The following is a 121,896-nucleotide window of genomic DNA, read 5'->3' as shown; positions in this document are numbered from 1 at the left end:
AAGGATATACTGAAAAAAATTTCTTCTTCTTCTTTGTCTTTGCCTTTTCCCACGTTATATGGGGTCAGCATTCAATGTTCCCAATTCACACTTTACATCTTCTTCTTCTCCTCTAGTTGGATTAACTTCTTAACTGGAACACATCTATTGGTTTTGGCATAGTTTTTACGACTGGATGCCCTTCCTGATGTCAACCCTCATCATTTATCCGGGATTGGGATTTCAGCTGCTGATCTACTAAACCTGCTGCAGCCATATAAATGGAGTAGCTCTTATTCAGTGATGAAGCTTCCTTGTGATGTCACAATTTAATAATTTTAGGCAATTTATGTCAAATTTCTGGTCACCACTGAACAAGCAGGTGGCACTGCTGTAGTTCTTTTATCTCCTGGAAACATCCAAATGGCTGACTCGGTAGAATTACTGTGACCTTGAAAATACCAATAATGTTGGTATTTTCAATAATGTTGGTTGAAAATTGAAAAAAAATTTAACAATCATTAAATATTCAGCCAGTTGTAGTAAATTCAATATTTTGAAGTGAATAAATAATCAGACATTTCGGAAGTGTGTGAGCATTGGGATGTTGGATCTATACATATATATCCTCATTGATTTGTGTTGCTGACTTTTGGTATGTCTGGGGGAAGCTCAGTTGAAGGCTGGTAGCTGGATGAACACTATTGAACTGAAGTGGATAATAAGTAGTGAAATTCATGGGTTGTGAATATGAATATGAAGGTTGTACAACAGATCGGGTGTTTCTTATGTTGTGCAATACATTCATAACCCCTATTTGAAACTGTAGCATCTCGTCTACGTTTAACTGATATAGCAATGGAAGAATGCCTTTAAAAATGAAATGTGGCAGTTTTCTGAAGTCCCCAAATTCTTTATTATAATTCTTTCAATGTCATCTAGCTTCTGTTTCTTGTTACCTTTCACAGCTTATTGTTGTTTGTTTGTTTGTTATTTGGTTTTTAGGAGCATTAGCAACTAAGGCCATATTTCTCCGGGATATGCGGTGGTCATTCCCTGAATGACCTTTCCGCATCCTCCGTATTTGGTGGTGACGGGCTCGAACCCCGATCTAATCAAGAAGCGTGTGCTACGCACTGCTGCTCCTTCCCACCTGGCTACAGAGGCGCCTTCACAGCTTATGAAGTGCCGTGTTGTTCATTTGAATGTGAAGTACTTGCCAGTGTACCATCAATTTCTTTGATGCTATCTGGATTCACCAATGTAAAGCTGGACTCTGTTTCTCTTGGTACGACATTCTTTAAAAAGCCAAGCTGATCGTGATAAATATGTCTTCACAGCTTTTTTCCTAGCACCAGATGTTTTTTATTCCATGACTTATTTTTGTGATTTTATCCAGTTCTTTCACATTTGTCCACATCTTTATTACAAGTTTTCCTGAAATAGAAGAACGAATTATGATTTAGTTTAATGATGAGTTGAAAGAAGATAATTTTTATATTATATTTGAACTAAACGTACAACATCTATAAACTTAATAAACTTGTAATAATTTTTCTGCTGCAGATATTTAGCAAATGGAAATACCTTTGCAGATTTGCATTATTTCTACAGGATAGGAATATCTTCACTATCTGAAATCATGAAATCAGTGTACATATGGACAGTTTTTCAACAGGAAAGTATACTCGAACCTTCTTTAGAAGGATTGGAGCCAACTGCAGCAGGATTTGAGAAAAGAGCCAATTTCCCATATTGCATCAAAGCCATTGAGGGAAAACATATAAGGATCATAAAGCCCCAACATAGCGGTACGTTACATTTCAACCAGAGACTATTTTTACATTGTTTTTCTGGCAATAGCAGATTCCGAACACCGATTCACTCTTGTGGATATTGGGCATACAGAAAAGATTTCAATGCACTGTTTTCAAAAAAACCTCATTTTGGAAATGTCTTGACAAAAATTTATTATCTTTGCCACAGTCATTATCTTGTTGCAAAAATCCAAGTGTTCCTTATGTCTTTTTGCGAGACAAAGCATTTGGTCTAAATAAAAATTTAATGTGATTTGGTGGAAAACAACTAAGCATAAAAAAGAGTCTTCAATTACCATTTAAGCAGAGGAAGAAGGTATGTAGAATGTGCCTTTGGCATCTTGAGTAATAAATGGAGAATATTGTAAAGGCATGTTGTGTTCTACATAATTTTGCAAGAGAGAGGGATGGCTATAATTTTGAACACACAGACAATAATTGGGCTAGAAGACATGCTGTGTGAGCTGTTATCATAGCCAATGATATAAAAAATACATTTGCTGATTATTTTCCAACTGAAAACAGGTCTCTACCTTGGCAAATGTCTAGAATTTGACACTGCTGACTTTGAGGTCAATATGAAATATAATATTTTATAAATGAACACACTGTGTAAAAGCAATACAACATATATAGTAACTGCTGTTTGTAATGACATAAATATGTAATCTTGAAAAAACAAATTGTTCACTTACCAAACTTTTTTATTCTTTATCAATTATGAGCCTATCATGCAGTCCGCAGCACACTTCCCTCCAGGCAGCCACAGTTAAATTACAACTTTTGTAGTCTACGAGGCTTTTGTCCCGGAACACGGGCCTCTCTTCTATAAGGCATATCCGTTTTTCTATATCTATTTCAATATTTTCCGTTTCAAACAGTATAAAAAAAGATACAACATGTCCCTACTCGGAGTCAAGACAAACTAATTAGAAATATGCCTAGGCACAATGAGTTGTAATGATGGTGAAAATGTGTATAGATGTGAATCATCCACTGCTACCGTATACAGTCATGTCATTGGATGAACACAGCGAGGTGCCATGATGGCAGTTTCACTGTGACCGTGCTGTGTGAAAGGCTACATAAGAACTGCAGTGTGTAAAAGAGGCCTTAGAGCATTTTACATGGTGGTGGGCAACACAATATGAAGAAACAGGCTGTGCATGTTCCATGGGTAGCATGCCTGATATACATGCAGATTTTATTTACAAATCAACAATCAGCAAAATTTCTGACAAGTTCTGTGTCATACTACCTTGTAAAACCAATAGCAAAACATGAAATATTAGGCAGAAATGAAATATTCAGCACTGGCACCATCTAGGAATTCCAAAGTCTGTTTAGGTTCTGTTTATTCTCTTTAATTTTCCAGTACAGGTTGAACATCCCTAATTTGATCTGAAAAGCTCCAAAACCTGAGAGCACCGACATGACGCCACAAGTGAAATTTTCCACACCTGACCTCATGTAATGGGTTGCAGTTGAAACGCAGGCACACAACAGACAGTTTATTCGTGTCCCCAAGGGGAAAAATCCCCTCATATCTTTTCACACATGCCCAGATTCCCACACGCAAGCATGCCCACAAAGGATAATAAAAATTGCATGTGTGCATTCTGGAAGAGGCAACGGCAGGTTCCCCACGATGTCTCACATGGGGCCAAGACCTACATGCATTACTGGAGCACTGTGTTTTTTGCTTATTCTCTGCTCTGTGGTGTAAAGATACATATTGTTGAAAATGTCAAAAAGGACTGCAGATACCCCCTATGGGTAACAGTGATAAAAAGAGGAAGCATTTAGGTTTATCTATAGCACAGAAAATCAAGCTGTTGGAGAAACTGGACAGCGGCGCAAATGTGAAATTTCTTACAGAAGAGTATGGTATTGGAATGACAACCATATATGACCTGAAGAAACAGAAGGATAAACTGTTGAAGTTCTATGCTGAAAGTGATGAACAGGAGTTAATGAAAAATAAAAAAACACTGCATACAGCTAAAAATGAAGACCTCAATCGTGTATTGAAAGAGTAGATCTGTCAGCATTGCAGTGAACACATGCCACTTAATGGTATACTGATCATGAAACAAACAAAGATCTATCACAATGAACTGAAAATTGAAGGGAACTGTGAATATTCACAGGCTGGTTGCAGAAATTTAAGAAAAGACACAGCATTAAATTTTTAAATATTTGTGGTGATCTGCTGATCACAAAAGCAGGGGAGAAATTCACTGAAGAGTTTTCCAAGGTCATTGCTGATGAAAATCTGACCCAGAACAAGTCAATAATGCTGATGAAACATCACTGTTTTGGCATTATTGCCCCAGAAAGACACTGACTACAGCTGATGAGACAGCCCCTACTCATCAAGGATGAGTAGGGGCTTAAGGATGCCAAGGACAGAATAACTGTGCTGGGATGTGCTAATGCAGCAGGCATGCATAAGTGTAAACTTGCTGTGATAGGCAAAAGCTTGCATCCTCGCTGTTTTAAAGGAGTGAATTTCTTACCAGTGCATTATTATGCTAACAAAAAGGCATGGATCACCAGGGACATCTTTTCTGATTGGTTTCACAAACATTTTGTACCAGTGGCTCATGCTCACTGCAGGGAAGCTGGACTGGATGATGACTGCAAGATTTTGTTATTCCTTGACAACTGTTCTGCTCATCTTCCAGTTGAAATTCTCATCAAAAATAATGTTTATGCCATGTACTTTCCCCCAAATGTGACTTCATTAATTCAGCCATGTGACCAGGGTATCCTTTTATCAATGAAGAGTAAATATAAAACACTTTTTTGAACAGCATGCTAGCAGCAGTGAACAGAGGTGTGGGTGTGGGAGGTTTTCAAAAGGAGTTTAGCATGAAGGATGCTGTATATGCTTTTGCCAACGCTTGGAACACAGTGACTAAAGACACAGTAGTGCATGCCTGGCACAACCTCTGCCCTGCGACTATGTTCAGTGATGATGAAGAACAAGGTGGTGATGTTGAAGGATTCCATATGTCAAGTGAGAAAAAAGTGATGTCCGACCTTACATAGGCAAAAGTTGTGCTTGAAGTGGTGGAACCCATGTTTAGTCTCTAGCGCTAAGTTCCGGTCAACTCTTCCCTATCTCTTCCATCATGCAGTATGACTGATGACTTTTGAGGTTATGATGAACGTCGTGGCGAGATCCAATATTCCTTACATTTCGAGGGTACAGCTCTAAAACGGTGTTCACAGGCCGGCCACTAGTTAGTACACCGGACAGAACCTATTGGTAACTCTCTAGGAGGCTTCCGGATCAGCTAGTGTATAATCTTGCTACCTCTATTCTGCCAGATAGTGACTGGAGGGAGTCCGAGTAGTGTGTATGCAGGGAGCATTGTCGAGGCCACGTTATGTCAAGGATCTGGGTATATTCTTACCACATGTACGCCATATCCAAAAATTTCATTACTTCATACAGCATGTCCCACTTCTTTTTCTTACTATTGAATACACCATGAATTGTCAAACTAATAGAGCAAGCTTAGCTGCAAAAAGATCTAAACCTCCCAAGCACTTCCTAATTCATTTCACAAATATACGTGGTCTCAATTCTAATCTCAACGATGTCCATTTCCACGTGCAGTATGCCAAACCCCATATACTTTTTCTAACAGAATCTCAGTAATCAGTTGATTCAACTACTGCTCATCTCAGATGCCCAAATTATTCGCTGTATGATTCCTTTCGCCTCAAAGGTGGTACTTGTGCATATGTCTGTTCTGATATTCCCTGTTAGAGACTTGGCAATTTGGAATCTCCTCTCTTTGATCTTCTCTGGCTTAAAATCTGTCTACCTCATTGTGTCAAATTCATCTGTTGTCTCTACCGTTCTCCCAACTCCACTAATCACTTGGAGCTCTTTGACTTCCTCTCTTTGCAACTTGACTTTCTCCAGTCCAACTTTCCTAACAGTGAAGTAATTTTCCTTGGTGATTTTAATGTTCACAACTCCAGCTGGCTTCCGTTTTCTAGTCACACCAACACAGCAGGTCGAGATGCTGAGGCTTTTGCAATTACTAATGACCTAGCACAGATTGTTCATTTACCTACAAGAATACCGGACAATCCTAATCATACAGCCAATACGCTTGATCTTTTTCTCGCAAACAACCCTTCTAAGTACACGGTCGAAGTGAGAGGTCCTTTAGGCACTTCAGATCACAACTTGGTGACTGTCTCTTCTCCAATGGAACCTTTATCTCATGGCTATTCCCAACCACGTGTTGTTTGGCATTACAAGAATGCAAAATGGGATGACCTGCAAGACTTCTTTTCTTCTTTTCCTTGGTCGGATTACTGTTTCAAAACTTCTGATGTCAATGTTTGCTCAGATTGTGTCAGTGAAATTATTCTTGCAGGAATGGAATCCCTTATCCCACACTCCACTTTAAAATCTCGTCCTTTATCTAAACCTTGGTTTTCCAATAAATGTGCTAAGGCTGTCCAAGAGAAGAATGTTGCATATCGTAATTGGCTTGTTTCTAATTCTTCAGTTTCATTTTCTGCCTACACCAAAGCTCGCAACAATTGTAAAGCAGTTATTAATCAGTCCAAACTAGAGTTTGAACAGGCTAAAATTAGAAAACTTGCTTCTTGCCCTAATGGTAGCCGAGCATTCTGGTCTCTTGCCAAAGCTATTGGCCGCAACTTTTGCCCATCTTTGCTCCCACCTCTGTCCAAACCAGATGGTTCTGTTGCCACTTCAGCCAAGGATAAAGCTGACCTGCTAGCATCCCATTTTTCTTCCAGCTCATGTATTAATGATCTTGGTAAAACACCTCCCACCATTCCCAACAGGCTCCATTCAATGCCTCCTGTGGTCTTCCGTCAGAAGGATATTAGAAGGATTTTGATGAATCTTGATGCTAAGAAAGCTCCAGGTCCTGATGGTATTTCTCCACTTGTTCTCAAAACCTGTGCTCCTGAACTTACTCCTATTCTTTGCCGCCTTTTTTCACTTTCTTATTCCAAAGGTGTTTTTCCTTCTGCTTGGAAATTTGCTCATATCCAGCCAGTTCCTAAAAAGGGTGACAAATCCCTCCCATCCAATTATCGTCCCATTGCATTACTTCTACTCTTTCTAAAGTAATGGAGAAGTCAATTAACCGCCAACTCTTAAACTACCTAGAAACCTTCCTTCTGATCAACAATCGCCAGTATGGATTCCGTCAGTGTCGATCCACTGGTGATATTCTGGCTTATGTTACCCATTTATGGACTAATTCAATGGAAAGGTTCGGTGAAACACAAGTAGTTGCTCTTGATATTTCAAAGGCTTTTGTTCGTGTTTGGCATAAAGGTCGTCTAAACAAGCTTCCATCTTATGATTTCCCAACTGTTTTTAGTAATTGGTTATCTAATTTTCTCTCTGATCGCTCACTGAGGGTGATGGTAGATGGCTCTCTGTCTTCTAACTTCTCCACTAATGCCGGTGTCCCCCAAGGTTCAGTTCTTTTCCCAACTCTTTTCCTCTTGTATATCAATGACCTTCTTCCATTGACTGGAAATCCTATCCATAGTTTTGCTGATGATAAAGGTATTTGATAGCACATTGCATTCAACTTTCCATTTTGAGAAACCTTGTCCTGCTCAATCAGCTTCAACTTCTCGAAAATTTGCTACCAATTCCTTAAATGCCGATCTTCAGGTAATTCTCCAGTGGGGCAAAGACAACTTAGTTGATTTCAACCCTTCTAAAACTCAGTCTTGTCTTATATCTCGCAAAAAGGATTCTTCTGCTCCTATGCTTATCTTCAGTGACACTCCGATTTCTAGGCAAAATGATATGTCTCTTTTGGGGATTACCCTGACTTCTAATCTCTCTTGCACAAGCACATTACAAACATTGCTTCCTCTGCATCTAAAAAACTTGGTTTTCTCTTTCGCTCTCGGTGTTACTTTTCTTCCAAACAGCTGCTCACTGTATAAATCGCAAATCTGCCCTGCCATGGAATATTGTTCCCACATCTGGGGTGGTGCCCCCAAAACCTCTCTCAGGCTTCTTGATTCCATTCAGAAGAGGGCAGTTAGGTTAATTAATGATTCATCTCTAACAGAGTCTCTCCACTCGCTTTCTCATAGATGCACTGTTTCTGCTGCATGCCTCTTCTACAGATACTTCCACGGGCACTGTTCTTCTGAATTGGCTTCTATAATTCCTACTCTCTCTTTCAAAACAGTCCGAACACGTGCCGCCACTAGCCAACATCCATTTACTGTCCAACTTCAAACCCACAGAACCAACTTTTCATCTTCCTCATTTATTCATTCAACTGCCGTTTTCTGGAACAACCTTCCTTCATACGTGTTTCCTGAAAATTACAATCTACAGAAGTTCAAGTCCAATGTCAACAAATATCTTCTTTCGTGTTCTTAACCTCAAACCCAAGCACGGTACCAGGTACTATAGGTTCTGGTACCTCTCATGTTTGGGGTTCACATAAAAAAAAAAAAAAAAAAAATACACCTTCAGAGTCTGTCAGTAAGCTGGAACAAGTGGATATTGAAGAAGTTTTTAACACTGATAATGAGGCTCCAGTTGTTCATTCATTGACTGATGGTGAAATAGCTGAAATGGTTCTGAATCAAGGTGACCGTGATAATAGTGATGACGTTAACACTGCAGAAAAAGTGCCTACAGATGTCATGGTGAAAATGTGTGATGAGCTTATTGAAGGACTAGAGCAGCGTACATTCATAACAGAACAAGAAATCATGTCATTTTATAAAATCAAAAGTTGTAACAATGGTTTTGTCGTAGAAGAGACTTCTATGACAAAAACCATTGTTAATGAGGCAGATGACTCTGGAGGAAACATTTAAAAAAGCCATCCAGCAGAATGCCTCCTCATCCCTAGAGGACCCACTTCCTGGTCCCTCAACTGCTTCTGATGTTTCTTCTCACCTGAAAAAATAAAACACAGTGTACAGTAACCTTTTAATCAAAACACAGCATTGCAGGTGGAGACTGAAAGCCTGCCGTTGTTTGTTGTTGCTGTTGTTTAACAGCTGATACGGGTATTCTGGTGATGCTACTGTGCTGCTTGGTTACCCTGAACACATTATTTTTTCACTGTATTAATGGAATGTCATATTTTTTACTGTTAAGTATTTATGTGTAAATAAGTTTAAGAAAATGACTGCTTATCGGTAGCATATAAATTCAGAGTCAGGAATGATGGTGATGCCAAAAATCCACAGATTGTCCACATGGGTAGCTGAGACAGTGACACCTTTGCTTTCTGATGGTTCAAGGTACATAAACTTTGTTTCATGCACAAAATTATTAAAAATATTGTATAAAATTACCTTCAAGCTATGTGTATAAGGTGTATATGAAACAAATGAATTTCGTGTTTAGACTTGGTCCATCCCCAAGATATCTCATTATGTATAGGTAGTTCCGGACTTAATGAGTTCACTCGTTCCTATCGCGTGCTCGTAAAGCAGGAATTTAATTCCCATATACAATATTAAAAATAGGGGTTACGTTCTTAACAATGAAATTAGTTAGCTAATTAGTTTGTTTAAACAATGATTGATTTATCCAAAGAAATGAAAATGTAGCCTGTAAAATCAAGCAATTATAATAATAAAGAAATTATTCATGACTTATAAATGTTAAAGAATGCTTATTCTTCATCGTCATCGACTAAATTCACACTCGTTGATCACTCATTATTGGCTCGACACGCAGTTTGTTGCCCAAGGAGTTGTCTTCTTCAGAAATGCTTCAAGAAGCATTTGTTTCCAAGATAATCTCTTTTCTTTATAATCTCTTTTCTTTATAATTTCAATAGATGCATAATCATTTTTTAACGGAATGCACAAATTGCAACTAACATGATTTGCACGGAGTAGCAAGTTTATGAAGCTTTAAAAAAAAGGAATGAAGAGAAGATTCTGAAAATTTATTTATGTTTTTCATACAATTGAAGATTTCAGTAAAGGGAAAACACATTTCTCCATAATAACATAAAAAGCCACACAATTTAAGCTATCGGTATTTTTGCAAATGCAATAACATGGAGTTTACTACCCGTTTATAATTGCTTGCACTAACAGAAAAGCCCAATAAACAAGAAAGTGCAAATTGTTTTTATTTTTTTATGACCTCCAGAAATGTGCTTTAGAAAAATGTCATAAAGCCATTCAAATTGATTCTTATAACGGAACATATGATAACAATGAAAGTGTAGTGCATTTTAATGTTTTGAATTGGCAACTAATACAATTTACACTATAAAAACAACTTTTCAGAGAGTTATATAGCGAAAATTTCAACTTCTGAGATCATGGAACGAATTGCCAAAAAACAATGTGTTATTGGGTTCACATTACGATATTTTCACGATACGATGGTGTCTCTGGAATGGATTAATATCGTAAAGTGGGGGTACACTGTATCGTATAGCTAATAGCGTGGTTTTAAATGCGGTATGTTTGAATGTTTTTAACATTCATTTATTGCAATAAACGTTCATATTTTCGATTTTGTTGATACTTGAAAATAAAAAACACTCGTAAACCCGGGAATTCGTAAAGCGAAAATCGCCTGTATATGCAAATATTCCAAAATCCGAAACACTTCTGGTCGGAAGCATTTTGGATAAGGGATACTCAACCTGTACTATTTATTTACATACTAGTTATTATTTGAACTAAACTGCAGGCAGGTGAAACCTTGTGTGTGTGTGTGTGTGTGTGTTTTTAATGACTGGCATCACTTTGATTGTTATAAATAAGAATTCTGCATAATACCTCAATCCGTAAATTACTGACCCTCTCACTGAATAAACAGTTTCAAAGACATTTTAAATTATTTGATTTCAATACTGTTGACACTTGCTGAAAGTATCTGAAACAACAGAATAAAGCATAGACTATTTGATAAATAGAAATTTCATGAGATCCTGATATATTGGTTGAAGCCATGTGAATGATCCTTGCTAAACCCTAAATAAAAGGCAGCCACACTGATAAACTTAACTCTTTAGTGTATATGTACTGGGTGTTTGCAAAATATCTTAATACTTGAAGACTGTAGGACAGTGAATGTGTATTTCTTATCGAAAATTATATTTTTGGTTAAAGCATGGACTATTTGATAAATATAAGTACACTGTGTTCAAAGCATGTTATCATTAAATGCATATAGGTAAACTGAACGAATCTCTCTCTCTCACTCAAAGTTTCTTGGCCAAAAAAATAAAAAAATACATGTTTCTATAAAAATATATGTTTATTCAACAAGGAAAAATTTGAAACAAACATCTTTAAAATAAGTATCTTATCACAGTAGAAATAATGAAACAATTAGAAACATTACTAAATTCTGGAAACTCACCTACAGCAATTTCTGAGGAAAATCAATAAACAGGCTCAAATTTCTAAATACATTTGGAACTAATTACTGAAATTGATTCGAACAAGTTAGCATCATGTTAGTTCATAGTAAATCACTGAAGTAGGTGAAATGGCATCATTTCTGTTATCTCATACTGTGAATGCGAATGCTTTCACAAGTTGCTCTGATACTGCACTACCTCGAATAAGTAACGCTTCAACAGTGGACAAAACTAATGTTACTTATTCTTGGTGGATACCACCACCCAGACAGCACCATTTCAAGCCTTTTTTGGCTTGAAACGGTGGGTAGGTCACAAGTGTTACAATAAGTGACACCCTAGTGTGAAGTATAACTCACAGTATAGACTAAAAGATTTTTAGGGGTAAAATCCTCAAATTACAGCAAATTCAATAATTGAACAAGTTAGTGCACAGCATCATGTTAGTTATAGTAACTCACCGAAGTAGATGAAATGGGTACCTACCCACCAATGAGAGGCCAAAAAGCCTTGAAATGGTGCCATCTGGGTGGTGGTATCTGCCGAGAATAAGTAACATTAGTCATTTTCACTGGTGAAGTGTTGCTTATTTGAGGTGGTGCAATATCAGGGCAACTCGTTATGAAGGCACTCACAATATGAGATATAACAAAAATGTCATTTCACATACTTCGGTGGTTTACTATGAACTAACATGATGCTATGCATTAACTTATTCGATTAGTTAATTTTCTGTAGTTTGAGGCTTTTAGCCCTAAAAACCTTTTAGTGAAACTGATTCTTACTCAGAAAAATAATAAATAAATACAGTTGAGCTTGGTTATGATGAGCACAGAAATAACGAGATCACGGCTATAATGAGCAAAAAGCCATAATGATTTTAATTTACGAGTATTCTCATACAATCGCTCACTGTTATAACAAGCGTACTACACGGATATACCGAACAAATTTTGGTAACTATGCAAACGTACTTAATTTCTCGGGCAGTCAAAAAAACCCAATTCTTGGAATAGACGAAAATGAAAGGGTGACTTAGCTTTATGACCACCTGCACTTGCAGCCGGTTTATGACCTTGTCCTTCCAGGGATGGGGCTATACAATAGTGCATTGGCGTTCCACTTGTTGCTTACCCTATTTACAGATTGTCTTGTATTCACTGAACCATAAATTTATTTGGGGACTTCTGAGAATATTGTATGCAGATAACTTTATCATTTTAAAGTAAAATCAGTTAGAAATGAACACTTCCTTCGGAAACATATCTACTAACAAAAGAAAGTGTCTCTTGATTTGCGAAAAAGTCAAAATTATTCGTGAGTTAAAATGTGGTGCAAAAAATGTTGAAGTGTGTAAAAAGTTTTCTTTGTCCTCTTCAAATGTATCAACATTGTGAAAGAATAAAGATGTTTACCATATTGGCACTGGAAAAGAACAACCTAAAAAAAAAAATTTAGAAAGTACAAGGTAACAAATGTTGATGAAGCATTGCTTCAATGGTTCACCACACAAAGAAGCTGCATTTTCAATAGACAGTCCGATCTTGAAGGCTCAAGCAAAAAAATTTGCTAAACAATTTGGATGTGATGATTTTGTGTGTAACAACAATTGGCTGGATCGATTTAAAAATGGACATAACATCGTTTATGCAAAAATTAATGGAGAACCTTGATCTGCAGATCCAATAATGGCAAATGAATGGATTGACCATGTTTGGGCAGAAATCAGGAAAGATTTCAATGATGAAGACAATGCCAATGAAACAGAACTTTTTTTATAATTTAATACTTGACAATATATTTAAATTCAAAGGGGAAAGATGCGTTGGTGGAAAAAAATCAAAGGCTCACTTGACGGTGCTCGTATGCGCAAATATGAAAGGAACTGATAAAAAAAAAAAAAAAACTGTTTGTTATTGGAAAATTGTTACAACCTTGGTGTTTCAAACACGTAAAGAAACTTCCTGTGGATTACGCTGCAAACAAGAAAGCTTGGATGACTTTGGATATTTTTCAGCAATACGTGAATGATTGGAATAAGGAGCTATTCAAAAAAGAAGAAAAATATTTTATTGTTAGTTGATAACTGTCCTGCACATCCCCAGATTCAAAATTTGTCCAACATTAAGCTAGTGTTTCTGCTTCCAAATGTGACGTCAATTTTACAAACAATGGACATAGGCGTAATCAAGAGTTTGAAAGGATTTTATAAAAGATTTCTAGTTCTACATCTGATCAGTCAAAGAGAACAGAAACTTACTGAGTGTATATCGATATTGGACGCTATAAATTTACTGAATAATGTGTGAACAACGTTACTTCAACAACCATATCAAATCGCTTCAAGAAATCAAAATTAAATTCAAATGAAATTTCAATTGTAGATGAAGTTGGAAAGGAAGAAAACAACTTACCATTATCCAAATAGTTGCTACGTAACAACATTGTAGGTTTTAATTAGATAATACTGATGAATTTATACGAGTCAATGACAACTGATTAACTACTAGTCTTCCTACAGAGAGTGGACATTGTAGATGCTGTGCTCAACAAAGACGACGATTGTGATGATGACATGATGACAATTGAAATTGAATCAAAATCAGTGCCGACAATCTCACAAGCTCAAGATGCAATAGACACATTAGGCAATTTTTTTTTGAAGGAAATGAGGCAAGTAATGAGACTTTTTAACATGCTGAGTGTTTTAAGGGGAATCTTAAGAAATATCAAAGTGAAATCTTTAAAACAAACATCAATTTTAAGATTCATAAATAGAGACCAATTGAAATCATGTTTATTATTAAGTGTATGGTTTTAAAATTACAGACAAATAAATTGTGTTTAATATTAAGTGTATTGTAGTTCATAGAAGCATATTAATACAAATAATATTTGGTATATATTTATATTATTTTATTTTTCACTAATATTTCTTTTGTTTTTTGAATCTACCTTTTCCCCATCTCTGTTATCACTGATATAGCGAGTAATGGTTATAACAAGGAAATTTTGTTGGTCCATTGATGCAAGTTAAAACCAAGTTTGACTGTATATGGTGATATAAATTTGGCAATCTTTCTGGTTTAATTTTATAACTCCAAAAACTAAAACATCAGTTAATACACACATGGACAAAAACTCCTAAGCTCTATCAGTTTTTATTTTATAATTTACATAAAAATAATCAAACAGCAAGCCTGACATAATTTTAAACATATTTTAATTAGAAAATTACATTATTGGCCAAGGAAAATATAACCATATCCAAGTACTTTTAACTATACTTTAATCAGAAAATTACATTACTGGCTGGGTGGGAATATAACCCCATTCCTTTAATTCATTGTGTTTTCTGTTAACAAAAACAGTACCTGAAAGGTTACAGAAAAGTTGCTAATTTAATTTGAGCATAGTAAATGCTTTAATAGTTACAGGGATGTTATCACACCTTTACAAGTTAAGAATATAAAGTGGTTTTATTTCTGAAGGGAACGTGATTTTACTCAACGTTAAAAAAGGGAGTTATTATTTGCAATATTGTATATCATTGTAAATTATACTTAATATAAAAAATATTTTCTTATTATATTTTTCACACATGCTGAGGAATTTTAAATTATGGCAGATTTTTAAATCAAGGCTTCTTGAAGTGATCAAACGCGATGTGCATATTATTCAAATATTTCATTACATTAAACTGCATGTTACAAAGGGTACTAGGAAAGTTTTGCAATACGGCTTTGTTTATTTAATTTTTTCAAAGTAATTTCCTCTACATTCAATACACCTCTCCATCCTCCGAAACCAATCTTTAAACCAGTTCTGCCAAGTTTCACTAGGGAGTAAAGCACACTCGTTGTCCCAAGCCCGTAGCAGGTCCTCATCACTGGAAAACCGCCTCCCTTTTAGCTTCATTTTCACATGCGGGAACAGTGCAAAGTCGCAGGGAGCAAGGTCTGGGCTGTAGGGAGGGTGCTCGAGAAGTTTCAGTCCTGTCGTGGTCAAATATTCGGTGCAGGATTTGGCGCGGTGAGCTGGAGCATTTTCGTGATGGAGGTACCAGGTGTCCATTCTTGACTTTGGCCGCAGGTTCTTCATAGATCCAATGACTTTAGGCAGGCATTGTTCAGTATACCACTTAGCTGTGACTGTCTTCTGCGTGTCCAAAACGACACGTTCCACAATTCCACTCGATTTGAAAAATACAGCTATCATTTTCTTCTTTACAGATCGAGATTTTCTGACAATTACGGGTGTGTCGTCATCATCAAAGACCCAAACTTTGTTTTGAGCCTTGGTCGGCAGATCGTAATAGTACAGCCAAGTCTCGTTACCTGTCACGATGTTGTTCACATACCGAGATTGTCCCTTATCAAACTTTTTTAACATCTCCCAGCACCAAGTCACACGTCGTGTCATCTGCTTTTTAGTCAGTTGATGCGGCACCCAGAGAGAACAAAGTTTCTTCACGTGCAAATGATCTTGCAGAATCGAACGAATTGCTGGTGCATTTAGGCCCAAAGTATCCTCTATCTGTTGGTAGGTCACTCGCCTGTTTTCGTCAAGCATTTTCCTCACAGCAGTAACGTTTTCCTCCATAACTGACGTTCGTGGCCTTCCCGGCCTCTCAGAATCCTCCAGAGTGAAATTTCCCCTTTAGAATTCTCTATACCACCTGAATATCGTTGTACGATGTGGACAATCATCATCTAGTGCAAGAGCCATTTCTTCTAAGCACTTGTCTATGGTTAAACCACGCACGAAATTATACCGCAAAACTGTCCTTATCTCATTTCGTGACCACGATGCCATCGCAAGCACTTTACACTCTCACTACTAATGAATAACTGAGCCCATCGACTTGGCGCGGCGGCTACTATGCACGTATGAACATGTCTCAACATGCAGCAACAAGCAGCTTCCTGTGTTTCATTGTTGCGTCATATTGCAAAACTTTCCTAGTACCCTTTGTATATAAATACAACTGTATTTAATCAATACGAACTTCCATGCATGAATGCAGGGTTAGTCTGCTAATTTGAAGTAATTTGTTATAAATGTTGCAATAAATTTATGTGGTTATGAAAACATTGAGACAGATTTTTCCAGTAAGTAGATATGATCATTGATAATATAGATAAATATGTATAAATTTTGAAACCTTGCATCTGTCAGATTACTTCTCTGCCTGCCAGGAGACAAAAACTGCAGGCTAGTATAAAACAGCAATAAAGTGTTAAATTGAACAAATAAAATAGCAGCTTCCTTGGCAAATTTCAGGAAAGCTTTTGATACTGTTGAACATGGAAGACTACTGTACAAATTGGAGTGGTATGGCATTAAGGGCAAGTTGCCACAACGGATAAAAGGTTGGTTGAGTGGGAGAAGACAGAGAGTGGTAATCAGTGGACACCACTGCTCTTCATGGACTGTTATTAGTGGAGACCCCCCAGGATTCAGTTGTTTTGTAAATGCCATTGTTGTTTTGTAAATTTATCAATGACACTGAGGAAGGTATATCAGGCTAAATTAGCATTAGCATTAGTAGAGGCATACGATGCAAGAAAGCAAGCTTATGCTGCATCAGCCAAAAAAAAAAAAAAAAACATCCATTCATTCCAAATGCCTGTCCAGTTCAGCCTTAAAAATTTTATTTAGGATAATCACTTCCACAACAAAACATGGAAACCTGTTCCACACACTGACCTTAGCCAGTGGGTGGAACAGACTTCTATGTTTTGTTAACTACCCACTGGCTAAGGGCAAATATCCGCACATCTATTCTACACCTATCTTTCCTCAATTTGAAACTGTGCCCCCTCAGGTTCTTAGTCTGAGCAAGAGGAAGAATCCTATCAGCATTCAGCTTGCTCAACCCATTCAAGGCCTTATACACCTCAATCAGATCATCTCGCAGGTGCCTACTCTCCAGGCACTGCAATTTGCAGAACTTAAGTCTTTCTTGGAAAGAGCACCCCTTTGTTCCCCTCACTAATCTTGTTGCCCTTCTTTGTACTCATTCTAGCAACTCTACATCCTTCCTAAAATGTGGCCTCCAGAACTGTACGTAGTACTCTAGGTGTGGCCTGATCATTGCCTTGTATAACAGGATAATCACCTCCCAGTCCCTGCTAGCAAAATTCCTATATATCATTGTCAAGACTCCATGACTTGGCAGCAAGTCTGCACTACTCAGCGAACTTCATATTTGACGGCACAATTACCCCCAGGACTTTTTCACTTTCCACTTCCCTGATTGTAGCACCACAGAGTTGGTACAATTCTCTTCAGTTATCGCTAACCACATGCAGTTTTTTTTTAGGAGCATTAGCAACTAAGGCCATATTACTCCGGGATATGCAGTCGTCATTTCCTGACCTTTCCGCATCCTCCGTATTTGGTGGTGACGGGCTCGAACACCGGTCTAATCAAGAAGCGTGTGCTACGCACTGCCGCTGCTCTTTCCCACCTGGCTACGGAGGCGCCTCCATATGCAGTACTTTGCATTTGTCAATGTTAAACTTCAGTTGCCACTTCTCAGTCCATTTTCCCAACTTATCTAGATCCAGTTGGAGTAGCATACTGTCTTTACTGTCGTTAACAATCCTGCCAATCTTTGTATCATCTGCAAACTTGGACATTAAACCTAATATACCTTCATCAATATCACTGATAAATATACAAAACAACAATGGGCCCAACACCGAACCCTGGGGAACTCCACTAATAACATTTGTCCACGAAGAGCAATGTCCATTGATTACCACTCTCTGTCGTCTCCCACTCAACCATCCCTTTATCCATTGTAGCAACTAACCCTTAATGCCATACCTCTCCAATTTGTACAGCAGTCTTCCATGTGCAACAGTATCAAAAGCCTTCCCGAAATTGAAGTGCCTGATATCAAAATTATTTTTGAGCATTCAGCTCCTTTGTGACCACACCACAGTATCCAATCAAATTGATCAGACAAGACCTCCCTTTAACAAACCCATGTTGTGTCTTAACTATTACTGCAGTCTTGTCTAGTCCTGCAATGCTTCTTTAACCAGCGATTCCATTATTTTCCCCAGAACACAAGTTAAACTAACAGATCTGTAGCTACTTCTGTCACCTTTTGAACCCCCCCCTTTTGTGAATTGGTGATACATTTGCACACCTCCAGTCCACGGGGACCTCCCCCGAGTCCAAGGAGGCTCATATAATTATGGCTACGGGTTTGCTTACTTCCTTTGCTGTCTCTTATTAAAAAGAACAGTATTTAATATAACTGGATAAATCCCGTCCAACCCACGTGCCTGCCTTCCTTATGTTTAGTTCAATAATTTTTCCTCCACTTTGCTCAGTTATTACAAAATCACTTAGCTCCCTGTTAGCTGACAAACTTTTGGCACTCCGCTTATTGAATGACTCCTCATGTGTGAATGTAGATGCAAAATACTCATTCAGTTTATCAGCAACCTGAGCATGATCATCAATAGTTAACCAATCTATGTTAAGTGGTCCAATCTGATTCATCCCTTTCCTTCTAGAGTTTACATAAGTAAAGAACTCTGCTGTTTTTTTTTTTTTTTGCATCCTTTGCCAAAGATTTCTGATAATGTGCTTTTGCCTGCCTAACCTCCTTTGTGACTTGATTACAGACTAGTTTATACCTGCCATAGGCTTCTGTGTCACCTGATACTTTATATGCATCCTATACATTCTTCTTCTATGCCACAAGCCTCATTAATTCATCTGACATCCATTTAGGCCTAAATCTTGAACAGTATTTCTTAGCTGGAATGAAAAGTCTAGTAGCCTCCAAAATTAAGTCCCTGAAGGCTTCCCATTTTGAATTCAACGTTGGTAACATCATCGGTTGATCCCAATGTACAGAATTTAAAAACTGTCTGAGATCTCTGTAGTCACCTTTACGAAAGCAAAAGCTCTTCCCTTTAGCCTTGATCGTAGTTACATCTTTAAGTAATTCCGACATCAGTAAATTGTGATGTGTTTCTTTATAGGCAAATTCTTATTGCATGAATAATCACTGCTGATAATCATATCAAGAGTATTACTCCCTCTGGTTGCCTCTCGAACATGTTGCTGTAGAAAACAGTCAACCAATAAATCCACAAAAGTTTTGCTAGTGTGCTAGTGACCAACCCACAAGTCCCAGTAAATATCTTTAAAGTTAAAATCCCCGATTGTAAGACATTCTGATTTACTGGCCCACTCTATTTCTCTGCACAATTGCATCTTATACTCATCAGATTCATTAGGCCTATAAAACACCTACCGGCATTTTTCCTTTCCCAGCTTATTTCACACCAAATAGATGCATCACTGCATTGTCCGCCAACAATTCTGCCCAGACACGATAGGAGGGATTATATGTTGAGAGCCTTGTGGATTAACTCAAGACTTGAAGGAATCTGCAAGGCTTTGGGGGGGGGGGAATTTCTATCAGCATGGCCAACACTTGTAGGTAGAAGGAATTTGTTTTTTAGAGACGGGATACGTTTAAACAAATGTGGTGCAAAAGTTTTTGCCAGTATCATTAAGGATACCTTAAAGATTCAGGGAAACTGCTAGCTAGGGGGGGAAACTGCTAGCTAGTCAGTATTACCCACCAATATGTGGGTAATACTGACACGTGTTTATCTGATAATATTTGTTAAAGTAACTCTTGCACACACCTTAAGAGTTCTTATCTACTACCCCAACTGGACGTATTATCTAGATGTTCTGGGGGCAGAAACGTTTCACGTAAGTGGGTAGCTAATATCAGGGAAGAGAGCCAAAAAAACTTTAAGGGTTGTGTTAGGGTTGTTAAATATACAAGAACTCTAAACCTTAATTGTTTATACAGTAACGTTAGAAGTGTCGTCAATAAAATGAGCGATTTTGAACTGCTAGTTGTTGTTGTTTTTTGGTGCAAGGGCTACTTAGGCCATATTGCACCTATCACCGTTATAAATGTTACATATGCATGGTGATTGTGATGGCATTACTCAAAAACGATCATATAATTCGATCTTTTTTGTGAAGTGAAAGAACTCCAGTAGATTAGCGTCGTTACCTATGATGTGGCAGAGTGTCAAAGGTTCTTTAAGGTTTGGCAGAAAGCTAAAAGAGACTTGGCAGGCAGTGGTGTATAAAGTACACTCAATAAGAATATGCTTTATTGTGAGTGGACAGTTGCACTGTGTGCATTGTGGAGGATCATTACCTGTGAGGAGATAAAGGTGGGTAAGATGACTATGGCCAATTCGCGCTCTAGTTAGAATTACTTCCTCCCTCCTGTTTATACGGAAACTGGAGGTCCACGGTTGCGGTTCAGGTTTTATTTGGTGGAGTTTATTGTGCGTTTGGGCTTGCCATTGAATTCTCCATTGTTCTTTACACATTCTTCGAATGTTACTTTTGTAGTCAAGATATGGAACGTAATGCTGTGATAATTCTCTGTCGGATGGATGTTTAGCGGCATAGTCTGCACGTTCGTTTCCTTGTATCCCAGCATGGCCTGGGATCCAACCGAAAATGGCCACTCGTTGGAGTTCTTGAAGATGCATCAGTTTGGATTTTATGAGCTTTATTAAAGGATGTGTTTTAGAAGAGTTGTTCTGTAAAGCTATAATCGCACTCTGGGAGTCCGTATATATCATGCTTTTATGGATGGTCAGATGGAGGTTATTTTCCACTGCAATTTTGATGGCGTATAATTCAGCTGTATAGCTGCTGCATTCATTGGGAAGTGATACAGAGAAGGTTTTATGAGGGAAAACGGCTGATGCACTCACTCCACTCTCAGATTTTGATCCGTCAGTATATATTTTTGAAAAATGCAGATAATTTTGTGTATGGGCTATATGGAGTTGTTGTATATTAACATTTGCAAGAGAGTGTTTTCCCCAGTTTAGAAAATAATTGTCACAGAGTGGCTTAATACACCTCCATGGGGGATCTGTACTGCTTAAATCTTGAAGAACTTTATCGGGATCTATATTCCAATTTTCTGATAGTGCTTGAGCTCTGAGAGCAAAAGGCTGAATTGCTCTAGGTTTATTTCTATAGAATGTTGTGAACTGTGGGTCGTTAAGTATCGGCCTATTGGGATGGGTAGGAAGATTTTGGATTTTAGTTGTATAGTTAAGAATTAACATCTTTCTCCTGAGGGTTAGAGGAAGTTCATGAGCATCAATATAAAGACTTTGAACTGGTGAAGTTCTATAAGCACCTATAGAAATCCTCAGGGCAGAGTGTTGAATTTGTGCAAGTTGCGCTAGCACGCTTTCCCTAGCAGAATCGTACACCGGGGCACCGTAATCAAGACGAGATCTGATTAGGGCTCTATACAAATGAAGTAACGTGTACCAATCTGCATCCCATGATGTAGAAGAAATGACTCTGAGTATGTTCATTTTTTTCAGGCAAGACGTCTTTAGATGTTTAATGTGCTCTATGAAGTTCAACTTACTATCAAAAGTCAGACCAAGCAGACGAATGCTGCTCACAACTGAGATAGGCTGATTTGTTAAGTGTACTTCTGGATCTGGATGCATCTTCCTTTTGTTACAAAAGTGAACTACTTTAGATTTTGAACAAGAGAGTCGATACCCATTCTACGCCATCCATAACTGAATATTATTAATTGAAATTTGGAGCTGCCGCTCAATGAAAGTCATGTTTTGAGAACTGCAAGAAAAAGTGAGATCATCGGCATAGAGGTATGAATTCACAGTGTTGGGCATATATTTAGTCATATGGTTTATTCTTATTGCGAATAAGGTGGCACTGAGCACAGAGCCTTGTGGGACCCCTTCTTCTTGTATATATGTTTGAGAGAGAACTTGTCGGTATCGGACTTGAAAAGATCTGTGCTGAAGGAAATTCAATATGAAGTACGGTAAGTGGCCTCTCAGGTCAAGGGAATGCAGATCTCTTAGGATACCAAAACGCCATGTGGTGTCGAAGGCTTTTCTACATCAAGGCATACCATGACGAGATGCTCATTTCGAATGAATGCATTCCTGATGTTTGTTTCCGCTTTGACCATGAGATCCAGGGCTGATCGATTTTTCCTGAATCCAAATTGATTGTCAGAAATTATATTTTTAAAGTCGAGAAACCAAGTAAGTCGACGGTGAATTATTTTTTCCAGGGTTTTGCTTAAGCAGCTGGTGAGAGAAATAGGTCTATAGTTTTCAGGAATGGAATGTTCTTTTCCTGGTTTCGGAATTGCTATTATATAGGAGTGGTGCCAGGAACTGGGGAAACAATGTTCAAGAAAGATGCGATTGAAAAAAGTGAGCAGTGAACAGACCGATTCTTTATTTAAGTGTTGGAGCATTATGTAGTATATTCCGTCGGGGCCTGCAGCACTGTGTTTTGAGCTAGATATGGCTTCTTGAAGTTCAAGCATTGTAAGGGGCTGATTATAAGGTAAAGTACATTTACTCGTAGGTCTGAAGTTCAGTTTGGACTTTTCAGTTAATACTTTGATCTTCTGGAATGACAGATCATATGCTGTTGAGGCAGATAACTGTGAAAAAACAGTCCCTAGGGCATTCGCTAAATCTGTAGGAGAAGAAAGATCCTGTCCATTCCAGTTGAGAATTGGGGAGGATAATCGGGGAACTTTGCCACTTAGTTGTTTTATTTTCCGCCATATTATTCTTGAATCAGTATTTTTATTAATCAAGCTCGCAAATCGAATCCAAGATTCTCTTTTAGCTTTCTTCCTACTGTGACGGGCCTTGGCTCTGAGTCTCTTGTAGTTTATAAGATTGGCGGTGGTGGGATATTTTTGAAACAGATTCCATGCTCGGTTTTTTTCTTTTTTTGCACCTTTCCACTCTTCGTTCCACCAATAGTTTATGGTTCTATGGATTGTTGACTGTGATTGTGGAATCACAGTGCATGCAGCAGCCAGTATTTGTCTCGTGATGTGGTCAGTAGCTCTGTCAATAGGACAGGTTTCGATTATCTGTTCATCAAAGGACACTCGGGAAGTGAATTTTGCCCAATCTTCTCTGTGAAATTTCCATTTTATGTAGTTTTGGGAAATTATGGAATGTCTTGTTTGAATCTTACATATTAGCGGAAAGTGATCACTATTTAGCGGGTTGTCGAGGGCCGTCCACTCAATACTAGGGAAGAGGATCGGAGAGCATATCGAAAGGTCTATTGCAGAAGTTCTACCCGTAGAGAGATGGATGTAAGTTGGCAAGCCAGTATTTAGTATAATCAGATTTTGTCTGTCAGCAAGCTGTTCGATAAGTTGTCCTCGTCCATCTGCATTGGGAGAACCCCACAATGGATGGTGTCCATTGAAATCACCCAATAAACAGATAGGGGTTGGCAACTGCTGAATAAGATCTTCCAGTTCATGGATGGTATAGGAGTGATTGGGCGAAAGGTAGATAGAAACAATTGTCAAAGTAATACCAATCACAATACATGTTGCAACAGCTTCGATGGAGGTTTGTAAAGGAATTAATCTGCAAGGTACTCGTGAGTCTATGAGTATGGCTACCCCTCCGTGAGAATTATTTGTAGCAGTTCTGTCTTTTCTAAAGAGTGAATAATTCTTAACTGAGAGTGATACATGACGTGTTAAATTTGTCTCTTGTAGGCAGATGCCTATGGGATGGTAACGATCAATTAACTCGTGGATATCATCAATGTTACTGCGAATTCCTCTACAGTTCCACTGTATGATTTGGTGCATTATTTGGTTTTGTTACTTGAGGAAGATTCTGAGTCTTTTTTATTCCCAGGCTGTTTGTGGCGATCGAGTTTCATTTTCTCTTTTCTTGGAAAGGTTGGGCGTCCGGTATCCAAGACATCTTCTGCATGAAGATCTAGGATAGGTTCATTTGGGTCAGTATTGTTATCAGTGTCCATATTTTCTGAAGTGATATTGTTTGTCTTCCTATTTGTAACTGAGTCGGTTTTTGACTTTGAAATATCTGATGGTCTATGTGGGGTTGCTGGTGGGACTGTGACAGGGGTGTTGTTGGCTCTATCTACTACCTTTTGCTCTTTTGGAGTCTGTTTCATTGATGGTGACAGTATAGATCGGGCCCAATCTGCAATCGACATGGTTGGGGGAACTGATACTTCAGTTTGTGTTGCTGTTGTTTGGTATTTTTGCATTGCTGCTGCATATGTGTTCTTAGGTGCGTTAAGCATAATTTACTTTCTTGCCTCTTGGTATGTGACTTTTCGTTCTACCCTGTACTTTTGGATTTTTTTTTCAGTTTTCCATAGATCGCATGACTTGGAGTAGGCTGGATGCACGCCTTTGCAATTCAGACAGTGCGGTGTTTTGGTGTCACAGTCTGTGTGCGAATGTTCTTTCGACCCACAGTTTGGGCAGACTGGATCTCCTCGACAAGCCATTTGTGCGTGACCAAATTTTTGGCACTTGTAGCATCTTATAGGATTCGGGATAAATAGTCGTACTCGGCAGTTGAGATAGCCGGCTTTGACACTGGATGGCATGATAGGTGTTCCGAATGTCAGGATGATGTTGCGGGTGGGAACAAGTTCTCCATCTTTCCTGATCATGATGCGTTTGGTTTGTATCACTTTCTGATGTTTGAGTTCTTGGGCCAGTTCATCTTCTGTTACATTTATCAGATCCCACTCTGCAATTACTCCCTTGGAAGTATTTAGTGTTGCATGAGGGGTAACTTGAATGGGTAGTCCGCCAAATATTGTTAGTTTCAACAGTCTCTCAGAATGTGCACGACTCTGTTTCTACCAAGAGGTCTCCAGATCTTAGTCTTCTCACCATTTTGGGAGAGCCCGCCACATTTTCAAACATTTTTGTATAAGAAATGGTGAGAGAGTGCTCATAGATTTGTCCGACAGACTATGTAAGATAAGGAATGATGGGCATTCCTGTTGGTCTGTGTCTGTACGCAGTCGTTTAGACTTTGTTACATCGTGAGAAATTTCATGATCAGCATTGTTGATGGTACTGGATGAGCGCCTAGGCTGCTCAAGCTCTGGGTAATTGTCGTAGTCCATGTTAGGCTCCTTTTTGCCCTGGGAGGTTGACTTTCCCTCCCAAGTTTCCGGCCCCGCCACGGGGAGGCAGAAGCAGTGCCACAAGGAGGACAAGCGGTTAGATAAGTTAGTTGGTTAGTAAAATAGAATAAATATATGTAATGAAAAAGAAAGGTGAGTTTCCTTCCTTGTTCTTACTTGTGATTTTTCAAGTATAGAACTGAGTTATAAATGAACTTCCAGTAAAAAACGATATAACTTAAAATGAACTTTTATCACTGGGAAAGATCGATATATATTCACACTTTGAACGCTTGACCTCGAATTCGCTTGGCACCCGGGGCCAACTGCTAGTTAAAACAAGTAATGCGGACATAATAGGGCTTACAGAGACGTGGTGCCACCCGGAAATTGGGGATGATGAGTTTAAGTATGGCTTGTATAATGTATTTAGGAAGGATAGGGTAGATAGAAGGAGTGGTGGGGTAATGCTTCTTATCAGAAGAGCCTGAGTGTGAGGATAGCTTCCCGGATTCAGACATTTCACATGCTAGTATAGAGTCTGTATGGTGTGAGATAGTTGGAAACAAAGGTATAATGCGAGTAGGAGTAATCTACAGACCAGGTGATTGTGAAGATTATGACAAAAGCCTCTACATGCAAATGGAATGGGCAAGTAAGCGTCAATGTCTTATTATGGGTGGTTTCAATTTGCCTCTAATTGATTGGAGTAAATGGGAAGGAAACTCGACATGGGGAACAAAATTTTTAAATCAACTAGATGACTGTTATTTGTATCAACATGTCAGGGAAAGTACTAGAGAAAAGAATATCCTAGACCTCATCATCACCCATTAATCAGATGACATAACAGGGCTGACAGTAGAGGAACCAGTAGCAGGAAGTGATCACGGAGTTCTACGGTGGATGATGACGAGAGAGGTAGCAGAAGTAAAAGGCAAAGGAATGGGTTTTAATTTCAGAAAAGGAAATTACGATGCCTTAAGGTACTACATGATCTCTATTAATTGGGTAGATATCGTGCAGAAAATGAATACATTTGAACTGTTCTACGCTTTTAAAACATTAATCACAGATGCCTTGAATGCATATATACCATTAAAAAAATACTCCACGAGGAGGGTTCCAAGTTGGATGAATAGTGAAGTTGCCACATTACTTGAGCAGAAAAAGGTGGAATGGAAAAGTTACAGAGCAATAAAAAGTACTGAAGCCTATAAGCTACAAGGTGATGTGTAATAGAGCCACAGAAAAGGTCCGACAGGCAAAGGCAGTTTATGAGAAATCACTAGCAAACAGAGCAAAGAGGGGGGGGGATAAAGAATTCTTCACATATATAAATGCCAAGAAGAGCAGGACAAACCAGATCGGACCTTTACAAAAGGGAAAGGGGATAGTATTAAATACACCAGCTGCCGTTGCAGATGAACTGAACAGTTATTTTGCATCGATATTTACAAATGAAAAACCTTTTGTGGCAATGGGAAATTGTGGGAGCGAAGTTAAAAAATATGTAATTAATGATATTGAAATTTCGCAAGATTATTTAATGAAAAAACTTTCGAGCCTACAGACCAGTAAGGCTCCTGGAGTTGATGGAATATACCCTATAATCTTAAGGGAGGCGGCAAGCGAGTGCATTGAACCATTGAGGCTAATTATGCGAGCATCACTAGACTCTGGGGAGATTCCCTTGGATTGGAAAGTGCAAATGTATCTTCCATACATAAGGGTGGCTCTAAAAGTGAAGTTGGAAATTATCGACCTATCAGTCTGACTTCAGTAGTAGGGAAAATCATGGAGGCAATGATCAAAGGTGGAATTCAGGATCATTTGGATCGAACTGGAATTCTCAAGGATACTCATCATGGTTTTGTAAAGGGAAAATCATGTTTAACAAATATGGTTCACTATTTCGAAAAGGTCACTCACGAGCTGGATTTAGGGAATAATTTCGACATTGTTTATTTAGATTTCAGCAAAGCTTTTGACTCAGTCCCACATGAGCGGTTGCTTTATAAGTTGGAACAGGGGTTGGAATCACTGGGAAAATCCTTAGATGGATAGAAGGATGGCTTCAGGGCAGGAGGCAGAGGGTTGTGATAAATGGCTATTCCTCAGATTGGGTTGACGTAAGAAGTGGGGTTCCCCAAGGATCAGTATTAGGACCACTGTTGTTTTTAATTTTCATAAACAACATCGATGAAGGGATAGAGGGCGTGATGTCTAAATTTGCAGATGATGTTAAAATTGGTAGAGTAGTTAATGATCACTGTCAAGCTGAGCTTTTTCAGAGAGACCTAGATAGACGTCAGGAATGGTCAGAAAAATGGCAGCTATGCTTTAATCCAACAAAGTGTAATGTATTACACCTGGGAAACAGTAATCCCAAAATAACTTATTCACTTGGTGGAGTTTGACTAAACCCAGTACTGGAGGAAAGGGACTTGGGTGTTACGATACGGTCAGACATGAAATTCTCTGAGCATAGGCCCATGGTGTCCTATCGATGAGCTATCGAACTTTTGCAAGTAGAGATAGGGACGTGATAATCCCATTATATAAGGCTTATGTTAGACCACACTTGGAATACTGTGTTCAAGTATGGAGACCACACCTAAAGAAAGACATCGAGCTTCTTGAAAGGGTGCAAAGACGGGTAACTCGCCTGGTGAGATCGGCAAAAGGGGTCCTTATGAAGAAAGACTTCGAATATGTGGGTTGCAGAGTCTGGAAATTAGACACCTTAGAGGAGATTTGATTGAGGTGTTTAAGGCCCTGAGAGGCATCAGTAAAATGAATGAGGATGAAATTTTCAAGATTATAAATGATGCTAGAACTAGGGGACATAAATTCAAGTTACGGGGAGAAATGTTTAGGGTGGACTGCAGGAAGTTTTATTTTAGCCAGCGAGTTATAAATTACTGGAATAAGTTGCCTTCATGGGTGGTAGAGGCCGACAGTTTGGGGAAATTCAAAGGTCATCTGGATAGTACCTTTGGGTAAGGGAAGCGCATAGGATGATATCGAACTTTTGCAAGTAGAGATAGGGACGTGATAATCCCATTATATAAGGCTTATGTTAGACCACACTTGGAATACTGTGTTCAAGTATGGAGACCACACCTAAAGAAAGACATCGAGCTTCTTGAAAGGGTGCAAAGACGGGTAACTCGCCTGGTGAGATCGGCAAAAGGGGTCCTTATGAAGAAAGACTTCGAATATGTGGGTTGCAGAGTCTGGAAATTAGACACCTTAGAGGAGATTTGATTGAGGTGTTTAAGGCCCTGAGAGGCATCAGTAAAATGAATGAGGATGAAATTTTCAAGATTATAAATGATGCTAGAACTAGGGGACATAAATTCAAGTTACGGGGAGAAATGTTTAGGGTGGACTGCAGGAAGTTTTATTTTAGCCAGCGAGTTATAAATTACTGGAATAAGTTGCCTTCATGGGTGGTAGAGGCCGACAGTTTGGGGAAATTCAAAGGTCATCTGGATAGTACCTTTGGGTAAGGGAAGCGCATAGGATGATAGGTTTAATTTCCTTTTTTTTTTTATTAATTATTATTATTATTATTTTTATTTTATTTTTTTTTTTATCATTGTTTTGTTCGGATTTTTTTTTTTTTTTTTTTTTTGGCTGGTGCAGCATAAGCCATAGGCTTTCTTGCACCATGCGACCATTACTAATATCAAATGGATTCACTTTCTTAGATTTTGTGTGTTTCTTAACAAAACTCATCATAACTCAAAGGGAGGATGAGCATAACTCATCCTCTCTTCCTGTCCTATCTATCCTTGTTGTACACATTGTACTCCCCAAATTACAATTCTGCGTCGTTTATATCTGTGTGACACCACATCTCTCATCAACCGATGAAATACCACCACTTTGCTTATTGGAGGCTTGAAGTGGCGAAACCCATGTTTAGTCTCTAGAGCAAAGTTTCTGGCATCCTCCCCCCCCCATACTTCTCCTTCAACCCATGCACGGTACTAAGTACTATAGGTTTTGATACCTTTCGTGTTTGGGGTTTTCATAAAAAAAACACCACGTCTCTGATATCCCAACAATATCTGCCTTTGATGTCTTGACTAGCACTTCAAGCTCATCAAATTTATTAACTATACTCCTAGCATTGGTGTATATGCAAGTATACATGCACCTGTTCCTACTTTTAGTTACCCTAACACAGCCCATGTATTTACTTGTTCCACTATAACTCCCAGCAGTCCTGGAAATCTCCATTATCTTGCTTTCCAGGCTGCTGCTCATTCTAATAGAAGCAGTGCAAGAATTACTTTTGGCTCTGCGCGGCCACTGTTAACCTTTTAGTCTGTGTATCTCCCCAAGCTAGCAGTTTTCCGCCCCACCTAACACTGCCTTGATAGCATCAGCAAACATTCTTGCACCCTTTCTATTTAAGTGTACCCCATCCAAGTTTGCAGATGATACAAAGGTTAGGCAGATGGGCTCAGAAGTGGCAGTTGAAGTTTAACATTGACAAATGCAAAGTACTGCATATTGGTAGCAGTAACCCCAGAGAAACATACCAACTGTGTGGTGAGGGGAACAAAGTGGCAATCTTACCAAGAAAGGTTTAAGTTCTGAAAATTGTAGCATCTGGAAACTAGGCACCTGCAAGGTCATCTGAGGTGTATACGGCCTTGAATAGTTTGAGCAGGCTCAAACTATTCAAATTGAGGAAAGACAGTTGTAGTATAGATGTGTGGAAATTTGTCTTTTGCCAGCTGGAAGTTTATTGCTGGAAGAAACTTCCATCTGTCATTGTGGAAGTTGATAGATTAAATAAATTCAAGGAAGAAGTAAACAAACTTTTGGAGTGAATGGATAGATGAAATGGGAAGTGTTTTCCCTCTCTCCCCCAGTTGATGGTATAATAACTTGCTTTCTTGCATCATATGCCTCTACTAATGCTTATGCTAAAATCAATACTTCTTGCAATAAATTTTGAAGAAACAGGAAAGTGGCTCTATAAAATTTGTCCAATAAGGGGGTTCCTCCTGACATGCTCATGGCTGTTATAAGAGCATTCCGATATAACTGTAAACCTTAATCCACACAATTTGCAAGAACATTTTTTGTTACACTACCTTGGTTCACTGAACAGACGAATTTTTGTGGTTAAGTAAAGGATAATTCCAAATAATGCAATATAAAACTTATCACTGAACAAATAACGGTCCAACTCTTTAATGTTTGTTTCAGTTAGTTTTTAGTAGAACGAATGCCATGTTTTATGTGAAAGATATTATTTTATATCCACTTTTACAACATGAAACTGCTTGTATTGCCAATTACACTTAAGAACAAAGATCAGGAAATACTCACTAGGGATACTAGCACCTCACACTCAAAGTGAAAAGATATTTAAAACCTAGCTGCAGCACTTTTTAATGCATTCTTTTATCTCTTCCATTCCCCAACATAACTTTTCTATTTAAAATAACTTCGGCAGATAATTTTGAAGTAATGATAATGTTGTGCATTTAAAAAAAAAAAAAAAAAAAATTTAATGCTGTAAGAGAAACTTCTGATAAATAATCACAAAAAAAAACACACACACACACACACAACCCACCAATTTACTAAGAAAACATATTTTTGAGTTACTACAAAATTAAGTTTATCAAGTTCTAAATATTTTAAAATCAAAACACTTATATAAAACAATTTTAAGAAGCCTGATTTTTTTTGCAACATGTCCTTAAGGAGTAACACTTTTTACTTTCACATTTTCAGAGGTATAGAGTTACAGTTTTCTATAAAACAGAAAACCAAGCTAATAACTATACATCTTTAATGTACCTAATATATACTCACTGCAAATTTTAATGTAGATGCTGGCAGGCACATACAAAGTGAAGCATTAGGCTGTGAGTATAAACATCTTTATCACAAAGTGAATATCACTTCTGGAGTTCAGTCATCCTCCATAAATAAGTCAACCTTTGCTGCTACTTTTTTACAGCCAGATGTTGAAAATAACTGAAAATCTGGAGGAAAATACAAGAGCTGATTTGCTATTTCTTTCACAACTTTATCATTCTCCAAATGATTTTTGGCTTTTAATTGATCTCTTACACACATTTCAACATGAGTTTTTTCCAAGGGTAAGAATGGTACATAAACATCAATTAAATTCTTTTGGATTATATCACTCTTCTGAAGACCACCTAGAAAAAATGACCATATTAAAAATATTCAAGATAAAATTCAATGAAAAAATTTTAACTTTATATTTCTAATTTGTTGATTGAAAAGAAATGACAGACAATTTTAAATGCATTTCACAACATAAAAAACTAAAACAAGGTTTTATTTTATAAGTAATTAGAGAATTGTGCAGTCTTTCAAATGGAAAACCCTTTCTTCTTCAGGAAGACAACTACCGCAGTGCTGGGCATATTATCAGAATTCTTGTTCTGTATTGTATTACTGAAGCAGTGCATCATTCTCTAATCAGCTATACCAAATAAACCTTTGTTTTATTTTCTAACCTTCTCATGTTGTCTGAAAGAGATGCTGGGTTTCTTTTGGTTTTTTTTTAAATTTCGAAGTGGGATCAGATGCACCAAAATGGGCATCCTGAGGTCATCAATTTTCTCTAAATAATGATTTGGCATTTTTTTGCTGCATCATCATTTAGAGAAAAATTGATGAGAACAGAAAATCAGAGAAATTTTTATTTCTATTTATTACAGATTATGGGAACTTAACCATTTCATTGGCATCTAACAGATGTTGCACAAATGCTCATCTTTTTATATGTAATTAGTTGAAGTATTCAGCTGTCTACCCTCTATCCAAACCCACCCAACTTATATTTTGTTGCATTTCTCTGAAATTGAATTTCAGTATTGCAGGATAAAAAAAAAAACAAATAACTGATAAAGTGTGGTGTAACACACACACACACACACACACACACACACACACACACACACACACACACACACACACACACACACACACACACACACACACACACACACAAGTATGTACGTACGTTGTAGTAGAGTTTCAGGAGCATCAGTACCTAAGGTCATATTGCTCCATGTATATTGTTTGTAAAAATTGCTTGTTCTGAGGTTGATTTTCTGTTTGTTGGACAACAACCCGAGTTTCCAGGAGAAAAATATGCTACTCTCACCTCAGACAGACTAACTCAGCCATAAAACTTCTTCCCATTGTACCAACAATACATGAGGGCCTTATTTTAATAGTGGTACAGCTCTATTATCCTTCATTTTGAGATATAAAGCCTGGAAAAATCAGGAGTTCGAATTATTGAAAAATAATCATTCTTGCTTAGTTGTCACAGTTGTACTTTTCTTTGTATGTTTTGTGTTCCAAGAAAACTGAATGTGAGGGGCAGGTAAAGGGGACAAAGGAGATGTACCACTATCAAAATAAAGTATTTCAATACAGGATTAATAAAACCATGGTAATGCTAGAGGTATACCAAAATAATAGCAAAGAAAAAATACAATGGATTTAAGTAAGAAAATACCACGTTTATTTAAAAAAATAGAAAACATCAAGGGTAAACTGTGTGTATTACTTTTTTACATATTAGTTTCACAAGTATTCATATTTTAAGGTAACTGAATCACCTCCATTGGGTTTCTTCTTCTTGTCCTTCATCTCTAGTCTGTAATGCATTGAAATAACTGTGTTGAATACCTGGAATGTATGGAAATAAGTCAAGCATATCTTTCTTCTTATTTGCATTAACCACTTGTGGCCGGGGGTATAAAAGTGAGATTGGAAGTGTTCCAAATTGTTTTGGCCTTCTGCATCCCCGAGTGGGATGCGGTTTGAGATTTAGGGTGTAGAATGCAATATCTTCATTCAATGGTTCTTTGTACATCATCATGTAGGACTTTTGCTTTTCAAACCTTATCCATTTGATTTTGAGCCAGTTACAGTCACCATTTTCTTTATTTTTTTTCCTTTGTGTGACAGCATTTTGTAAATCTTTGATAGCTAAAAAGTCACTACGTTTCATTTCAGTGCACATGAATTTGTTTTTTTTTTACCAGTGCCTTCAATTACTGCATAAATGTCTTGTGGTTAATAAAGAAACTTTTTTCTTAAAATTCTTTTCAATGAGACCAAAATCTGTCGTTAGGTAAATATGAATGGCCAGACAGTAGAAACTTTAAATCAAAAGCATCCGCGCTAATGCCAGGATCTTGTGTAACTTTCATCATTATTAGCGGAATGTTAAGATTTCGATTTTGTCCTCCATATGTATTGCTGTAGGCAATTAAATGTGTCTCATCAGAAACGAAGTTGGAAATATGTTTCAATAAGTAGGTACCAATGTCCTGTGAACCCCAAGATCCTGAAACTTCAACCCAGAAATACATATAAATTTTGACATTTGTTGAATTGTGACAACTAAAATTGTATACATGCGTATTTCTTTTATAGCAACACACTGACATTGTTAACTTAGGGAATGACAATGCTTTCTGCAGGTCAAATGTGAATACTAATTTTTTGGAGCCTTTGTTTTTGCTTGAAGCTGCATCAGATGCCATTGCTGACCTAGCAGCCTCAGCTTTCCTCAAATGCAAATATTTTTCAGTTTTCAACAATGCTTTCTCTTCATCCTTATTACAAGCTTGAATTTGCAATTTTAACCGATCGCAAGTGTCTTTTCGTGGTTGCCGCAATGAACGATTAAAGTTGTCATGGAACACTTTTCAATATATGTGCTCCCCCGCAAATGATTTGTTTTCAGATTTGCATTTATCCACATACAAACTATACATTTTAGCCAGAGTGAGAATGGGATTTAAATATTGCTTATTTGGATTATCTTCCCTTGCGTAACGACTTTCTGAAGTGGGAAAGCTTCTGGTGTGCTCCTTAACATCATAAATAAGTGGTTCTGGTACACATTTCCTATTTTCAGATTTACCCCTTACATCAATGTGAGGTGTGCCTTCCTCTTTACTCTTTGTCAACAGTCTAGCAAGCCAGCCATTGGAAACACAAAATGTATTAAAAAAAAAAAAAAAATAGTTTGCAAACAATTAAACTCATGCTATCTATCTCCATTCTATATTCATACATACAGCTTTTCTTTGTTCCAGAACTGTCTTTAGGGCGTTGACGTTGAACTGGATGATATCTGCATAACCCATTCAGGTAACTGTTTTGAATATTCAAATCACCCATGGTCCAAAATTTTTCAAATAATTGTTTTCTCAGATTTTCTGGAACCTTTCCAAAACATTTATGTGGGCATTGGCAGTCCACATTTCTGAAGATTTTATATGGAACAATTTTACCACTTTTTGTAGTGTAGGATTTGCCACTGTTCCTTTTTCTTTTCCTAACATTTCCTTTGTACATTTCTTCTTTTCTTTTGCCACTTTTGCTACGATTATGCTTTCTTGTATCATTGTTTACCTCCATATTAGATGTGCTAGGACCAGTCTCTGCAAGTAGAATTTCATTTGCAGAAGTTGCTTCACCTGAACTGGTTTCTAAACAAAAAAAAAAAAAAAAAAAAAAAAAAATATATATATATATATATATATATATATACATACATAGTGGATTCCGGTTATCTGGGCCACCGGTTAATCGGGACAGCTGTTTATTTGGGGCCAAATCTGAAAAAACAGAACCCAATCGAGAAAATAGCCAGGGTTTACTTCACTTAATTGGGACAACATGCCGTTTAATCAGGGCAGACGATAGCACTGCAGATTACCCTACGATTGTCTCCAACCATACCACGTGGTTTCGTCGGATTTCTGGAGGTCACAAACATAAAAAAAAAAAAAAAAAACAATTAGCAGGCATGTTTATTGGGCTTTTCTATTAGTGCAATCTATCATAAACGGATAGTAAACTCGATTTTATTGAATTTGCAATAATACCGACAGCTGGAATTCTGTGGGTTATTATGGTGAAATGTGTGTACACTTCCATGGAATCTTCAATCATATAAAAAAATTAATTTTCAGAATCTTCTCTTCATTCCTATTTTTAAAGCTTCGTAACTTGTTACTCCATTCTCACTTGCACATATCGTGTTACTTGCAATTTGTGTGTGCCATGTTCTTTGTTATTGATTGCTTATTTTTTTACTGTTTTAAATTTTAATCCACACCCACAAATGTCAGTGAACAGAAATGTCAACTAGTTAGTATGTGCATATTACAGTACGTATTAATTCTTCCAATTCTCATTTATCATTTTTTTTTTAATTGGTAAGGTAATAAAGGACAAATTTGTGCTTAATATATCTTTACTTTTATAGCCTGTGGATAATATTCCTCCTATTTTCGCTAATTAGAATCGCTGTTTAATAGAATTAAAATTCAATTCAGAAACTTATTCACAATGACCGGCACTTACTACACATCGTATAGTGAACGGTACTTTACTGTGGTTGTTGTTGTTGTTGTAGTTCGGTTTAACGACACAAGGGCTACTACGGCCAAATTGTGTCTCCTAATCGTTAATTTACAAAATATGTATTGCTAGAGAGATTAAATTATATACTTCGGTACAAACCAATATGTTTTAGATATAATAAAAGTTCTTCAATATTTGCTTCATTTCCTAAGATGCGAGATAAATCAGGTGATATATTCAATGTAGAGAGTGATTGAAAAGTGTTTGACCGGATGGTTGAATGCAAGGGACAATCAACCAGGAAATGACGGACTGTAAGTTGCGTCTGACAGGATGAGCACTGTGGTGGGCTTTCTCCCAATAATAGGAAGAGATGAGTATGGTGAGTGTGTCCAATTCTCAGTCTTGCCAGTACTACTTCCTCTCTTCTGTTTCTTCGGAAGCCAGACAGCCACAGCTTTGGGTCTTCTTTTATTTGGTACAGTTTATTGTTAGTGTCACTTTTCCAGGTCTGTGACCATTTATTGTAGCAGGCTTTGCGTATGACAGACTTAAAATCAGAGAAAGGAACCTGAGGATGTTGTGAGAGAGTGGTTTCCGGATGTTTAGCGGCAAAGTCAGCACTTTCATTTCCCGGAATGCCTGAGTGGCCAGGGATCCAGCAAAATCTGATTGACTGATTGGACACACTGCAAACGAATAGCTGGGAATGAATCTGTTTCACTGTAGGGTGAGAAATGGAGGAATTCTTCCTTATGGCAGAGACAGCACTAAGAGAATCTGTGTAAATTATGGCAGATGAGATGGAAAGCTCAATTATCTTACTAAGCGCTAACTTAATGGCACATAATTCGGCTGTGAAGACGCTGCAGGCAAGCGGTAGAGTGGCTGAAATTGTACATAAAGGGAAAACCGCCGCAGCACCTACCGTACTCTCAGTTTTTGAACCATCCGTATAAATTTTACAGGCATGGTTGTTCATAGCATGAGCTGAATGTAACTGTTTGATATGGCAGGAAGGTATATTTTTCCCCCACTGGAGGAAGTATGTATCTTGAGAGACAGACACATATGTCCACGGAGCAACGGGTGTAGTTGTGTCTTGGAAAATTTCATTTAAATTGATATTCCAAGTCTGAACAAGCTCTTTTATCCTGATAGAGGCGGGTCTATTTTCATTTGGTTTGCTCTCGTAGAAGGCGTCCCAACGGGTATTATAGACATACTCCCAACTTGGGTGCGATGGTAGACTCTGGATCTTAGCAGCGTAGCGAAGCAATAGTGTTTTTCTACGCAGATGTAATGGGGGATCATGCGCTTCAATATATAGACTTTGGATAGGAGAAGTCCTGAAAGCTCCTAGCGCAGTCCTCAGAGCACTGTGGTGGATCATATTTAGCCGTTTTAAAGTAGTGCTCCTGGCAGAGTCATACACTGGACAACCATAATCTAGTCGTGAACGGATTAAACTTCTATAAAGATGCAACAAAGTATACCGATCAGCTCCCCATGACATAGATGAGACCGAACGAAGTATATTTAAATGTTTTAAACAAGAAGTTCTCAAATGAGTGATGTGAGCTTGGAAATTTAGTTTGCGGTCTAGTAATAGTCCAAGAAATTTAACGGTATTAACAAGCGGGATTGGAGTATTGTTTATTTGTAGTTCAGGTTCCGGATGGAGAGCTCGCTTCTTGCAAAAGTGAGTGACAGTGCATTTCTTTTCTGACAATCTGTAACCGTTCCGTGAAGTCCAGGCCTCTATTTTGGTTATGGCTAGTTGTAGCTGCCGTTCAATGGTATTCATACTTTGAGATTGACAGGAAATGGTAAGATCATCTGCATACATATAAGTTTGAACAGTTTTTGGGATATCCCGTGTCATTGTGCTAACTCGGATTGAAAACAGTGTTGGACTGAGTATTGATCCCTGCGGAACTCCCTCTTCCTGTATGTGAGATGTAGAGAGGACGTTTTTGTATCGGACTTGAAAAGAGCGCAATTGCAGGAAATTTTGAATTGTTTCCGGCAAATGGCCCCGAAGCCCCAGATGGTAAAGGTCCCTAATAATACCATGCCGCCATGTTGTATCAAATGCCTTTTCAAGATCTAAATTGACCATGACTAGATGTTGTTTCATGACAAAGGCATTGCGGATATGAGATTCGGCTTTGATAAGCACATCCAGCGTTGATCTATTTTTCCGAAAGCCATATTGTTGTTCTGGAAGGAGATTCTCTGACTCCAGGATGTAGGTGAGCCTAGTATGAACCATCCTTTCGAAAATTTTTCCCATGCAGCTCGTAAGAGATATTGGCCTGTAATTTTCAACACAGGAAGGATCTTTTCCTGGTTTTGGTAAGGCGATAACGAACGAATGGCGCCATGAAGAAGGATAGGCATTTTCGGTGAAGATCCTATTATAAAAAATTAATAGAGTTCTCAAGTCTTCATCACGTAAATGCTTTAGCATAATGTAATGAACTCCATCTGGACCTGCAGCGCTATTGGAAGATCTGTTTAATGATTCTTGAAGTTCTATTAATGTAAACGGTTGGTTGTACGGCAGTGAGCGGCGCGTGAAGAAGTTGATTTTATGCCGTTCCGCACCTGCTTTGATGTTCTGGAAGGTGGACGCATAGGTGGCAGAAGCTGATATTTTTGCAAATGATTCTGCTAATGCATTTGCAACTTCTTCAGGAGTAGAAATGTCTTTCCCTCTCCAATGAAGTATCGGAGAGGGCAGCCGAGTAAATTTGCCATTTAATGCCTGTATTCTTTTCCAGATGACTCGTGTATCCGTGTCTTTGGTAATGGTTGAGGCAAAAGCAATCCAAGAATCCCGTTTCGCTTTCCGCCTAACTTGTCTAGCTTTCGCTTTGAGTTTTTTATAAGCAATTAGGTTACTAGTGGTGGGATACTTACGGAAATTATTCCAAGCACGGTTTTTTTCCTGTTTGGCAATTAAACAATCTGTATTCCACCAGTTATTTCTGTGTTTGTGATAAGGCGTGGATTTTGGAATGGAACCATTAGCTGCAGCGAGAATCTGATTGATTATATAAGTATTTACTTCATCAATATGTTGTCTTTGAACATAGCATCTGTCTAAGAGTATTTGGGCAGAATAGCCTCCCCAGTTTGCCTTTTTAAACTGCCAGTTGGATCGTTGAACAGGATTCGGAGTTACTCTTGTTTGTAGTGAGCAAATAATTGGAAAATGATCACTGTTAAAGGGATTGGTTAAAACTGACCATGTCATGATTGGAAAGATAGATGGTGAACAAATTGACAAGTCTATTGCAGAAACAGAACCTGTTGCTAGGTGTATGTAAGTAGGAGATCCAGAATTTAATAAATTAAGATCATTATTGTTCATGAATTCCTCCATCAATTTGCCTCTTCTATCCATTGTAGTAGACCCCCACAATGGATGATGTCCATTAAAGTCACCAAAGAGACAAATTGGAGTTGGGAGTTGTGAAATCAGGCTGTCAAGTTCTGAGTGCGGAAGTGGTAGAGATGGTGAAATATAGATGGAAACAAGGGTAACTGAAATACCAACTGCAATACGAGCTGCGACAACTTCTAGAGTGGTTCTCAATTGGATCGGCCTGGATGGAATGTCAGAGTTAACAAGAATAGCTACTCCGCCCCGAGCAGGAGAGTTTGAACTCCTATCTCATCTGTATATCACATAATTTGAAAATTTGGGTGAAATTTGGGGTGACAAGAAAGTTTCTTGTAGGCATACACCTATGGGATTGAATTGAGCTAGTAAATCCCTTAAGTCATCAGAATGACTACTTAGTCCTCTGCAGTTCCATTGTAGGATGTTATACATTATTTAGATTTAGCTGAGGATGATTCGTCTGACTGTTTTTTGTTCGTGGGACATTTCTTCCGGTCTTTTTTTGGGAATGTGGGGCGTCCAATATCCATGGTGTCATCTGCATGGAGTTCTAGAATGGGCTCCTCGTTACTTAGCAGCTCATCTACATCCATATTATTGGTAGGCGATTCCATTTTTTTTGAGACTGAGTGAGATTTTAATTGTTCTTTTTCAACTGAGACTAATGGGGTATGAGTAGGAATACTGATTGGAGTATTTGTGGCTTCGCTAGTTTTTTTCGGAGGATTATCTTTTTTAGAGGTTGAAAGTGTAAATTTAAGCCAATTCGCTAGAGAGGTGTTAGGCGGAACTGATACATCCGTTTGAGCTGCAGTAGAAACAAAGTTTCTAGTTCGAGCTGCATAAGAACGACCACTAGGCATGGTCGACATAACTTGTCTACGTGCCTCAGGAAACGTGACTTTATTTTCAATTTTATATTTTTGTATTTTCTTTCCTGTTATCCATAGCTCACAAGTTTTGGAAAAGGCTGGATGGCTTCCTTTGCAGTTTGGACAAACAGGAGTTTTGACTGAACAATCTGCTTGGGTGTGATCTTTAGAGCCACAGATGGGACATGTGGCTTCCCCGCGACAAGCCTGCTGGGAATGGCCGTATTTCTGACATTTAAAGCAACGAACAGGATTCGGGATGTATGGTCGAATCCGGCAGTTTAAATAACCAGCTTTAATACAGGATGGTAAGTCTGGAGTGCTAAATGTCAGAATGATGGATCTTGTTGGAGTAAGATTTCCATCTTTTTTCGTCATGATCCGTTTTACATTTACAACTTTCTGACTGCTGAGTTCTTGGAGTAGTTCTTCTTCGGAGACTGTAATTAGATCCCACTCGCTGATGACACCTTTTGATGAATTTAGTGTTTTGTGGGGAGTAATTTCTACTGTCAACCCACCAAATGTTGTTGTTTTTAACAGCCGCTCAGAATGTTTTGAGGTGGCTGTTTCTATCAGAAGGTCTCCGGATTGCAGTCTTTTAACCATTTTTGGTGATCCAGCAATTGACTCCAAGATTTTCTGAATTAAGAATGGTGACAACTTACCCACAGGTTGGGCAGATAGGGAATGAATCACCAGGAAGTTTGGGCAATCGTCATGACATTCTGCTTCTCTTCGCAGTCTTTTAGGTTGACTTGAGTCATGGTCATGTTTAGAATCTTCCGCTCTTGAGCTCAAAGGCTCTAAGTTTGGATAATGATTTTTATCCATGATCGCTCCTTTTTGCCCTGGGGGTTTGCCTTTACCACCCAGGTTACCGGCCCCGCCACGGGGAGGCAGGAGCAGTGCCGCTTGGTGGCCAAGCGTAGAGTTAGTAAGTTAGTACAGCTAGCTAAATTAAAGAAAAAGGTACTTGCCTTCTTCTGGGCTCTCTTCTTAGTGTTTTTAAGTAAGTAGAGCTACTTAACAGAAAATATTAATTCTAAGAGAAAAACAAGGAAAACTCTGTCACTTGGAGGAAAAACGCTTTATAAACTCGCAAGAATCGCTTGGCCACGGAAACGCTTGGCACCCGGGGCCACTTTACTGTGGTGACTCCATCATAACATGATTTGATTGTACAGTGAACCAATTGTAAAGTGGGGGGTGGGGGTCCATTGTATTTTTAACTATTTATATGAAACTTCGGATAATTGGGACAGCCGCTTAATTGGGCCGAAATGCATTAGTCCCGATGTGTCCCAAATAACCGGAATTGACTGTATATATATAAATACTATGCTCATTATTTTAATAATGGTACATAATATGTAGCATTTTAGAATCCTTTACCTTCCCCATCCTCACATTCAATTTAAATATTAAATATTAATGATATCCAAAACATAACATAGTTTACACAGTCAACATAACCTCAAAATTTGAGCTTCATTTCTTACCAGAAAGTTTTAATATACTATTTAAAAAATAATCAGAGATTTATAATTACCTGATGGCAATTCAAAATCTGGATCCACATCTTCATCATCAACCTTATCTGAGTCACTTAAATTGTCACTAATCGCAATTAAATTACTCATTCTTTTTTAAGCAGCACTCACAACAGGAGTTGTACCACTATTAACATAACTCACATTGAAGTTTCACTAACTAGCTTACATTGTGCTGCACTCTACTGGTGAAAAAATTATACTGGAGCTTTATATCCCTTACAAAATAAATAGAATGGTCATCAGTGATTCTGAAACTGTGATTAACTCCAATTTTATAAAAAGTGGAGTTATACCACTATTAAAATAAGGCATTCACACGTTCCTCCAACGTGTATTGTTGGTATTCAGCATGGGTTGAGTGCTAGACAGAACCATAGTGGGTTCAGGGCATTACCCTGGAAGATTCCTCTTCTGATGGGTATCAGTCAGTCGCGATCTTCTTGACCTTGATGCTGGTCCTTCACTACACTATGGTTGCTTCAAGGAAGTGTCAGCGTCAGGCTGACTTTATAGATCTTCAGTGTCTCTATCAGCCAGCTATGGGGTACAGAGTCAAAGGCCTTGCAGTAATCAATGTAGACTGTGTACAGGTTGCGGTGATTCTTGTAGGTTTGTTCAACTGCAGCATTAATGGTCAAATGCTCCTTGCATCCTTTTCTCATCTGCTTACACAGAGTGGACAGACACCATGGGATACCTACCTATTAACGGGTAAGCCCCCATCTTTTCTCCGGATAAGGGTAGTCACATGGAGAGGCATTGAGTCCACTAGTTCATGAAAGCGTTCCACTAGTATTTCCATCCATGCTTGCTGCACCACTGTCCATAATTCCGTCGCATTCCTGGGTGGAGTATCCAAAGCTCAAACGGACTTTTCCACAGCATCACAAAGATGATAAAGAGGGTTCATGTCTGGTGAACAGGGAGGCCATTCAATGGTCTGTGGAATGCTCTTCAAACCATGTTCTAGTCAAAATGGCTCTGAGGGGAGGCGCATTGTTCTGCTGGAAGAGTCCTGTGGGTGCATGATGACCATGAAGGGATGCAGATAGTCTGCAAGGATGGACACAACCAGTACCATTCAGAGATGCATCTAAACATACCAGAGGTCCCAACATGTGCCAATTGAACACACCCCAGACCATTACCGACCATCCACCTGCCTGAACAGGTGGATGGTCGATAATGTTGTTGAGATGACAGGTGCACAGCTTCATGTGGTTTCCACCAGATACATACCCTCCTGTCTGCTCGAAATAACTCATCAGACCAGGAGACCCATCTCCAATCATCCAAGGTCCAGTGCCGATGTTTTGCCCAGTTGAGGCATAGAGTCCTGTATCATGGGGATAGAATAGGACTCTGGTGGGTCGGCGGCTCCCATAACCTATTGCAGCTAATGATCGGCTGATGGTCTTGGTGGCGACATTTCTGGCACCTCCCTGATTGAAGCTGGTGGTGATTTGTGCCACTGTCACTTTCCGGTTGGCTGAAACAAGACATACGCCAAAAGCCAAGTTCATCCACCACCTTTCTCCGCCCACAGCACTGTCCATGATGAGATGTTATTCCAGAGCGTATTCCCGATACACTCTTGATACTGTTGAACGGGGATAGTGCAATTTCTGTACCGCCTCCGCGATAGAGTGACCATGCGTCAGGTACCTACTATCATCCCTCTTTCAAAGTCGGTTAACTCACAACATTTATCCATACTGACATCAAATTATTGTCTATGTGGATACAGTGTGCCTATATACTTGCCAAGCGCTGGGTTTGTCCACTAGCAAGAGGGGTGTCAGTGTCACATTACCCAGGAACCCCACGAATTCTGTCCTCGAAGTCTGTTATCATGGGCAAGCACATGATGTTCTGGCTCTCCAAGTGGTCTGATATCTTCTTAGCTGTGCAAATGGTTGGTATCTTGTACATTGTTGGGAGACAGGTTATTGGTCTGTACTTTGCCTGGTTTGTGGTGTCTTTATCCTTAGCCTTCAGATAGGTGATTCCTTGAGTCAGTGACTCTGGGATGGCCGACCGGGCTTGCCAGGTGGGTAAAGTGCCTGCCTGGCAACTCGAAGGTCGCAGGTTCAAATCCCGCCTTGGGCTTGGATCACAGTAAAATGCAAAAACTTTGGGAGGTGCATTATTATATTATATGGCCATAGAAGCTGATGCACCAACAACTAACAAAAAAAAAAAAAAAAGACTCTGGGATTGTGTCAGGATGCTTACCATCTGGGCAAAGTGCTCCACTATATGCCTGTATTTGCAGCTGAATTTCTTGTACCAATAGATGTGGATGTTATCTATCCCTATAGTTCACCAGATGTGGTACTTACTGATTGTTGCTTGGCACCTCCTTCCTTATGAATTGAGAATGGGGAAACTCTGGAGCCTGCAACAATAATACAAGACAGCTGAATCTGTTCCGTGCTGAGGTAGAATCAGGATATGGTGACAGCAGCATGAAATAAGCGGGTCTGTCATTCCAGGTATCCACAATGCAGGATGATGGATCCACCAGGAATAGATTAAAAGTCATGACCTATTCGTGGTGGTGGAAGTTCAATTGTGTGGGGGAGTGTTCGTGTGGCACACTTTTATCTTCTGATACTAATGGATCAACTCCTGGATGGCACAACCTCTTTAAACATTTTTGTCAACCAGGTTTATCTACAGAAACATACTGCCCATGCAGTCACCAGATCTTAACTCTTTAGGCATCTGTGAGATGAGCTGAAATAAGCTGTTTGTGGCAGATATCAGCATTTCACAGAGTATGGCAATTCTGAGGATTTGAGGCGGTTCTGTGGGTTAAAGGTGTTAATTCTATTAGCCTAGTTACCTAATATGCTTGCAACTTAACATATATGTTATTATTCTGTCCATTTTAATCGTCACACTCATTGTTTGAATCATTTTGGACATTGCTCGGTTGTTTGAGATCGTTCCTCGTGCTTGTTCCACATCATGATGCCATACTAGTTATGAATGCATTTAGTACTTTCAGTATGGATTTCTGTATCTAGCACACCAATTTTTAGAAGTTTTCTAGTGCTGCTGATTGGAATTGAACATTTTTCAGTAATAATTTTTGTTGAGGCTACTGATAGTGGTCTTCCACATGATCTGTCACAGGGATGTATGATAACTTGTACATTGAGCTAAAAAAGAAAGTAATCCTTGTTGTGTGTTGATTTCTAAAAAAATAATAAAAAGTGATTTATATTTGTTGTGCCCTCTGAATCTCCCATAAAAACAGAATCTCCCAGAAAATTTTAACTGGAAGGGAATATGGGGGTGATAATAGGTGAAAGCAAAGATGTTGGATGATAGGAAAAGCTTCCACCAGAAGTTAGAAGCTAAGGAGAGAGAGGGACACTCCTGTGGGGAGGCAACCCACCCTCCTCGGGGGGGGGTGTCTCTTAAGAGCAGCATAAAGTTTTTAGGGTGATAGCGCCCACTAGGAGAAAGTTTGGGGGGGGTGAGATGTGGTAATAAAGTCACAAGATCAGAGTGCCCTACACAGGGGACGGGGGGGGGGGGTGCAATCAGGCTATTGGTACCTAATCACACATCAGTCAAACCAGTTGAAACTAGTGTCAGCATCTCATGCCAAGCCCTCGAGAGGATTCACCATAATAGGAGAAGGGGGGGTACAGTGCAAGTTGCCCCACTGCAGTCAAATACGGAGGGGGGAACTGTCCATATACAAAGACACAAAACATTTATATCAGCCTGTCATTCACCTTTTGCCTACATGCAGACAATACACACTTTTTTTACAGATATAGTTGAACTTGGTTATAACGAGCATGGAAATAATGAGATCACGGCTGTAATGAGCAAAAAAGCCAATGATTTTAATTTATGCATATTCCCATACAATCGCTCACTGTTATAACAAGTGTATTACATGGATATACCATACAAATTTTGGTAGCTATGTAAACATTCTTAACTGCTCAGGATTTCTTGGAACAGACAAAAGTGAAAGGGGCTACTTAGCTTTTATGACCACCCACATCAAATTAGCGGCCGGTTTATGACCTTGCCCTTCTGGGCCCATACAACAGTGCATTGGCATTCCGCTTGTCACATTACCCTATTTACAGATTGTTCTGTATTCACTGAACCAAAAATTTATCTCGGGACTTCTAAGAACTTTGTATGCAGATCACTTTACTGTTATTTTAAAGTAAAATCAGTTAGAAATGAACCCTTCCTTTGGAAACATGTCTACTAACAAAAGAAAGTGTCGCTTGATTTGCGAAAAAGTCGAAATTATTCGTGAGTTAGAACATGGTGCAAACAATGTTGAAGTGTGTAAAAAATTTTCTTTGTCTCCTTCAACAGTATCAGCATTATGGAAGAATAAACGTTTACATATCGGCACCGGAAAAGAACATAACCGAAAAAAAAAAAAAAAAAAAAATTGAACATCACACTGTCCACTCATGTCAACTGGATGCACTTCCTTAGATTTTATGCATTTCTTAACTAACAGCATAACCCCCTCCTCCCTTGCTATCCTGTCTATGCTTTCTGTACACATTGTACTCCCCAAATTCCAATTCTACACTGTTTATATCTGTGGGACACCATGTCTCTGATATCCCAACAATATCTTCCGCCTTTGATGTCTTGACCGGCAATTCAAATTCATCAAATTTATTTACTAAACTCCTAGCATTAGTGTACACGCAAGTATACATGCATGATAGAGACAAACTTTATAACTACTTATAACATGACAGCTTTTCCTCTCAACGTTTTCTTCAGTGTTGTTGTTGGCTCTATGACATGTGAATGTTCAGAGCAGACGTGCATTTGTGCTCTATTATTTATGTTAAAATATTTTAATTTAATTATGGATCTTAAACAGTCAAAAAAGTGGTGTAAACAGAAAAAATGTTACTTTAACTGTAACTAAAAAATTGAAAGTGATTGTACAACTTGGAAAAAAAAAGGTGTTTTTGGAAGAAAAAAGTTGAAGAATTAAACTTGAAGACAGCATCAGACATTAAAAAATGAAAAGTAGCAATAAAGGAACTTAGTTTAAAATTTGATGTGGTATTTGATAAAACCAGTATATTAGTGGTATTTGCAGCAATGACCCAATGGTGTTGGCATGCATGGCATTAAGCTACAAGCAGCAGCAGAAAAGTATGCAAAACATTTTGAATTGCACATCAGGTGGCTCTGGCAGTTTAAACAAAGGCACAATATCATTAACAGAAAAATTTGTGGTTATGCCCTAAGGAGAGTTGAAAGTGTTGGGCCAAATAGGAAAAAAACTTAATGAAATAACAACACAATCAGGTCTGTGTCATTCTAAAATATATAATGCTGTGAAACAGCGGTTTTGGCATGCTCTGCTAGAAATACAAGCTGCTCACAGGACAGTCAACACCAGGCAGAAAAAGAGCAAAGAGAAATTGTCTGCACTTCTCTGTCCAATGCAGGAGGGATCCATCAACTTAAGTCTGTTGTGGTGGCTAAGAAATAAAGGGTAGTAGAAAATTTCATGCACACATTACCTGTTGCCTACTAGAGCTTGCAGAATGATTGGTTCACCCACAAGATTACTGGGTTCACAAGCACTTTGTTCCCAAAGTCAGAGGGTATTAGGAAGAAGCCTTACAATTGTTGGCTGACCAGATTATGGCACTTCTGATTCTTGACAATGCCTCTGCTCATGCAGACACTGCAATCTATTCTTATCTGCCCAACAAGGATGGCAAAATAAAGTGCTTAGCTTTGCCACTCAACACAGCTTCCTTATTACAGCCACTGGATTTTGGACCGCAAGAGGCTCTACAAGTGCTAATTTCTTGATGAGGTGATGGTAATGCTGGATGAAGAAGAGGACACAAGAGAAAGAAGAATACTGAAAAATATTAGGTCGTACAATATTAAGTCTGTTATTTTAAACTGTACCAATGCACAGAGGAACATTAAAAAGGAAACTTTTGTATGGCAGAGATGGCAACATTGATTTGAAGGATTTGAGCTAGACAACTTTTAGACTGCTCAGGACAGCTAGAAAGACCAAGAACATAAAAGAAAATGTACAAGGCTGGATGAATGAGACTGATTTAGGCAGTTAATAGAGAAAGAAATTGCTGTAGATGTCATTAAGGCTTCTGCTAAGGAAGAAGGATCAGATAATGAAGGACTAGATGAACTTCTGATTAAGAAGAAGAAGAAACTACTTAGCAATGCAAGAGATGGTAATGATTACGTGGGCTCTTCATCAAATCAAGAGTTGCAGGCCTATTACAGGTACTAAAGATCTATAACAGAAATCATAATTAAAGAACAATTTCTACTTCTGGTTCAAGCTTTGAGTCCTGATGATGAATAAATGTGTCATGCTTTTATTATTTTTTTTCAAATAAAGACAGCACTGCATTCAAAATAGCATCACCTGTGGAGAAATAATTTTGTGCTGTGTTATCATGAAACAAAATCAAGTGTTTCAGTGCAGTGATTATTCAAAACAAAATTTCACAGAAATCCACCAACTTGAGACTCCATCATTAAGTGGTATGGACAGTTCGCGGAGTGTGGATACATCTGCAAGGGCAGAAGCACAGGTCATCCAAGCGTGGAAGACGTGAATGTAGAACGTGTGCAGGAGGCATATCACAGGAGTCCTCGAAAATTGACTAACAAGGCCAGTAGAGAGCTTGGGTTCCACAGTGTTTGGTGTATTGTCAGAAGGCAAATCTCCAGCTTACTTACAAAATTTGTTTGTTACAAGCCCTAAAACTACGCGACAAAGTTTCTAGGTACGAATTTTGTTGTGACATCCAAGAACTGTAAGAGTGAAAGAGCAAGAGCAGGAGTTTCTATTGCTGTTAAAAAGAAATTGAGACACAACATCAAAAACTGGCAATTTATTAATGAAAGAATGATCTCATTGTAACTGAAAATGTACGGGAGAGAAATATGTATTTTGGGAATATATGCCCTGACTAATGACACCGCCGATACCTTGAAGGATGAATTTTGGGAGGATCTGAGAGAACTAATAGAAAAAATTCCTAAGAACAAAGAGATATTTCTAATGGGAGATTTCAATGCAAGAGTAGGAACTGAACAAAATAGCAAAGTTTTTGGAAGATTTGGAGAGAAAGAGAGGAATGACAACGGAGATAGACTATGCAATCTTTGTGAACAGTTTGACTTGAGAATAAACAACACATTTTTCCAACACAAGGATATCCATAAATATACTTGGTCACAGGAGACAAGACAAATTAGATCAGTTATAGATTACATTATTTCAAAACATTCAGGGACATATGTATTGAAAGATGTCAGAGTTTATACAGGAGCTGAATGTGGATCTGACCATTTTCTTGTTAAAACAACACTGAGGTGGAACTGGATTAAGAAAATATGTGTGGATAACCAACAATGCAGGGAAGAAGAAATGCTACAAGCGGATCAATTTAACATTGACCTACTCCAGGACAACAGCATTAGAAACAACTTCACCCAGAGACTGGATGCTGCAATTAACATAGAGATAAAAGGTAATACTGAACAAATCTACGAATATTTAAAAAATACTGTTAAAAAAAAATAGCTCATGAAATCCTAGGCAAAAAGAAGAGCCAAGGACCAAAAAAGATCTGGATTACAGAGAAAGTAAGAGCTGCTGTAGAGGAAAAGAAACTTGCATATCAGAAATGGCTGGGTGATAGGAATGATGCATATATGAACATTTATGTTGAAAAAAAGAAAATAGCCAATCGGTTGGTAGTAGAAGCGAAAAATGGAGAATGGGAAAGGAAATGCGCAACTATTAATAGCAAATTGGGCTTCAAGCAATCAGCAGAATAGTGGAAGGTCCTTAAAGACTGGAGAAAATAGAATAAACACAATGCTGGTTTCCAATTAATACCTTTGAAAGACTGGACGGAGTACTATGAAGGACTTTTAAAAGAAGACCGGGAGGAGTTCAAGATGATGGAGGATTTTGGTGTAGAAGACTTGGGCTTAAAAGTTTCTATTAGGGAAGTGGAACTCCTGCTAAAGGAAGGAAGGAATGGCAAATCACCTGGACCTGGAGGAGTTTACATGGAACTTCTGAAATATGGAGGAAGAGGAGTGGCTGTTCTGATATAAAAACTGTTAAATAGTATACTGAGAGGAGAAGAAATACCGAAAGAAATGATAACAGGATATATTACATCAATTTATAAGGGCGATTGGAAAAGCTGTTCAAATTACAAAGGAATATGCGTCCTGAACCCGCTGTTAAAGATTCTTGGAAAATGGATCAGGAACCATTTAGAAGTCCGAATCGAGGTATCAGAAGAACAAAGTGGTTTTTCAGCTGGGAGGTCATGTATAGATCATATCTCACCAATACGACAGATCCTTGAAAAATGCCAATCAAAAGGGAAAAAAACTTTATGATTTTCATTGACCTTGAAAAGGCATAAGACAGTGTTCCAAGAAAACTCTTATGGGAAGCACTGAAAGAGGTAAATATTGATGGACAACTGATTAACATTATTAAGGCAATTTACAGGAATAATAGATGCAGAATTAAAGTGGGATCAGCTTTTTCACCTGAATTCCACACTTCAAAAGGCTTATTAGAAGGGTTGTTGCATGTCACCAACACTTTTCAAAATTTATATCGACATTTGCCTAAGATCCTGGTCAAAAAAATGTAATAAAATGGGATTGCCGATTAATAAGAACACCTATATTCACAATTTACTTTTTGCAGATGATCAGGCGGTGATAGCACAAGACTTAGAAGATGCAAAGTACGCATGTCGTCAATTGTTTGAGGAATATAAACAATAGGGTCTAAAAATCAATTTTAGACTGAAATGTTGTCTTCAGGGCCAGGACACGTTCTAAATATTGCAGGTTTTAAAATCAAACAAGTCGATAAATTCAAATATTTGGGATCAATCTTACAAAGTGATGGATCATCTCAAGCAGAGATCAATAAGAGAATTACAGACGGCAGAAAGGCTATCAGCATGTTAAACTCTGTTCTGTGGAGCAAAAATATCCTAAATAAAACAAAGAAACTTATATTTCAAACGATTGTACAAAGTCTTCTATTGTACGGAGCAGAAACCTGGACACTGAATAGGCGAGCGGAAAACAAATTGCTCTCCACAGAAATGGATTTTTGGAGACGCTCAGCAGGAACTTATAGAAGAGACAGAAAATGGAATGAAGACATAAGGGAAAAAAATGGAAGTGAAAAAGACTATTATTGACACCATCAAAGAAAAGAGTCTAACATGGTATGGACATGTAAAACGGATGCAAGAAAACAGATATCCAAAGGCTATCCTAGAATGGATACCTCCTGGAAGAAGGAGAAGAGGAAGACCTAGGAGGACATGGATGGATGGAGTACAGGAGTGCATGACAGCCCGAGGCTTAACTGACCAAGACACCTTGAACCGCACTTTATGGCGGGAAAAAATTCCTAACAAGAAATAACTTGTAGGCTGAGGAAACCCATTGTAAATGGAAACACTCATCTTGAAGAAGAATCCAAGAACTGTGAGATGCTGTTGAAAATTTCATGAACAGATTAGTGTTTACTGATGAAGCCCTATTCCATCTCAAAGGTAAAATGAATCAACACAGCGGAGCAATATGGTCTTAGTTGCTAATGCTCCTAAAAAAAAAAACCAAATAACAAATAAATAAATAAATAAATAATCAACACAACATTCATATCTGGGAAAGTGAGAATCCACATTTCTGTGCAACGAAAGTGATTCTTGCACTGATTCTATTGGAATGAGCCTGGGAAGCAAGTAGAACTGATGGTAGTCATCATGGAACAAGTATATACATGGGCTGTGTTTGGGTAAGATTAAGAACAGGTGCATATATACTTGCAAGTACACCAATGCTAGGAGTACAGTAAATAAATTTGATGAATCTGAAGTGCTGGTCAAGGCATCAAAGGCAGATATTGTTGGAATGTATGATAACTGGCACCACACAGATATAAGGAATGCAGAATTTGAATTTGGGGAGTACAATGTATACAAAAAAGACAGACAGGATAGGAGGGGGGATTATGCTGTTAGTTAGGAAACAAGTGCATCCAGTTGACATGGGTGGTCAATGCAGCGTTGAGTCTATTTGGTGTGAAATAAGCACTGGGAAAGCAAAAATGAGAGTAGGAGTGTTATAGGCCTAATGACTCTGATGAGTACAACAAACAATTGTACAGAGAAATAGAGTGGGCCAGTAAGTCAGAATGTCTTATAATGGGGATTTTAACTTTCCAGATATTGACTGGAACTTGTGCATTGGTCACTCACACACTAGCAAGACTTTTGTGGATTTATTGGATGATTGTTTTCTATAGCAGCATGTTCGACAGGCAACCAGAGGGAGTAATACTCTTGATCTGATTATCAGCAGTGATTATTCATGCATTAAGAATCTGCAGATAAAGGAACCAATAGGTGGCAGTGATTAGAATACTGATGTGAAATTTACTTAAGGATGTAACCACCATCAGGGGTAAAAGGAAGGGTTTTTTGCTTTTGTAAAGGTGACTATGGTGGTCTCAGACAGTTTTTAAATTCTATACAGTGGGACCAACTGATGATGTTACCAACATCAAATTCTAAATGGGAAGCATTCAAGGAAGTAATCTCAGAAGCTACTAGGCTTTTCATACCAACTAAGAAATATTATTCAAGATTTAAGTGATGTAAGATGAACTAATGAGACTAGTGGTAGAGAATAAAAATGCTTGGGATGCATATAAATTATCAGGCAACACAGAAGACTATGGTGGATATAAACTAGTCTGTAATCAAGTCACAAAGGAGGTTAGGCTGACAAAGGCAGATTACAAGAAATCTTTGGGAAAGGATGCAAAGAAAAACAGAAAAGTTTACATAAGTAAACTTCTTTACTTATGTAAACTCTAGAAGGAAGGGGATGAATCATTTGGTCCATTTGTTATTGATGGTTTGACTGTTAATGATCCTGCTCAGGTAGCTAACAAAATGAGTTTTCTGCATCTACATTCACAATGAGGAATTCTTGAGAGCAGTGAAGGCCAGAAGTTTTTCTAACTCTAATAGGGAGCTAAATGGCATTGTAATAACTGAGAGGAAAGTGGAGGAGAAATTGTTGAAGTTATACATAAGAAAGGCAACTGGAGTGAATGGGATCTATCCAGTTATATTAAGGGAGGCAGCAAAGGAAGTAAGCAAACCCTTAGCCATAATTATGAGAGCATCCTTGGACTTAGGGGATGCCCCCATGGACTGGAGAAGTGCAAATGTATCCCCAATTCACAAAGGGTGATCACAGAGTGGCACAAGTAATGACAGACCTGTTAGTTTAATTGATGTTCCTATATCATCTTCATCTTGAAGAAGGTAAACTCCAGAAACCCTACACACTTCCATCCTATCACTTGCATCAGTGCTGTTACGCACCTACCACAAGATCCTTGTTAAGAGGATGAAGACTATTATCAAGTTAGATCTGCAGCAACAGGCTTTCCTTCCAGCAGACAGAGTTGTGGAGAATGTCTTCCTACTGCTTGGAATACTGCAATAGTTAATGCATTGAAGAGAAAACTTCCAAAGTCCTTCATAAAGTACATTATGTTGTTTCAATGATTCTGCTCTAAAAGTATGATGTTTTGTAGTCAGTGTGGCCTTACACCACACTAATGGGGTTAGACTGGGTGATCCTTTGTCACCTTTGCTTTTTACCTTGGTGTTAGACACTTTATTTTCAGATTTGCAAGGACATATTGGGTTTGATGCTGGATTCTCCAGGATCAATTCAATCACATTCACTGATGACCTCATCCTGCCTGCATCAACGTCTGAAGGACTGTAATGCCTTTTGGAGTGGACTTCTGCTTTCTGTAACAAGAGAGGTTTAAGGATTATGGAAAAGTTGTGGACCCTGTCGTTGGTTAGTTCAGGGTGTGAAAAGATGGTGAAGGTAGAGTCTTGCAACTTCTTAATTGGAGAATCCAGACTTACCTCTGGAACTATAATGAGTACCTGGAAGTATCTTTCGATGGCTTTCACTCCAATGGGTAAGGTGTCAGTCAGTGCTTCCCTGGGTGACCTGCTGATGAGGATAAAAACTGCCCACTCAATCCCCAGCAAAGGCTGTTTATCCTCTGAACCTATTCGATACCAAGGTTTTACCATCAGTTGGTACTTGGGAGGATAACAGCTACTAGACTAAATTGTCTAGATACCCAGATGAGATTAGCTGTAAAGCTTTAGCTGTGCCTCCCTAAAGATAGAGTGACTCCACACTTCTATGCTGATATTTTGGAGGAGGGGTTGGGAACACCATCATTTTGATGGACTATCCCCCCCCTAAAGAAGTTTCAGATTGAGCGGCTCCAATACTCTCCTTCAAGTTTAATAAGGGAAATAGCTTCCTTACCAACTATTACAAGGGAGCTGAATAATACAGATAAGCTTTTGCAAGATGGAAGAATAAGGTTTGATTCAAAGGAGTCCATTAAGTAAGGGTTGATCTTACAAAGAAAGGCTTAAGTTTTGCAGATTACAGTGTCTGGAGACTAGGCACTTGTGTGGTGATCTGATTGAGGTGTATAAAGCCTTGAATGGTTTGAGCATGCTCAATGCTGATGGGATTCTTCCTCTTGCTCAGAATAATCACCCGAGAGGACATAAATTCAAATTGAGGAAAGACGGTTGTAGGATAGATGTGCGGAAGATTTCCTTCAGCCAGCGGTTAGTTAATTGGTGGAAGACTTCCATCTTTTGTTGTGGAAGTTGATAGCCTAAATAAATTTAAATCTGACCTGGACAGGTATTTGGAATGAACAGAGGGGTGAAATGGAAGGGTTTTTGTTTTTTGGCTAATGCTGCATAAGCTTGCTTTCTTGCATTGTATGCATGTATGTGTTTTTTCAAGGTTCCTTAAAGTGCATTTTAAATAAGGTGTTTATTTATGTACAAATTATCTTTAAATCCTCCAGCAATTTTATAGGTGGTAGATGACTTTCATCAACCAGTGAAATACCACCACTTTGCTTATTGGAGGCTTAAAGTGGTGAAACCCATGTTTAGTCTCTAGAGCAAAGTTTACGGCATCCCCCTCCCCCCATACTTCTCCTTCAACCCATGCATGGTACTAAGTACTATAGGTTTTGATACCTTTCGTGTTTGGGGGTTTCATGAAAAAAAAAAAAAAAAAAAAATTGCTGCCATCTGTTATCTGTGTTTCTAAGTAATTGGAGGCAGTTTATAATAGATGGTTGCAAAAAACTGATCGTAAAATTAGAGGAGGAGGAGGATGATCACACCTATTGGCCATTATTGTCTGATTCTGGCTTCAAAATCTAAAATTCTTTGGAATTCAGATCCAGAAGTTGATGAAATTGAATCCAATGATATATAAATATATGCAGAAGATACATGTTTATATATACAGGTCGGCCCTGATTTACAAAGTATTTAAATGAGATATGGTTCAATTTTCATAGTGAAGGAACCTAAGAGTTAATATAAGTGTTTTTATATTAAATATTTGTGGTTATTTTATAATTATGAGATAAATAATATTTATAGATAAAATAAAAATTTAACTTAGTACTTTGTCCCATACAGCCCTCTTTGGTGTCCCATACAGCCCTCTTTGGAGTATGTAGTAATGCCACTGTCAGCCTCTCTTATTGATTTTCTTTGACAGTTGCGTAACGGGGCGGCATTAATGAGATAGGCCCGATGGAGGGTCGACCAGTTCTGCAGATTCTTTGGCCTTAAAGAAGAACTGAAGCAATGACATCTATTGTGTCTTTCTCTCTCTTCTAACATATTGTAGTAGGACTTCAATATGTTAGTAACAGCTCTTTGGATGGAAGAGCTGTGTTCACAGTCTGGGCATTGTCACAGAGTTTCACAGCCAGTTTGTATTTGTGGCAAAGCTGATTGAAGTGTTTTTGTGGTGAAGGTCCTAAATTAGCACAATCTCCTGCTCTTCCTCCTCAGAATCCTGTTTAGCCAGCTCCTCTAAGTCCTCCTTTGAAAGAGGCTCACCATGGCTTTGCAGCAACTAACTGATATCATCAATGTCAACCTTGTCAAGGCCAATATTCTCAGCCATCCAAGTGACATAGCTTTCAGCCACTTATGAAACTGGCTCACACTCAAAAAAGTAAGACACTGCATCAGGCCAAAATTTCTTCCAAATGCCATTCATGCATGATTGCAACACTTCTTTCCAGGCTGCAGCAATGTTACTTATTGCCTTAAGGATGCTATAGGACCTCCAGCAGTCCCACACAGTCACTGAATTAGATGCCTGCACTGCCTAGACAATCCCTTTGAAGGTCGCATGCAAATAGTACACCTTGAAGGTCGCAATAATGCCCTGATACACTGACTTCAAAAGTGAGGTGGTGTTGGGTGGCAAATAAATGACCTTCACATTCAGAACATTGTTAGGAATATCTTCAAGGTTGGCTGAATGTCCTTGGAGCATTGTCAAGGACTAAAACAACATTTTTGGGCAAGTTGTTTGCTGCAAAATTGGACAACCTCTGGAAAAAATTATGAAGTGTACCATTCACTAAAAAGGGTCTGGGTCACCCATGCCTTTTTATTACAGCACCAGAAAAGAGGAAGGCGAGTCTTCACAATGCCCCTCATAACACATGGATTCTCTGAATGGTACACCAACATCGGCTTTAACTTACCACCCAGAAATAATGAAAGCTGATATTTTCCAGCCTTATAACCAAGGACAGACCTTTCTTCACAAACTATGTACATTCTACCAGGCATCTTCTTCCAGTACAACCCCATTTTATCAATATTAAAGACCATGTCTGTGGCATAGCAGCCTTTATCCATTAACTTTTGGAATATGGGAGAATATTCTTCAGCACTTGCAGTGTCGGCACTAGTCACCTCACCAGTAATTTTTACGTTGCAAATTCTGGTCTTGTTTTTGAACTGGGAAAACCAGACCCTGCTAACCGAAAATGATTTAGCCCCTCCAAATTCTTCATTAATTTCATTGAACAAGCTCCTAGCCTTTACCATAACCACTGCCTGTGTTACAGGAATGTTATTTTGGTTCATATCATCTATCCACAGCACTAATAACTTCTCCATTTTCTCACTCGTTGAATAAGTTGTTCTAGAATTGCTTAGATTAACAATTCCTGTATGTGACTGCTTGATCTTCTCAGCATTATTCATAACGGTTGTAACATTAAAAGGTACTACATTTAAGGTCTTGCACACCTCTGAAAGCCATTCACCAGATTCCTTACAATGAATAATGTCCATTTTCACTTCAATCGTTAGAGATTTGCAGCTTTTTTTAACATGTGCAGGCACAGATTCACCACTATGCTTAGAAGACATGGCTGCACAATTTATTTAAAATAATAAGGCACTAATGAAACAGGAAATTATTAAAATTTCAGGCACAGTTCACAACAAGTGCACACTGGCAGACGACGAGAAAGCAACTTGTTATTTGTTATTTGGTTTTTTTTTTTAGGAGCATTAGCAACTAAGGCCATATTGCTCCGGGAATATGCGGCGGTCATTCCTTGACCTTTCCGCACCCTCCGTATTTGGTAGCGATGGGCTCGAACCCCGGTCTAATCAAGAAGCGTGTGCTACACACTGCTGCTCCTTCCCACCTGGCTACGGAGGCGCGAGAAAGCAACTGACACAGACACTAGCACTGTCTAGTACCCACTTTCTGTGCTGCGTTTAAGCTTGCACTTTCAAATTTTCTTTTTATATTTGTTTTTTTACATTTTTTTCCCATTATTATTTTGAAAGGACGTTAATGTGAAACAGCGTAAACTGAAGCATCTTAAAGTGGGGCCTATCTGTATTCTTTTTCAAGAACCTTTCTGCAATATTTTAAAAAATTCTGATTTGATTTTTAACAATTTCACTCTAATGTTGGGCAATCGCAAAATTATACATTAATATTCAAAGGCATTTATGTACAAAGTTTCATTTTTATGAATTTTCAAAATTGCATAAAGCACCTCACTCCACACAGTGGAAAACACATTACTCCAGGCAAACACCTGTTCAGAGAACTCACTCCTAAAGCTGTTAATAATGCTATTATAATTTAATATGTATTAGTTTAAATTGCTCATACAAAATAGAAATATAAACTAATAACACTGATTACTATATGACAAACGTTTTTGGAAAATATATATATGATCATTCAAATCTCAAAATCAAATGAATGTTTTCAAAAAGCACACCATTTCCTGTCATTCTGTTTCTCCTAATTCAATTTGACTCACTGTTTGACAGCAGTATAAGAAGAGTTTTACAAAAATTCTGCTTGCATATTTCTTTCTATAATTAACACACAGCAACAAAATTGTTTTGAATGTTTTGCAAAGAGGTGTGTATACATACCTTTTTCATTAAATGCTCCCTGGTTAATTAGAGGTTCCATATCTTTCAGAGTAATTTCTGTTCTGTCTTTACCCTCTAGCCAGAACTGAAATGTCAACCTGCTAATATCATGACCACCAGTATTACTGCAATAAAACTATGAATTAAAGAAAAGCAATAAAAACACTTGAAACTTGAATGAATCTCTAAATTTTCATACATAAATGAATAATGTATCTATAATAATGTAACAAATAATGTATGAATTATTCAATTTACATATTGAAATCTCCCCATTACATGCTGCCATCTCTTATCTGTGTTTCCAACTAATAATATACACAGTTTTAATAGATGGCAGTAAAAATTAATTTGAAAATCAGAGGAAGGCATTTTGCTACATACATAATTGCAAACTTTGTGTTTTTTGCTATTCAAAACTGTTAGAGATGAATTTGAATAACTGCTAGAGACGAATTTGAATGGCTGAAGAATGTATACATATTTATGGGTAATCAATTCGATATATTATTAGAGGTATTTGTCTCTATATGCTTTCAAAACATGCTAGTTTTCTTCAATCATGAATTTAAAGGAGTCATTTTCTTTGGGGGATGATTTGATCTGGATGCAGTGTGTAATTTACAACACATTTACTCTGCAAGTAATATTAAAAGAAGTGATATATATATATATATATGTCTCTAGAATATATATAGCTTTGAATTTATCCACTGATTTTGCCATGCTATTATCATCAGGATTTTTGAACCAACAACCTTTCTAGTATACTGAAATTGCTTTGAAAGCTTGTTTACATGTAACATATATTAGGCAGATTTATATATTTTTCTTCCTTGTTCATCCGTTTCTCTTTGTTCATGATAAGGGATGATCAGCCTTTTTCTAGTTTCACGTTCTTCTGCAGTAGTGAAAATATTCTTGTCTATGCTTATGTGGTCATCTAGAGCTGCCAGAAATTCAATAGAACCTTGGATTTCAGTCCAAGTGAATGCAGAATCACTTCCCAAGCATTTAAAATTCTCATAATCCATTTACAAATTTCAGAAGCTTTTATATCCCTCATTTTCTTATCTGATAACACACAAGTTTCTTTTGATATGTAAAAACTTACGTGTCATTTTAAACTGTGAATTATGCCGAGTAGCTTAAATGTTTGCTGGTATAAATAAAATTTCTGTGTTTCAGACCAACATGTTTCAGTACGCTATGCAAATATGTGCTGATAAACTATCCATCAGAAGTGGTATGTATGGGTGACAACCTAAGAAATGCTTGTAACAGTGTTATTAAAAAGTCCATCAGAAGTAACTACTATTAACTTCAGGAGTAAACATTGACTTCAGTTTAATATGAATAGTACTTTTTTTTTATATCTAGGCATGGCACTTAAGCTAAGTTTAATTAGCCTGCCTGCCTGCCTGCCTTTGGCAGGCAAGCCTATATATCCTGACTAAGCTGAATGTCTGATGCACTTTGAGAACTACATGGATTTGAGAGAAAACTTGCTCACCATTTGCAACAAACTTTACTTAACAATGTTGTTTCCTGATAAAGTAAACATCATTTTAACAACTATCTTAGAAAACTCTTTAAACAAAGAAATATTTAATTAATAGTGCAAGCCGACAGATTTGCCTTTTAGGGACATTTAGAAGAGGGTAAATAGTCATGTTCCACATTAAGTTGAAATTTCTGATGTTTTTGGAAATTTAAGTTGATGTTTCCACTTAAATTTTATTCTCCTTTTTGTTTTTTTGAAGGTGCATTTGAAGTTCTGTGTCAAAGAGTTAGGAACAATATACGTTACGTTTGGACTCTTTGGACTTGGTGGCATTCTTCTATAGGCCTTTTCAAATGCCTATCCATCGAATGGATAGGCATTTGAAACCTATCAAATGCCTGTCCATCGGAGTGTTGTCTGTGATAGCTTACAGTACTGCAGTTTTATTAATTTGTAATCATTTTAATATATTATTAGAGGTATTTCTCTATATATGTACCAAGTTTTCAGAATTACTTATTTTTTTAATCATAAATTTTAATTAGTCATTTCTTTGTGGGATAAATTCATCTGTATGCACTGAGCAATTTAAAATACATTACAATACACACAATGTAATAGACAAGTTTTATTAAAAGAAGTGGTGGGTATTAGGAAATTTCAAAACTGAAATTTCATGGAAATTATAGATGGATTTCTGTTGCTTAAGCCCATCACTGCTTCCACTCATTTGGAGAAGTCTAGATTCAATTTTTTATTTTAATTTTATTGTACATTACAGGTCAAACGCCAATTACAATGTACTGAAAAAATATAACAATAAAAGATAAAAACAAAAAATAGATAAGAACAATCATTTTTACTTTAAAACCTGTTAAAACAGTCTGCTAAAACTGTCAATAAAACATAAATGCTAAAACTCTAACATTAAATAAATATGAAATAAATACTGAATAATGTAAAAGCTAAAGCACTATGTAAAGACAATAATATAAAATATAAATGATTCACTAATTAAAATTCTGAAAGAACATTTACAAAATTTGAATACATTTTAAAGTTGCTTAAAACACAAAGCTATAAAAATAAAAATAATGAAGTTATAATACACTATATTTACAAAGCTATAATGAAGTCAGTGCTGTTCCTTGTATTCTCTCTATCTTTTGAACTCCTCTGACTATGTTGTCATCCCAGAGTATAAACAGAAGCCTAAGAATTAATGTATGGCTGTATGAAAAATAATGAATGTCAATAAAAGGATCTAAATTTAAAATATTTATTATACGTAAAAGACAATCGATTGGATTGAGTCTACCATAATCTGTGCGATTTTTTAGTAAAAAAAAATTTTTTTATGTTAAGTAAATCTGTATAGAGTGTGAAAATTAATATAAATTAACAGGTCACGGGAGCCAACTTTGTTGTGTAAAATATTACGAATGAATCGAAAACTTGAAACAACATGCACTTTGGCCAAAGGCTTCAAATTGTATCTTTCTAAGTATGCATCATACAGATATTTAAAATATCTACTTTTACTGCATAATCTACATATTTATTTTATAGCATCATGCTGCATGTGCTGCAAAGCAACAACCAGAGGGCTAAAGATAGAAGACCAAAGACAGGAGGCAAATTCTAAAATGGGAAGAACTAAGGAGATGTAAAATATTCTATACTGCGATGATGAATAAGAGATATATCAAATAGCATTTTAACAAACCTTGGCTTGATTACCAGGAGCAATAGCAATTTTAATGTAAAGTGAAAAGCTGCAGCTAGAGTTAAAAGTCACTCTGAGATCTTTATAAGCTGATACACTCTTGTCAACTTGCATCTATTAAAAAAACATTCGTATTTCATGTAAAATGTATGAGGATCAACGTACGTCACAACAAAACATTTTGCTATATTTATATTAAAGTTATCAGTGCAAGCACAAGAATAAGAGCTGTTTAATATTGTTTGTAATTTTCAAGGACCTTTTATACCTGTTTAATTTATGACATAGGACAGATCATTGACATAAACTAAGATCAATGATGGGCTAATCAAAGATCCTCGATGTGCACCAACTTGTACATAAAAGGAAAGGACAAGACACCATTAATTATTATTTGATATTTACAATCAGTTATATAACTATGAAATCACTGTAACAGTGGATCTTGAAAGCCATGATTGAAATTTTTTAATAAGTAGAGAGTGAAAAATGGAATAAAAAGCACAAGAAAGATTTGTATATATCAAGCCTATGGAATGTCCGAGATCCATAGTTCTGGTGACATGCTGCCAAAATGTTAATAAATTTGATAGCACTGATATCTATATTTTGTGTTGATGAACTCAGATGCAATTATTTATAAAACCTGTGATCTCTGATTGCGTCGAACAGTTTTGCTAAAGAGTTCATTAGGTTACAGGATGATAATTCTGAATCAAATCATGTGGTCCTTTTTTTGTTTATTGAAATTATATAACAAATTTTGAAAGCAGCAAGATAAGTCAGTGCTCAATGATAAGTTACACAAATATAAAATGTAAGGAGTTAGCTACCATCAGGTCCCATTGAGTGTTTCTTTTTTATATGATGAATTGCCTTGTAAAGATCAACTTCATTAATAGTAAATAGGGAAATGTTTCAGAACACATAAAACAACTGGTCGTAATTTTGAGGATTATAATCGTTCTCAAGAGAAATACAATATTTTTGAAAGTGTTACTATAACGATAGCACCTGATATTGTCTTATTGGACACTGTGATAAAATTTATTTTGGAGACATGAGTTGAATGCTTAGAGTTAAAAAGGCCTTAAGTCATTGCATTGGGATAATGAAGATTTGAATGAATCAGTATACTTCCCATACAGAGAAGATTTTTGCAGTCAGAGCAAAACACGTTTAAATTCTTCATAGTCCTGGGAGTTTCTTGCAAGCATAGATATTTTGCTGCCCTTTGTCAATAGCATAAGTCATAAGTTTCAATGAGGCTTAACAAAAAGTTTAATGAGAAGTTTTAACAAAAAAAGAATCGATTGCTGTGTTTACATGAATAGAAGGATCCATCTCAATTAGGAAAGAATCAGCAACCACAGGAATTAGTTGATCCCAAGAGGTCTTTCTAAAGTTGTCAGTACTCAGAATTAAAAAAAGGAGAGGTAGAATGTAAGATAGTTATAATAATGGCATTATGATCAGAGGGGATGATATTTGGTATAACAGTAAGAACTATCATTTTGTTTTAAACACAAGTTCCAAGAAATTTTTTCCATAAGTAGGACAGGTACATTATTGTGAAAGATTAAATTTTGCCATTGTATTAAATAGACTTTTTGTAATCAGGTCTTGTGATCCAGAGGTAAATGAGATCGAGGAGGATTAAAATCTCCCAGGGTGATTACATGATTTGATGGGGAAACTCTATCCCATTGCACAGTGACAGAGCACTTCAATACTTCTACTGTCTTGTCAATGACTGGAGGAATGTATAGAGCTCTCTTCAGGCTGTAGGCTGTAGTTAGCTGATCTCAGACAGAAGAAATAGGGTTTTTCCTCGTAAGTTATTTCAGGTCTTTCACAAAATGCAAATTTGGCAACAGACACACCTGTATATAGACAAACAGATATGAGCGACACATTCATCTTTTAAAGCAAGTGTTTCAGCACGTAAAACAGAGGTGGGCAACCTTGTATAAATGGCGGGTCAAATAAAATGTCTGCGAGGTACATGTGGGCCAAATTTTTTTTAGCTTTCCACAATTTTTAGGATTATTAAAAATGGTGTACAGGCAGTTCTCGCTTTACGAGTTCCCGGGTTTATTAGTTTTTTTTTCCAAAGTGTCAATATCAACAGAATCGAAAATATGAACATTAATTGCAAAAAATGAATGTTAAACGTTCATAAATACCGCATTTCAAACCACGCGCGTAGCTATACAATACGGTGTACCCAGCTCTATGATATTAATCTGTTCCAGAGACACCATCGCATCGTGAAAATATTGTAATGTGAACCCAACAACACATTGTTTTTTGGTAATTCGTTCCATGACCTCGAAAGTTGAAATTTTTGCTATCTAAAAGGTCGTTTTCAAGTGCAAAATGTATTAGTTACTAATTCAAATTACTAAAATGCACTACACTTTCATCGTTATCATATGTTCTGTTATAAGAATCAATTTTGAAAGCCTTTGTGACATTTTTCTAAAGCACATTTCTGGAGGTAACGACCATAAAACAATAAAAACAATTTGCACTTTTCGGTTTACTGGGCTTTTCTGTTACTGCAAGCAATTATAAATGGGTAGTAAACTCGATTTTATTGCATTATTATGGTGAAATGTGTTTCCCCTTTACTGAAATCTTCAATTGTATAAAAATCAAATAAATTTTCAGAATCTTCTCTTCATTCCTTTTTTTTTTTAAAGCTTCATAAACTTGTTACTCCGTGCAAATCGTGTTAGTTGCAATTTGTGCATTCCGTTAAAAAATGCTTATGCATCTATTGAAATTTATAAAGAAAAGAGATTATCCTGGAAACAAACACCCCTTGAAGCATTTCTGAAGAAGACGACTCCTTGTGCAACAAACCAACGAGTGCCGAGCCAATAATAATCAGTGATCAACGAGTGTGCATTTAGTTGACGACGAAGAATAAACATTCTTTAACATTTGTAAGTCATGAATAATTTCTTTATTATTATAATTTGCTTGATTTTACAGGCTATGTTTTAATTTCTTTGGATAAATCAATCATTGTTTAAACATAAACTAATTAGCTAAATAATTTCATTGTTGAGAAAGTAACCCCTATTTTTAACATTATGTCTATGGGATTTAATTCCCGCTTTACGAGTGCACACTAGGAACGAATTAACTTGTAAAGTTGAGAACTACCTGTATAATGAAAAAATTGTCACAAACAGTTTTATGTTATTTACTGTAATATTTATACATACACATACATATAATTAATTTTATTAATATGAAAAAATAAAATTAATAAAATTAATTGTATTGATATACAAATTTAAGATAAAATTACAAAAATACAATTATATTAACAAAATACAAATACAATTATATTAACAAAATACAAATACAATTCCAGTATCAAAAATTTCAATATTTTATTTTTATAATATTTAATGACAGATTTGATACTGTTTATTTTTATCAGTGAATCAATATATGGATTGATATTTGTCATAGCAAAGCACAAAGTATTTTCTAAATTCCATTAATTCAAAAAAATAAATAAATAAAAATAAAATAAAAAAATATATATAAATATAATAAATGGTGGGCCGTTTATTATACATATTTTTTAAAACGTTCATGGGCCGGAGGTTGCCCACCCCTGATGTAAAACATTGCAAAATAAGCAAATTTCATCTGTGCCGAAATTATCCTTTATCATACATTTTTCAAGAATTGGCTTCACACTTTCTCTCCAATTTTCTGCAGCCACCATTGTTATTGTTATTTTGGTTTTTAGGAGCATTAGCAACTAAGGCCATATTGCTCCGGGAATATGCGGTGGTCATTCCCTGACCTTTCTGCATCCTCCGTATTTGGTGGTGACGGGCTCGAACCCTGGTCTAATCAAGAAGCGTGTGCTATACACTGCTGCTCCTTCCCACCTCGCTAGGCGCCTTGCAGCCACCTTGGAGGCGATATGGTGGCTGCATACCAACCTCCTCCATTGCAGCCACCTTCGGAGGCACCTTGCAGCCACCATATCAACTGATGAGGCTTCACTGCTATATGGTGACATGATCCTATCTTTATTGAAAATGTAGAAGCCACCATTAGAATAATGGAATCCAACATATAGTTTCAAAGCAATTTGGTCAGTTTTTTTTTTTTTTTTTCACGAGCTCAAAAGTGGAATATCATTTGCTCTTTGGCAAAACTAGTTTAAAGATATACAGAAAATATTCAGTATTGTAGATAAAGTAAGTAAAGGGATGTTATATTCCTTTGCAATTTCTATTTTGCTTCCTTCCATCCTATCAGCCTCTTGTATAATTTCAGTTTAATTTCCAGGCTTAAATCCATCAGTTTACATTTTGTTGCCATAACCTACTAGATGAGATTTAATATAAACAAACTTTAAACTAATTTAAAGACATAAGTTCCTAAAATTATTAGCTCAGATAAAAATGGCACAAAAAATAGATTATACTGTAGCAAAAGTCTCTTTCAGCTGGCTTAACAATTGCAACTGACCTTTTCCCGTGGAGAGCGAGGGAGTGTATGTAAACAACTTAGAAAAACTGTTTTTATTCTTTTGTTAATTTAACATCTCATCTTTCAAAATGATTTTTTTCAGAGTGCACTTAAGTTGTAATTACCATGAACTGTTTTTTTTTAACACAAAAGAAAATTCTAACAAATCAGTGCCATTCTTCAGGAAGTTGGGAACTGGATGGCCAGAGGCAATAATAGGGGCAATAATCAGACAACTGTGCCAAGGTTTGTATTAAACGTACAAAATAACAATATTTATTTCTCATGGGGTGAAAACGAACTTTGTAATATACATCAACCAAATTTTGTAATAAATGAATATATTTACATAGAAAAGCCTATCCTTTTGTAGGGAAATTGCATGTGCTTCATATAAATGAGTTTGCATTAACGAGATTTTACTGTATATACCTATATTTTCAACAATTACTGTAATCTTAAAGAACTTTCTCTCACCCCAACCTCCTTCACACTAACAAGACAATTTACTGTGAACATATAACCATCCAAGCCTTCATTTTTCTGACAATATCTAAAGTCACAGCCATCTGGACAGGTAATTAACAAACCAGTTGAATGGACTAGCCTAAAATGGGATCAAATATAATCTATGAATAAATGACAACATGTGGAGTAAAAATATTAAGGTAAAACAAAGAATTTAGTGAACTTCAGCAATGACTATGGAGTACAATCTTGGCATCCAATAAAAGTAGCTCAAAAGGGGGAAAAATTATCTCCGTGTGTATTCACTTGACCTGAGCGGGACCACTTTTTAAAACAAGCCTGTTACTTTATGTTGAAGTGCATGAAAGTGAAATGAATATCTACAAAATGTTTATTTTTTTAATCATATATAAATGAGTTGGACCAAGCTTAAATGTAGTTAAGCTGGCATATGAAACAGCCTCCATCGAAGTGGATAGTACAGATGCAGTGGTGCAATTCTATCAAACTGACAATCTATCGATAATGCATGCAGAATGCTAGGGATGGAAATAAGGTGTCACTGACAACACATCTGTAGGAGTGGCGTTTGACAATATTCTGCATTCCCCTTCCCCCTAATGCCAGTAGCATACCAAACAAGAAATGAATGTGAAAAGAATGTCACTGCAAGGAATGATACATATGACAATGAGAATTTTTTTCTTCAAAGCATAATTTTTCTGATGAATATCAGATGTAGTTGTCAGGCTAAATTTAATAACATGCAGAAACTCATAATTTCATAATTTTTTTTTAACAAAAAACCCGAACACAAGAGGCATTAGAACCAATAGTATTTAGTACAATGCAAGGGTTGAAGGTTGAGAAGATGAAAGAAGATACTTGTTGACATTAGACTCGAACTTCTGTAGACTATAATTTTCAGGAAATATGTAAGAAGGAAAGATGTTCCAGAAAACAAAAGCTGAATGAATAAATGAGGAAGAAGAAAAGGTGGTTCTGTGAGTTTGCAGTTGGACAGGATGTTGACTGGTTGTGAGATGTGTTCAGACCGCTTTGGAAGAGAATGCAGGAATTATAGAAGCCAATTTAGAAAAACAGTGCCCATGGAAGTACCTATAGAAAATGCATGCAGCAGAAACAGAACATCAATGAGACAGAAAGATGAGTCAATAATTAACCTAACTGACCTCTTTTGAATGGAATCTAGAAGCCTGAGTGAGGTTTTGGGGGCACCACCCCCAGATGTCGGAACAATATTCCACGGTACAGTGGATTTGTGATTTGTACAGAGTAAACAGCTGTTTGGAAGAAAAGTAATGCCAAAGCAAACGAGAAAATCTAGTTTTTTAGATGCAAAGGAAGCAATATTTGTGATGTGCTTATGCCAAAAGAGATTAGAAGTCAGGGTAATCCCCAATAGAGATACGTGACCTTGCCAGGAAATCAGAATGTAATAGAAGAAAAGCATAGGAGTAGAAGAATAGAAGGCAGATATGAAGTTTTCTGAGCAATGCAGATGGTCTGCAAGAGTAGCTCATGGTGTCTTGGCAATGATATACAGGAATTTTTCTAGCAGGGATAAGGATATAATTATCTCCTTATATAAGGCAATGAGTACTGTATACAGGTCTGGAGGCCTAATTTTAAGAAGGATGTAGAGCTGTCGGAACGAGTACAGAGAAGGGCAACAAGATTAGTGAATGAAACAAAGGGTTGCTCTTATGAAGAAAGGCTCAAGTTTTGGAGATTACAATGTTTGGAGACTAGGCACCTGTGAGGTGATCTGACTGAGGTGTATAAAGCCTTGAATAGTTGAGCATACTCAATGCTGATGGGATTCTTCCTCTTGCTCAGAATAACCACCTGAGAGGGCATAAATTCAAATTGAGGAAAGACGGTTGTAGGATAGATGTGCGGACGTTTGCCTTTAGCCAGTGGGTAGTTGATTGGTGGAAGACTTCCATCTTTTGTTGTGGAAGTTAATAGCCTAAATAAATTTAAGGCTGAGTTGGACAGGTATTTGGAACGAATGGAGGGGTAAAATCAAAACTTTTTTTTTGGCTGATGCTGCATAAGCTTGCTTTCTTGCATCGTATGCCTCTATTAATGCTAATGCTAAAATAATCCTTTTTGCGAGATATAACATGGAACTGAGTTTTAGAAGGATTGAAACCAACTAAGTTATCTTTGCCCCACTGGAGCAAAGATAACCTGGATATCAGCATTTAAGGAATTGGTATATTCGAGAAGTTGAAGGTGTTTGTGCAGGGCAAGGTTTCTCAAACTGGAAGGTCGAATGTAATGTGCTATCATCAGCAAAACTATGGCTAAGATTTCCAGTCAATGGATGAAGGTTATTAATATACAAGAGGAAAAGGTGGGAGAAAGAACTGAACTTTGGGGAACACCAGCATTAGTGGAGAAGTTAATAGACAGAGAGTCAACCACCATCACCCGAAGTAAGTGGTCAGCAAAAAAACTGGATACCCGATTACAAAAATCAGTTGGAAAACCATAAGATCGAAGGTTATTTAGACGACCTTAATGCCAAACATGATCAGAAGCATTTGAAATGTCAAGAGCAACTGCTTTAGTTTCACCAAACTCCATTAATTTGTCCGTAGATGGGTAACATAAGCCTGAATATCCCCAGTAGATCGACACTGACAGAATCCATACTGGCAATTGTTGATCAGATTGAAGGTTTCTAGGTAGTTTAAGAGTTGGAAGTTAATTGATTTCTCCATTACTTTGTAAAGAGTAGAATTAAGTGCAATGGAACGATAATTGTAAGGGAGGGATTTGTCACCCTTTTATTAAATCGCTCGATATGTGAAAATTTCCAAGCAGAAGGGAAAACACCTATGGAATAAGAAAGTGAAAAAAGTCAACACAGAACAGAAGTAATTTCAGGAGCACAGGTTTTGGAAACAAGTGGAAAAATACTAACATGACACCTGGAGCTTTCTTAGCATCAAGGTTGTTCAAAATTCTTCTGGCAACCTTTTGACGGAAGAACACGGGAGGTATCGAATGGTAGGAGGTGGTTTACCAAGGTCATCAATACATGAGTTGTAAGAAAAGTAGGATGCTAGCAGGTCAGCTTTATCTTTGGCTGAAGTGGCAATAGAACCATCTAGTTTTGGCAGAGGGAGGTGAGAAAAGAGATAGGCAAAAGTTGTGGATAACAGCTTTGGCATGAGACCAGAATGCAAGTTTTATATTTAGCTTTTCAAAATCTATTTTGGACTGATTAATAAATGCTTTACAATTGTTGCAAGCTTTGGTGTGGGTTGAAAATGAACCTGGAGATTTGGATACAAGCCGATTATGATATGCAACATTCTTACCTTGAACAGCCTTAGCACATTTATTGAAAAACCAAGGTTTAGATAAAGGACAAGATTTTAAGGTGGAGTGAGCAATAAAGGAATTCATCCCTATAAGATTAATTTAGCCAACAAAATCTGAGCAAAAATCGACATCAGACATTTTGAAACAGTAATCCGACCAAGGAAAAGAAATCAAGCAGATCATCCCATTTTACATTCTTGTAATGACAGACAACATGAGATTGAAAATGGCCATGAGAGAAAGGCTCCATTGGAGAAGAGATCATCACTAAGTTGTTATTTTTTTGTTATTTTTATTTTTTTTTTTATTATTTTTTTTTAGGAGCATTAGAAACTAAGGCCATATTGCTCCGGGAATATGCGGTGGTCATTCCCTGACCTTTCCGCATCCTCCGTATTTGGTGGTCATGGGCTCGAACCCCGGTCTAATCAAGAAGCGTGTGCTATGCACTTCTGCTCCTGCCCACCTGGCTACGGAGGTACCAATCACCAAGTTGTGATCTGAGGTGGTGCCTAGAGGACCACCTCAGATCCAATTAGATCAGAAGACCACTTCAGATGTACTTAGAAGGGTCGTTTGTTTGGTTTGGTTTTTTTTTTTTTTTTTTTTTTGGTGGTAGTTGGCGCATCGGCTTCTGTGGCCATAGTGCACCTCCCAAGGTTTTTGCAGTACTTTGATCCAAGCCTGAGGCGGGATTCGAACCCACGACCTTTGGGTTGCCAGGCAGGCACTTTACCCACCTGGCTAGCCCGGTCAGCTGTTTGTTTGTGAGAAAAAGATCAAGTGTGTTGGCTGTGTGATTAGGATTGTCTGGATTTCTGGTAGGTGAACGAAAAGTCTGTGTGAGGGCATTAGTAATTGCAAAAGCCTCGGCACCTTGATCAGCTGGGTCTGTGTGACTATAAAACGGAAGCCCACTAGAGTCGTAAACATTAAAATTACCAAGGAAAATTAGCTCACTGTTAGGGACTGGAGAAAGTCAAGTTTCAAAGAGAGAAAGTAAGAGTTCCAAAGTGATTAGTGGAATTGGGAGAATGACAGAGGCAACAGATAAACATGACAGAATGTGGTAGAGTGATTTAAAGTGAGGAATATCAAAAAATGGAGATTACAAATTACCATGTCCGACAAGTAATATCAAAATGGACACATGCACATGTACCACCTTTGAAGCGAAAGGAATCATACAAAAAATAATTAGTACAACTAAGATGAGCAGGGGTTGAATCAACCGATAATTGGGATTGTCAGAAAAAGTACAGGGGGTTTGGCAGACTGCAACTGGAAATGGATGAGAAGCATTCTTGATGAGAATCAACCAAAAGAGCAAGCTGGCTTTAGGACAGGATTCTCAACTATGGATCGCCTTCACATAATATCGCGCGCCTCTGTAGCCAGGTGGGAAGGAGCAGCAGTGCGTAGCACACACTTCTTGATGTAGACTGGGGTTCGAGCCCGTCACCACCAAATACGGAGGATGCGGAAAGGTCGAATGACCACCGCATATCCTGGAACAATGTGGCCTTAGTTGCTAATGCTCCTAAAAACCAAATAACTAACTAACTAACATAATATCGCAACTAATGGAGGAAGTATGTGAATATAAAACACCATTATGCCTGGCATTTGACTCCATACTGCATAAGGCAATGTTTCAGGCACTGGAAAGACAAGGCATAGATACACCATACATTATGATTTTGAAGAAAATATATGAGAAAGCTACCTCGTTTATCAGACTAGACAAAGACAGTAGCAAATTTAAAATTGAGAAAGGTATTCAACAAGGAGACCCGATATCTCCAAAGTTGTTTTATGCTGCCCTTGAGGAAGCTTACAGAAGATTAGACTGGTCGCAGAAAGGAGTCAATGTGAATGGAGAGTACCTAAACCATTTATGATTTGCAGATGACATTGTGATCATAAGCCACAATCCAAAAGAATTAGAAAAATCTTAATCAGTTATGCAGAGTAGTAAGGATTTCAGACTAAAGATGAATATGGCTAAAACAAAAGTAATGATAAACAAGTATGCCACAGAAAGGGACATAATCATTGAAGGAGCAGTAATTGAAAAGATAGATTCATATATTTATCTGGGACAAGTCATTAGCTGTAATAACGATAAATAGCTGGAAGTCAAGAGAAGAATAAATTTTGGATGGATAGCATTCAGGAAATATAGTCACATACTAAGGAGCAATACCTAATTTGTCTGAAATGTAAAATAACGAACCAATGTATTGACAATGTAACGAAACCACCATGACTTATGGAAGTGAAACTTGGGCACTCACCAAAAGAATGGAAAGAATTATATTAGGAATCAGACTATTGGATAAGAAGAGAAACACGGGGATTAGGCAGCAAACACAACTAAAGGACATTCTTATCAAAACTAAAGAACTGAAATGGACTTTGGCAGGACACAGCTCAAAGACATGATGACAGATGGACCAAGAAAATAACAGAATGGTACCTAAGAGGAGCTAAAAGAAAACCTGGAAGTCAACAACGGAGATGGAGAGATGAAATTCACAAGTTTGTGGGTAGTAAATGGATGGTTATTGCACAAAACAGAAGAAACTAGAAAGTTGCTGGAGAGGCCTTTATCCTGCAGTGGATTGATGATGATCATGAAGTGGAAATGGACATCACTGAGATTAGAACCGAGATCACGTATATTTGTGAAATGAATGAGGAAGTTTTTGGAAGGTTTAGATCTTTTTGCAGATAAGTTTGTTCTATTAGTTTGACAATTCGTGGTGTATTCAGACGTAAGAAAACATCGCGAGGGCATGCTCTGGGAAGTAATGAAATTTTTGGATATGGAGTACACAGGGCAAGAATATAACCAGCTCCTTGACGTAGCATGGCCTCAACAATGATTCCCCCCCCCCCCGCATACACACTACTCGGGCTCCCTCCAGTCATTATCTGGCAGAGTAGAGACAGCGAGATTATACACTAGCAGAGTCGGAAGCCTTCTAGACAGTTACCAATAGGTTTGGTTTGGTAGATTATCCAGGGGCTGGCCTGCGAACACTGTTTTAGAGCTGTTCCCTCGAAATGTAAGGAAGATTGGATCTCGCCATGATGTCCATCATAACCTAAAAAGGCATGATGGAAGAGATGGGGGTTTAATTACAGAAAGACACACTTAAACTGCATTTAAAATTGAGTTTTTTAATAATTAAAATGGAAAGTAATCCTACTTTCAGTATAATTAAATATCAAAATTTGTACTTCTTCCCTGTGAAGTAATTGTGTGATCATTTTTAATTTGCATTTAAGATATCATTTTAAAAAATATTCACTTTGACTACTTCAAATCTTTAAGGAATTTTATTTTTATTTAACTATATAGGAAATCTTAACTGAAAAGCCAAAACACACACATTAGCACATAATTCAAAGAACACTTGCTTTTGAAATAACTATGTATATCAAAAATAAACTGTACTGTACATATTAAAACAAATTACTTTATAATATTATTTTTAAAAATGGGCCTAAACCTTTATAAGGCTAGTCAAGTCAATAAAAGGTCAGTGAATAAACAGAAACTCCAAACTTGATGTTGTAGAGCGGATATCATCTTTTAAGGGCACAAAAGGTGATATAGTTGTACACGTTGGCACTAATAATATTAAGGGTAGGAAACCGGCGGAATTACTTAACAAGTATAGTTCACTGTTGAAAAAAAGCCATGAATTAGGGTTAAATTTGAAAGTGTCTGCAATTCTGCCCAGACACGATAGGAGGGAGTATAGGATGAGAGCCATGTCGATCAATTCGGCCCTGGAATGGATTGTGCAAGGCCCAAGGGGTAGAATTTTTTTCAGCCTGGTCTGTACTTGTTAACAGGAGAGACTGCTTCTACAGGGATGGGATACACTTAAATAGAAAGGGTGCAAGAATGTTTGCTGATGCTATCAAGGCAGTGTTAGGTGGGTCGGAAAACTGCTAGATTGGGAGGATACAAGGACTAATAGATTAACAGTAGCCACTGGCAGAGGCGAAAGTGATTCTTGCACTGCTTCTATTGGAATGAGCCGGAGCCTGGAAAATAAGATGCAGGATATTTCAGACTGCTGGGAATCATTGGGGTACAAATAAACACATAGGTTGTGTTAGGGTAGCTAAGAAAAAGAACAGGAGCATGTATACTTACGTGTACACCAATGCTAGGAGTTTAGTAAATAAATTTGATGAATTTGAGGTATTGCTCAAAACATCAAAGGCAGATATTGTGGGGATTTCAGAGACATAGTGTCACACAGATATAAGGAATGCAGAACTGGAATTTGGGGAGTACAATGTCTACAGAAAGGATAGACAGGGTAGGAAGGGAGGAGGGGTTATGCTATTAGTTAAGAAATACATAAAATCCAAGGAAGTAAAGCCAGTCAACATTGCTGGACAGTGCAGTGTCGAGTCAGTTTGGTGTGACATAAGCATTCGGAGATCAAAATTGAGAGTAGGAGTGTGCTATAGGCCTAATGACTCTGATGAGTATAATAAGAAACTGTACGGGGAAATAGAGTGGGCCAGTAAATCAGAGAGTCTTATAATGAGGGATTTTAATTTCCCAGATATTGACTGGAATTTGGGGGCTGGTCACTCACACACTAGCAAGGCTTTTGTGGATTTATTGGATGATTGTTTTCTACATCAGCATGTTCGGGAGGCAATTAGAGGTAGTAATACTCTGGATTTGATTATCAATAGTGATTCTTCATGCATTAAGAATCTGCAGGTAAATGAACCACTAGGTGGCAGTTATCACAGTGTGCTGAAGTGGGATTTACTCAAAGAGGTAACTACCATTAGGGGTAAAGGGAAGGGTTATTGCTTTCGTAAAGGCGACTACGATGGACTGAGACAGTATTTAAATTCTATACAGTGGGACCAACTGATGATGTTACCAACAGCAAATTCAAAATGGGAAGCATTCAAAGAACTTATCTTGGAAGCTACTAGGCTTTACATACCAACTAAGAAATATTGTTCAAGGTTTAGGCCTAAGTGGATGTCAGATGAACTAATGAGACATATGGCAGAGAAGAAAAATGCATGGGATACATACAAATTGGATACAACAAATGGGATACTGTTGCACATGGAAGACTGCTACACAAATTGGAGCAGTGTGGCATTGGAGGCAAATAGCTGCTATGGATAAAGGTGTGGTTGAGGGGGAGAAGACAGAGAGTGCTAACTAATGGACACTGCTCATCGTGGACTAATGTTATTAGTGGAGTCCCTCAGGGTTCAGTATTGGGTCCATTATTGTTTTCTGTATTTATAAATGATATTGATGATGGCATATCAAGCTTAATGTCCAAGTTTGTAGACAATATGAAGGTTGGCAGGGTTGTCAAGGACACTACTGACACTATGCTACTGCAACAGGATCTGGAAAGGTTGAGCAGATGGGCTCTGAGAGGTGGCAAATGAAGTTTAACATTGACAAATGTAAAGTACTACATATGGGAAACAGCAACCCCAGAGCAACGTGTCAACTCTGTGGTACTACATAGACAGTGGTAGAGAATGAAAGGGACCTGGAGGTGGTTGTGCAGGCAGATATGAAGTTTTCTGAGTAGTGCAGACGGGCTGCAAGAGTAGTTCATCGTGTGTTGTCGATGATATATAGGAATTTTTCTAGCAGGGATAAGGAGGTGATTATTCCCTTGTATAAGGCAATGGTCAGACCACACCTAGAGTACTGTATACAGGTCTGGAGGCCTCATTTCAAGAAGGATGTAGAGATGCTGGAACGAGTACAGAGAAGGGCAACAAGATTAGTGAATGGAACAAAGGGGTGCTCTTACGAAGAAAGGCTTTGGAGACTAGGCACCGGCGAGGTGATCTGATAGAGGTGTATAAAGCCTTGAATGGTTTGAGCATGCTCAATGCTGATGGGATTCTTCCTCTAGCCCAGAAAAATCACCTGAGAGGGCATAAATTCAAATTGAGAAAAGACAGATGTAGGATAGACGTGAGGAAATTTGCCTTTAGTCAGCGGGTGGTGGAATAGACCAGTTGGTGGAATAGACTTCCATCCGTTGTCGTGGAAGTTGATAGCCTTAATAAGTTTAAGGCTCAGCTGGATAGGTATTTCGAACAAACAGAAGGGTGAAGTGGAAGTGGTTATTTTTTATTTATTTATTTATTTTATTTTATTTTTTTTTTTTGGCTGATGCTGCATAAGCTTGCTTTCTTGCATCAAATGGCTCTACTAATGCTAATGCTAACTAACTTTTTTGCAATTAAGATACTAAACTATTACCCAGGATCATAAATAAATACAAATTTTCGAGGAAGGTTGTCGAAATTTATGGTAAAAGGGCAAATTTCTACTTTTTCTTAAACATTATTTATTCACACCTAAAATATTAATAAAATGATTACTGCCAATGTAATAACAAAATCTTAATTATTAAAAAAAACAAAACATTGGCATAATAAGTATACAAGTGTATGCAGGTTACAGAACAGCAATCATTAGGTACAAAAATACAAAAAATATATTTTTCAAAACAGTTACAAGGAGCTATTCTTTTGATCATTAAATTTCTTTAAAAAACTATCCATATTGATTATTGTTGTTTACAGCTCTAAAAAAAAAGCTGGTGCAAAACTGACTAAACAAATAAAAAAGATGGAAGAGAATTAAACTTACCATTTATTGGTGATACGTTGACAGTTGTGGATTATTTATTCCACTTAAAACTAAGAACATGGATTCGCACATCGCAGTACCGCTGCCAAGTGTTCTTGAGCATTCCAGTAAGTTATACTGTAAAGGCCCAGAGAAAAGGCCAGAAATGTTTATAATCACAATTAAGAACACTACTGTTCGATTAATTGGGTGACTAGCTAATCTAGGACAGGATTCTAAAAAATTTAAAGAATGCTAGTTACTAAAAACTGCAAAATGTAGAAAAATACAGATCAAAAGTAAATACCGAGAGTTGACCTCAGGTCAGACGAGACGACCTGCTGAATTTAAGCATATAAATGAAAGAAAGCCAAAGATGTGTCTTTCTTGGATGCACCCATCTTTGCAAATGAGATAATACAGGAGCCTCTTTCTGCATAAATATATTTTTTTGCCACTGGGTTTAGGGGAGGCACTCATTTTTCTAGAGATAGCTCAGCCTCCCCCAGCTGTCTCCCTAATTATGGCCCTGATATTATTATAACTGTTCAAAAATGATCCTAAAACACCTTATAATTATATTTAATATTTTAATTTAAAATAAGTGATGCAGTTATTATTGTTTATGATTCTCTGATTAAGTTGGTCAATTTGTTCGTTACTTGGTCTTTGTAATTTCTCAAGAAACCACAGTTGACTTGTTCAATGTACTTATTGATAAAATGTGTTGTATCAATAAGAACATTCGAATTTTGCTTCCATTGTGCTGTATTGATAATTTTCAAATCATGCTGCCATTGTTGTGGTATGTTATTGATATAGGAGATAATTGGAGATTTTTCTACATAGTCTGGTAGCAGTGTAATCAGTATCAGAAGAAGACTATAAACTATAAATTTATAGCAATACGAATGCATTTTAATTACACATCTTTATCACATAGTACATAATGTAATCTAATAAAAGAGCATACTTTGTACTGCCGTTAAATAAGCAGGATTAGTGTAGAATTATTCTTTTCGATCTCCTAGTTCAGGGTATTATTTTTGAATTAAACTAGACCTTGCTTCAGACTAGAACAGCAAAGCAAAGGGCTCAAAGTAGAGGGAATGCTTAGAACTCCTGAAGGAAGTTCTCCTCTAACCCAAAGTTCTCCCCAGTTCTCTGAAAATTAGAATTATGTCATGTGTATTATTTGTGCTCTTCTTGCGAAGCTACCTCTAGCAGGACATGATACGGCCAGGGGATGCCTTGAGTGTATTTGCATCAAAGAGCATGAGGCTATTAAGCACAAACTTGGCATTCCCAATGTGATTACACATGAGGGCTTGAAAATCAGGGTGATGCCCTTGAATGGTTAAAAGAGAGGAATCCATCAAGCACTCAGCCACCTAGCACAGCTCAAAGTTTGACCCTAGTTTCTAGGCATCAGATAACACAAAGAACCAAAGATCCCACAGGAAGTAGCTATAGTTTTATAGTAGCTACTTGACTGTCAAGGAAACAGGAAATATACTACACAAACAGGGCAGGTTGGAATAGGACCAGGATATCTTTGTCAGGGGCTAAAGTAGTCAATGTTGTAGAGCGACTATTATCTTTTAAGAGCACCAAAGGTGATACTCTTGTATATGTTGGTAATTGTGATACTAAATGTAAGAGATCTAAGGATTTAATTAACAAGTACAGAGCAATGTTAAGAAAAAGTTGCAGGTTAGGATTGAATTTGAAAGTGTCTGCAATCCTGCCTAGACACAATAGGGGGAAAGTATGGAGCCTTTGTCAATCAATTCGGTCTTGGAGACTGCGCAAGACTCATGAGGTAGAAATTTTTGGTGCCTGTTAATAGGAGAGACTGTATTTACAGGGATAGGATACACTTAAACAAAAGAGGTACAGGAATATTTGCTAATGCTATTGAGGCAATGTTAGGTAGGTTGGAAAACTGCTAGCTTGGGGGGGGGGGATACACAGAATAATGGATTAACAACAGCCGCAGGCAGAGATGAAAGTGATTCCTGTTCTGTTTCTATTGGAACAAGCAATTAAAAGGACTGTGTTAGGGTTTACTAAGAATAAAAACAGCTGCAGGCAAACTTGTGGGCACACCAATGCTAGGAGCATTGGTGTACCTACAAGTCTGCCAATCAATTCGATGAATTTGAAGTGATAATCAAATCATCAAATGTAGAAATTTTGGGGATATCAGAGACATGGTGTCACTCAGATGTAAGGGATTCAGAATGTGAATATGGGGACCACAATGTGTATAGAAAGAACAGACAGGACAGAAGGGGAAGTCACTCCCTTAGATAAAGAGCAGTGTATCCAGTGGACATGGGTGGTCAGTGCAATGTTGAGTCAGTTTAGTGTGGTATAAGCACTGGGAAATCAAAAACAAAAGTAGGAGTATGTTATAGGACTAATGACTGTGATGATTATAATGAACTGAACCGACATATAGAGTGGGCCAGTAAATCAGAATGTCTCACAATGGGGTACTAACTTTCCAGAGTTAGTACCCCATTGTGGGTTGGTCACTCACAGTAGAAAGGTTGGTCACTCACAGTAGAAAGACTTTTGTGGTTTATTGGATGATTGATTCCTACACCACTATGTTAGAGAGACAAGAGAAAGCAGTACTCTTGATCTGATTGTCACTGCTGATAATCAGATCAAGAGTACTGATTATCAGCAGTAACCCTTTTTGCCTTAAGAATCCATTATTCTGCAGATAAGAGAGGCAGTAATAACAATGTATTGACGTGGGATTTATTTAAAGATGTAACTACTGTCAAAGACAAGGGAAAGGGGCTTTTGCTTTCATAAAGGTGACTATAGTAGTCTCAGAAAGTTTTAAATTCTATGCACTGGGACCAACTAAAAAAATTTACCAACAGTAAATTCAAAATTGAAATATTCAGGGACATTATCATAGAAGTTACTAAGACTCGTGATACATGATCATGCCCAGCTGACTTGTGCTATTGTAACCATCAATATATACTGAAGTACACCATTCACAGACTAGCTGATGAAGAGACACTTTGCTTTGAAAGCTACTATGTATTTTAACGCTTTTATTATATATATATATTTTTTAACGCTTTTATATTATTTTATTTCTGTTTTATCTTATGTATATATCACTTTTATTTTAATAAATTTATTTTAACCAGTTCGTTAGTTGTCGCAAGAAACTTTGATGATATAATGAAAGATGATATAATGAAAGATGATATAATTCTAATTATCACAGAAGTCACTAAGCTTTTTAGCATTAGCATTAGTAGAGGCATTTGATGCAAGAAAGCAAGCTTATGCAGCATCAGCCAAAAAAAAAAAAAAAAAAACCCCATTTCCACTTCACCCCTCTGTTCGTTCAAAATACCTGTCCAGCTGAGCCTTAAACTTATTTAGGCTATCAACCTCCACCACAAGGGATGGAAGTCTGTTCCACCAACCAACCACCCGCTGGCTAAAGGCAAATTTCCGCACGTCTATCCTACATCTGTCTTTCCTCAATTTGAATTTATGCCCTCTCAGGTGATTTTTCTGGGCTAGAGGAAGAATCCCATCAGCATTGAGCATGCTTAAACCATTCAAGGCTTTATACACCTCTATCAGATCACCTCGCTGGTGCCTAGTCTCCAGACACTGTAATTTGCAAAACTTAAGCCTTTCTTCGTAAGAGCACCCCTTTGTTCCATTCACTAATCTTGTTGCCCTTCTCTGTACTCGTTCCAGCAGCTCTACATCCTTCTTGAAATGAGGTCTCCAGACCTGTATACAGTACTCTAGGTGTGGCCTGACCATCGCCTTATACAATGGAATAATCACCTCCTTATCCCTGCTGGAAAAATTCCTGTATATCATTGACAATACTCCATGAGCTATTCCTGCAGTCCGTCTGCACTGCTCAGAGAACTTCATATCTGCCTGCACAACCACCCCCAAGTCCCTTTCATTCTCTACCACTGTCAGTGTAGTACCACAGAGTTGATACGTTGCTCTGGGGTTGCTGTTTCCCATGTGTAGTACTTTACATTTGTCAATGTTAAACTTCATTTGCCACCTCTCAGCCCATCTGCTCAACCTTCCCAGATCCTGCTGCAGCAGCATAGTGTCAGTAGTGTCCTTGACAACCCTGCCAACCTTTGTATCGTCTGCAAACTTGGACATTAAGCCCGATATACCATCATCAATATCATTTATAAATACAGAAAACAATAATGGACCCAACACTGAGCCCTGAGGGACTCCACTAATAACATCAGTCCACGATGAGCAGTGTCCATTGATTACCACTCTCTGTCTTCTTCCCCTCAACCACCCCTTTATCCATAGCAGCAATTTGCCTCCAATGTCACACTGCTCCAATTTGTGTAGCAGTCTTCCATGTGCAACAGTATCAAAAGCCTTTCTAAGATCCAAGTATATAATATCAAAGTTATTCCCTGCATCCAGTTCTTTTGTGACTGCATCATAGTATCCAATCAAGTTGGTCAGGCAAGACTTCCCCTTAACAAAACCATGCTGTGTCTGAGCTATAACTGAAGTCTTGTCTAAATGATCCTGCAGTGCTTCTTTAACCAGTGCCTCCATTAATTTTCCTGGAACAGAAGTTAAGCTCACAGGTCTATAATTACTTGTGTCAGCCTTTGATCCTCCTTTGTGAATTGGGGTCACATTTGCACATTTCCAGTCTATGGGTACCTCCCCTGAGTCCAAGGAAGCTCTCATAATTATGGCTAAGGGTTTGCTTACTTCCTTTGCTGCCTCCTTTAATATAACTGGATAGATCCCATCCACCCCGTGTGCCTTTCTTGTGTTTATCTTCAACAGTTTCTCCTCCACTTTACTCCCAGTTATTTCAAGATTCTGTAGATTCTGTAGCTTACTGCTAGAGTTGCGTACACCTCTGGAATTCCCCTCACTGAATAACTCCTCATGTGTGAATGTCGATGCAAAATATTCATTTAGTTTGTTAGCTACCTGAACAGGATCATCAACAATTGACCCATCAATATCAAGTGGACCAATCTGATTCATCCCCTTCCTTCTAGAGTTTACATAAGTAAAGAACTCTTTGCTGTTTTTCTTTGCATCCCTTGCCAAGGATTTCTCGTAATCTGCCTTCGCCTGCCTAACCTCCTTTGTAACTTGGTTGCATATCAACTTGTATCTATCATAGGCTTCTGTGTCATGTGTTAATTTGTATGTATCCCATGCATTTTTCTTCTCTGCCATATGCCTCATTAGTTCATCTGACATCCATTTTGGCCTAAACCTTGAACAATATTTCTTAGTTGGTATGTAAAGCCCAGTAGCTTCCAAGATAAGTTCTTTGAATGCTTCCCATTTTGAATTTGCTGTTGGTAACATCATCAGTTGGTCCCACTGTATAGAATTTAAATACTGTCTCAGTCCATCGTAGTCGCCTTTACGGAAGCAATAACCCTTCCCTTTACCCCTAATAGTAGTTACCTCTTTGAGTAAATCCCACTTCAGCACACTGTGATCACTGCCACCTAGTGGTTCATTTATCTGCAGATTCTTAATGCATGAAGAATCACTGCTGATAATCAAATCAAGAGTATTACTCCCTCTAGTTGCCTCCCGAACATGCTGATGTAGAAAACAATCATCCAATAAATCCACAAAAGTCCTGCTAGTGTGTGAGTAACCAGCCCCCAAATTCCAGTCAATATCTGGGAAATTAAAATCTCCCATTATAAGACACTCTGATTTACTGGCCCACTCTATTTCCCTGTACAGTTCCTTATTATACTCATCAGAATCATTAGGCCTATAGCACACTCCTACTCTCAATTTTGATCTCCCAATGTTTATGTCACACCAAACTGACTCCACACTGCACTGTCCAGCGATGTCGACTGGCTTCACTTCCTTGGTTTTTATGTGTTTCTTAACTAATAACATAACCCCTCCTCCCTTCCTATCCTGTCTATCCTTTCTGTAGACGTTGTACTCCCCAAATTGCAGTTCTGCATCCCTTATATCTGTGTGACACCACGTCTCTGATATCCCAACAATATCTGCCTTCGATGTTTTGAGCAATACCTCAAATTCATCAAATTTATTTACTAAACTCCTAGCACTGGTGTACACGCAAGTATACCTGCACCTGTTTCTATTCTTAGCTACCCTAACACAACCCATGTGTTTACTTGTACCGCAATGGCTCCCAGCAGTCTCTGAAATACCATGCATCTTGATTTTCAGGCTTCTGCTCATTCTAATAGAAGTAGTGCAAGAATCTCTTTCACCTCTGCCAGTGGCTACTGTCAATCTATTGGTCTTTGTCTCCCCCCCCCCCAAGCTAGCAGTTTTCCGACCCACCTAACACTGCCTCGATAGCATCAGCAAATATTCTTGCACCCTTTCTATTTAAGTGTATCCCATCCCTGTAGAAGCAATCTCTCCTGTTAACAAGTACAGTCCAAGCTGAAAAAAATTCTACCCCTTGAGCCTTGCACAATCTTTCCAGGGCCGAATTGATTGACAAGGCTCTCATCATATACTCCCTCCTATCGTGTCTGGGCAGAATTGCAGACACTTTCAAATTCAACCCTAATTCTCGGCTTTTGTTCAACAGTGACCTGTACTTGTTAAGTAATTCTGCCGGTCTCCTACTCTTAATATTATTAGTGCCAACGTGTACAACTATATCACCTTTTGTGCCCTTAAAAGATGATATTCGCTCTACAACGTCATCAACCTGTGCCCCTGGCAGACATACCCTGGTCCTGTTCCACCTATCTTTTTTACAAAGCATGTTCCCCGTTTCCCTGACAATAGAGTCACCAACAACAACTAGTTCCTTCGGGACCAGCGCATTCTGCCTTGGGGGTTGTTTCTGTGTCACGCGATGCCTAAGTGCAAACTCTGGCGTTGATGTGGGCAGCTGAGAGCTTGATGGGCCCCTCAATTTAGTTTCTTCGAGGACATCCACCCTGTCCTTCAAGCTCTCATATAGGCCCACAAGAACGCCGAGTTGTTGCCTGATATCGATACACTCCTTGCATCGCGCACACACAAAGACATCCCCCTTGGCAGTATCATGTCCCGTACCCGATTGCTCTGCAAACATCAAGCAAACAGTGCATTTTATAAGGCTGTGAGTCAGAGGACAACTGCCCCCCTCAGTTCTGCTCTGAGCCACAGCACTTCCATTAGCTTGAGCCTTTATATCAAGAGATACAGTTTAAGGCACAGACCTAAATGGATGTCAGATGAACTCATGAGACTTTGTGGCAAAGAAGAAAAACATATGGGATGCATGTAAATTATCAGGTGATACAGATGCTTGTAATAAATATAAACTAGTCTGCAATCAAGTCACAAAGGAAGATAGGAAAGCTAGGTAGATTATGAGAAGTCCCTGGCAAGAAAAGCAGCAAATGATTCATTAACTGTGTAAACAGTAGAAGGAAGTGGTTGAATCACATTGGTCCACTAGATATGAATGGATTAACTGTTGACAATCCTGCTCAGGTTGCTGATAAGCTGAGTGGGTATTTTGCATTTACATTTAGACATTAGGAATTTTTTAGGAATGGGATGAGTCAAATTCTGGTGAGGAGATGAATGATTTTGTGAAAAATGAGATGAAAGTGAAAGAGAAATTGTCAAAGCTTAAACATAAAGAAAGCAATTGGGGTGGATGGGCCTGATCCAGTTATATTGAAGGAGAGAGCAGAAGAGGTAAGCAAACTTTCAGCCTTGATTATGAGAGCATCCTGGATTCAGGAGGAGGTCCCCATGAATTGAAAATGTGCAAATGTATCCCCAATTCAAAAAGAGAGATTAAAGGGAGACGTGAGTAATTAGACCTGTTAGCATGGCTTCTGTTCCAGAAAAATAACAGAATCACTGGTTAAAGGACCGTCTAAACAGGAATGCAGTTGTATTGCAGTCACAGCATAGATCTGTTAAGAAGTGATCTTGTGTGACCAATCTGATTTGATGCTGTAACAAAGGAACTGTATACAAAAAATAATTTTGACATGATGTATTTAGATTTCAGAAAAGGTCTTGATAGTGACCACTGTACATAAAAGACGGCTATACAAATTGGAGCATTGTGGCATTAAGGGAAAGTTGCTGCTATGGATAAAGGGGTTATTCAGTGGTTATTAATGGGTGCTGCTCTTCTTAGACTAATGTTACTAGCAGTCCTGCAGGGTTCAGTGATGGGCCCATCAGAGTTAATGTCTATGTTTGCATGTGATACTAATTTTTCAGGGTAGATAATCACAGTAATCAGGATATGCTACTACAACTAGATCTAGACAAATTAGGCAGATAGGCTGAGGTGTCAATTGAAGTTTAACATTGAAAAAGCAAGGTACTTCATATGGGGTACAATAATTCCAGATTAACGTACCAGCTGTGTATGGTACCAAACTCTGAGCAGTGGAGAATGAAAAAATTTGGGGATAATTGTGCAGTCAGATATGAAGTTCTCTCAGTAGTGCAGACAAGTTGCCTGGACAGCTCATGGGATTTTGTCAATAATATATAGGAATTTTGCCAGAAGGCATAAGGAGTTGATTTTCTCTTTGTATAAGGTGATGATTATGCCACCTTGAATACTGCATACAGGTCTAGAAGCCTCACTTTAGAAAGAACATGGATCTTTTGGAATGAGTGCAAAGAGCAACTAGAATTGGGGGAACAAAAAGGTACTCTTATCAGGAATGGCTTCAGTTTTGCAAATTGCAGTGTCTGGATCCTAGGCACCTGCAAATAGATCTGATTTAGGCATTTAAAGCCTTGAATGGATTGAACTGCTGATGGAATCCTCTCTCTCACTGAGCTATGCACAGGAGGGGGCATAAATTGTGGAAAGATGGTTGCAGTTCGGCTGCATATTAATTGCTTCAGCCAGAGGGTGGTTGATTGTTGGAACATGCTGCCATCTAGTGTTGTGGACTTGGGTAATTTGAATAAATTCAAAGAAGAACTAGATTGACTGTTAGAGGGGATAGACAGGTGAAATGGAAATGTTGGCTTGTTTTTATTGGCTGATGCTGCATAAGCTTGCTTTCTTGCATCATTTTCCACTACTACTAACAATAATAGTAAGTTAAATAATGATTCAGTAAAGACAAAACTAAAAAAAAACTATAACTAAATAAAAATTACCTCAAAAAGATAAAGATAGATCTCCTGAAATCCACTCCATCAACATGATCATGATAATCAATAAAAGGCTTCAGGGCATCAATCAAACCAGTTGGTATCATATCCATTTCATCAAATATGAATAGTGACCGACCACACTCTTTAACCAAATGAGTTATTTCTCTTTGAAGGTTAAACTAATTGGAATTAAGTAAATAAAATTGTATAACTCTTTTTTATACTGTACATAGTCATGCAGTAAATAAATTATATGTAATAAATGTTTAAATTATACAGTTGAATATAATGAATTGATGAAAATTTTGTAATATCCATAACAAAATGCAAATAAAAAAAAAAAAGTACATATCAACTAAATACAAAGGGTACTAGGAAAGTTTTGCAATACAGCTTTGTTTATTTAATTTTTTCAAAGTAATTTCCTCTACATTCAATACACCTCTCCATCCTCCGAAACCAATCTTTAAACCAGTTCTGCCAAGTTTCACTAGGGAGTAAAGCACACTCGTTGTCCCAAGCCCGTAGAAGGTCCTCATCACTGGAAAACCGCCTCCCTTTTAGGTTCGTTTTCACATGCGGGAACAGTGCAAAGTTGCAGGGAGCAAGGTCTGGGCTGTAGGGAGGGTGCTCGAGAAGTTTCAGTCCTGTCGTGGTCAAATATTCTGTGCAGGCTTTGGCGCGGTGAGCTGGAGCATTTTCGTGATGGAGGTACCAGGTGTCCATTCTTGACTTTGGCCGCAGGTTCTTCATAGATCCAATGACTTTAGGCAGGCATTGTTCAGTATACCACTTAGCTGTGACTGTCTTCTGTGTGTCCAAAACGACATGTTCCACAATTCCACTCGATTTGAAAAATACAGCTATCATTTTCTTCTTTACAGATCGGGATTTTCTGACAATTACGGGTGTGTCGTCATCATCAAAGACCCAAACTTTGTTTTGAGCCTTGGTCGGCAGATCGTAATAGTACAGCTAAGTCTCGTCACCTGTCACGATGTTGTTCACATACCGAGATTGTCCCTTATCAAACTTTTTTAACATCTCCTGGCACCAAGTCACACGTCGTGTCGTCTGCTCTTCAGTCAGTTGATGCGGCACCCAGAGAGAACAAAGTTTCTTCACGTGCAAATGATCTTGCAGAATCGAACGAATTGCTGGTGCATTTAGGCCCAAAGTATCCTCTATCTGTTGGTAGGTCACTCGCCTGTTTTCGTCAAGCATTTTCCTCACAGCAGTAACGTTTTCCTCCATAACTGACGTTCGTGGCCTTCCCGGCCTCTCCGAATCCTCCAGAGTGAAATTTCCCCTTTGGAATTCTCTATACCACCTGAATATCGTTGTACGATGTGGACAATCATCATCTAGTGCAAGAGTCATTTCTTCTAAGCACTGGTCTATGGTTAAACCACGCACGAAATTATACCGCAAAACTGTCCTAATCTCATTTCGTGACCACGATGCCATCGCAAGCACTTTACACTCTCACTACTAATGAATAACTGAGCCCATCGACTTGGCGCGGCGGCTACTATGCACGTATGAACATGTCTCAACATGCAGCAACAAGCAGCTTCCTGTGATTCATTGTTGCGTCATATTGCAAAACTTTCCTAGTACCCTTTGTATAACTGACATGTTGAGACTAACCTATTTTTTAAATAGGTATTCATCCAATCAAGTTTTCAAGAAAATCCATTTTATCTGGTACACCATACTTGGCATACATTCTCCACATCAAAAAATGTTTAACTATACCTAAACAAGAGACAGCTTCTGCAGCCAAGCTTGCAGACTGTGGAATATCTATTTCATGCTAGAACTTCAACAGAAATTTGGACATCTGATACTTACTAACAAGCAGTTGTCTGCAATGTGGATATATCATTCAATATCAATGAGCTTTGTATGAGTCTTCAGCTGTGAGCCCTTTGCCCATATTTATTGTTATCCATTTTTGGTAACAGCATTTAAAAATTGCAATTATGGCTTGGTCAGGTGACCAAATCACATTATTTATCACAACAAAATTCTATTAGTAATTTAAATTGTATATATTGTATCATCCATGCCTGTTTGTTATTGTGATGTGTAATGCAAAGTCCAGTCATAACTATTCCCTTAAGAAAACGAGGCTTTGCAAGTTTGCCTATGATGAGTGTTGCTGCTGTACATACTAATGAAGAAAAAAAAAAAGAATAAAGATGTGCTTGCTTTACCATTCACAGCTATCACCTTGAAAACATGTCCTTGGAAGATACATCTAATGTTGTTGTTGTTTTGGTTTTTAGGAGCATTAGCAACTAAGGCCATATTGCTCCAGGATATGCGGTGGTCATTCCCTGACCTTTCCGCATCATCCGTATTTAGTGGTGATGGGCTCGAACCCCGGTCTAATCAAGAAGCGTGTGCTACACACTTCTGCTCCTTCCCACCTGGCTACGGAGGCGATACATCTAATAAACTGTTTTGTTTTGTCAGCATTATAAATGTCTGATAGAGGATGACTACTTATGATGCGATCCCAATTTGACATTAGCAACAGGTGCAATGGTTCCACTTGATTCACCTGTCATAACTTTACTTTGTACATTGTTTCAATCTTTAAATTCCCATAACTAGCCTGTTCCTGAGTTCAACGTTTTCATGTTCTAAGGGTTACCCGAGATTCCAAGCTTCTGCTTATAAAACTAGTCCAGATAGACTATGACCTCTGGCTGCAAAGAACCAATGCAAAACAGCTTTTCCAACATAAGTATGTAAAGCAGAGCAATCTTTTTCTTTGCATCATCTTTAGATTTATCTAGATTTTGGAAAATACTATATTCTTTTGTGATAACAGATTTTTTTTTTTTTTTTCTGGCCCCTCTATCACATTTTGTGATTATATTTGCAATTTTTTTTTGCCAAAATAAAAACTTTTTTGAGGCATGTTTAAAACATTTGTGAGAAGTCCACTGTGCAAAAGATTACCAAAAATTACTATTTTCATAATCTTCAGAGGAATGCAGATCTTGTTTACATTATCCAACAAACTAGCCCGTGACTACTGAATACGGTGCTGTTTCTTGTATTCAATCTATCATGCGAACTCCTCTGACCGTTTGGTCGTACGGAGTATAAACAGAAAATTTATTTATTTATTAAATATGACAAATAAAACAATGTTTACAGAAAAGATCAACATGAGAGAAGAGGAGGGGCTATGGTTTCAACTGATATGCATAAATAGATTGGGCTAGCAATTGGGTTTATTACTGGAACTTGTGGGATGGTCACTCACCGAATAACCAAGTTTTTCTTTATTTGTTAGACAATGCTTTCTACATCAGGATGTTAGGGATGCCACAAAGAAAAAAAATATTTTCAACCTGGTTATCATTAAGAATCCATCAGATATTAAGAATATTCAGATAAACGAGCCATTTGGCAAGTAGTGGTTATAGCGTACCATAAAATGTAAATGAAACAAACACCAGAGTAACAAATGATTCCACATAACAATTACTTTCCACATCTGCCAATTTATTATGTATTTTTATGTAAAAAACAATTTTAAAGAATTTCATTGTAATGAAAATATCAGTTTAGCACAAGAAAAATCTATCCTACTGTGAAAAAATATAACCAATTTAATGAAATTTGCAAAAAGTAAATCTTTAAACAATATGACACACTTTTTGTTCTTCAGCATCTGGAAATGCTACAATGATTTATTAATTGGGCAGTTAACTGCCTGTTCAAATTGACTAGCTATTGATTTGTCAGCCTTCCTAAAGTCTTACTTGAGTGAATTTTAAGTGGCAGGGATTGTTTATGCAAAGCTACATATTTCATAAAATATATTAATGGATGGGGCACCAGCATTACTGAATTTGTTTGCAGCTTTGTGTGAAAAAGCATGGTTGTTTACTTGGCATCTTTGGTATCACTATTGGATGCACATTATGGTTTTATAATTTTGAAAATGGAAGAGACTGCGGCTTCATTATCATGATGTTTTTATTTTCTCTAGAAGTTTTAAAAGCTTTAAAAACTGTTTTAAAAGTTTTGTTGAAAATAACGGGCCCAAAAAACAATTTTTAAATTTTCCATTGAAGATTAAAAAACTGGGTAACTTTCATTCAGTATAATTATTATGTAATATGCAATATAGTTAGGGAAGGACACTACGTGGTTGTTTTCCATTATGGTTATTATTTAATTAAAACCACTCTTATACCACGTGAAAATTAATAATATAGTTTATTTAATTAAATAAAGAACCCCACATCCAGGTTAAAAACTTGGCACCAACAGTGTGGTGTGATGACAGGTATCGGTGAGATCCTGAACCAGCCTACACACCAACCCAGATATCAAGAGTATAGGAGCAAAGGTCACCACAGGCTTCTAAGAACCCCAGATCCAGAATAAAAAACTTGGCACTATCCTATTGGCTAATGGAATTAATCCCTCTCCTACAAATTAACTGCTGATCTGGTTTCTGGGAGCATTAGCAAGAGGAGTCTGTCAGCAAGTAAGAATTTAATCTCTTTGTAATTATCTCAGATTTCCTGTTTTCTATTGTAACGGCAATTCCAAACTTAAAATTTAATACTTTAGAACCATAATTTGTAATATTGTAAATTGGTAATTGTAATAGTAATATTGTAAATTGTAATAGTAATAATTGTAAATTGGCAATTGTAATTGTATTCTTGGTATTGCAATATTCTAAAATAATCAATTTGTAACTCTTTCTATTTTTTCTGTTCCCCCGATGGTTTGGTCTGATGATGGGTATTGGTAAGATACCCGAAACGTTGTTTTAATTAAATAATAACCTTGTGTAATATGCAATTATCATTCTAACATTTTTTATTACTTTTTGGCGTAAAGAAAGTTTATTATAATGAATATATTTTGATCACACTGAATGAATACATTATAATGACATTTCACTATATTGTATAATCTACACCAGGGTTCATCAATAAGTGGACCACGAAAAAAAAAATTTTTTTCGGGCCGCAAGGTAAAAGACCCTAAATCATTAATTTAAATATACAGTTGGCCCTCTGTTTAATGAACTTCTTTATAGCGAATTTTTCTATTATTTCTTAATTGCTGTCAGTTGTACAATCATTTTGTAAGAAACTCAACATATTTTCCTCTGATTTAAATGATGAGGCGTTGACTTTCTGTGTATGAAAGAAGCATTGACAGAAGAACTTAAAATACAATTAGATAAAAGTGAATACAATAATTTCCTAGAAAAATTAAAACATGAATTCAATGAAAGGTTTGAAGATTTTTAAAAAATTGAAAAATTAACACAACTCATGTCCATTTTCACTTGAACCAAATGGGGAATGGACTAATGAGGTAGCAAAATGGTTTAAAAGTAATAAAGCTGAACTACAATTAGAAATGACTGATTTTCAATGAGATTTTGCTTTGAAAGAATAAAAACAAATGAATTGAGTGATTTCTAACAGTTTTGGGGAAAATATGTGCAATGTGAAAAGTATCCTGAAATAAGGAAACTGTGTACTCAATTATGTATGATGTTCAGATCAACATATATATGTAAATCAATGTTTTCAAAAATGAAGCATGTTAAGAACAAGGTTTTTTCCAGATTTTACAAAAATTGTTTAAGAAAAAAAAAAAAAAAAATTTATTTTTCTCATTAATATGTATATGTACATAAATTTTAACATTGTGTCTATAGTAATTATATAAATAAATACAAATATCACCTAATATTTATTAGATGATTTATTAATTTTATTTTAATTTCAAGGCAGACCATGATAAGAAATATTTTTTTCTAATGCGGACTGTGACAGGACATTGTTTTCTAATACAGATCGCGATAGGGCATTTTTTTCTAATACGGACCGTGATAGGACATTTTTTTCTGATAAGGACTGTGATGAAAACTAATTGGCAACCCCTGATCTATACTCTTTATGGAAAGGGGAACAGTTTTTGTTTCCTTTGGGGGGACGATTACAATGGCTTTAACGGGAACACTTAGAATGGCCTTAATGGGAACACTTAGAATGGTAAATATTTAAGAAAGTTATCCTAGAAACTACTAAAAATTTTTTATACCAACAAAGGTATAAAAAGGTATAAATTAACATGAATGACAGAAGAACCAATAATCTTAGAAGCTAAGAAAAAATATGTGGAATGATTATACACTATGTAACAAAAAAAAACTGTAAAACAATATAAAAACTATATATTATACACTATGTTACAAAAAAAATGTTTATACTTATATTTAACTACTTCTTATATATATGCAATTTGTATACTAAATTCAATAGTGTCATTGATCTTTCACTAGTGTCAATATTTTGGTAGCAACTGAAAGTCTTATGTGTTTGCAACATTCATATGTAATACAAATTAGCAAAAACACAGAGCTGCAAGGCTCAATAACTTCTACATTCTTACAATATATTTAAAAGACTAAGAGATTACCTCAATCTTTTGCATAGAATGCTTTCAGTCAATGCTCTCCAAATGTAACAAAAAAAAAATGTAAATAAAATAATGAAAATTCCATCAATGTGTATCGTCCTTATCTAATTTCGGATTTCTTGTCTTTTTTATGCATGCGTCAATACAAATAATCTCTCCATTTAAGAGCCTAACACACACACACACACACACACACACACACACACACACACACACACACACACACACACACACACACACACACACACACACACACACACACACACACACACACACCACGATATTTCCATCCTGTGAACACGGTGATCAATCGAAAAGCGTTGTCTGCTTAAGGAAGGGAAAAGCTGTAAATTTCATTTTAATTTGTGTGTTCATCCAAATTTTTAATTGTGATTTTAATTATTTAATCTCGTAAGCAGTTTTCCGAATTTAATTATTTATTATGTCTTCTCACACATGGTCTTGCTGAGTTGGCTTGATGGGTTTCGGGGTCGGATGAGGGCTATTCGACATTCATATCTCTACGAGCGAAAGAATTCATTATATTATTTTATTAGCATTAGCATTAGCAGAGGCATTTGATGCAAGAAAGCAAGCTTATGCAGCATCAGCCAAAAAAAAAAAAAAAAAAAACCACTTCCACTTCACCCCTCTGTTCGTTCAAAATACCTGTCCAGCTGAGCCTTAAACTTATTTAGGCTATCAACCTCCACCACAAGGGATGGAAGTCTGTTCCACCAACCAACCACCCGCTGGCTAAAGGCAAATTTCCGCACGTCTATCCTACATCTGTCTTTCCTCAATTTGAATTTATGCCCTCTCAGATGATTTTTCTGAGCTAGAGGAAGAATCTCATCAGCATTGAGCATGCTTAAACCATTCAAGGCTTTATACACCTCTATCAGATCACCTCGCTGGTGCCTAGTCTCCAGACACTGTAATTTGCAAAACTTAAGCCTTTCTTCGTAAGAGCACCCCTTTGTTCCATTCACTAATCTTGTTGCCCTTCTCTGTACTCGTTCCAGCAGCTCTACATCCTTCTTGAAATGAGGCCTCCAGACCTGTATACAGTACTCTAGGTGTGGCCTGACCATCGCCTTATACAATGGAATAATCACCTCCTTATCCCTGCTGGAAAAATTCCTGTATATCATTGACAATACTCCATGAGCTACTCTTGCAGCCCGTCTGCACTGTCAGAGAACTTCATATCTGCCTGCACAACCACCCCCAAGTCCCTTTCATTTTCTACCACTGTCAGTGTTGTACCACAGAGTTGATACGTTGCTCTGGGGTTGCTGTTTCCCATGTGTAGTACTTTACATTTGTCAATGTTAAACTTCATTTGCCACCTCTCAGCCCATCTGCTCAACCTTTCCAGATCCTGTTGCAGCAGCATAGTGTCAGTAGTGTCCTTGACAACCCTGCCAACCTTTGTATCGTCTGCAAACTTGGACATTAAGCCCGATATACCATCATCAATATCATTTATAAATACAGAAAACAATAATGGACCCAACACTGAGCCCTGAGGGACTCCACTAATAACATCAGTCCACGATGAGCAGTGTCCATTGATTACCACTCTCTGTCTTCTCCCCCTCAACCAACCCTTTATCCATAGCAGCAATTTGCCTCCAATGTCACAATGCTCCAATTTGTGTAGCAGTCTTCCATGTGCAACAGTATCAAAAGCCTTTCTAAGATCCAAGTATATAATATCAAAGTTATTCCCTGCATCCAGTTCTTTTGTGACTGCATCATAGTATCCAATCAAGTTGGTCAGGCAAGACTTCCCCTTAACAAAACCATGCTGTGTCCGAGCTATAACTGAAGTCTTATCTAAATGATCCTGCAGTGCTTCTTTAACCAGTGCCTCCATTAATTTTCCTGGAACAGAAGTTAAGCTCACAGGTCTATAATTACTTGTGTCAGCCTTTGATCCTCCTTTGTGAATTGGGGTCACATTTGCACATTTCCAGTCTATGGGTACCTCCCCTGAGTCCAAGGAAGCTCTCATAATTATGGCTAAGGGTTTGCTTACTTCCTTTGCTGCCTCCTTTAATATAACTGGATAGATCCCATCCACCCCGGGTGCCTTTCTTGTGTTTATCTTCAACAGTTTCTCCTCCACTTTACTCCCAGTTATTTCAAGATTCTGTAGCTTACTGCTAGAGTTGAATACACCTCTGGCATTCCCCTCGCTGAATAACTCCTCATGTGTGAATGTCGATGCAAAATATTCATTTAGTTTGTTAGCTACCTGAGCAGGATCATCAACACTTGACCCATCAATATCAAGTGTACCAATCTGATTCATCCCCTTCCTTCTAGAGTTTACATAAGTAAAGAACTCTTTGCTGTTTTTCTTTGCATCCCTTGCCAAGGATTTCTCGTAATCTGCCTTTGCCTGCCTAACCTCCTTTGTAACTTGGTTGCATATCAACTTGTATCTATCATAGGCTTCTGTGTCATGTGTTAATTTGTAAGTATCCCATGCATTTTTCCTCTGCCATATGCCTCATTACTTCATCTGACATCCATTTTGGCCTAAACCTTGAACAATATTTCTTAGTTGGTATGTAAAGCCTAGTAGCTTCCAAGATAAGTTCTTTGAATGCTTCCCATTTTGAATTTGCTGTTGGTAACATCATCAGTTGGTCCCACTGTATAGAATTTAAATACTGTCTCAGTCCATCGTAGTCACCTTTACGGAAGCAATAACCCTTCCCTTTACCCCTAATGGTAGTTACCTCTTTGAGTAAATCCCACTTCAGCACACTGTGATCACTGCCACCTAGTGGTTCATTTATCTGCAGATTCTTAATGCATGAAGAATCACTGCTGAAAATCAAATCAAGAGTATTACTCCCTCTAGTTGCCTCCCGAACATGCTGATGTAGAAAACAATCATCCAATAAATCCACAAAAGCCCTGCTAGTGTGTGAGTAACCAGCCCCCAAAATCCAGTCAATATCTGGGAAATTAAAATCTCCCATTATAAGACACTCTGATTTACTGGCCCACTATTTCCCTGTACAGTTCCTTATTATACTCAGCAGAGTCATTAGGCCTATAGCACACTCCTACTCTCAATTTTGATCTCCCAATGTTTATGTCACACCAAACTGACTCCACACTGCACTGTCCAGCGATGTCAACTGGCTTCACTTCCTTGGTTTTTATGTGATTCTTAACTAATAGCATAACACCTCCCCCCTTCCTATCCTGTCTATCCTTTCTGTAGACGTTGTACTCCCCAAATTGCAGTTCCGCATCCCTTATATCTGTGTGACACCACGTCTCTGATATCCCAACAATATCTGCCTTCGATGTTTTGAGCAATACCTCAAATTCATCAAATTTATTTACTAAACTCCTAGCATTGGTGTACACGCAAGTATACCTGCACCTGTTTCTATTCTTAGCTACCCTAACACAACCCATGTGTTTACTTGTACCGCAATGGCTCCCAGCAGTCTCTGAAATACCATGCATCTTGTTTTTCAGGCTTCTGCTCATTCTAATAGAAGCAGTGCAAGAATCTCTTTCACCTCTGCCAGTGGCTACTGTCAATCTATTGGTCTTTGTCTCCCCCCCCAAGCTAGCAGTTTTCCGACCCACCTAACACTGCCTCGATAGCATCAGCAAATATTCTTGCACCCTTTCTATTTAAGTGTATCCCATCCCTGTAGAAGCAATCTCTCCTGTTAACAAGTACAGTCCAGGCTGAAAAAAATTCTACCCCTTGAGCCTTGCACAATCTTTCCAGGGCCGAATTGATCGACAAGGCTCTCATCATATACTCACTCCTATCGTGTCTGGGCAGAATTGCAGACACTTTCAAATTCAACCCTAATTCTCGGCTTTTGTTCAACAGTGACCTGTACTTGTTAAGTAATTCCGCCGGTCTCCTACTCTTAATATTATTAGTGCCAACGTGTACAACTATATCACCTTTTGTGCCCTTAAAAGATGATATTCGCTCTACAACGTCATCAACCTGTGCCCCTGGCAGACATACCCTGGTCCTGTTCCACCTATCTTTTTTACAAAGCATGTTCCCCGTTTCCCTGACAATAGAGTCACCAACAACAACTAGTTCCTTCGGGACCAGCGCATTCTGCCTTGGGGGTTGTCTCTGTGTCACGCGATGCCCAAGTGCAAGCTCTGGCGTTGATGTGGGCAGCTGAGAGCTTGATGGGCCCCTCAATTTAGTTTCTTCGAGGGCATCCACCCTGTAGTTCAAGCTCTCATATAGGCCCACAAGAACGCCGAGTTGTTGCCTGATATCGATACACTCCTTGCATCGCGCACACACAAAGACATCCCCCTTGGCAGTATCATGTCCCGTACCCGATTGCTCTGCAAACATCAAGCAAACAGTGCATTTTATAAGGCTGTGAGTCAGAGGACAACTGCCCCCCTCAGTTCTGCTCTGAGCCACAGCACTTCCATTAGCTTGAGCCTTTTGCTTTGCTGCTCTGGTCTGAGTCATGATTCTATTAATTTATTAATTAATTATGTTATGTTATTAATTATATTACGTTTGTAATCTAAGTCGTTATATGTATTTATTTAAACCTACAATTTAACTGCTAACGAAGTTCAACTAACGCTATCTAGTACGGTATATAACCTACGGTATCACAATGGCGGGAAAGTTACTAACGGTAGCGGTAAGGGTTTCCACGAACACGTGGAAACCCTTACCGATACTTTTACAAGGCCAAGTAAAGAATAAATACACCAAATTAATCAAAAAATCACAAAATAATATTATACTACTAAATTTAAATCAAAAGTTTTAGAAAAACAATAATTTCAAATCAATAAATAAGAAAAATCCACTTAGCGGCTTGGAACACGACCGTCACTAGTAGCCTCGTCAGCAGATATTATATTTTATTTATTTTTTTATTTTATTTTATTCGTTACATTTGGAGAGCATTGACTGGAAGCATTCTACGCAAAGGATTCAGATAATCTCTTACTCTTTTAAAGTAATACAAATTATGTAATACACAAACAAAGTATTTTGTAATACACAAACAAAGTATTTTGTAATACACAAATTACATTATATAATACACAAAGTGCTTTATGCATTACATAAGCACTGGGAAAACAAAACTGAGAGTGGGAGTGTGTTCTGGGCCTAATGGCTGTGAAGAGTATACCAAACAGCTATACAAATAAATAAAGTGGGCCAGCAAATCAAAATGTCTTATAATGGGAGATTTTTACTTTCCAGATTTTGAGTGAAATCTGTGGGTTAATCTATCACACTATCAAGACTTCTGTGGATTTATTGAATGACTGTTTTCTACAGCAGCATGTTAGAGGTAACAAGAGGAAGCAATACTCTTGATCTGGTTAACGGCAGTGATTCTTCATGCATTAAGAATGTAGTAGTAGAGGTATGTGATGCAAGAAAGCAAGCTTATGTAGCATCAGCCAAAAAAAACCCATTTTTGCATCCATTCCCTCTAAAAGTTTGCCCAGTTCCTCTTTGAATTTATTTAAGCTATCACCTTCCACAACGATAGATGGATGTTTATTCCAGCAATCAACCTTGCTGGCTAAAGGCAAATTTCTGCACATCTATCTACAACTGCCTTTCCTCAAATTGAATTAATGTCCCCTCAGTTCATAATCTGAGCAAAAGGAATAATCCCATCAGAATTGAGTCTGATCAATCCATTCATCAAGGCCTTATACACCTCAATCAGATCACCTCTCCAGATGCTGCAATTTGCAAAACTTAAGCCTTTCTTGGTAACAGCAATCCTTCGTTCCCCTCACCAATCTTGTTGCCCTTCTCTTTACTCACTCAAGCAGCTCTACATCCTTCCTAAAATGAGGCCTCCAGACCTGTAAGCAGTACTCAAAGCATGGCCTGACTATTGCCTTATACAAAGGGATAATCACCTCCTTTCTTACCCTATTTGCAAAACTCCTATATATTGCTGACAATACCCCATGACCTGCTCTGGCAGCCTGTCTGCACTTTCCCTGCACTGCAATGTGCAGGTAAAAGACCCACTGGGTGGCAGCGATCACAATGTTCTAATGTAGAACTTAATTAAAGATATAACTACTGTCAAGGTAAATGGAAAAGCTTTTGCAAGAGTGACTATAGTGGTCTCAGACAGTTTTTAAATTCTATATAGTGGGACCAACAGATGATGTTACCAACAGCAAATTCTAAAAATAGAAAGCTCTAGGCTTTTCATACTAACAAAGAAATACTGTTCAAGGCTTAAACTTAAATCGATGTCTCTGTTATATATAAATTATATGTAATCAAGTCACAAAGGCCATTAGACAAGCTATGGCAGATTCTGAGATGTTTCTGGCAAAGAATGCAAAGAAAAGCAGCAAAGATTTCTATGCTCATATTAACAGTAGAATGAACAGGTTGAATCACTTTTTGCGATTTTATGGCAAGGGATTAACTGTTAATGACCCTGCTCAGGTTGCTGACAAATTGAAAATGTATTTTGCATCAACATTTGCACATTTGGAATTCTTTAGAGGAGGGGATTCTAAAAGTTTATCAAACTCTAATGGGGAGCTAAATGACTTTGTGATAACTGAAAGGAAAGTGGAAGAGACATTGTTGAAGCTGAACATAAAAAAGGTGCCTGGAGTGGATGGAATTTATCCGATTATATTAAAGGAGGCAGCAAGAAAGTACGCAAACCCTTAGCCATAATTAGGAGAGCATCCTTGGATGCTCTCCTAATTATGCATATCTCGCATATCTAATCCGAGATATAATCGCATATCTCGGACTGGAGATATGCGATTGTACGCCCAATTTGTAAAGGGATATTTCAAAAGGTGACATGAGTAATTGCAGACGTGTTAGCTTAACGACTGTTCCAGAGAAAATAATGGAGAAACTGGTTCAAGAAGTAATACAGGACCTTCTGGACATATACTGGAATTATACTGAAGTTAAAGCATGATGAGGATTTTTTAAGGGACAGCCTTGTCTAACCAATCTGATAGGTTACTATGATGCAGTGATCAAGGAACTGGATGCAAAAAATAATTCTGATATCATATACTTGGAATTCAGGAAGGTTTTCGATACTGTTCACATAAAAGATTGCTGTACAAACTGGAAGTGCCACATTAAGGGCAAGTTACTGCTATGGATAAGGGGATGGTTAAGTGGAAGAAGATAGAGAGTGGTTATTAGCATTAGTAGTGGCATATGATGCAAGGAAACTAGTTCATACAGCACCCCCCCCCAAAAATTCCCATTTCATCTATCTGTACTCTTCAACAGTTTGCATGGTTCTTTCTTGAATTTATTTAAGCAATCAACTTTCACAATAGCATATGGAAGTGTGTTCCAGCAACCAACCACTCACTAGCTAAAGGCAAACTTCCATGCATCTATTCTCTAACTGTCCTTCCTCAACTTGAATTTGTGCCCCCTCATATGCATAATCTGAGCAAGAATACCACCAGCATTAAGCTTGCTCAAACCATTCAAAGCCTTAAACACCATAACTACCTTGCAGGTGCCTGGTCTCCAAACAATTGGTAAGAGCACCTTTTTGTTCCCCTCACCAATCTCGTTTCCCCCTTTCTGTACTCATTCCAGCAGTTCTACATCTTTCCTAAAATGAGGCCTCTTGACCTTTATGCAGTACTCAATATGTGGATTGACCATTGCCAAATACAATGATATAATCACCTCTTTATTCCTGCTAGCAAAATTGCCATATATCATTGGCAAGATCCCATGACCTGCTCTGGCAGCCTGTCTGCTCTGCTCAGAAAACTTCATATCTGACATATCTGATTGCACAATTACCCACACTTCTTTTTCATTCTCCACTACCCTGTGTGTAATACCATTGGTATGTTTCTCAGAGGTTAATACTATCCATATGCAATACTTTGCATTTGTCAATTTTAAACTTCAGTTGCCACCTCTCAGCCCATCTGCCCAACTTTTCTAGATCCTGTTGCAGTAGCATACTCTCATTACTGTCTTTAACCACCCTGCCAAACTTGGGCATTAAGCCTGATATGCCTTCATTAGATATGTCAATGATAAACAACAATGGGGCCCAACCGAAGCCTGGGAGACTACACTAATAACATTAATCCACAAAGAACCTGAGTAGTCATGATTCTAGTACTACAAAGGATAAAATTGCAGTTTACTTCTAGTCTGTATTTATTTATAGAAATCTCCCACATGATCTAATTGATAAATGGTTTTCAAATGATACATTTTAGAAAGATTCACTATTACTTTTGGATAATAAACACAAAAACATGGAAAATGATATTTGTTTGCAATAAGGAGTTAGCACATTGTGATACTCAAATTGTGCGTGCTTTCATAAATTTGGAAAAGGGAAGTAAATAACAGTGTAAAGTAGAAAATGTGAGAAAAAATTCATCCTTATATTTTATGCCTAAATTTTTTTTTAATTTTCAGCAGAATTAATATTTTTTTAAAAACAAGTGAAGAAAAAGCATTTTTTAAATATTTTACTTTTTATTAAAAACTAAAAAATTACATACAATAACCACTGCAATCAATTAACAAAATATTAAATATTAGTAGAATCCAAAGAACTCAAAAACCTGTTCCAGAAATTAAAAAGAAAGTTGGAAGTCATGTGCTATCAGCATTGTTATAATTGCAGAGTTCATAAAAAAAATAAAAGTATTTATTGTTTTGTACTGTAACATCAATTCAAACAAATGATTTACTTAAATCTTTTCATCAATAACACTAAGATCGGTTTTTTTTTTTTTTTTTTTTCAATACCATTTTTTCTTGGATGACTTAAGGAGGTAAAATGTAAATAACTACAGTACATGTATAAGTCTCATAAACTGATTGGAATAATGAAATCACAATGGCAAATGTTTTACATGGCAAGCACCACCAAGGATTAAGTACTGTAATTAATTTTAATTTCGCATTTTTTTAAGTCCCCCTAATTTTACATCAAAAAACTGATTTTACATTATACTGAATGCTTTAGGGTTTTATGGCGCATTAGCATCTAAGGCTATAATGCGCTATACTGAATGCATCTATCTTTGAGTTCTGTAATCATAAATAAATTTTCTGGAATGAAAATTAGTTATCACAATATTTACTTGATGTTTTATTAATTTTATGCTAAAAAAAAATCCAGACTGCACTGAGTTACATTTTTGATAGTATGAACCACAAATAAAACTACCAAAATTGGTGACTCCTGCTACCTGTTCTGGGGTTTTACTTTCTAGTTATCCACATGTTGGATAACAAAGCTTTTCCTGTATCTATATGAATAAACATCGGTGTTTTCCCCAGAACCTATCAAATGGGCACACTGCCCAGTAAATTTAACTGACCGCCCAGCTAAAATTATATAGCATATAATGTTCAATTATACAATTAATTTTTGCTCTGGATCGCTTAAGTCACATTTATAAATAACAGAAAATTTTATAATATTGCAAAGTATTACACTTCCCCACCAGGCTACTTCATTATGCCACACAGCTGGCAAAATTTTCTGGGGAGAACACTGAACATCTTAAAAAGTATGTGTTTGTTTATTTTTTACCATTGAAAACTTCACAGCCATTCAGAATTGAAAACAAGTCTACTTGAAAATTTTTTTATTGTTTTCAGGTCCTGAATAAGTCCTGAACATACAGCCCACATGTTACAAAATTCTCTGTGAGTATTTTTTTAAAACTCAGAACTATACGAAATTTTTAGAAATCTTCAAGTACCGTGTTAGTAGACTAGAAAAGAATAGCGAAAGCTTAAAAAACGGTACTCACCTTGAAATTAATCTGCGATGGTTTACTTAGGTAGCGTGGTTAATGTTTACGTTGAATTGTTAAATTGAAAAATTAAAAGGGAGGGAAGTAAGTAAAGGTTGACTGAGTTAAATGGGCCCAAGGAAACAGAAGTGTACACATCCAATCCTTGGTTGTCATCGAAATAAAAAAAGAAGAAGAATAATTAAAAACTATGTAAGTGAATCCGGTGAAGCCAATAGTCTTTACGAGGACTTTCGTTAGTTAAAGAACGTCTTCAGTTGGCAGTGTGTGGGGAGAGAACGCGTATGGTATTTTAAGAATAAAAAATTATACTCTCGTGATGCCTTTTTTGACATGTGGGAACTTTAATCTCGAGAGGTTCCAAATTGGGGAAAGATTGAAGGGGAGTTTAGAATTCAGAATTTGGAGGTTAGAGTGGTGCTTGTACCATTCAATAACTAGAGCTTCATATTGAAGTATTCTGTAGCTGGATTCTTAAAGTTCCCACATGTCAAAAAAGGCATCACGAGAGTATAATTTTTTATTCTTAAAATACCATACGCGTTCTCTCCCCACACACTGCCAACTGAAGACGTTCTTTAACTAACGAAAGTCCTCGTAAAGACTATTGGCTTCACCGGATTCACTTACATAGTTTTTAATTATTCTTCTTCTTTTTTTATTTCGATGACAACCAAGGATTGGATGTGTACACTTCTGTTTCCTTGGGCTCATTTAACTCGGTCAACCTTTACTTACTTCCCTCCCTTTTATTTTTCAATTTAACAATTCAACGTAAACATTAACCACGCTACCTAAGTAAACCATCGCAGATTAATTTCAAGGTGAGTACCGTTTTTTAAGCTTTCGCAACTCAGAACTATATAAAAATTAAGCATACAAGACACTTTCTGGAACTAAAACTTGAATTACTGTACACAAATGTACAAGTGGGGGAAGAAATGAACAAAAGATTAAAACATAAAAGAAGCAAAAATAATTTTGAACTTTAATTTTAAACTATTCACTCAGGTATGTTTTTACCTTATATTCATCTACTTTTGTTGAGTGTGGAAAGTCATTTGCTGCCATGAAGAGACGAACATACTTGCTGTTCATGCCATTCTTAAATATGTGGTTTGCTATTATTTTGGTTACATAATTTTTTCCACTACCTGTCCATCCATGAAATGACATAACAAGTGCTTTTTGAGGATTTCTGTTTCTCAGATGACTTTGTAACACTCGAAGAACGATTTGAGAGACTAAAGGCTGTCCATAAAGTTGAAATTTTAAGCTATTGCTAAGACCTGGGAGATAAAGAAAAAGCAGAAAAATGTACAGATCAATATTATAATTTTAAAAAAAAAACATTTATTTATTGCAAAATGCTGGACACATCTTAATTTTTTTAAAGAGAAAATATATACATACATAAAAGATTTCTTGAAATAACTGATAACAGTGACAACTTTAATTTTTGTCTATTATTTCATAATGAAGCTGTAAGCATCTCTACCCCTACAGCAAAGTGCACAAAAATGAAACATTACTTTAGGTTCAGTGTCGAATGGAATTCTGGGTAAGTGAAGTTTCACTTTCTGCAGCATGTAAGCCAATTTTTACCTTTAACAATTAATTGGTGTCCAGTTTCTAGAATGTCTCTCTCTCTTTTAGTAATTTTGAGACCTAATGACGAAGGTTCAGTGGAACTCCAAAATGTAGCCAATCTGTATTAAGTTTAGAGTGAAGTGGCAATATTTAAATAAATAAATTGTACAAAATTTTCATGCAGTATAACAATGTCTTCGTTTAAATTTCCTACTAACTAAAATTATCTTAAAGCACAAAATGTGATGCTGATAATTGCTTTCAAAAGTTTGTTGTCTGTGTGGAATACTCCTCACCATATTACAAAGTGCAACCAATAACAGAAGGAAATATAGAAATAATTCAGTAAAGAACTTATTAACTGTATACAGAATTTAAGACTAATGTTTGTTCCTAACTATAGGTAACCACTTGAGTCATTTCTCAAAATTTTCCAGGCTCTGTTTGCATTTCTTGATTGCAGATTTCTCATGTCTAACAATAAACTGTAATCAATGGCTCGAGGCATACCCTGATTACAGGAAAAAAGTTAATGCCTCATGTGTAATATCCGGTTAGGTAACCAGATACTACACATGAGGCTTTAACTTTTAACCAGATACTACACAATTCCCTAAAAAATATCATTAATAATCACTCACAGACCCATGCATTCTCTTCCCCCCCACCTATCTTTACGTGGGGACCTATAATAATAGCTAAATTAGAATAAATAGCTATTTATATATAGTTAAATAATAATAGCTAAATAGCTAAATCACATATCTGCTTATAAATTGTGCTATTAAAAATAAGTAGTTTTTTAAATTTTATTTTTAATAAAATCTGATAAGCTCTCTGATAAGTGCATACACTGTTAATCTGGTTGTGGATCAATGTTAATCTGGTTGTGGTAATGTGAATGAGCTATTTTCCATTGTAAAATTAAGCTTGGTAACTGAGTTTGACAGGAATCTACCATTCTGGATTTGCTGCTGCATAGTGTTAAACTGAGGTTATTTAACTACTGTATGCTATAAACCCTTATATGCAGGTCAGTTTAATAATTATACTACTTGTCATACACAAGCACATAAAAACCCATAAGCAAGTATATAATTGCCCCTAAGCAAGTATATAATTGCATACCTTCAATCCCTTTCACTCTAATGACCCTTTACAGGGGATTGATGAGCAAATGAGGTAACCCCCCCCCCCCAGGTGTTTCCATCTGCATTTGTCGACCTAAGAATTCGTTCAAATACTAGCCAAATATCAGCATGACATTTTGTCTTTACAGCGGGGAATAATACCTATTAAGGTTATTATTATATTATAATTTATAGTTGTGCAGAAAACAAGGGGAAACTACTGCACTATGCTTCCCAAGAATAATCACCATGGCTAGTACTGGATTGGCAGATCAGCTGCCAATTTCATCTCGCCCAAGACAGAGAGAAGTACAGCGTGGTGATCGCGAATCTCCAATAGGAGACGGCATCAAAAAGAAGTTGGTATGCTGCCTGGTTCAGGATCTAACCAATACCTATCATCAGACCATGCTACTGCTGCTGCCAAATTTTTATCTGGGGTTCTTGTGTAGTATGCATAGAGGCCAAATGTTTCCATTTCTTTATACTTTTCTAGATAAGTCTAAATCAACTTAAATCGCATGTTTCGATTAATTCAACAGAAAGCATTGCAACTCAGGACAATGTTTCAACCAAGAAAATTCCAAGTTGATTATGAAAGTGCTGTGATCAAATCCATAGAAGAAACATTTTATGATGCTGATATTAACTTTGATAGTTGTGTGCACAACACGACTAGATGTAGTTTAACTCGTAATCAGTAATGATTGACTTAATATTTTGGGATGCATTTTTCGAAGTTGAACGCAATGTTTTGAATTTAACCCGATTTGCGTCCTATTTGGTCCAGTTTAAAAAATGAAACTTATCAATCCGGATGTATCCCCAGGGGCTCACATCTGGTATGGGCTTGACACACCCAGGATCCTGAGCTGGATATCATCATTCTTCTCTTTCTTGGTGATTCCCTTCTACTTTTGACACACACACACACTCTCTCTCTCTCACTCAGGGTAATTCAGGATTTTTTTTTTTTTTTTTCGATTGTGCAGTATAAGCCTCCGGCTGCCTGCCATGTAGCTAATAATAATAAAAATAGTACCAACACGTGGTCAAAAAGCAACATACACATGGTTAAACAACAACGCTGTCGACTTACAGTAGACTGTATGAAAAATATTTTATTTTATTACAGAAGCAAACTATCTTACCCGAAGCATTTAATGAAATCCAACTCTCATTGCAGCACTCATACATCAAACATTTACCATAATGCCAGCCGGCATAGAGAGCGGTACCCCCAACCGCTACTAGTGCCGTTAGTGGATCCAATCCGTGAGAAGGAACCAAAACAGTGATTAATGTAAGGAAACAGAACTGACAAAATAGCTTAATCTTCATTTAATATGGTGTGGCTTGGCACCATAACAATAAAGACTGAGAGAAAAAAACAGAAGTGGGCATCACAGAAAAGTAACTACTTTGTGGTGGGCAAAATCCCTTAAGTTCGTTTATCTTGTTGCACAACGAAACACAAACTTAAAGTACACCGCAAACTCATCTAAACCCATTCTCAGCGGTTTCCCAACTTTACATAGTGGCGCCCCCTCAGCTCAGGTGAGATTTCTTCACCCACATCACCTTAACTTTGTGATGGTGCCGCAATAAGCTGGGACAGCCCGTCCATGAGCGTATAACGTGCCATCGCATATGAACAAAATATTTTAAAAAAAACAGAAAGGAAGTTGAAATTAAAATGAAAAAAAAAAAAAAAAACATGAAAGAAATACAATAAAATAAAGAGGTTACTTCAATTCCCGTATGCGAATAGAGGGAAAACGAATTATAAGTTACTCTATTTTTATAAGCATTTATTAATACAAAATATTTTATTTAATGCAAATATAAATAAATTTTGCAAAATTCTTTTTTAATTTCTGATGTGGATCAAGATTGACCTGCTCTACAATTCTGATAAGCCATTAACATTAGTATTGGCATATGTTCAGAGGCAGACTGGGTCAAAAGTTCTTACCGGGGAAAGCTTGTAGTGGCCTCACTAGTGTTTACAGGCAAAATCACACGGGCCTCCATCGGACTCAGGTCCACCGGGTTTTCCCCGGTAAGTCTAATGGCTAGTCTAGCCCTGTATATGATGTAAGAAAGCAAGCTTATACAGCTTCTGTTTGGTGTCACATAAGCACTGTGAAAGGAAAAATGAGAGTGTGTGTGATGAATCTGATGAGTATAATGAGCAATTGTGCAGAGAAATAGACTGGGCGAGTAATTCAGAGTGTTATAAGACACTTTATTGTTATAATGGGGTATTTTAATTTCCCGGATATTGACTGGAATTCGTGGGGTGGTCACTCACACACTAGCAAGGCTTATGTGGATTTATTGGATGATTGTTTTCTACATCAGCATGTTCGGGAGGCAACTAGAGGGAGTAATACTCTTGATTTGATTATCTGTAGTAATTCTTCATGCATTAAGAATCTGCAGAAAAAAGAACCACTAGGTGACAGTGATCACAGTATGCTGACGTGGGATTTACTCAAAGAGGTAACTACCATCGTGGGTAAAGGGCAGGTTTTTTGCTTTCGTAAAGGTAACTACGGTGGTCTGAGAAAGTATTTAAATTCTATACGGTGGAACCAACTGATAATGTTACCAACAACAAATTCAAAATGGGAAGTATTCAAAGAAATAATATTGGAAGCTACTAGGTTTTTCATACCAAGAAATATTGTTCAAGATTTAGGCCTAAATGGAAGTCAGATGAACTAAAGAGACATGTCACAGAGAAGAAAAATGCATGGGATACATATAAATTAACAGATGACACAGAAGCCGATGATAGATATAAGCTGGTCTGTAACCAAGTCACAAAGGAGGTTAGGCAGGCAAAGTCAGATTACGAGAAATTTTGGCAGAGGATACAAAGAAAAACAGCAAAGAGTTCTTTACTTATTTAAACTCTAGAACGAAGGAGATGACTCAGATTGGTCCAGTTGATATCAATGGTTCAACTGCTGATGATCCTGCTCAGGTAGCTAACACACTAAATGAATATTTTGCATCTACCGTCACACATGAGGAGTTATTCAGGGAGAGGAATGCCAGAGGTGTATTAAACTCTGGTAGTAAGCTAGATAATCTTGTAATAACTGAGAGTAAAGTGGAGGAGAAATTGTTGCAGATAAATATAAGAAAGGCACCTGCGGTGGATGGAATGTATTCAGTTATATTAAAGGAGGCAGCAAAGGAAGTTAAGCAAACCTTAGCCATGATTATGACAGCTTCCTTGGACTGTCATAAGGGAGACATGGGTAATTACAGACCTGTTAGTTTAACTTCTGTTCCAGGGAAATTAATGGAGGCACTGGATAAAGAAGCATTGAAGTATCATCTAGACAAGACTTCAGTTATGGCTCGGACACAGCATGCGTTTGTTAAGGGGAATTCTTGTCTGATTAATTTGATTCGATGCTATGATGTAATCACAAAGGAACTGGATGCAAAGAATAATTTTGATACCATATATTTGGATCTTAGAAAGGCTTTTGATACTGTTGCACATGGAAGACTGCTGCACAAATTGGAGCAGTGGAGGCAAATTGCTGCTATGGATAAAGGGATGGTTGGGTGGGGGGGAAGACAGAGTAGTAATCAATGGACGCTGCTCTTCATGGACCAATGTTATTAGTGGGGTCCCCTAGGATTCAGTGTTGGCTCCATTGTTCTTTTTTGTATTCATTAATGATATCGATGATGGTATATCAGGCTTAATGTCCAAGTTTGCAGACGATACGAAGGTCGGCAGGGTTGTTAATGAGACTAATGACAGTACGCTGCTGCGAACAGAATTTAGAAAAGTTAAATAGATGGGCTGAGAGGTGGCAACTGAAGTTTAACATTGACAAATGTAAAGTACTGCATAACCCCGGGGGCTCACATCTGGTGAGTATGGGCTTGGCAAACCCAGGGTCCTGAGCTGGATATCATCATTCTTCTCTTTCTTGGTGATGCCTTTCTACTTCTCTCTCTCTCTCTCACACACAGGGGGTAACTCGGGAATTTTTTTTTTTTGGCTGGTGCAGCATAAGCCTCAGGCTTCCTTGTACCATATGGCTAATAATAATAATAATAATAATAATAATAATAATAATATGGGAAGCAGTAACCCCAAAGTAACGTATCAACTGTGTGGTACTACACTGACAGAGGTAGAGAGCGAAAAGGATCTGGGGTAATTGTGCAGGCAGATATCCAGTGGCTCTTCTATAGACATCACTCCGTTGTCTGCGCGCATAACACAGTGGTATCGTCACCGTCCTTCCCACACCGGGTGGAAAAGGGCCGGGATGGAATCCCATCGATGCCACGAGGAACTTTAGTGGGTTTTTTCACTGTGACTGAGTTAGTCGGTCTCAGGCGTGGACAGCAAGGTACCCCCCCTCCAGAAACTGGGTTTTTTTCGTCCAGAAAACAGGCAAATCGACCAGACAACACACGCAATTTACAGATAAAATAAATATATGGGTAGACGTAATAATTTACAGGGGACCCTAATATCATAATTTGGTTTGGTTTGGTTTGGTTTGGTTTGGTCCAGCAATGTCGTTAGATATAATTCAAAAATTCATAGACAAGAATTTCATGCCGTATTCCATTGAAAGTGCAAAATTATTGGAAGAGCCACTGGATCGTATACCTATAATTCTCGCTGGTGATTTCAATCTAGAATTAAATTTTGAGGCTGGAAAGAAATTTTGTAAATTTATGAAAGAAGTCTTCAGTTCAGATATTAAGTCAAATACCTTAGTAAATACTACGTGTAAGGGAATGACAATCGATGGAGTATTCACTCGGGAATTAAAATCATTTGAGTGTCAAAATTTTATATCTTATTTCAGTTACCATAGACCAATAATTTTAGTGTTATTACAATATATTTTATACGAATTATTTATTTGTACACTTGTAGAATGAAAAATTCCATTTATTGTATTTCATTGTACCTAAATTATTTTTTCAATAAAAAATAATGCAGCAATACTTTTTTTATTTATTTTACTGTACCAGTTTCATAATGAGTTCCTGTAGTAAAGACGTTTTTAACGGCTGCCGCTGTGACATTATCAGTGACACTATCAGAGTCTCAGAGTATCAGTCTCAGAGTAGAGCGGCAGCAACTCATTATGTACCTGGTACATAATTTATATTTTATTTTTTTGGCTGATGCTGTATAAGCTTGCTTTCTTGCATCATATGCCTCAACTAATGCTAATACTTATGTTTAAATTTGCGGATGATGTAAAGATTAGTGGAGTAGTTAATGATCAGGGGCTCGCATCTGGTGAATATGGGCTTAGCACACCCAGTGTCCTGAGCTGGATATCATCATTCTTCTCTCTCTCTCTCTCTCTCTCTCTCTCTCTCTCTCTCTCTCTCTCTCTCTCTCTCTCTCTCTCTCTCTCTCTCTCTCGGGGTAGTTCAGACATTTTTTTTTTTTACTGTTGCAACATAAGCCTCAGGCTTCCTTGCACCATATGGCTAATAATAATAATAATAGTAATCACCGCCAAGCAGAGCTTCAGAATGATCTAGATTGACTTCAGGTATGGTCGGAAAAGTGGCAGCTATGTTTTAATCCAGCAAAGTGTAAGATACACCTGGGGAACAGTAACCTCAAAATAACTTATACACTTGATGGAGTTGAACTAAATTCAGTAGAAGAAGAAGAAGAAAGTGACGTAAGAGTTACGATACGGTCAGACGTGAAGTTCGTAGAGTATTGTAGACATGAAGTTCGCAGAGTATTGTAGACATGTTGAAAGTAAGGCTCATGGTGTCTTATCGATGATTTATCGAACATTTTGTAGTAGAGATAAGGACGTCATAATCCCATTATATAAGGCTATTGTTAGACCACACTTGGAATGCTGTGTTCAAGTGTGGAGAGTGCGCCGAAAAAAAAAAAAGACATCGAGATTCTTCAAAGGGTCCAAAGACTGGTAACTCGCCTGGTGAGATCGGCAAAAAAGGGCGTCCACATGAGGAAAGACTTAAAATATGTGGTTGCACAACTTGGAAACTAGGCACCTTAGAGGAGACTTGATTGAAGTGTTTAAGGATCTGAGAGGCAAAAGTAAAATGAGGGTGAAATGTTCATGGTTATAAATGATTCTAGAACTAAGGGGCAATAAATTTACAGCGGGAGACGTTTAGACTGGATTGCAGGAAGTTTTATTTCATCCAGCAAGTTATAAATTACTGGAATAAATTACTTACATGGGTGGTTGAGGCTAAACGTTTTGGGGAAATTCAAGTCAGCTGGTTAGTTACCTACGGGAGGAGGGAAATGTATCGGTTGTCTATTTCCTTTTCTGTGTTTTATTTATTAATTAAATATTTTAAAAAAAACCCAAACTATTATATTTAGGCCACCCGAATAATTGAATTCATCTGCGGTGCTGCTTCTTATGTGTGTTAATTGTGTGTTGTCTATGTTCGATCTGTCTGTTTTGCTGGACGAAAAACCCCAGTTTCTGAGGGGGGGGGGACCTTGCTATCTACGCCTGAGACCGACTAACTCAGCCACGGAGTGAAAAAAGCCTATTAAAGTTCCTCGCGTCATCGACGGGATTCGAACCCGGGCCTTTTCCACCCGGTGTGGGGAGGACGGTGACGCTCCCACTGTGCTGCCCACCCAGACAACATAAGCATTAGGATTCCTTGAACCATATGGCCATTACTAATACTAATAACTATAGCATCCCCAGCAATCGCATTCAAGATTTCAAAATGGAAGGTTAATGAGTAACGGACTACTTCTGACCTGACTACAGAGCGACCAGCTTCTCTCTTTGTTGCTCTGTGGATCGCATCGCTCGAACTCACAGAGATACAGTCAGATTCTGAACAAAGAAAGCTGACTGGAACCAATTTTATGAAGACCTGGCAACTAGAATCCCCAGGGGTGAGCTCCTGCGTTTGACCACCAAACCCGATGGCACAATGACACTAACATGGGAGGACTCCATTGCAAATATGGACTCTCTTTTCCTCACCAATGAGGAAGTACTAACTACTGACCAACAACTTATTATATACACTAATGAGGAATACTCCTGACATCGTCTAAGGGCCATTTCAGGCTGAGGAACTACAAGCAGCCCTGGAGAACAACGAGAGAAAACAAAATCCCTGGAAGTTAATGTAATTAAGAAATTTGCCAACAAATTTCCACAGACACTCCTGGCCATATACAATAAATATCTGAACATTGGTCTCTTCCCGAACATCTGGAAAGAGACAAATTCGAAATTAATACTTAAATGCCCTGAAAAACCTGAGGAAAACCTAAACTCCTGGAAAGGTTACTTCACTTCAGATTGGATAAATACTATACTGATTCTACCCTGTCTTCGCAATAATAATTTGGCTTCAAGAAAGGTTCAAGCACGGAAGATGTGCCTGAACCTTTCATTTACCACAGCCAAAGAAACATGAAGTAAATACTCATTAACCATTATGGTTAATTTCGCAGGTCCTTTTGATAGGCTGTTGTGGCCTAATATTCTCAAGTGGCTTAGCCACGCTAAGATTCCAGAAAATCTGTAGAGGTGCATCAGCTCTTATCTGGACCACTGTAAAGTCTTGATTTTGACCAGGTATCAGCAAGTCATCAGGCTGATCACTCGGGGTTTCCCCCAAGACTTGGGCCATTATTTTGGTCCATTGTACTGGACGAGTTTCTTCGGAAGGATCTCTGTGTGTTAAGTCCCTCACTTTTGCGGACGACCTGGTCTTGATCGTCCAAGCTCATACTAGAAATCAACTGTAAACTTGGGCAAACCATGCTCTTAGGATCCTTCAGGACTGGGCCATCACATACAGGCTTCAAATATCTGAAGAAAAAGTGAACGTTACATGCAGTGGCCTTCACTCCTCCCTAGTTCTCACTGTAACTGCAAATGACCTTTCTCACCGGTTATGGTCCCTTCAATCACAAACTACCAGCACTTCTACTTCAAGTCACATAGCTCCCTGAGGAGCTGTTGTGGCCACCAACAAATTCCTCCAACTGCATCGATCGTGTGCTATACGAGCAGCATCGCAAAGTGTCATGCCTAGAAGTTGACTGAACCCATCCTTCCAACTAGTTGCAGGTCTTCCTCTGCACCTCTTCCCTTCGGTTTTTCCTTCCATTATATTTTTCAACAGAAAGTTTTCCCTTGTTACTATATGACCAAAAATATTGAGTTTTCTTTTGTTGATGCTATGAAGAATTTTAGGCCTGCCAATTTTAATCAATACACACTCATTTGTTCTTCGATCCAAGTAAGCTATACGCAGTGTTCCCCATGTAACTCCACATTTCAAATGCCTCAATGTTCTTCCTGTCAACTCTTTTCAGATTCTATCCTTCACATCTATAAGTGGTAACTGGAAAAATTAAGGAATCAATGATTTTCAGTTTCGTCTTTAGGGGCAGATCATGATCTCTCCATAATTTTATCAGATCAGCGACCAACGTTTTAGCAATTGCCTATCATCTCTTTACATCGTTTGAGCAATCACTATTTTTGTTTATTCTTAAACCTAAGTAATCAAATTCATCAACTTCTTCGACATCTTGCCCAGTAACCTTCACCTTACTGGAATTAAAATTATCATCAATCACCATAATTTTAGTTTTACACACATTCAGAAACAATCCTTTTTTCTTACTTGCTTCATATACCCTCCTCAGAGTTTCTTTAAGATGATCCTTAGAATTACAAATTAGCACAGTATCATCTGCATAACGAAGGTTATCTTCAGTCCTCCAGTGTTGATGCCAGTCTCTAAATCTTCCAAAGCTTCACGCATGATATCTCCAATCTTTGGTATACAGATTAAAAAGGTGAGGTGACAAAATACAGCCCTGCCTGACACCGTTACCTATTGTGAAAAAAGGGCGTGCCTCCCATGTTCTTTCTCACAGTTCTTGCCTATTCCTGGTACAGTAACTTAATCAGCTTAATTATGTGGATTGGGAAACCTATAATTTCTCATGTTGTTCTTCGATCCAAGTAAGTTTTATACGCAGTATTCCCCATATAACTCCACATTTCAAATGCCTAAATTTTCGAATGCTTTTGCATAATCTATAAAACACAAAGCAACTGGAACATTGAATTCTTTGCATTTTTCTATAATGAGCCGTAGGCTTAAGATCTGATCTCTGGTTTCTCTAAACGTTCTGAAACCTGCTTGCTCTTCTGGCATTTATTTTTCGTTTTTTTTTTGAGATTCTGTTCAAAACGATTTTAAGAAAAATCTTGCTAGCGTGAGAAATTATGCTAATAGTCCTGTAATTTGAGAAAATTTTCAGATATCCTTTTTTTTTGGTAAAGGGATGAAAATTGATTTTTTTTCTAATCTGATGGCCACCGTGCCGTTTCCCAAATTTTTACAATCATTTTATGAAAAAACTCGGCGCCCTTCACACCTGTAGCTTTCATTAATTCCGCTGGGATTTCAATTCCAGGTGACTTGCCACACGTTTCGACTTCTTCCTTCAGTGGAACTGGTTCAAGATCACACTCTTGAAAAGGGGGTGGCGGATCATTAGTGTCAGCAGGTGCTCGGAAGAGCTGCTCACAGTATTCTTTCCGCCTTTCTTTGATCGTGTTCTCCTCTGTTAAAATTTCCCCCTTGGAGTAGTTAATTACGTTAATAATTAAGTCGTTTTGGTCGGAACTTTTGTTTTAAAGACTTAATAACATAATACATCTTTTTGGTGTTGTTTCGTTTGTTGTGGTATTCGATTTCTTTACACTTTCAATTGATATAATCCTGTTTGTCCTGGCTTAAACAGCGCTTGATGACTGCTTAGTTCCTGATACTCTTCGTTTCCTTGTACACCCTGGGCTTTTGCAGTTCTTCTCTGTTCAATAAGTTTAAATGTGGCTTCTGTAATCCAAGGCTTCCTGATGTTTGACCTTTCTCTAATATGTCTATTTGCTGAATCCTTAATAATGCTTTTTGTATTTTCCCAAATTTCCTCAAGCAGCATATCGTCATCTAGTTCTAATAGAGCTTGAAAACGAATGCCTGTTTCAAGCATATAATCGTTTGGAATATTTTCTACATCCAATCGTCTAGGGAAAACCTTATTCATGAACTTTTCAGCTTCAGCTTGAGAACGATGTGGAGTAGCTGATGAACACTGCCACAATCTGCTCCAGGAAGTGTTTTTGCTGTGATTACACTGGAACGCCATCTTTTCTGCATAAGGATATGATCAATCTGATTCCTTGTTTTATGATCAGAAGATTTCCATGTATAGAGTCTTCTCGGGTGCTGCTGAAAGCAGGTGTTACATATGACAAGCCTGTTCAGATGACAACATTCAATTAAACTTTCACCCCGCTCATTTCCAGTGCCAAGACCCAACCTACCACATTCTGGACTAGAAGAAACAGCACTTGGCACTCAGCAAAATCCAAACTGCGACTGCGGTGAACCGGAAACGTGGGACCACGTTTTGTATACCTGCCCACTGTATGAGGAATTCGGACTCAGGATGATGACAAAAATTCAAGCCCTCCCTGCCTTCACGAACATGTTTTCCTTCAGGATGAACATCACTATGTAGCTCATTCGGAGTTCGCATAGTGTCATTCAACATTGGCAAAGAGAACAAAGAAAAGATACCTAGTCTGCATGCATACATCTCAAACTGGGGAAATCCCTGTCGCCAACTTCTGGGTGTTTAACGGTTCTAGACCTCCTCTCACAATGAAACTCTACATAGGAAGTAACAACCCGTGAAAACCAGCAGACTTGCCAACTGACCTTGACTTTAGTATTCACAACCACTATTATGTCATTGGGAAATACTGTCCATGGTATGTAGACCTTGTTTGAGGTAAGACCTCTGTGCTGGCACAACACTGTGTGGGATTCAATCCCCTCCCCTTGCAATGTCCCATGTCCTCTTTACCAAATCATTTGTTCTCTAACCATGAAATCAAAATCTTACCACCGTACTGTGAGAGTTTACTCTTGGTACTCTTATCTGAACTCTAGGATGAGAACGGGTGCCAGAGTTACGAAAATTGGGATGAAAAATAATTAATTTTGGGAGAGGGACGGAAATGGAAGGGGTTCTTCTTTTTCTGGTTTCTAATGGTCGCTTTGTTGAGATTTGGGGTTTTTTTCAATCACGTTGCACCCAGCAAAGGATGGTCTCTGGATAACGCCATCGGTATAGAAGCATAAAAATCCCTAACAATCTAAGCTTCTTTCAGAAGCATAGATTTTTAGGGATTGTTATACCTTGACAAAACCAAATACAGTAGACTTTCGAAATAACGGCACCTTCAGGGAATCAATGTGCCGTTATTTCGATTTTTCCGTTATCTAGAAAGTTTTATTTTTAATGTATTTAATGTAGAAATAAAGAGACCGAATAAGAAATAGGAGATTAAGAATGCGATTTTATTAACTGCACATAAAAAACATAAACATGTTGACGATCCAATGTTATTTTCTGCCATTAATACACGTCTGCTTACGCCCCGTTCTATTTTATTTATTGCATCAACTTTAGTCTATGCGAGTAGCACAGTGGTACCGTCCCCGTCCGCACCGCGTAGAAAATGCTCAGGTTCGAATCCCGTCGATGAGACGAGGAACTTTTATAGACTTTTTTCACTCCGTGGCTGAAAAAAGTTTCAGGCAGAGATAGCAAGGTTTTAGTGGGTTTCAGACATAGATAGCAAGGTTTTTTTACCAGGAAACTGTGGTTTTTCGTCCAGCAAAACAGGCAAGTCGAGCAGAGAACACGCAATTTACAGACACAATACACATGGGTATATGAATTAACATTCCGAGTGACCCTAATGTAATAGTTTGGATTATATTTGAAGTTTATCACTAAGCTTTAATGTTATTCTTCTTTTCTTCTCTGTGTGAGGTTTATTAACTTTAGGAACCATAGTGAGCGGTCTTTAATTTTAAATAAATGTAAAACAGAGGTATAATCCGTGAAACCGTCCAGTGCTCTGTTCTAACCTGCGGAAGCTCTCGACCTTCAAGCGGCACTTTCCGAACAGCATCATCGGCCCGCTAACATTGATTTGGATGTGTGGTCCAGAGATTCTGCCTACAGAAGAGAAAAGCACAAATCCATAGTCAAGTGCATTCAGCATTCTTGCAATTGTCAGCGGAATAACTCCCAGTGAAAGTTTTCAGACTGTCTCAATGTGTTGCAGCTTGTATATAATAAGTATAAAATCTATATACTGTAATGCAATATAAGCTCTGTATAATCAATCTATTATAATAACTATAAAATCTATTTATTGCAATTAGCTGTGTGTGTTGCACTGTATGTATTCTATGTATTTGCTGTGTACCCACGTAGTTTTTTATATATTGAATGTAATGTGTCCAGTTAATTGTTAGATTCCTCTGGTTGCTTGTAGCGGGAATCGTGTCCTACATTTCTATGAATAAAGAATTTTATTATTATATCAGTACCGAATTCACTTTGAAAATGGCCAACGTAAACAAATACAATAATCACGTGACTTGCCATTTTCTTTTTTCGCCACTGCACGACATCTGCGCTGTATGTATACATCCGATCTCAATATGCCGTTATTTTGACAGTCTACTGTAAAATGCTTTTGATAAATCTAAATACATGATGATCGCAAACAGATGGAATACTTCTTTTTATCATTTCAGTTACTAACTCTTGAAGGCGCATAAACATTTACTTAATATACATGCCAGTATATATACATACAATCTTTACCTAAAATCCAATGATTGTATAACATTTTTGAAGGACGTGTGGTTTAATAATCACTAGATGGCAGGTCATGTTTTATATAGCATTCTTATTATTTCTATGAAAAGTTCACCGTACCGTTAGTTATATTACGATTGGTGGACTCTCAGCTGTGGACAAGGTAACAATTAGCAAGCAATGATTAAAGCGAAAGGTCTTCACGTTTACTGATGAAATTTATCACGGAAATGGGGCTCCCTTTAGGAGAGAACGAATTGAGATGCACCATACAGTAATATTGTAGTACCAGAGGCTTTTCTTTTCTTCTCCCCTTCCGCCACTCCCTTTTGAGACTCTTAAGTCATGAGAGATTTTTCTTTTTATTTTTTTATTTTTGGTTTGTGTGATGCCTGCTCGTAATAGAAAAAAAAAAAAAAAAAAAGAAAAAGAAGAAGCATAACCTGTCTATTATTTGTTATGTTTCTAGTTAAAAAGAGAGCTTTCTTATTAACATTGATCATTTAAAATGTTATGCATCCATTACTTTCTCACATTTTTTTTTTTTTTTTTTTTCTAATTCAGTTAGCAATTTAGCTCAACCTGAATGTTGTATGATATTATAAACTAGACTGATAGTGACCAAATGGGAGTTGCAACCTTTCTTTTATTTTCTCAAAATATTTCCCATGGGTCGTGAAAATTTTATATGCTAACTTAGTGGTTGTAAATAAAGTGTCAACAAAGAATTTTAATTTAACTTCATATTAAATAAACGGATTTTATATTATCCGTATATTTCAAATAGGAAACATCGTTAGCCACTCTTCGTACATGATTTTTAAAAAGTTCAATTTATAAATTTACAGACATAATACAAAAGGGTGTATGAGCACCGGCTCTAGTAACTACAAAACTTTTTTTTTTTTTAATCTTATGTGGCCATTCTATGGGAGCTTACTTGGCCCGATGCATCGCTATCTGCTATTCATCTGAAGATGTCTGGATTCGATTCCTGTCGACAGCCAGAGGAAAGAGGAAGTAGAGTTCCATGAATTATTTCGTTTATTTTTCAGTCCTCAAAACATGCACATCGCACCGTGAACACAAACAAATACACGATACATCGTACGTGAGTGATAAGTTCCGGTGCCGGTAAAATAACTTCAATATTTTTTTCTTGACCATACTGGCCGGGGGAAACTGTTGTCTTTGGAGATTGATTATGTGGTTAAGGAACAGTGTTCCTTGGGAGATGGATTCATAGCCATAATTGTAAATAAAAATGAAGAGAATATGTTTATTCATTCAGTTAGGAATGAGAATGATCAAGAGACTCAAGTTGGAAAGAAGCTCTAAATGTGATTTTAAATCGCTCAGTTAGATGATAATACTGATAGAGAATCAAGTGAACAGGTTATGACACGGGAGATAAATAGGAATTTCAGTTCTATGATTTTTGAGGACGGCTTCATTACAGATGAAGTACAGATCGCTATGAACCTAGCAAAATATAACAAAGCTCCAAGCTTGGATTTAATTGTGCCAAAAAAATTGTTAAAAGATATAGAATCAAATCTGAAGTTACTAACAAAATATAAGAAAGCTTCTGGCTTGGATTTAATTGAACCAAAAACTGTTAAAAGATTTTTCAGAATGAAATCTGAAGTTGTCTTCAAGTCATTTAATGTGTGCTCAGAAAACAGTTGTTTCCCGGTGCAACAGAAAGGAGCTAATTTGAAAATCTTCCATAGAAGATGACTCAATGATTGTCTAAATGGCTGTTAGATTATAACAAGAAAAGAAGGATTTATAGTCTTGGAACCTGTTCAAGGGCTAACGGAAATGAAAATACAAACAGAAATTTTGAAAAACTGAGGATCAGAATTGAGTTGAATTGTAGTTAATCGGGCAACTCAGATCGTATTCTCCGTATCTTGTGAACTCCTCTGACCGTGTTGTCGTCCCGGAGTATACACAGAAGATTTAGATTTTAGATGGGCCAGTTCATTAAAAAGTTGAGTTAACTAGATTTACTTATAAGATGATTAACTAGTCTGGATTTGCACGGTCAGTGGCTTTAGATATTTCAAGAGACAATATGGTTAATTTGAATTTATTAAATGCTTGTGAGTATGCTGCTTTCGTTCAGTCTTCATTGATTAGAGCCCTCAGTTGTGCCTCAAGAAGACAACGAGTTAAGAGGCGAGTTGTTAATTGGTGGAATGCGGAATTATTATTTATCATTATTATTATTTGCTATATGGTGCAAGGAAGCCTGAGGCTTATGCTACACCAGCCAAAAAAAAAAAAAAAAAAAAAAATTCCCCGAGTTACCCTGAGAGAGAGAAAAAAAAGTAGAAGGGAATCACCAAGAAAGAGAAGAATGATGATAACCAGCTCAGGACCCTGGGTGTGCCAAGCCCATACTCACCAGATGTGAGCCCCCGGGGTTAATTATCCAGGTTAAGGAAAGAAGTATTTTTATGTAGGAAGGCATATCAGAGGTATAGGCAGTGGGGGCTGAATAAGGCCCAATTTTATCATGCATGTTATAGGAATAAAAATAAAATTTATTATAAGACCATTTATGAGAGTAAATTAAGGGCTTGGAGAAATCTAGTTACTAGGCAATACAGACCCTTGAGGATACAGTGATCGTTAATAGTGTGGAAACAACTGATGGGATTACAACAGTGCAGGCAATAACGACTATTTCCTATGAGGAAGGAGTGTGTGTGGGGGGGGGGGAAGACAACAGCGCAAGAAGGTATCAGGGAGTCTGATGTAACATACCCTGGGTCAGTCGATATTGACTTATTTACTTTAGAGGAACTGAGAGCTGTTTCTAAGAAATTAACATTTCTACAGCTCCGGGGATTGATTTCGTAGAGAACGAAATCAATTAAAGGATTATTAAAGGATTGAACTTTATCCTAACATCTTGCTAAATTTATATAATAAATACTTCAAGGTACCTTTCCTGGAATCTGGAAAGTTGGTTTGATTAAGCTGTTATTTAAGCAGGGTAAAAAATCGAATTACCCAAGGGGGGATTAACCAATTTTTGACCAATCTTGGCAAAATTTTTGAAAAACTGTTATTTTTAAGACTGAACCAAGTCATGGATAAAAATGGTTTGACCCTGTCTTATCAGTATGGTTTCAAGAGAGGGCATTCTGCGGAGGATGCCATCAATGACCTTATGAATTTCACCAATCAGGCAGAGGATAAGTATATGTTAGCCATCTTTATAGATTTTACTGGAGCTTTTGACATGTTCTAGTTCTTTCTTTTAACGAAACCATACTCAGCAGTTGTTCTTTAGTGGTGGAATCATCGAAAACCATACGAATAAAAACAGCAATTAAGCTGTATCACTGACGTCTGTAGATTCATCCCCTTGTAAAGAAAAGGACACACAATTAGCAATGAGCACGCAATTGTTCGCTCACATTTTTACGTTGCATTGCAGTATATCCAGATAACTGCAAATCTTGAAGAGCACTTTTAATTTCATTTTTGTTCTTAAAATTTTCAAAAAGACAATCTGTTATTTCTAAAAATGCGTCTTTGACCATCAGAAAATGGTTTGCATTTTTTTTGCAAGGATGACGCTACACTTTAAATGACGCTACAGTTTCTGTTTGGATTGTAAGTTAGGTGTCATGAAGAAATTTTGTTATGCGAATCTGAATTTAAGTTCTTTTAATTTATTTTTTCTAAGGTCACTATTAGGAGGAAAATCCGATTGGTATCTACCATAGAGTGCGTTGAAGTGCCTTTCTAAATTTTCTTTTTTGGGTATAGCCACGAAAGCGTTGCAAATCAAACAACATTTTTCTTTTATCATTATAAAAAAGTATTCTGGTTCCCACTCTTGATGAAAATGATGTTTTACTCTTTTTCCTAGCATTCATTAAAATCAAATTAAATCAAAGGGTATTAAATTAACGTATAAGTACTCTCCAGTTATTAATATTAAGTAAGCTAAATAAGAGTTCGACACACATTATCCTCTCCACAACGTAATGGCTTGAATTTTCACGTGATTCAACAGATTTATAATAATAATATTTGTATTATGCAACAATAACATTTAGATTTTAACTAATTTATTTTTTATATAAATTTAAAATTCGTCGTGATCGACCGAAATTAAAGCCGCGATCGACTTGTTGGCCACCCCTGTGTTAGACGGTTAAAATCAATACATTCGTAGCGTACGTAAATTTTAAATATTGCAACCACAAGCTCAGCCAGTTCCTCATATAGCAGGCTGAGCATAAATGTTAAACTAAATCACTTGAACTCAGTAAAATAAGTTTAAGCCATCTTCCCCCTCCCCACTTCTGTTGCTATGTGTATGGCCATTAATAGTTGGACATTGTCTGGGACATGCTAAACAAAAACTCCCCACCAATTAATCATACTAATCTCATGATTACGGCTCCCCACCAATTAATCATACCAATCTCACGATTACGGCTATTTTCGATCTGATAAAACTTTTAACTGAAGCCAATTATATCACCTTCCAAGGTAAAGTTTTCAAGCAGTTTTATGGTCTACCCATGGGGTTAAATCTAAGTGATTTACTAGCGGAAATATACCTTACCACTATTTAAAAAAATACATTTAACACCTTTTCTTACGCTGTTGTTGTTGTTGTTATTTGGTTTTTAGGAGCATTAGCAACTAAGGCCATATTGCTCCGGTGCGGCGGTCATTCCCTGACCTTTCCGCATCCTCCGTATATTTGGTGGTGACGGACTCGAACCCCGATCTAATCAAGAAGCGTGTGCTACGCACTGCTGCTCCTTCCCACCTGGCCTTT

At 37.6% G+C, this 121,896-nt stretch overlaps 1 protein-coding gene across 1 annotated transcript; it reads right to left on the bottom strand.

Moving 5' to 3' along the window:
• Window positions 1-1,067: 1,067 nt before the first annotated feature.
• On the bottom strand, window positions 1,068-105,838 carry LOC150078389 (torsin-1A-like). The gene is made up of 6 exons (XM_090384726.1): window positions 105,478-105,838; window positions 102,630-102,895; window positions 85,305-85,480; window positions 57,900-58,024; window positions 31,061-31,413; window positions 1,068-1,416 (listed from the first exon to the last, which is right to left on the bottom strand). The coding sequence occupies exons 1-5, from the start codon at window positions 105,665-105,667 to the stop codon at window positions 31,160-31,162; spliced, it is 1,011 nt and encodes a 336-aa protein (XP_090240852.1). The 5' UTR covers window positions 105,668-105,838; the 3' UTR covers window positions 1,068-1,416; window positions 31,061-31,159.
• Window positions 105,839-121,896: the final 16,058 nt, after the last annotated feature.

The sequence above is a fragment of the Mastigoproctus giganteus genome, chromosome 11 (genome assembly GCF_048544385.1).
Source record: "Mastigoproctus giganteus isolate SK-2022 chromosome 11, ASM4854438v1, whole genome shotgun sequence".
NCBI lineage: Eukaryota > Metazoa > Arthropoda > Arachnida > Uropygi > Thelyphonidae > Mastigoproctus > Mastigoproctus giganteus.
Note: the sequence above shows the minus strand (reverse complement) of the source record. Positions and strands in the feature narration are given on the sequence as shown.

Bases quoted from the DNA above. Each gene is read 5' to 3' on its own strand.
- LOC150078389 (XM_090384726.1), bottom strand. From the start codon at position 105,667: ATGAAGATTAAGCTATTTTGTCAGTTCTGTTTCCTTACATTAATCACT. The intron at 102,896-105,477 runs GTAAGATAGTTT...TTTATCTCCCAG, and splicing joins GATTTCATTAAATGCTTCGG to GTCTTAGCAATAGCTTAAAA. The intron at 31,414-57,899 runs GTATGTATACAC...CATTTTTTCTAG, and splicing joins GGGAGCATTTAATGAAAAAG to GTGGTCTTCAGAAGAGTGAT.